The sequence below is a fragment of the Hibiscus syriacus genome, unplaced genomic scaffold (genome assembly GCF_006381635.1).
Source record: "Hibiscus syriacus cultivar Baekdansim isolate YM2019G1 unplaced genomic scaffold, ASM638163v2 tig00111772_pilon, whole genome shotgun sequence".
Lineage (NCBI taxonomy): Eukaryota > Viridiplantae > Streptophyta > Magnoliopsida > Malvales > Malvaceae > Hibiscus > Hibiscus syriacus.
The window spans coordinates 1,153,396-1,297,574 of NW_024063173.1; the positions used below are offsets into that span (position 1 = coordinate 1,153,396).

Genomic DNA, 144,179 nt, shown 5'->3' on the forward strand with positions numbered 1-144,179 from the left:
ATAAATAAGAGAAATAAATGTAGACCAAGTAATTTTACTGTGTTGTGTAGTCATTGTCAGGGGCGGATATAAGTGGCTCTCTAGGGGAGCCACTGCACACCCATTATTTTGAGAAAAATGTTAAATTTAGTTTAATTTGTTAAAGAAAATAGGAAAAAGTAAAAAAAAAATTGCATACCCAAAATTTTTAGAATATGAACATTAAAATTTTGGACCCCATTTTTTAATTTCTATATCCGCCACTAGTCACTGCCTTAGAAGTAATTTCACTCGAACTGGTGTAATCCCTAAAATGGACATTACCCCCAAAGTCAACAGAGTCTTTCGAATTGCGTACACCCGAAATAAGGAAGTAGAACTCTGAATAGTGTTGCTCTTTTTGAAAGAAAGAAAAATATTTTATTCGTAGGAAATACTACGAGAGTAAAAAATATCAAAGGCCACCGAAAAGGAAAAACTTCACTATATTTGTGAAGAGAGAAAATATAAAAGAAAAGAGGATAATGAAGACATGAGTGAATTGAAAATGAAAGAGAAAGCCTCATTTTTTAGCTAAAAAGTAAGGGTATTTAGGTAAAAATGCAAAGAAAAAAATCAGCAAAAATCTCTCAAAATCTCAACTCCTCCCATAATCTCAACCATTGAATTTGAATTAATTTAAAATTTAAAAATCAAATAAAATTTGATTATATTTCGTTGCATTGTTATATATATAACCAACAATCCCCACTAATGCAAAGAAATAAAGATCCACAAAAGAATCAAACAAAAGAATAACAACGAAATTAGTCACTTAAGCACTAGTATCTGTTAGATTTGAACTAGTATATAGTGAAATGAGTAATTCTTCTCTTTAACAAGTGAACGAATCTTGAAGTTGTTAAGATTAGGGTTAACTCATAACACACGACTAATCTTAGATCTATTGAGTTTCATGATAGTTCAATTTTGTCAAATAATACATCGACATGCTCGTAAGTGCTCAAGAAAGATGACTCAAAGTCTTTCATAGAAGGTGGTTAATTCTTCACACTTTCGTAGGTGATTTCATAAAAAAATACATAGGTTATTTCATCAAGTCTATCTTAATATAGACCACCCAAATTAGGGCTATAAAATCATTAAGAGCTTTTACTGAGTTCAACCTCTCATTTATAAATTCGATGAATTCATCAAGTCCGTCTCATTAGGACCACCCATAAACTTGGGCTATGAATTCATTAAGAGTATAAAACTCAACCTCACAAACCGGTGTATCCATCAAGTCCGTATCACCAGGACCACCCAAATCTTTGGTTATGGATTCATTAAGAGTATAAAACTCAACCTCTCAAGTGTACACACTACACCATAAGGATAGGTAGGAGTGTACGATATGAATTAAACGTCTCCCATATAATTTCTTTATCCAAGTTCTTGAATTTTCACCATTATTTGAACTTTAAAGATAAAAACATGGAGGATTTGGAGATGAGGAAGGAAGATGATGGGTGAAGTAAACATTGATGATAACTTATTTGGGAAATCTTGATACTATGATCTGTGAAAAATTGTGATGAAATTGAAAATACTAAAGCATGAAAATTCTTAACAGTGAGAGAATTGAGAGAAAATATTGACCATAAGAGAAAGAAAATTTCTCTTAACAGTGAGTCAAGAGTGAGGATGTTGGAACAAGAATGTAGATGGGAAGGGGAGGGAAGAAAACGTATCAGTGAGGTAAACGATAAATTACTGTTAACATATCTTTAATTTATTAATCCACATGTCAATAAATTAGGCACCTGAAGAGGAGCATAATAGGGCAGAAGAATTTTGTTCAGAAAAGACATGGAATGAATAAACTTCGATTACAAGTGGATGAGGCAAATATTCCTACCATGCCCACTGGTTCTAGAATAAAATTTATAATGAACCGAACTACTCAATAAGACATTCTGGAAAAATGACATTCAATGCATAACTATTATCACAACTTTTTTGTGTTATAGATGTAAAAGTAACTTTATCAGCAATTCTTGCCTTTTTTCCATTCATCAATGCACTAACGCATTCGGGCGTAAACTAACATAATCCAACTACAAATTCCGAGATTAACAAAGGCGAATTATGAAAATTGGAGTATTCAAATGAAGGCGTTACTTGATTCCCAAGATTGTTGGGATATCGTTGAACCCAAAAATGCAGCAGCAGAATCAACTTTGACCAATGAAGAGAAGAGTGTACTGAAAGAATCCCGAAAGAAAGACAAGAGGGAGTTGTTTTTTATTTTTCAAGATGTAGATGTATCTACCTTTGAAAAAATCTCAGACGCGAAAACTGCAAAACAAGCGCGGAAGATTTTACAAAAATCTATTCAAGGTGTTGAGAAAGTTAAAAAATTATGTTTACAATCTCTAAGAGTTGAGTTTGAAATGTTAAAAATGAAAAATACGGAAAAGATCGATGATTACATTAGCCTTCTGAAAGCGTTAGTAAATGAAATGAAGAGAAATGATGAATCGTTCGACGAGGTTAGAGTGATGAAAAAGATTTTGCGGTCACCGACACGAAAATTTGACTATGTGGTCATGACAATCGAAGAATGAAAATATTTATATCAAATATCAATCGATGAGCTTGTGGATTCACTTTCAGCCTATGAGCAGAAGATAAACAAAATGAAGATACTGAAAAATTTAGAGCAAAAGTTGCAAAACAAAATGAACGTCCGCGAAGGAGAAGCCAGTAGCAGCAACACACGATGTCAAGGAAATCGTGCACACCGACATAGCTTGTCCTTTTGACATCTCATCATATGAGGTATGCATCAAAGGAAAACAACATAGACAAAGCTTCGAAGTTGGCAGATCCTGGCGAGCCTGAAGAACGTTGGAAGTTGTGCACACCGACATAGCTGGTCCTTTTGACATCTCATCACTTTGAGGTAATAGGTACTACTTAACTTTTATTGATGATTTTAACAGAAAAAATTAGGTCTATATTTTGAAATAAAAATGAGAAGCGTTAGAGAAATTGAAAGAATCAAAATTAATGACAAAAAACCAAAGTGATCAATATTTGAAGATACTCATATAAGATATAAAATCAACCTAACCATGCTATTCAATAATCTTGCAGCAAGTTTCCGGAAAAATAATAATCTTGCAGCAAAGTTCAATTAAATGAATAAAATTCAATACAAACATCATTGGGATTTTCTATTATAATCAATTATGAATACAAATGAAGGAATCAAATTTGAGAATTGAGCTAGACTTTCTCTGTAAACATGAATATTTATATACCACGAATGCACATGAATGAATTAATTAAAATAAATAAGAGTGAATTGAAAACAAGGGGGAAATGTGAAATTTAGGATGAAATACCTTTTAGGGTAATGTATCTTTCGAAAATTGCAAACGAGGGTTTAGGATTGAAGCAGAAAGTGATGATACATTGAAGGAAATGGAAAACCCTAATCTGTGACTAGATTTGAAGTTATATTACACCATGAAAATCACTATCGGCAGAGAAATTATGGTATTAATAAATAAAAGTATATAAATAATATTATTTGATAAGTAATAAAAACAATTATTGCAATATGGCGCTTTATTACTATAATTAGTATATAACTGTATAAAATAAAATAAAATAATATAATATACAATGAGTAAAATAGGAGAGATTTTAAAGTTCCGTTACAAAATTTATAATTTATCCTAAAAAGTATCAAATTGAATTTAAAATCGAATCAAATCCTCTTACACTCTAATCAAATATAATTAGAAAGTTTTATTTTCAAATCAGATTTAGATGATTGAAAGATCCAACCTAACCATAACTTTGCATTCTAAGTGTAACATTCACTTTTGATTTTCTTGGTTCACAAAGATATTAGGGTAAACTACACCCTCCAACTATCACACTTATTCTAATTTAGTCATTTAATTATTAAATTTTTAAAAATCATATCTAATATTATGTTTCAATTTTATTTTGATAACCAATCGTTTAAAAAATAACAGAATTGCCTAACATGGCATTTAAAAAAAAAATCAATGATGATATATTATTACCTAATGATGACATAGTATTTATTAATTTTTTAATGACATTATAAAATAAAACCAAAACTTATAGTTAAATATGATTTTGAAACAAAAATAATTAACAAAAACAAACCAATTTGGAATATGATTTTGGTATGACATTTGAAAAATAAAAAAGAAATTGCATACTGTGTTCAAAATATTTTTATGAAACATTTAGGCCATTTTGACATTTAGCAGGCCGCACATTTTAGGCACCAAAATAGCGAGAGAGAAAGAGAGACTAATAGGAAATGACTGAATTACCAACAAAAACTAACTACAACATCAGAAGAGCTCCCTCGCCGAGCACCAATGGCATCTCCGTCGTCGAGTGAATGCAAGTATCTGTCAAGAATCGAGTGAACCCTACTACAGCCAGCTTTGTTCCAAGAGGGTGAACGTCGATATCAAACCAAGACCAACACACTAAAAGTCGGACATTTCAGGACAGTCGGATGCCCTATGCCCGGGTCACCCACAGTTGAAACATGAACCTCCAAAGTTTCAGCTCGAGTTGAGACTTAAGAGAGTGGTCAACCTCGAATCATATACAAGATGCCCAAGTAACATATATCGATTCAGGTAATCATAGTTGAATTATCATCATATCAGATGATTGAAGATAGGATTATCATAAGTGAATATAATGCCTGTCGTGGGAGGGTGATCTCTTTGATTTGCTCAGCTGATGACTCTAAAACTTCTTCCATAGATAGAGGACTAATGAACTCAAACCTACATCCAACATCACGCTCGAGAGATTTGACAGTTCACCTTTGGCTGTTAGTATACATTAAAATTGCGGAACCTTCCTTCCCTGCACTTCCGGTTCGTCCAGAGCGATGCACAAAAGTCTCCGCATCATTGGGAAGCTTTTAGTGGATAATCTGAAGAAAAGAGTAGTAAGTGACAGAGTTTTCTCAATATGGCATTTAGAAAGCACAATCTACTCAAAATGTCACCTTCCAAGCTTAAGAAGCTAATTTTGCCAATAGAATCAAAGGAAAAAAAAAAAGTGGGAAAAGCAACAATCAAATGGATCATAAAGTAGCAATGGCCCAAAAAGAATGCTAGAGTTGCCAACATACCAGATCAACATTTGGGATATCAAATCCACAAGCCGCAACATAAGTGGCAACAAGCACAGTAAATTTTCCCTCCCTTCGCATAAACCTGAAGATAATGTACAGATTCCGTTTTTGAGTTACATCGGTTATAAAGAAATTTAAATGGTGTTAAAATATCGTAGCGCAACAACATTGTAAACATGTTAGAGAGACAAAATGGTAAAACAAAATCCTCGAAGAAAAGTTTACAACACAAATTACAAGATAGGCACCTACTTGATTCAATAAAGGCATGAACCAATAAGATATATGGGGATACTTAATATTTGGAAGTTGGTTTATAGAAAAACTTAAACAAACCCAGTAGGCAAACCAAGATACTTGTGGCATAATGCAAATGTAAAACCACCAAGGTATTAACTAAAGAGGCTTTGAGGACAAAAGGACCAAAGTAAGAATAACAATTCAACATTCAAATTATATTCCATCCTAAAGAATTTTTAAAGGAAAAGTAATGAATCACAACAACTGATGCCACAAAAGCGAGCCAACTGAATAGATGCTACTTGTCGACATCCGTTTTCGCGCTGGGGTTTTGTCTATTTAATTAATATTAATTATATAACTATTATTTTTATTTTTTATTTTTATTTTTATTATTATATTTCTATTTTTTTATTATTTATTATTATTATTTTTGCAAATTTACAAACCCGAAGTGGGCCCAAATATAAAATCAGGAGGCCCAACAAAGCAAATTGGGCCCCAATTACAGTCTGACCCGAATCAAGCTTCAAGCCAAACCCAAGACAAAAGCATACCCGACCCGGTACCCGAGGCCCAAACCGGGCCCAACCCTAACCCTAATCTGTTGGGTTTCAACCCTAAGTATTAGTCGCCCGATTTTCCTTTTTTCAGGGAATCGTTCTTGGGTAAAAAAAGGGAGAAAAGGTTCAGAAAAAAGGAAACAACCAGATTCGAAGAAAAAAAGAGAAAAAAAAAAACAGTGAAGAAGAATCCACCAAACTAAAAAAGGAAAGAAATCAAGAAAAAGAAAGGGCTCTTACCTTGGTTCGAAGCACGACGGGAAGCCAACGGGTCACCGGATTTCAAAATTTCGAAAGGTATAACCTTAGATCTAGGATTTTGGGACGAGTTTTAGACAAAAGTAGCCTTGGATTCGGGTTAAGGGAGAAGAGGGAGATTTTGGGAGAATTTGCCTCCCGAAAACAGTAGCCACCTCCTCCGGCGAGAGGAGCTTGAGAGATTTTTAAATACTCCCTCTCTTTCTCTTAGATCCCTCTCTTTCTCTTAGATTAAAAGAAGATAATGAGAGGGTTTAAGAGTTTAAGCCTTGATTTTAGGCGTTTTATTCCCATCTCGAAACGCTGCCGCTTAGGGGGAGGAGGAGTGTGACCCGCCTTTTAGTGGGAAATATATGCGAGAGGTCCTTTCCCTATTGTAATATTTCATTTTGGTCATCAAACGGAATTCTGATTTCGTTTAATTTGGCCTTTTAACTTTACATGTGTTACATTTTAGTCACTATTTTAATATTGTATGTTTTGGTTTATTTACGTATTTGGTCCTCACTCTAAGTTGTTATTTTTCATTTTGGCTCCTGCATTTTAAAGCCACTTATTTTTGGTCCTTGAATACGTGTGCTATTTATGAGTAGATATTATGTTTCTGAATATTTGCATTGTGATTGTGTAATTTATTACATTTATTTTAGTTTTAAATAGTTTTTTTAGTGTTAATTTCCTTTTTAATGTTTAGATGTTGTCCTTAATTGGTTTGACCCTTAATTTAGCCTTTATTTAAATCCTAATTTAAGTAACTTTAACTTTTAACCTCCATAAGTTACGAATCCCTTTAATTTAGTTAGCTTTGATTTAAAATGTTTTATATTCGGATCTATTAATTGAATATATGTAAATTATCCTAAGTTTAGAGTTTTAAATGTATTTTATATAAAGTAGGCGTATATATTTATTTATTAAATAATAGGTAAAAGTTTTAAGCATTTACACATAACATTTTATATACAGTAAGTGTATATGCTCCATATAGTATGATGTCTACTTTTAATAATATACCCTTTAATTTCATTTCCAATTTCATTTTATTTTCCTTTTTTTAATAATTTGACTCACTTTTCATACCTTTTAAATTTATAATTTTTCTTTCCATGTATTTGCATCAATCTCGTTATTGTATATTGATTTATTATTAAATATGTTTCTTTCCTTAGTTATGTGCATTTGTTTTATTATAATATATATATATAGTAAATGCATTTTTGTTGTGGGGTGCGGCTATTAACGTGTATTTAAGTAAATAACTTTTGAATACGTGTTGACTTTTATGTTAGTGTTTTGTATTAAATGTGATGGATATTTTGAAGTAATGCTAATTATATGCCTATTTATTTAGTATATTAATTAAAAAAACTTTGGTGCATATATAGGGTTTAATTTTGATTAATTTGTATGGTATCCTCATAAGCATTTCTCGACGTGAATTAAAATAATTTGACTAAGGGTAATATTCGTTCATTTTAAGATTATTGTGAAGTGATTGTCTTAACGTATAAGAAAATTACTTTCGATAATTTTAAAATGAAAGTGTATCCCATTAAGAGAAACGAATAAAATTGATTACATTTAAAATTTGGAACCGAGAAGAAAATCATGTTCTTTTATTTAAATTCACCGAGAAAAAATTGTTAGATCAAATCCAAGGTATCGTTTCGATGTATTTAAATAATTGAATATCCTTAATCTCTTTAAAGGGTAGTAAAATAAATAATTAATTACACTTGCTTGATGTATGCTTTTAATTTGCTTTATTTTTGCATGGGGTTTCCAATGAGTTTTCAAAATAATAATATTCGAATCGATATTGAGAATAATAATATCTTTTCATTTCGGTTAGAGTAGTAAATGACTGCTTTAAAGTATGAGAGGTCATTTATTCTCGATTAGAAATAATTCGACATTACCGTTTCTCTTTTATCAATATTGATTTTTAAGACGAAATAGTAATATCTCTTTATTTCAATTGGGGTAATAAATGGCCGTTTTAATGCACGAAAGGTCATTTATTCTCGATTGGAAATAATTAGATATTATCGCTTTCACTCTTAAAATTATTTTGGGTGTTGTTATTTTGAATTAATAATGAGCTTTAGAATGAAATTTTAATATTTCTTTATTTCGATTGGAGTAAGAATCGATTGCTTTAAGGTATGAGAGATCGATTCTTCTTGATATGAAATAATTAAATATTATCATGTTTCGTCCAAAAATTCAAAGAATATTACTTTTAGGTAATCTTAAATTAAATTAGACTCGAACTTGTAAATTCATTGCAAAGACAATTAATTAATCGATCAGGTACCAATTTAGGGCGTTGTGGGGGTGTTAATCCTTTCTCACACGTAACCGACTTCTGAACTCGAATTTTGGTACGCAGACCGCAAGTTTGTTGTTTTAATTAAAATCAATATCTTATTAAAATGACAAATACGTTTTTGGGTCCCCAATCACACCCTAATCAAAGATTGATGGTGACTCCTCGAACCACGTTTTATCATTAACCGGTCATCAAAAAAATTATTTCAAAACGAGGCCCCCTTTTCCCCATCCAAAAAAAATGTTTCGACAGCTAGACGACTCTGCTGGATATATTCTTTTAGAGAGTTAGGCCATTAGTCGACTAAATAATTTTCTTTGCAAATGAAAATTACTAGTTCACTCTCATTTGATTTTTGATCACTTGTGTGGTTTGAATAAAATTTTCACCTGTAATTTAATTAACCACTAAATTGTTGAGGGTTTTGAGTTGTCTGTTTGGTGTTGCTTGCTTTGTGTTAAATTATTTCTCTATCATGTACATTGGAATAACCATCTCTATCATGTCTCTTTCTGTGTGTGTTGAATTCTTTCTCTAGTATTCCAAAAGGAATGATGTAACAAAAGGTGTAATTCTATTTGGAAAATATAAAGAAATACTGAAACCAAGGAGACAAAGTAAGAGAATATAAATTACTTACTGTTATGAGATCACTAAGAATGGTCCGCTTTGAAGTTGCAGTGGCTGATATTGCATAAAGTTTGATCCCTTCAGCAAGCTTTTCATTTTGATCTCCTACCTGTGAAAGGGTGTTGAGTTTTTCAAAATTTATTAACTTTCTCAACAATGTATTACTTCTCCCGGCCTAAAAAAGTGGCTGAGAATGGGGATAGAGAGTAATTTTCACTATTGGCAATCAGAGATATAAAGTTCATCATCATCATCAATAAGGAAACAGAAGTAACATGTCAAAAAACAGCATGTATACACATTGATAAGATATCAGATGAGCTATATAAGGAAACAAGAAATGAACTGAAAACTTGTAATTCTTTATTAACAAGAAGTTGACTTCTCTTGAATTAGAGAGAAGCTATTTATACAGATAAGAATGGTAGCATCTGCTGTTACAACAAACTGTTAACAGCTCAACAACTTAACTGCTACAAGATAACAAACTATTCTAGAACTTTAAACTATTCTAGAACTCACAACATATCCACAAGCACGTGTTCATAACACTAACATTCACCCTGCTTCATTAACTTCTTCAACACTTGCCTCAGTATTATGGCTGCTTCATTAACATTCACCCTCCTTCAACTACCTCTTAGCTGTGTTACCAAGAGTTTCTGTCTGTGCTTGAGAAAAGAAGGGGGAGAGAGTGGCTTTGTTAAAACATCCTCTACCTGCTCATAAGCAGGAATCTCATTAACCTGTAAACGACCATCAGCAATAATTTCTCGAACAAAAAATAAGTCAAGCTTAACATGCTTGAACTTAGAATGCTAAACAGGGTTGGCACAGACCGAAACAATGCTGGAATTATCACACCACAGAGTAGATTTACCATGTGGAACCACACACAACTCCTGAAGCAATGACTCAATCCAAACAATTTCAGCAGCTGCAGAAGCAACACTCCTATACTCGGCTTCAGCTGTAGAACGAGAAACTACTTGCTGCTTGCTTGAGCTCCATGAAATGAGATTTCCACCAAAGAAAATGCAGTAGCCAGTCGTGGAACGCCTATCATCAAGATCGGACCCCCAATCTGCATCAGCAAAACCAGTCAGTGACATACGAGGAGATGCTGTAAACCGAAGACCATAATCAGCCGTTCCTTGAAGATAACGTAAAATCCTCTTAACAGCCTGAAAATGGCTATTGCGAGGTGACTGCATGAACTGGCAAACTTTATTCACTGCAAAGGCAATATCTGGTCGAGTGATTACTATGTACTGAAGAGCTCCTACAATGCTTTTATATTGAGCTGCATCTTCAACGGGTTCACCAGCATCAATCGATAACTTGCAATTGGAGACCATGGGAGTAGGAAGACTCTTGACATCACCAAAACCATGCTTATGCAAAAGCTCACGAATGTATTTTTGTTGAGTCAAAACAAGACCATTGTCATCAGAACACACCTCTATACCAAGAAAGAAATTAAGAGAACCAAGATCCTTTAACGAAAATCGAGAATTCAGTTTTTCAATCACACACTGAACCTCACTAGTATCACTCCCTGTCAAGATGATATCATCTAAATATACAAGCATGTAGACAACACTGCTAGCTGATTTTCGAACAAACAAGGATGAATCAGATTTAGACAAAACGAACTTTTCTGAAACCAGGTATTCTCGAAGGCTCTCAAACCATGCCTGAGGAGCCTGTTTTAAACCATAAATTGCTTTGTGTAGTTTACAAACCAGTTGACTGCCACCTTGGACAAACCCAGGGGGCTGAGCCATGAAAACCTCTTCCAGCAACATGCCATTTAAAAAGGCATTGTTAATATCTACTTGTCGTAGCAACCATCCTTTTGTCAAGGCAAGAGTGAGTATCACTCGTACAGCTACAGGCTTTACAACTGGACTGAAAACTTCATGAAAATCAATCCCTGGCTGTTGGAGAAAACCCTTTGCCACAAGTCGTGCCTTGTACCGAGACACCGATCCATCAGCATTGCGTTTTACCTTAAAAATCCACTTGCAACTGACAGGTACATGATTCTCAGGAAGAGAAACAAGGGATCAAGTCTTATTGGCAATCAAAGCATCATATTCTTCTTGAGCAGCTTTCTTCCAATGAGGAATCTTCATAGCTTCCTTAATAGACCGAGGTTCTTCATCAAGACATTCAACATGTAAGACACGGGGTTTTCGAATACCGTCCTTGGCCCGGGTAACCATAGGATGTACATTTTGAACTAAAGCAGCCCCATGCGCATTGTCACCCATTGAAGTGGTCTCATGCGCATTATCACGGTCGGCCATTGCTCCAAAAAGCATGTCTCCATGCGCATTGTCATGATCGGCCATTTCTCAAAAAGTCATAGCCCCATGCGCAACATTATGGTCCAGTGGTGCATTATTAAAAGGTATGGCTCCATCATGCGCATTAATAAAAGATATGACCCCATCATGCGCATTATTAAAAGATATGGCCCCATAATGCGCATTATTAATAACATTATATCTTGAATTATGAGTACATGCCCCAATATTGTAATCAGGTATGGCTACACGTGTATCCAATATTTCATCCTCCATGATGGGCATCTCGGCAAAGGGTGTGGTCACAATTCTTTTATTCCTTTGACTATTCGCATGTGTTGAATCATTTCCCACTTGCGCACAGACTGGTTCGGTCACAACGGTATTATCAACATGCGTTGATGGAAACGGCGTGGGACCATCAGCACATGGGCTATTTGTGTTTAAAGAGGCATGCGTTGAATTGAGTTGAACGCATGGAGCATGCGTAGAATCAAAAGGTGGAGTATGTGTTGAAATTTATGGAGAAACATGCGTGAGACCACGTGGGCTGTTTTCGTTTAATGAGTGCAATGATGAAGCATGCATTGGTGGAGCACACATAGACAAAGCTGGTGGAACACACATTGATGGAGCAGATGTTGGTGGAGCACACGTTGATGGAGCAGATGCTGGTGGAGCACACGTTGATGGGGCATATGTTGGTGGAGCATGTGTTGTCTGTGCATCACAAGACATTCAGAGGGATGAAACTCCATGAACACACCATTATCACGAGTAAACTGAGAAACAGATAGCAACTTTTTCTTTATGTTAGGCACATGCAACATATTCTGCAAAATCAAAGGTTTCTTACTAGAACTCAAAAAACCTTGGCCTACATGCATGATTGAAATTCCCTCACCATTACCCATGAGCAAGGAACTACCTCCAGTATAGGTGGTACCTGATTGAAAGACAGACAAATCATTCATTACATGGTGAGTAGCTCCGGTGTCAGGGTACCACAAAGAATCCGCAGACACTGAGGAGCTAGAGCCCGAGGGAGTTAGGACAGTAGCAATGTAGGCTGCTGAACCAGGAGTCAAAGAGGAATGTGATGCACCATGAGAGAAGCGAGAAGCATCTGGAGGAAAACCAGGAGAAGTACCAGGAAAGGGATAGTACGCAGGAGCATACGGCGAAGGAAAATAAAATGGTGTGGGAACAAAGGATGAAGGTGGAGGCATAGAGGTTAAGGTATGAGCATACGGTTGTCTACCAGATTGTACATGCTTGGTAGAATTCTCAGCAAATGATTTTGAATCATTTCCAGTTGATGAATCTGATTCAGACACCCCCGTGTACTCCCTATCAAACCTATGATAGCATTTTTGAACTACATGCCCAAAGCGACCGCACAGCTGGCATTGCGGCCGATTCGAACCTTGATGACGCCCTCGACCTTGACCTCGAGAGTTATTCGTCTAACCACGAGATGTGTGACCCTGTGATGACTCAACGGCAGAATCCAAAGATCCACGAGTATTGACTTCAGTGGCACTGCCTTCTCTAGAACGAACAACAAGGTTAACAGAAATACCCTCGCTCAAGAACACCTTCTATCGAGCTTCACAGTCTAACAACATCTTAGTAAGCACATCAAGAGACAATGCTTCTCGTGATGCAATTGCAATGATGGATTCGAACTCCATTGATAACCCAGCCAACACCACACTGACATATTCTTGTTCAGTAACCACACTCCCGACAGCATTCAACAAGTCACAAATAGACTTGACTTTGGCAAGATATTCTCTTATAGTCAATCCAGACTTGCGTTGAGAATGAAGATTATGCCGGAGAGAAGAGATCTTTGCACTGGAACGAGCACCAAAGAGTCGTGCTATAGTGTTCCATATTGACAAGGCTGTTGTGAGACCAGTCAAATGGGGAAGAACCTCAGTGCTTACGGTGGTTAAAATCCAAGAAGCAAGAAGCGTATCTTGTTGACGATAAGCTGCAAAGCCTGGATTTTCTTCAAGTTGACCAGCTGCATTTGAGAAAAACTCATCAGGTATAGTAGAACCAGCATAAATAAATTTCAACAACCCATAACCATCAATTATCAAAGCTATCTGATGCTTCCAAAGAAGATAGGTGGACTCGGTGAGTTTAACCGTATCATGCTTTGGTATGTGTTGAACACCAAGCATTCCTCACGAAGCTCCCGGACTCAGGGAAGTCGCATTCGGAGACACATCCTCGGGATCAACCGTCAAATCAACCATGATGCCACGAATCACACGAGACTGGAAGCTTAAGCTCGTGCAGCTACTGGAACGGGGAAGAAACATCGGAAGAAACACACCCAGGTATTGGTGACTGATACCATGATAAGATAGCAGATGAGCTATCTAAGGAAACAAGAAATGAACTGAAAACTTGTAATTCTTTATTAACAAGAAGCTGACTTCTCTTGAATTAGAGAGAAACTATTTATACAGATAAGAATGGTAGCATCTGCTGTTACAACAAACTGTTAACAGCTCAACAACTTAACTGCTACAAGATAACAAACTATTCTAGAACTTCAAACTATTCTAGAACTCACAACATATCCACAAGCACGTGTTCATAACACTAACATTCACCCTGCTTCATTAACTTCTTCAGCACTTGCCTCAGCATTATGGCTGCTTCATTAACACACATATCCAATATTACATAGAGATGAAAGTACCAAGTCAATATTCAGAGGATAGTCCAAGTATTTTCTTGCCAACAGCATGCTCTAGAATTAATCCAAGCAGGCATTGTTGCAGAGAAAACATGCTCTGCCTCTTTGATGGGAGATTTTCTAGAATTTCTTCGACGTCCTCCTCAAACCCAACAACAAGCATCTGATCAGCTTCATCAAGGACCGGATATTCAACTTCCCCCAATTTTTGGTCGTTACTTTCTATAAGATCAATGATTCGACCAGGAGTCTCAACCACTACATCAACCCCGCGGGAAAGTGCACTTCGCTGTATAGTATAAGAAACCCTTCCATAAACACAAACCGTGTTCAAATAAGACGCCGACTCTTTAATTTCTTTCTCCACTTGCTTCGCTAACTCCCGAGTAGGAACCAGGACCAAAACTCTTGGAAACTGACCAGACATCCTAAAAGGAGCGAAACAGAAATGAGAAAACATTAAGTATAGCAACGATATCGCAAATGAAGGACTGCGATATATGGTATGCTACCTCCTTGTACTTTCGGCTTCATCTTCAGTAAGACGTTTAATTATGGGGATGCCAAAGGCTAATGTCTTTCCAGTTCCAGTCTTTGCACGAGCAATGATGTCTCGACCTTCAAGTGCCGGTACCAAGACAGCTCTTTGTATCAATGAATGTATATATAATATTAAGTACTTTGAGTATTAGCAAGATAAACATTAATTGTTCGTAGTTATTACTTATAACCAAAACAATGCCAGACCCAGCATAAATATTAGAAAGAAAATAAGAATAAGCATAGCACGAGCACATTTTAAACGATAACTTTGTATTGCACAAGACAAGCATTGCTAGAGTGTAAATAAACAGATCGTTCTACTAATTGTTAGTCAACAGTTCCTATAAGATTAGTTTATGTTCATTTACTAATAAACAAATATGAACAAAATTTGTATATTCTGGTTTATGTTCACGAACAAGCATGATTATTGGCCGGTTTGTCAACTTGTTGATAAGCTCATTTATTGGTTCATTCATAGGCTACTTTATAAGCTTTGTTCGTTAAAACTAGATTAATTTACACCCATAAGCATTGCATATAAAAAAAATTTATCATCAAAATCATCAAAAACACACGATGAATGGAAAAAAATGAAAAGAAATTTGACATGAATAGGGAAAAGGTGAGTGATGCCACGCTTGAGAAGGGTATCGACCAGTCGTTGAGGCAAACCCAGCTTGGAAAGGTCAAGTTCATTGCCGTTGATGGACGAAGACTCCTCCTCAGCCTCGGAGTCGTAAACGTCGTCGTCTTGGTGGAGAGAGACCCTCAAAGGCTTGTTAAATTTTATATTTATATATTTTTAAACCAAATCTAATATTTCTTTTTTATTCACATTTTTAATTTAATAATTAAATGTAAATTAAGTGATTTTAATTTAATTAAAAAATGGAATGTATAGAAAATATAAATGATTTAATTTATATTTAAATGAATAAATCAATTATATTTTCTGCATATTTTATTTGTATTGTATAAATAATATTTAAAATATATTTATATTTTAATAAAAATATTTAAATGTATGAATATAAATATATTAAATATATTTAAATATTTAAATGTATGAATCATTTATATTTTTATACATTAAAAAAATTATTAATTAAATTAAAAACACTTAATTTAAGATTATATATAAAAATATATGAATCTTAAATTCAATTTTTTCTTTTAATTTTGTATAAATTAGTATTTAATATATATATATATATATATATAAACTCTTTCCAACTTTCATGCAAATGTAAGATTTAATTTAGTGGTTTAGTGTTTCTAAGTTTTTTTATTTAGCCTAGGTTTGAATCTCTTCATGTCCATTTTTCTTTCCTTTTTCTGACATTAACTATAATACAAAAAATATATATATACTATTGTGTAAACTATAAATCAAAAGTTGGGGCTAGCTCAGTGGCTAAGGTATGCTCTCCCCGCACTCGCCTCATGAAGCAGGTTTGAATCCCCTTATGCCATTTTCGATTCCCTTTCTTTGTTATAAGTTTTACCTCCAACCAAATGGTGCCATATGGCACCATTTGAGCGATAGAAAATAATTAAATAAATTTAAAACATAAAAACCCATTTAATAAAATGGTGACATGTTGACATGTGTCACAATTTGATTAGAAAATTAAATTTATTAAATTAAATTAAAATTAGTACCAAATTGATAGAGTGTACAACTATTGAGGACCAAATATATAATTATGTCAATTTTATTAACGGATACGTCACCACCTCCATTAAAAATTAACAGTTGGTGACTTGATTGAAACATTTAAATAGTTGGATAGTATGTTTGATAATTCATTTATTTATTTCTGAAGGTGTTCATGTTCGGTTCATATTCATTTAAATTTTTAATTGTAGACACTAATTTTCCGCAGCACGAACCGCACAACCGATCGATTTTCACGGCACCATCAAAGTCGTGTTTCAACAGGACTCCTCACAACCCGTACACCGGATTTCTCGACAATAACACAACAACCAAATCAGTTTTTGAGTCCAAATAGGACTCTAAATCTACCAAAAACTAGGGGTTCATCAAGCTATAATTAAAGTAAAAAATCACACAGAATGGGAGAGGACATTCGGAAATTACTAGGGGAACACACGAATCATACACACGATTACTAGACAAAATACACACAGAGGAACATCGGAAAGAAAAAGGAAAAAGAAGAGTTTACCTTCGTGCCTCCACCAACAGCTGCTCCGGTGACCAGAAGGAAGATCGAAGGCAAGAAAACCGAATCGTTTCGGCCTTGATTCGTCAACATCGGCTCGTTTTCTTCAAAATAAAACCCCAGATCTGTACTGAGGAAGGAAAAATGCGTCGATTGGTGGTCGTCTCGTCCCCTTTGTCGCCGACGAGCGGTGGTTGACGGCAGTCAAAGTACGATGACGAACGGCGATCGACGACGTTGAACATCGACGCGCGGTGGTGGACTGTGACCAGCGACGAGCATCACGGTGATTCCATGGCCGACCTCTGTATATTGAAGCCAAGCAGAGAGAGAGAGCTCTCGGTTTTCATGTCGTGTAGACTGCAGAGAGGAATAATGAACCAAATTTACATTTGGTTTCACTATTATCGGAGAAAAAAGGTCACGTGTAATCCATTGCCCTTGGAATTTTCAAGAGCAAATTATTATCTTGGCTCTTCAAGGTTCTCACTTATTCCATTGTAACCATTTTTTTTGCATGAAAAATTATTTTAATCATTCTAGCTTGGGTCCCTAACTTTTTATTTTTACTTTTTCTGTTCATTTTTAATACCAATTTAACCCATTAAGTTTAATTTGTTTCAATTTGATCCTCTAAGTTTTTATTTTATTTTTATTTTATTTTTTAATGATTTTTGTTCTTTCTTCATATTTTTCTTTATTTTATTGCTTAAAAAATTTAACTTTTTTAAACAATTTTCTAATTATTATTATTATTATTATTATTATTTTGTGTTCTTTGATTTTTTTTTATTTTTATTTATTCTATTTTTTATTTTATTCTTTTCTTTTGACTTTTTTTAATTTATTTATTTTTTATTTTTTAATTTATTTTCTTTTCCTCTTGACTTATTATTTATTTATTATTTTATATATTTATTTTATTTATTTATTTATTTTATTTATTTTATTTATTTATTTATTTCTTTTTTGTCTAACATTTTCGATTTTTTTAGAAAAATTCCAATAAATCAAAGGTAAGTAATTCGAATCGAATGTTTTAAATTTCAATTTATTTCTTAATTTTCGCAATTAAAAACAACCGACAAATTAATTGGTACCGAAAGGGCGGTTCAAGGGTGCTACTCCTTCCTTGACCGTAACCGACTCCCGAAACCGACACATTTATGGTAAAACGCAGATCAGGTAAGATGATGTCTGATTCACCTAAACGTTTTAAAGTGATCGGTGGTGACTCTAACCCAATCAATTCAGGCCGAATCCCAATTCCGGGCCCAACCGAAAGACGGCCGCGACAGCTTGGTGAATCTGCTAGGGACATGTAAGTGAGTTAGGCCAGATTTAATTTTCGGTTGTCTTATTATGCGAAAATAGTAAATTTAAATTTAAATTTATTTATTCGATTCCAATTATTTACCTTTGATTATTTTTCAAATAAATAGTTGTACTGACATTTTTTCAATGATTTCAGATTTTTGAAAAGTTTCTATCTCTGGCTCTATATCCGAGCTCCGAACCTTTTTTTAAGTGGGAGTAAAAGCGACGCCTTCGTGAGAATTTATTCTCCGCACAGGCCTAGCAAGTAACCTTCGGGATTCATATACCTTATGTCTTCGTTTGAATTTATTCACCGCACAGACATAAGAGAATGTATCCTCTCGAGTTTAACTTAGTCCACATGAGCATGTAATGAGCTTAGGTCTAAGGGTCTGGCAAGCCCAAGGGGGCGCCAACAAGGAGAACTCGAGTACCTTTTTTAGAACCTAAATCGGGAGAATACAGGGAATTAGAGCCCACCCCAAAATCTCATTTCAAACCCTAGGCTGTTTTATTATTATTTCCTGCTTTATTTCCTGTTCAAAGCATGTGAACTAGAAAGTTATGCGGTTAGGACTTGTTCAAAATTAGCATGCGGGATAGAGATCATGTTTGGGTAGGAATAATAAACATGTGGGGTAGGACTTTTCATTTTCATCATTTTTTTTTATCCTTATCTCACTAACTTTTTCCTTTCATTTTAGTTCTGTTTCATTTTTTATCATTTACATCATTCGAAAGAGGTGTTGATCCACCAAAAATGCGTTCGTTAAACGTAAATAATCTGCATTAATGGGTAAAGGGTTATAATACAAGAGATAAAAAGCTCAGAAGTCCAGCTATGGTCAAAGAATATTCAGGAAGGGTTCGGAATTTACGCCGAGCACACCAAATGTCAACTTTTTGAGTTGGCAAAATTTGCAGGGGCATACAAGAAAAAGGTTATTGACCTGGAGAATCCCTTCAAAGACAACAAGAACAAGATGAAGACACCCTAGCTAAGCTAGAGACCACTGTTGACGAATTCAAGAAACCAACAGATAAACTTCGAATAATTCCTATCGATGGAGAGCTTTAATGGCGCTTTCGTTGGGAGTAGGCTCAGTAGAGAGTGAAAGCCGGAGATGCAGTCATTCGAGACTTTTTGGAGCAAGTGGCTTTTCACTTGCACATTTTAGCCAAAGAAGTCGGAGCGATTCAACAAGGTATTCAACTAGTAATAGGAGAATGTGGAAGACAAATCAACCTGTCAGAAGCAGTTTGAGATCTGGAAGAATATACATTTAAAATGTTTTTTGTCTCTTAAGAAGTGATACTTTTGTCCCCAATATGGATTATTTATATTAACAGATGCATTTTTTGGATCAATGCCTCGAACATTTCATGCATCATGCATTATTGCATATTTCACATAATTTTCTCTTTTTTTCACTACATTCACATTACCTAATAAGAGATGTCTCATAAAAAAAGGGGAACAAACACCGGGTTTACCTCCACAAGCTTCGGACATGTGTCATCCTCACAACACCCGTGCAAAGGAAAATGAAGGCTAAGATTGCTCAACTTGAAGAGAACACAAGTCAAAATCAATGAAATACCTTGGATTTTATCACTAGGAACCAAGACTCATTTGTTGACCAGATTATTTCAAGGTTGTCTGGCCTGAATCAAATGGATGCTCCCGGGACAGGGGTATCCTAATGAGGCTTTATTCAATTTTGTAGCATCCTGTTTGGACTTGTTTTTTGAACTTTCTCATATTTTGGGTGTAACTTGTTTTTGAACTTTTCTTTTTGAACCTTTAAATAAATTTTTGTTACTTTAAAGATGGTGAACAATGAATCAAATTTGCAAACTTGCAATTCTTTGAATATCAACTGAATTAAAAAACTCTGTAAATGATTCAAAGTTACAGATATTTGACAAAGTGACAAAACAAGGACGTTACCCCGAAAGGCCCAAACACCATACATTTCTGATATAGCCTTCTCCTCTCATAAAAGAATGAAAAGAGGCTTGGTATTTAGATGTGCATAGGTGCGAACAACATGGGGCATCTTTTGCATATGGAATTTCTATACTTTTTGTTTAAGACGTTCAGTGATGATAATGATCTTCACAGATGGAATAGTTGAGTAAGCAAATCTAGTTTAGGTCAGTTGTTTGGAAATTGAACTCTAAAGATGAGATTCCTTGAGTTTCAAAAACACCTAGACTATAACAGGTTTTTCTTGACAAATTTAAGAAATTGGACCCGTATACCCAGATTATAATATTATATATATACAATAAAGCTTGAGCTATCCCTCTAAAGCAATTGGTTAAACGCCCCGGCTTTATGGATAATATTCAGCTAGCCTGATAAAGGTGATTATAATATACAATAAAGCTTGAGTTGTCCCTCTAGAGCAATTGGTTAAACGCCCCGGATTTATGGATAATATTCAGCTAGCCTGATAAAGGTGATTATAATATCTATATAATGATATTAAGCTATCCCTCTAGAGAAATTGGTTAAACGCCCCGGCTTTATGGATTCAGCTAGCCAGATAATGGCAAATTTAAATAAGGAGTTTCGGTAAAAATGGACTAAGGGATTTAAGGAACGCCTGTTATAGTCAAATTCACACGAGCACTCAAGAATTTCATTTTTAGACCGATATTTATGCACTACCTTTGTTAGAAGAGCCTACGAAGCTTGAACAAATGGAAGATTTCAGAGAACCGAAATAGAAGGTCTAGTAATTGATAATACTAGTTGCATCATTTTGTCCGCATCCAATTAAAATGCCAAGCCAAAGAAAAAGCATGTTGCAATAACCGAAAAAATGACATTTTTTATGGCTGAAACCTTAGGTCAACCTAAAGCCAACTCATCCACTTGAATATTTGTCAAAGAGCTATAACTCTGAAAGCATTAAAAGAGCTATTAATTCCTTTGATATTCTTTGAACTCATGTTTATAATTTGATTCAATTTGATTGCGAGCCTGAATTAAGGGGCAATGTTTTACAGAATTCTTCTATTTTCATATCCTTTTTTCCCTCCTAAATAAGAAAAAGGAGAAAAACATTTTCAAACAGGACAATCTCAAATATGAAAGGCTGCAACCCGAGAAGAAAATGGGGCATGATCGATTCCAAGGATCAGACCGGCAGACAAAGCACGAGACTCCGTCCAAGACTAATTCATATTGCATGCATCTTAGACATACTTAAGAGCATTACATTTATCATTTTTCACATACATAATTTTTTCAGAGTCAAGTTTCGACTTCAAGACGAAAGATACTCGATTCGAAAGCTCCTCTAAAGATCGATGGTGGTTGCTTGACTCAGCATCGAGAAGCTACACCTCAACCAATTTTGACGTATTGAAAGATCGACAGATCTCAAAATCAATTTCAGATGGGTTTGAGAGCTAATTCAGAACGAATCCAGCTTAACTCAATAACGAGTAGCAGGTTTCCAGTTAACATTTTCAAGCCAGATTTCTATTCCACGACAGAAGATATTTGGCTGACAGAATTTATCAGTAGGCTTTTCCGTGAAGGGGAGTCATCCAAAAATCATATCACTTGGTTCAGACCCGCTCAGAGGAACCACCTGAAGAATTATGACTGGCTTAGACCCGTGAAGGGAAGCCATTTTTTTTAAAGAAACTATTGGCAGCATAACTCAAGGCTAGAAGGGTTATCTACCAACAAAAGACCTTCGAGTTCGACTACGCTCAACTCAAAGGAACATCATTTGCACCATAGCTCAAGGCAAGGGCTATTTGCCAAGGAAAGACCTTCGAGTTCGACTACGGTCAGCTCCAAGGCACATCATTTACAGCATAACTCAAGGCTAAAAGGGCTATCTGCCACCAAACGACATTCGAATTTGACTACGCTCAGCTCTCAGGCACATCATTTGCAGCATAACTCAAGGCTAGAAGGGTTATCTGCCAACAAAAGACCTTCGAGTTCGACTACGCTCAGGTCCAAGGCACATCATTTGCAGCATAACTCAAGGCTAGAAGGGCTATCTGCCACCAAAAGGCGTTTGAGTTTGACTACGCTCAGCTCCCAGGCACATCATTTGCAGCATCACTCAAGGCTAGAAGAGTTATCTTCTAACAAAAGACCTTCGAGTTCGACTACTCTCAGCTCAAAGGTATATCATTTACAATATAGCTCAAGGCTAAAAGGGCTATCTTCCACCAAAATACCTTCGAGTTAGACTACGCTTAGCTCAAAGGCACATTATTTGCAACATAGATCAAGGCAAGAAGCGTTATTTTCCAACAAAAGACCTTCGAGTTCGACTACGCTCAGCTCAAAGGAATATCATTTGCAGTATAACTCAAGGCTAGAAGGGTTATCTGCCAACCAAAGACCTTCGAGTTCGACTATGCTCAGCTCCAAGGTACATCATTTGCAGCATAACTCAAGGATAGAAGGGCTATCTGCCACCAAAAGACCTTCGAGTTCGACTACACTCAGCTCCAAGGCACATCATTTGCAGCATAAATCAAGGCTAGAAGGGTTATTTACCAACCAATGACCTTTGAGTTCGACAACGCTCAGCTCAAAGGCATATCATTTGCAGCATAACTCAAGGCTAGAAGGGTTATCTGCCAACAAAAGACCTGTGAGTTCGATTACACTCAGCTCAAAGGCACATCATTTACAACATAGCTCAAGGCGAGAAGGACTATCTGTCAACAAAATTGTCGAGTTCGATTCAATTCAGTTCGATGACACATCAATCACACTACTGTCCGGTTGCAATCGAGGTTTTAAAGTCAAGAAGAAGACCTGGGTTAGCCGTGCCTTAGTAACAAGAAACTGTTTTCCAGCAGCATAGCTTAATTCGAGAAAAAATATTTGTCAACGAAGACCCTTCGAGTTCGATTTCATTCAGCTCGAGGGCCTATCAACAACATGATGGAGTCAAGGAACTACTTTCCAATCGAATTTTTAAACCAAGGTCTTTAAACCAAGGAAAAGACTGAAGTAGATCACAATTTGGCAATGAGAAGCCATATTCTGATTCAAATCCCGAATTTCGGTTTCAATTCCATATCATTTCAAGATGGACTCGACTTCGCAACAGAGGGGTCATCCGCAACTCAATTCGACAGGGAGTTATTCTTGATTTATCAGAGTCAATTTTCAACTCCACCGAACGAAAATTCGTGTCTTTTAATCTTTGTCCTATTTTTCATTCCACGAAAAAGGACAAAGAGGTGCAGCTGTAGACACTAATTTTCTGCCACACGAACTGTACAATCGGCTGATTTTCACGGCACCATCAAAGTCGTGTTTCAACAGGACTCCTTACAACCCGTGCACCGGATTTATCGGTAACAACACAACAACCAAATCAATTTTTGAGTCCAAATAGGACTCTAAATCTACCCATAAATAGGGGTTCATCAAGCTATAAATTAAAGTAAAAATCACACAGAATGGGAGAGGACAATTCAGAAATTACCAGGGGAACACACGAATCATACACACGATTACTAGACAAAATACATACAGAGGAACATCGGAAAGAAAAAGGAAAAAGAAGAGTTTACCTTCGTGCCTCCACCAACTGCTACTCCGGTGACCAGAAGGAAGATCGAAGGCAAGAAAGTCAAATCGTTTCGGCCTTGATTCGTCAACATCGGCTCGTTTTCTTCAAAATAAAACCCCAGATCTGTACTGAGGAAGGAAAGACACGTCGATTGGTGGTTATCTCGTCCCATTCGTCGTCAGCGGTGGTGGTTGACGGTAGTCAGAGTACGACGAGGAACGACGATTGAAGACGTTGAACATCGGCGCGCGATGGTGGACTGTAAGCAACGACGAGCATCATGGTGGTTCCATGGCCGACCTCTGAAAATTAAAGCCAAGCCGAGAGAGAGAGCTCTCGGTTTTCATGTCGTGTAGACTGCAGAGAGGAAGAATGAACCAAATTTACATTTGGTTTCACTATTATTGAAGAAAAAAGGTCACATGTAATCCATTGCTCTTGGAATTTTCAAGAGCAAATTATTATCTTGGCCCTTCAAGGTTCTGACTTATTCCATTGTGACCATTTTTTTTGCATGAAAAATTATTTTAATCATTCTGGCTTGGCCCCCTAACTTTTTATTTTTACTTTTGCAGTTAATTTTTAATACCAATTTAACCCATTAAGTTTAATTTGTTTCAATTTGATACTCTAAGTTTTTATTTTATTTTATTATTTTTAATGATTTTTTTTCTTCCTTCATATTTTTCTTTATTTTATTGCTTAAAAATTTAACTTTTTTAAACATTTTTTAATTATTATTATTATTTTTTTGTGTTCTTTGATTTATTTGATTTATTTATTTATTTTATTTATTTATTTATTTTTTATTTTATTTTTTTCTTTTGACTTTTTTTCAATTTATTTAATTTTTATTTGTTATTTTATTTTCTTTTCCTTTTGACTTATTATTTATTTATTTTATATATTTATTTTTTATTTATTTATTTAACATTTATTTAACATTTATTTATCTCTTTCTTTCTTTTTTTTCTAACATTTTCGATTTTTTTAGAAAAATTCCAATAAATCAAAGGTAAGTAATTCGAATCGAATGTTTTAAATTTTAATTTAATTCTTAATTTTCGCAATTAAAGACAACCGACAAATTAATTGGTACCGAAAGGGAGGTTCAAGGGTGCTAATCCTTCCTTGACTGTAACCGACTCCCGAATCCGACACATTTTTGGTAAAACGCAGATCAGATAAGATGGCGTACGATCCAACTAAATATTTTAAAGTGATCGGTGGCGACTCTAACCCAATCAATTCAAGTTAAAACCCAATTACGGGCCCAACCGAAAGACGGTTGTGACATTAATATCATTTTCGTATTCATTTATTTATTTTTGAAGGTATTCATTTTCGTGTATATGTTCATTTTTGTGTATATGTTCACAAACATGTTCATTTTAAGTTTGTTTAGTGTTTATTTAACGTTTGCTTATATGTTCAATTTTTAGTTTTATCTTTTCATCTGCAAACATATGGTCTTTCTCGTGCCTTTCAAATGCAGTCTTTTAACGTGAGTTTTTACATGTTTTTGAATTTTCTAATTATCAATTCTTGCACCTACACGATTAGCTCTTTATATATATATATATATATATACTTTGAACGTGTGATCAAGGATGACACAAAATTTTATGTTTGAGAGATGAATTTATAAAATTTTAAAAGATGATGAACTTATGAAATTTTAGGAGACAAAAATATATTATCAATACAAAAATATAAAAAAAATTAAAATATAAGAGAAATTTCAAATTCAAATAGATCATCAATTGTATTATTGGAAACCTAAATATTTATAAAATTACATTTTTTTAACTGTTAGTACATCCAGGAATGGACCTAGAGAGGGGCAGTCGCCCCCTAAAATTTTAAATTCTTTTATAATAAAAAAATATCATGTCAATATCACTGTAAATTTTTTAATAGTGGATTATCAAAACATAACTAAAATATAACATTATGTATGATTTAAAAAAACAATAGTTAAGTGACCAAAACAGAAATTAAGTAATAGATGGGTGACCGAATATGTAGTTATCCTAAATATATATATAAGTTATATTACTTATAAATGAACCGAGTTTGAACGAACAAGGTTATATTCGTGTTTGTTTATTTATTTTTTAAGGTGTTCATGATCGGTTCATGTTCATTTAAATTTTTAATATCATTTTCGTGTTCATTTATTTATTTTTGAAGGTGTACGCGTTTGATTATTTATTGTTCACGAATGTGTTCGTTTATCTGTTCATGAACATGTTCATTTTGAGTTTGTTTAGTGTTTTTTTAACGTTCGTTTATATTTGTTTATTGTTCGTTTAATCAAGGATGACATAAAATTTTATGTTCGAGGGTGAACTTATAAAATTTTAAAAGATACGAATCTATGAAATTTTAGAAGATTAAAATAGATAACCAATACAAAATAATATATATATATATATATATATATATATATATATATATATATGTGTGTAGACACCCGTTTTTGACCGAACTTAAAAAATATTATTAATATTAATATTATTATATTTATTATTAATAAAATTATTACATGTGCTTGCAGGCCCAGTTCTAGTTACAATTCAGTCCAGATTACAAGTTACAATGCAACAAACTGGATCAAGACCCAAATATAGCCCAATATAATTAGGGTTTCAAAACCCTAAATAACAACCTCCAACAATTGAAACAAGATGCTGCCGCCCGCAACCATCCAGCCGCAACAGTGTACGCTCCAACCGAATGCTTCAGCACCGCCGAGCCAGTTATCATCACCATCGTCATTCCTTACGCCAAATAGCACCCAAAATATAAAAATCAGACCTAGTAAATCCACTAAAACAAATAAAAATTCCAGAATATCTATCATGCCTTACCACAGCCCGAAAATCAGTGGAAAATCCACTGCATAGCAGTTATAAATGGAGTCTCATTCGAAGTAAAGAGGGGAGGAAAGAAAAAACGAGAAATTAGACAGAAAAAAATCACCAACAAGAGGGGGGAGCCATCCGAACAGTTCAGAGAGGAAGTTGATTCGAAAAGGGCAATTTTCAACAACGGGGAGGAATTCTCAACGACAACGGAGCTCAGTCATAAAAAAACAGAAGACCGAGAGGGGTTTCTCTCGTTATAACCAAAAGGAGGGTTCCCCTTAGTGCTTGTAAGCATCGAATTGAAAAAAAAATAATAAAAAGAGAACATTAAGAGGTATTTTGATGCAATCTTTTATTTATTTTCAAGTTTTTCTTTTAGGTGTATTATTTCGAAACTAAAAATTATTTTGAGTCGATTTACCTAGGTTATTCGAACGCAAGTAGAGTCTTGTTGACTCCATTTGTTCTCTGTTCGGTTTCCATCGTTAAGAAAGAAAGGTAAGATTTAGTTTAATAAAACCAAAATAAAATAGAAAAAAGAGGGAGTGATTGTTTACCTTCGAAAGAATAGTTCTCGCCGTTGGGAATGGTTCACCGGAGCTTTAGCTCGTGCATGTCGGGGTTGGGTTCCTTTCCAATTCGTTTAAGAGAGCCGCGTTGAACGTGGGTGAGGGAAAGTGAAGAGTAAAGCGTGAGGTAGGGAAAGTGGAGAGAAAAGTGAGGCAGGGGTACACTACTACACTTTAATTGGTTTAGTTATTAGGTTAGATTTTAATATAATATTCATGTTTTTTTATCTTTTTGATGAAATGGAGTAGTTTAGTTGTGTGCGTGAGTTTAGTTTAAGTTTTGTTAAATTTATGTTTCATATAAAATATTTTGGGTAAATTAAGTTATAGTCCCTAAACTTGAACACCCTTTTGTAAATTAGGCACTTTCAGGATTGCTTTTTAATTTAGTCTTATGTACTTGTTTTGATTTCATTATTTTCCCAGTTTTATATTATAATGTTTTGGGTTATAGGTCATCTTGTTTTCATTATAATTCATTTTAGTCCTTAATTGTTAGTTTGTGTGTTTACAATTTTATCTTTTTATTTTTATGTGTGTATTTGATTTTAGTTATGAATGTATTGTATTGTTGTTGTTTTAGACATTTAACGCTTAAATTCTTGCATGTTACGTTTTGGTCTTAAATTATGGGTTTATATCAATTTAATACATGAAATGTGATTATTTTCGTTCTATGACTTGAATTTTGTTTAATTTATGAACTTAGTCTTAGATTTATTTGCTTATATATTTCAGTCATATATTTTTAGGATGATAGGTGTAATGTATTAATATGAAGTTTAGTGTTTTTGATTAAATAAGTTTTATATATGTTTTAATAAATTTTAATTATATTAAGTAAAATTATAAGAATTAATTAATGTGTCATATATGTATATATTAGTAGGTGCATATATTTTTAAAATGTTTCTTTAAAATCAAATATTTATTCGAATATATATTTTTTAGCTGATTAACATGTAATATTATATTATTAAATATTATTTTCAATTTTAAGTAAATAATATTAATAGTATATTTATGGCAGTTGATTTAAAGCTTTGATTTTTTTGGGTAGTAGGTTTAGTTTTGTTTTTAAGTGATGAATTTCATATTATTTTAATGTGTGGTATGCATTTTTTATAGCATGTACATATTATATTATTAAATGTTATTTTCAACTTTAAGTAAATAATATTAATAAATATATTTATGGTTGTTAATTGATTTAGCATGTATTGGTTGCCTGTTATTATAATTATAATAGGTTTATCTATTTTTTTAATATGTAATTATATAATAGGTTTATGTATTTTTTTTTAATATGTAATTATATGTGCATTTTAGACTTAAATGTTTATTCAAATGGATGACATTTTTAATTAATTTTTACATATTTACCTCATTTGCATAACTCGAAATTATTACATAACTGGATTAAGGGTAATACCCTTTTAATTTAAAATCGTTTTAAGTGGGTTGTCTTAACTTATTCGAGGTCCGCTTTTAACAATTTTAAAATAAAAGTGTATCCCATCAGTGACACCTAATAAATTGACTTGTCACTTTAAAATTTGGTAATGGAAGAAAAAGAAATGTTCGACTATTTAAATTTATCGAGAAAAGATTGTTATAACTATTTAAGATCTGGTCTCAATATTTTTAAATAATCGAATATTCTTTATCTTTCTAAAGGCTGAATAATTTTAACTTAATCAATCTGGGTTTTTTATGGTAAAATTCGTATGTTGTTATTTTGTTGGGGATCAAAAATCAAATTAAATTTGAATTTGTAAATTTCATTCCAAATACTTTAATTCATCGACTAGGTACCGATTTAGGGCGCTGTGGGGGTGCTAATCCTTCCTCACGCGTAACCGACTCTCGAATCCGTTTTAATCAAATCTTTGGTAAACGCAGATCAACTTTTGTCTTAAAAAATGATTTTTCTTAAAATTGTTTTTTAAAAGACATTTTTAGGTATTCGACCTACCTAACCCAAAGGTCGATGGCGACTCTTTTCAATTCTATCCAATTTAATTCCAAATCACCGGAATTTTCCAAATTAAAAGTCGTAATCATTTTTAAAATAATTAAGCAATTGTCCCCGCCGAAAAATGGTTACGACAGCTTGGCGACTCTGGTGTGGAATTTTTTTAGAGAGTCAGGCCAATAGTCAATTAACTAATTGTCTTTGCAAATGAAATTTATAAGTACGTTTTAATTTGGTTTCTGATTCCTGGTTTGTTTTAATTTTTTGTTTGCATTTTAATTTGTAGTTTGATTAACTAATAAATAGTTGTACTAACATGTGATTTACATGTTTCAGTTTTCTGACCTTCACTTTAGTATGTTGTTTTTCTTGGATTGAGACAAAGGATTATGAGTTTCCCCCACTGTCGCTATAACCATTCGATTTTTAGAGCCTTCTAACTGTGCTCTGTCCTGTTAGGTAGAGGTGAAAGCTACGCTTACGTGAGAAAAATTATTTCTCCGCATGGGCTTTAGCAAGTAACCTCTGGGGTACATGTCTTATGTTTACGAGCGAAACATTGAGTTTCCTCGCATAGACATAGGGAAATGTATCCTCTCAAATTGAACTCGATCCGTTTTAAGCCTATAATGGGTGAGGGTTGAGGGTCTGGCAAGCCCAAGGGGGAATCAGCAAAGGATAATTCGAGGACCCTGTTAGTGATACCAAAACTCTGCCCGTCATACACTGAATCTCTGTCCACTTTCAAAGGGGAAACTCATTCTAACCTTTTCCTCGAATTTATTTATTTTTGCAAGAAGTATGCGAACTAGAGATCATGTGGTTAGGTTTTATGTTTTCCGTACGAAGCATGTGAATTAGATATAATGAGATTAGAGTTTGTTGTGAATAACAAAGCATGTTGGGTAGGATCTACTAAAGCATGATTGGGTAGCCAGCATTTGAGGGTAGGTTTTATTTGATGTTTAGTAAGCTTATTATCTTGTTTTTTATCTTATATGTACTACCCCATTTTTGTTTTGTGTCTATTTTATGGTGATTTTATTGCATTTGCATCTTCATGTCATTTAAAGGTGTTAATTCGCAAGTGATTGACTAATAAGAATGCTGGCCATATTGAGGTAAGAAATTCTTATCCATGTAGTCAAAACAGGGAGATCTGAATATGTTTAAACGATTCATTAAGAAGGACATCCGATTACTGAAGAAATCTGAAATTGATTGAAGACAGACCTATGAAGAAGGACATCAGATGAATGTAGAAGTTTGAAGTTGATCGAAGTATTCCTTTAAAGGTGCAAAGGCCAAGATGTTGACTCAAAAGATAGATACAATCATACCAATGATGAGAATACCTTTCATAAGGACATGAAAACCAATTCTCATTAGAGGTAAGAATGGAGATTTCAAGATTCAATTTAAGGACATCCGAGGTCATCAAAGGTGATAAAATACACCGACAATTTTGGAAGTGTAATGATAGATTCCATGAAGAGTACGACTCAAAGAAATGAAGAGATGAAGAATCACAATTATATTTTAACTACATGGTGTACTTACTGAATTCTTGTCGTCTAAATGAAGGTTGTTCTATAAGTGGTCACTTTCGGAGTTAACACCTTGTGCATTTGCATTCTTATTTTTGCATTGGCTTATTTATTTTGCTATTATTACTTTTTGTCATTTTGTTATCCTATTTATACTACCTTGTTTTTTATATGTTTTTTCTTTGTCTGCATTGCATGATCATGACATAATTAAAAGGTGTCGATTTGTGAGTGGTCAGTATAGTAGAAGGCTTTCATGATGGATAAGGGGTTTCGTGATCAAGCAGGCTATAATACAACTGAGAAGTGGCATCCTAAGAAAGTGTCGAGAATAGTGGAGAGATTTACGCCCAAAGATCACATGGTTGAGGAAGAGCGAAAGGAGATAAGAGAGATAAAAGAGCAGATATCCAGGATGATGGATAGGATAGGAGTTTTGTCCAAAAGAAGTGATACTTCTACATCAGAAAAGAATGAACTCGATGAAAGCAACCGTGAGGTGTCAAATACACAAGGGACTACTTTAGAACTTGCTAATTCTAGCCAGTATGAGAAGCCATGCACAGTCACCATTCGTATCAACAAGTTATCTGGATACCCCAAGGAAATGGTGACAACTGTAGAAGTCCAGAAGGATGAAAAGAAACCATGCAATCAAAACTCATGGACATTTGAGAGTATACTTACTGCGTCAGGAGAAATAAACCTGAATACTCCAGTTCCATCCAAGCTAAGAGGTGGCTCTCATTTTGATTCTATCCCTATATCATATAAGGAGTTGTATGATAAGCTTTTAGAAGCCCGGGAGGTGTCCCCGCAGTATGTGAAGCCTTTGCAACCTCTATATCCGGAGTGGTATGATGCCAATGTCAAATGTGATTATCACGCAAGAGCTCAAGGACATTATATCGAGACTTGTGTTGCCTTCAAGTGTCGAATTAATTGCTTACTAGAGCATGGAGTATTGGAATTTGAGAATGATGGTCAACCGGGTTCAATAGTTAAAAATTTGGTCGAGGCAAAACCGAGTGAGTCCAAGGACAAAAGCATCAATAAGGGTATCCAAAACGAAGAGCGTCTATTGAAATATGAAGCTCAAATACTTCAATTGCAAAATGAAAAGAACATTCTGAGCAGAGAATTAGAAGCCATGCAAGATAGTTTTCAAAGAATCAATCAAACCTTTCAAAGTGTTGGGTTAGGCAATACTCCAGAAGAGTGGGCAAAAGAAGCCTCTAAATTGAAGAGTGGTGTCGAACAATGGAAAAGAAATTGTAAAATACATTAAGAACGAGCTAAGAGGTGCTCTCGTGATCTGCAGATTGTAGAAAATGAACGTAAAATAGCCTTACAAGAATTAGGGATATGGAAAACAAAGAACGAAATGTTGAGAACAGCCCTTACCGACGCAGAAGCCTGGTTTCAAAACCATAATCATAAGAAAGATATTGAACTTAAAACAAGTAGAGCCGATAATAAAATAATGACAGAGTTGGTACATGATATTGCACGAGAACTTCATGACCGCATCAAGTCTCTTACTAGAGAGAATGGTCAATATTGCTTACAACTTCAAAGGTTGAAATGTAAAGTGGAGAAAAAAGACAATGCTATGAATGAGGCGGTGACCCAAGCAAGCAATGTGGCTCACAAATGGGTTGATTTAGCTGGCTTTGCAAGAGAATTGAAGCGGATTGACAACTCAACTCCCGAGCATGAGTGGAAGTTAAATTGGTTTTTGAAAGAGATAGAAAAGTTCGGAGCAAAAGATGTACATTATATGTAAAATTTGTTTGATGTACCGAAATCTTTGTGTTCAATGAAAGTTGTTTTAAGATGGTCACTCTAGAATGACACCTTTTGTATTTGCATTTAGCATTTGCATTACATGTATTTATTTGAGCATTTTATATGCATTAATTATGAAAATACGAAAATAACTAATGGAAGATTATGTGACAGTAATAACAAGATCATTCATTCATACTACTTCCTCATCATCATGAACAAACAAATGGAAGTAATGGAGGAATCTAATAAGGAATCTCAAGATCAGTTGCAAGAGCAGTTGGTCGGGTTACAACAAGGTACAAGGAATCAAGCATCGGGTTCTCTGCAAGGCACATCGAATCTAATGATCCAGGTGCTGGTACCACGAGCTATTGTTAAAGAGAAAATAGAGGATAAAGGAAATCAATCTCATCAAACTGGTACGTCAAGAGTGATAATTTGACCTGGAGTATCTAACTCAGACCTAGGGAAGAGCCTCATCAATTATGAGCAATTTGAAGACGAATTGAAGTGGTTGGAAGAAGCCATTAAAGATATGAAGGTCATTAACGCCTCTCACAAGGAGTTAGAAGCTAGAGAACTCAGTTTGGTCCCTAATTTGGTTATCCCACATGAATTTAGGGTGCCTAATTTTGAAAAATATGATGGCACCAGTTGCCCCCTAATTCATTTGAAAATGTTTTGCAGAAAGATAGAAGGGTACTTAAATGATGATAATTTGTTGATTCATTTCTTCCATGATAGTTTTGCTGGCCCAACTGTAGTATGGTACAATCATTTGAACAAAGAGCATATCAAGACATGGGTTAACCTAACTGATGCTTTTCTTGGGCAATATCGATATGTTAAAGGCTTAGCCCCAAAACGTCATGACCTTCAGAGGATAAAGATGAGAGCAACTGAGAGCTTTAAAGAATATGCCCTAAGATGGAGAGGAGTGGCAGCACAAGTTTAGCCTCCTTTGTTAGAAGAAGAAATATCATGTATGTTTCACGATTCTCTTCCAACTCCTTTCTTTGAGTTAATGCTGGGAAATTCGACGAATGGTTTAAGGATCTTATGATGGTTGGAGAGTTAATTGAATATGCAATCAACAAAGGAAACTTGAAAGTCATTTCCAAACATCCAATCGATCAAAAGGAAAATACTGATGAGGTGAATGAATATCACATCCAGAGCTCTCACAACCGCAAAAGAAAAGGGGCAGCAAGTTACTCGAGTCGTTCAAAGAAAGTCCCAAGATCAAAAAATAATTTGAAAGTATTCCAAACTTCTATCTCAGATCTGTATCCCCATTTGGTTAAAGGTCAATACCTCACACCGAGGCCAGTTAAAGTGCAAGCAGACCCTTCTGCTCACATCTATGATCAAGATAGTGTATGTTATTTTCACTTGGCATTGGGGCATTCTACGAGAAATTGTAGGTCGTTGTTAAAGGAGATAAAGACGTTTGTGAAAAATGGGATGTTAACACAAGAATTGGTGAAACAGTGGATGATAAGTTCAAGTGGGGCATCAAAGCACATAATGTAGCATCCGTTTGTGGGGCGTCAAAGCACATAATGTTGCATCCGTTTGGGTCAGGTGTTGCTATATCAAATGAGTAATGGGGGCATCCTAATTAGGAAGAAGTCATTTCATGAAACTTCATGTCATTTTTAGCATCTTGTTTGAACTTGTTTTTTGTTCTTTTCTCTTCCTTTTGTGTAATAAATAAATTTTTGTTGCTTTTAAGGTTATGAGCATTGAATCAATTTTGCAATCTTGCAGTTATTTGAATATCAACATGATTAAAAACTCTTTATGATTAGAGTTGCACATCTTTGACAAATTATCAAGATTGAAAACTAGTAAAACAAGGGCCTTGACTTGACTTCAGATGAAATATACCCAAACATTGTACCCTTCTACAAATATGAGATAGCCTTCTCCAGTGCAAGGAATTAGATAAAAGGTTTGGTATTTACATATAGGATCGTACAACATGGGGCATCTTTTGTGTGACTTTGCGAAATTGTATAGATTACTTTCTATTGATGACGTTCGATGATGAAATCTTCACAATTAGGTAAAGTCAGTTGCTTGGGAATTGAACTCTAACGATGAGATTTTCTGATTTCCAACAAAACACCTAGACTATAATAGGTTTTTCTTGACAAGCTTAAGAAATTGATCCGTGCACCCAGATTATATTATTATATATACAATAAAGCTTGAGTTGTCCCTCTAAAACAATTGGTTAATAGCCCCAGCTTTATGGATAATATTCAGCTAGCTTATTATACTATTATATACAATAAAGTTGAGCTATTCCGCTAAGGCAAGTAGTTATAGAGGAAACTCGAAAGCCCTGGATTTATGAATTGATTATATTCAAACCATGACCTTGATCGGGTACTTGGCAATTCGGTGTATGCTCCACTGTGATTGTCAAGTCAAAGACTTTGTGATGAGATGAACCCTTCAGTTGGCCCGATAAAGGAAAATTACAATAAAGCTGGTCTCAGCTAGCCAGACAATGGCAAATTAAATCAATTTTATGAATAAGGAGTTTCGGTAAAGATGGACTAAGGGAGTTAAGGAACACCTGTTATAGTCAACTATACACGAGCACACAGAAATTTCATTTTTAGATCGATATTTTTGCATTGCTTTGGTTAAAGGGAAGATTTCAGAGAAGTGAAATAGAGGTATTCTAGAAGGTCTAGTAATTGGCTATGCTAGTTGATTCATTTTGTCCGCATCCGGTTAAAATACCAAGTCAAGAAAGTGAGGTATGTGGCAATGTTCACAAAGAGTGAGAGAGGAGTGACATCTTCAATGGATGTAACCATAGAAAATAGGAAAGCCAACCTGAAACTTACCCATAAATTTTGATACTTGTCAAAGAACTATAACTTTAAAAAATTAAAGAGCTGTTAATTCTTTTGATATTCTTTAAACTCATGCTTATGATTTGATTCTATTGTGAACCTGTAAGAAACAATAATTTACAAAATTCTTTTATTCTTTGATAAAGAAAGGAGGAAAACATTTTCAAACAGGACAATCTCAAATAAGAAAGGTTCTTGAAGCAAGTTGAGGACTGTTATGCCTCTATTTGAGAAAAAGAATGAGCGATGCCAAAATGAGGAAGCACTTCATATTCTTGAAAGTAAGTGGTCCAGAAGATCATGAGGGTTGGAGGAGAGAACTTGTAACACTCTCTTGTGACATTATCAGCAACCTGATAAGAAGATGATGATTGTCTCGTTCGAAAAAAAGGTCACATATCTCAGTGCATAAAAAAAGGCAAGAATTCAATTAATCAAGCAGAATATGACTACCTTATTCAGAACATGCACATATCTCAGACATTCTATCAGAAGGATTGATCACTTGAAGACATTCCCTCAGGTTACTTGACAACACTGATGTTTAGTAACACCGTAACGAGAGTATTCAAGTTAAACACATTTAGCACAAATAAAGCCACAATGATCCATAAATGGGGTATTATCAAAGTTGACTTGAAGGTTGGAGGTCCATATTATCCATGTGGGGCATCATGAAGGTTCAAATCAGCATGAAAAAGACAGAAGCAATCCATGTGGGGTATCTTGAAGGCTCACACCAACATGAAAAGGTTGTGATATTTTAAAAGTCCATTTCAACCAGAAATAGAATGTTGGGGCATTTTGAAGGCCCATTTCAGACAAAAATGATTCATGTGGGGCATTTTGAAAGTTCATGTTGAAGACTCACATGAGCAAGAAGTAATGTTGAACGTATCAGCAAATGGTGGGGTATGCTGAAGTCCCATATCATCATGTGTCAAGATCATTGATTTGATAAAATATTTCCAATGAGATAACAAGATATGAAGAATGAAAATGATAAATCAGTGACAGTGGAGCTAACTATATATAATTGCTTTGTTCATCAGGAAGTTGTATTATTCTGGTGATTTGATGCTGGCAGTTAAAGTATCCTACTTGCGGTCTCACTGAACTTTGTTCTTAAGTGATGTCCTACAAAAGCTCCAAACACTATGCAAAGAGCATCACTGATTGAGAAATCTGAGCAGAAGCTACATGAAATGATAAATGTGTGTCAAATGCTTTATGAACCAGTGATTATGGTGCTGAACGAATGTTACGTTCATATGGTGTTTCTATTTATGAAGTTTATCTTCTTCAACCCCAAGGTTAGAAGTGAGATATGATGAAGATTGCTTTCCATGAAAGAGGTGATAAAATCTTAACAGCAAGAGACTAGTGGTATCAACTAAGGCTGAAAGATGAGTTGTTGTTAAAAACGAACCTCATTTGATGTGTGACTAGATGTGGTGACATGAAATTTGGATAGGTCCTCCTGATGTCGAGTTTCAAGAGTCAAATCAGAATTGACGCAACTCTCCCTTTTGATCTTTACGGAGTTTGACATATTCATATGCATAGTCTCTGAAAATAGGGCAACACAGTCATATTTCTGATCATAGCAAGAAGTTGAAAAAGAAAATGTTTTCTCTGAAATGAAGACAGAAAACGAAGACGACAAGAAGAGAGTAGAAGATTAGATGGATCTTCAAAAATGCAAGTTGGAAATTATGAGTTGCTACATGAATATTTGAGTAGACTTTGGGAAGAAGTGATCAAGTAGAATAAGACCGAGATGGCCACTTTGAAGTTAAATGAAGATTGCATCAACATTTTTTGCATTCATAAGAACATCATTTGCATATAAAAAGTCATGCATTACACCTACATGAATTTGCATCTTTGCATCAAACATTCATTCATAATAGTTGCATTCAGTACATTTTTGCAGATCTTTCAGGAAAAAAATTAGAGTAAAAGACAACAAGACATCCTCAACAAGAGGGAGCAATCATCTTCAGATTCAACATTTTCAAACAAATTTTGTCTCGCTTGAGACAGTCTCATTTAATACGGAAGATTTTATCTCGCTCAAGATTATTTTTCCTTGAAACAGAAGATTTTATCTCACTCAAGATTGTTTTTCCTTGAAACAGAAGATTTTATCTCATTCAAGATTGTTTTTCATTGAAACAGAAGATTTTATCTCATTCAAGATTGTTTTTCCTTGAAACATAAGATTTTATCTCACTCAAGATTGTTTTCCCTTGAAACAGAAGATTTTATCTCATTCAAGATTTTTTTTCCTTGAAACATAAGATTTTATCTCACTCAAGATTTTTTTTCCTTGAAACATAAGATTTTATCTCATTCAATATTGTTTTTCCTTGAAACAAAAGATTTTATCTCACTCAAGATTGTTTTTCCTTGAAACAGAATATTGTATCTCGTTCAAGATTGTTTTTCCTTGAAACAAAAGATTTTATCCCTTGAGATAGTTTCGCTCGAAACACAATATTTTTATAAACTAAGCCTGATTTTCAGGGGTTTCTTGAAGAAAAGCCTGAGAGACCATCGTGATATGTAGGGGTTCCTTGATGACAAGCTTGAAGGACCATCGTGATATGTAGGGGTTCCTTGATGACAAGCTTGAAGGACCATCGTGATATGTAGGGTTCTTTGATGACAAGCTTGAGAAATCATCGTGATATGTAGGGGTTTCTTCATAAAAAGCTTGAGGGACCATCATGATATGTAGAGGTTCCTTAGTGACAATTTAGAAACTGAGCTTGATTTTCAAGAGTTTCTTGATTTTTAAGTCCTTCGGGTCATCCATAAGACCTTCAGTGCAGGATGTTTTCAAATGAGATTTAAGAAACTGAGCCTTCGGGGGTTTCTTGATTTTTAAGTCCTTCGGGCCATCCATAAGACCTTCGGGCAAGATGCTCTCAACATTTCTTTTGCTCGATTAACAACACTTCAAATCAGCAATGTATCACTCGAAGGATCAACATTTTACAATGAATGATATCCAAATCAAATGCTAAACAAAAAAAGAAGACCGGACAAAAACTGGTTGTCTTTTTCATCTTTGCCCTATTCTTGTTAACACAAGAATGTGCAAAGAGGGGCAGCTGTAGACACCCATTTTTGACCGAACTTAAAAAATATTATTAATATTATTATATTTATTATTAATAAAATTATTACATGTGTTTGCAGGCCCAGTTCTAGTTACAATTCAGTCCAGATTACAAGTTACAATGCAACAAACTGGATCAAGACCCAAAAATGGCCCAATATAATTAGGGTTTTAAAACCCTAAATCAACAGCCTCCAACAGTTAAAACAAGCTGCTGCCGCCCGTGACCATCCAACCGCAACAGTGTACACTCTAGCCGAATGCTTCAGCACCGCCGAGCCAGTTATCATCACCATCGTCATTCCTTACGCCAAATAGCACCCAAAAATATAAAAATCAGACCTAATAAATCCACTAAAACAAATAAAAATTCCAGAAATTCTATCATGCCTTACCACAGCCCGAAAATCAGTGGAAAATCCACTATATAGCAGTTATAAATGGAGACTCATTCGAAGCAAAGAGGGGAGGAAAGAAAAAAGGAGAAATTAGACAGAAAAAAATCACCAACAATAGGGGGAACCATCCGAACAGTTCAGAGAGGAAGTTGATTCGAACAGGGCAATTTTCAACAACGGGGAGGAATTTTCAACGACAACGGAGCTCAGTCATAAAAAAATAGAAGACATAGAGGGGTTTCTCTCGTTATAACCAAAGGGAGGGTTCCCCTTAGTGCTTGTAAGCATCGAATTGAAAAAAAATTAATAAAAAGAGAACATTAAGAGGTATTTTGATGCAATCTTTTATTTATTTTCCAGTTTTTCTTTTAGGTGTATTATTTCGAAACTAAAAATTATTTTGAGTCGATTAACCTGGGTTATTCGAACGCAAGTAGAGTCTTGTTGACTCCATTTGTTCTCTGTTCAGTTTCCATCGTCAAGAAAGAAATGTAAGATTTAATTTAATAAAACCAAAATAAAATAGAAAAAAGAGGGAGTGATTGTTTACCTTCGAAAGAATAGTTCTCGCCGTTGGGAATGGTTCACCGGAGCTTTAGGTCGTGCATGTCGGGATTGGGTTGCTTTCTAATTCGTTTAAGAGAGCCGCGTTGAACGTGGGTGAGGGAAAGTGAAGAGTAAAGCGTGAGGTAGGGAAAGTGGAGAGAAAAGTGAGGCAGGGGTACACTACTACACTTTAATTGGTTTAGTTATTAGGTTAGATTTTAATTTAATATTCATGTTTTTTATCTTTTTGATGAAATGGAGTAGTTTAGTTGTGTGCGTGAGTTTAGCTTAAGTTTTGGTAAATTTATGTTTCATATCAAATATTTTGGGTAAATTAAGTTATAGTCCCTAAACTTGAACACCCTTTTATAAATTAGGCACTTTCAGGATTGCTTTTTAATTTAGTCTTATGTACTTGTTTTGATTTCGTTATTTTCCCAGTTTTATATTATAATGTTTTGGGTTATAGGTCATCTTGTTTTATTATAATTCATTTTAGTCCTTAATTGTTAGTTTGTGTGTTTACAATTTTATCTTTTTATTTTTATGTGTGTATTTGATTTTAGCTATGAATGTATTGTATTGTTGTTGTTTTAGACATTTAATGCTTAAATTCTTGCATGTTACGTTTTGGTCTTAAATTATGGGTTTATATCAATTTAATACATGAAATGTGATTATTTTCGTTCTATGACTTGAATTTTGTTTAATTTATGAACTTAGTCTTAGATTTATTTGCTTATATATTTCAGTCATATATTTTTAGGATGATACGTGTAATGTATTAATATGAAGTTTAGTGTTTTTGATTAAATAAGTTTTATCTATGTTTTAATAAATTTTAATTATATTAAGTAAAATTATAAGAATTAATTAATGTGTCATATATGTATATATTAGTAGGTGCATATATATTTTAAAATGTTTCTTTAAAATCAAATATTTATTCTAATATATATATTTTTTTTAGTTGATTAACATGTACATATTATATTAATAAATATTATTTTCAATTTTAAGTAAATAATATTAATAGTATATTTATGACAGTTGATTTAAAGCTTTAATTTTTTTGGTAGTAGGTTTAATTTTGTTTTTAAGTGATGAATTTCATATTATTTTAATGTGTGGTATGCATTTTTTATAGCATGTACATATTATATTATTAAATGTTATTTTCAACTTTAAGTAAATAATATTAATAATATATTTATGGTTGTTAATTGATTTAGCATGTATTGGTTGCCTGTTAATATAATTATAATAGGTTTATCTATTTTTTTTAATATGTAATTATATAATATGTTTATCTATTTTTTTAATATGTAATTATATGTGCATTTTAGACTTAAATGTTTATTCAAATGGATGACATTTTTAATTAATTTTTGCATATTTACCTCATTTGCATAACTCGATATTATTACATAATTGGATTAAGGGTAATACCCTTTTAATTTAAAATCGTTTTAAGTGGGTTGTCTTAACTTATTCGAGGTTCCCTTTTAACGATTTTAAAATAAAAGTGTATCCCATCAATGACACCTAATAAATTGACTTGTCACTTTAAAATTTGGTAATGGAAGAAAAAGAAATGTTTGGCGATTTAAATTTATCGAGAAAAGGTTGTTATAACTATTTAAGATCTGGTCTCAATATTTTTAAATAATCGAATATTCTTTATCTTTCTAAAGGCTGAATAATTTTAACTTAATCAATCTGGGTTTTTTTATGGTAAAATTCGTATGTTGTTATTTTGTTGGGGATCAAAAATCAAATTAAATTTGAATTTGTAAATTTCATTGCAAAGACATTAATTAATCGACTAGGTACTGATTTAGGGCGTTGTGGGGGTGCTAATCATTCCCCACGCGTAACCGACTCCCGAATCCGTTTTAATCAAATCTTTGGTAAACGCAGATCAGCTTTTGTCTTAAAAAATGCTTTTTCTTAAAATTGTTTTTTAAAAGACATTTTTAGGTATTCGACCTACCTAACCCAAAGGTCGATGGCGACTCCTTTCAATTCTATCCAATTTAATTCCAAATCACCGGAATTTTCCAAATTAAAAGTCTTAATCGTTTTTAAAATAATTAAGCAATTGTACCTGCCGAAAAACAGTTACGACAATATATATATATATATATATATATATATATATATAAGAGAAATTTCAAATTAAAATAGATCATCGGTTGTCTTATTGGAAACATAAGAATTTGATCCCTAAATTCAGAATTCTATAACTTCAAAGATTGTCCACCTCTTGTAAATATGTTGCATGAAATTTATAATTAGAAAAATAATTGTTTCATGCATAAGCATCATCTTGATGATGATTGATATCTTTCACTTATTTTTTAAATTTTGAAATAAATATTTGAAATTATTTATGATATTCTTAATAATATTTATAAAATTACATTTTTTACTTTTTAATACATCAAATAATAACTTTTAAAATTTACAATATTTTATCCTTAGAAAGTCAAGTCATCCTATCAATTATCTGTAACCAACTCAACATAAAAATTAACTTTATATCTTAATTAACATGCTTCCACAACGATATTGTATCTAAGCATCACGGATAACAGGGGAGCACCATGAGCAATTGCTCCGACCCCAATTTTTAATAGGGATCCTAATTTTTCAACTTTACTTTTTTATTTTTATAATTGAGGTTTCTAATTTTTATAATCTCATTTTTTACCTTTTCAATTAAGACCCCTAATTTTTTTCAATCCAACTTTTTACCTTTATAATTAAGCCCTCTAATTTTTTCAATCCCTCCTTTTACCTTTGTAATTGGGACTCATAATTTTTTCAATCTCACTTTCTACCTTTATAGTCGAGGCCCATAATTTTTTTAATCTCACTTTTCACCTTTATAATTGAGACCCTTAATTGTTTCAATCTCACATTTTACCTTTATAATTGAGGCCCCTAATTTTTCAATCTCACTTTTTACCTTTATAATTTAAGCCCCTAATTTTTTTCAATTCCATAAAATTTTCAATTTCCCATCAATTTCACCATCTCTCTCATCAATTCATTTAATTTTGAATTTAATCTAATCATATTTTCTTTTTTTTTTCTTCAAATTGAATTATTCAATTTATCAAATATTATTTAACTCTTAGTCTTCTCCAATCTCAATCTAACAGAAAAATAATACATTGTTCTTTATCTTTTTTATTTATTGTTCAAAATCAAAATCATACCATACCCAAATTCATTTTTTTTATCCTCTTAGTTGTATTTAAGGTGTTAACAATACAATGAAAATATTTTTTAACAAAATTTAATCATTTTTTTGAAAATTTATTAATGTAAAACTAAATTAATTATTCAAAGTAATAAAATATACTTTCGTTCTATAAGTACTTATTTTTTAATTTCACTCACGTCCCGAAAATATCCGAGACGACTTTTCTAAACATTATCTTGAAACTAAATAACCGACTTTCGTGGTATTCTCTCACATCATGTACAACTATTACTCCCCCACTTTTGGTAATTCTGTAAAATGTATTAACTGCCTTGATTTTTGTTTCTTTCCCTTTGATTCTTTGGTAAATCTGGATTTACCAGCTTCATTTTGTTACAATGGCAGGTTGGTAACTCAAGGAATGATGTTGGTACACAATTAACAAGTGAGTGTGCACAACGGACCTTGATTAGGGAAGTGAAATTTTAATCTCCATAAATTACTGCTTTGCAGGCTCTTCTCCCTTGGGAAAGACTATTGTAATGGCGACCTCCAAGCCGGGGATAGTTAAAAATTAATTTTGTTGAGTTATGCACATTAAACTTTAGGCTAAAGTACACAAATAATCTCCTGACTTGATGTCGTTTTATTGAGTCTATCGACTACGAAATGATCCCATGATTATGGGTTATTATTTTATTGAGTCTCCCGACTATTACAAGTTATAAAATGATCACTCGATTATTCATATGTTCTAAACTCGTCATTTTCTGTTAAAAAATTGATGACAGAATGAGTTGAACGTTATCCTGCTGTCTGTGATAAGATAAAATTTGATCCCAAAATCTCGAGCGACTATCATATCTCAATCAACAGGTTAACGTCCGCCTCAGACCGTCAACACATTTTTAACGAAAAAGGATAGAGTTTGAAATAATCTCTTATAAGTGTCCAAATTATACATTTATGCCTAAATTTTTAATATTTTTAATATTTTTAATATTAAAAATTATACATCTTATGAATTCAAATATAAGCTCAAAAGATAAATATATATTCTTTGATGATAAAAAAATGCTTGAATGGCGATCTGGGAAAAAATTTCTCATATATTGCACTTCCAAGATTATTCTCTAAAATATGGTGAAATAAATAGTGTTTTCGGGACAGATTCATGGAGCATTGAGCGTCTTCTAGATGGTTCCGGAAAACGTGCGAAACACTAGACGTCTTCTTCTTCCTCCTCTCGATGTTAACACTCCGTACATGAATCTTATGTCATCAAGCTGAACTGCCCCTACTCCTAAAGACGTTGTACAATCTCGTCGTCTTCCTCAAAGACATCGTGTAGTCTCACTATTTTTCACAAACACTGTAATATGACCCTTGTTGAAAAATCAACCAAGTGGTCAGTGGGTATAGAAGGTGCACTGACCGGTGAGATTGTAGAACTTGGAGGTGAAAAGGGAATGAAATCGGCTAGAACACTCTAATTTTCGATGAGGTCGTATATTTTCATTTGTATTCTTTCTCAATCTGTTTGGAAAAAAAGGTTATAGTAACCCATTGTCATAATCTTCGCACTAAACGTTAACTATTAGTTTATAAGATATTAATTATAGAGAAATTCTAATTTTTAATAAGAATAATTTATTTAATGGTATATTTCAACGTATCATCGTTACATTGCATTCCGATATGCAACATTTATTCTAAAATTTTCTTTTAAATATACTCTATATTTCATGTTTGTGTTAAAATTGAATACCCAAGTAAATAATTAAACTAATGTAAGAATTTGATTGATAAGAAATTGACACATTATGGATGGAGTTAAAATATTTTAAATTTTATATATTATTTTAAAATCTTTATAATAGTTTGAGGATGTTTGCAGCAATTAAACTGAAAAGTAGGAAAACATCTTTTTGATTGTTCTTGTGTAGAGGAGTGAAATTAGCCTTGGACATGTACTCGAATCCGAAGGGTTTCGACTTGACCCGACTTGATCGGGTCGGATTTAAAAAAATTTAAGTTAGGGTCGAGTTTTTAGAGATTATATTCGGGTTCTGGTTTAGAGTGAAAAATACCCGGCCCAACCCGACCCGAGAAAAACATATAATTTTACCTTTATATTTAGAGATAATTATAATAATGCCCCTCTATATGTATTTTTCAATTAAATCCCTATTTTTAATGAATAAAAATAATATTTTTAATAAATATATTATTTCGGGTTGGGTCAGGTCGAGTTCGAATTTAATCTCAAAATATCAGGTCAAGTCAGGTTCAAATAAAGAATGTATAATTTTCGGGTCGGATCAGATTGACCGAAAACCAACCCGACCCGGGCCATGCCCATCCCTAAGTTAAACCAATCGACCATATATTCCGTCAGTAACCATATAAACATCACCATCAGTTTCAACATTCAATATCATTATACGACTATGATTCAGGTTAATTTGCTTTCTTCTTTCTTACTTTTTTTTTCAATATCAACAAATGTAAATCCAAACCTGAAATTTAATTTAATCCCGAGAGTTATAAGAAAAGAGAGAAAAATCTGGGAAAATTAGTTGGATAGTGGAAATAAACAGTTGAAATTAATTCATTATTTTTTTAATGAATATATTCTTATTCTCTATTGTTCATCTCAGTCATCTATTTTCACTCGTCTAATGACCTTAAATTAGTATGAAACTTTTTTATTTTAGATTATGTATTTAGATCTTATATTTTTCTATCTATATAAGAGTCTGTTGTGAGTAAGAGAGCACTAGAGTTGAAGGAAGTATATTTAAACCTTAAATATTATATTTTAATGTAAAATACACAAATGGTCTCTTGATATAGGGTGTTGTTTTGTGGAGTCTCCTGAATATTAAATGTTACAAAATGGTCATTCGACTATATGAAATTACTTTATTGAGTCATTTGATTATTAAAAGTTACAAAGTAGTCACCCGATTATTCATATATTCTAAACTCATCATTTTTGGTAAAAAACTGACTCATCCGAGTTGAAAGTTAACATGCTGATTGAGATATGATAATCATTTGAGATTCTAGGATTAGATTTTAAAATATCTCAGTCAGCAGGTTAACGTCCAGTTTAACTTGCCATCTATTTTTAATGGAACATAATGAGTTTGGAATATATGAATAGTTAGGTGACTATTTTGTAACTTTTAATAGTCGACGGACTCAACAAAGCGACACCCTATATTCGAAGGATCATTTTATAACTTTTAATATTCAGAAGATTCGACAAAACATCACCCTGTAGTCGAGGGACCGTTTATATACTTTACCCTAAAATTTTAAAATATAAACCCTAAAATTAATCTGAGATTAATGAAGAGCAAACGTTGTTAAAACATTAATTCTGGTATAATGAATAAGTAATGAATATGGCGTAGGAAGAAGTGGAGATAGAGGCAAAGGTAAATGGAAACAGAGGAACCTTACATCAGTGGTTGTAGATATTCGAAACAAATTCAACAATAGACGGTTGATTGCAGTTGGTACTCAATGGACGGCTGCTAATGACCATATATCACCTTGACTTCAACCTAGGATTTGAGAATTAAATATGGATTGCATTTATTCTTTGGAATAATTGCAAATTACCCTCTATATTGCACTTTTGATTAAATTAATCCTTATTCCTTTGTGAAAAGTCTGAATTAAATTTGATCGTAAAATCCGTATTATAATTTTCTTAAATAAATAAAGCCTGTGCTTTTTTCTTAAATTTTTGAGTCAACGTTTGAGTGTTAACTTAGGGATTATTTGAATTGATTCCTTGTGGCATTGGAGTCTTTTGGTTTGAATTTGAGTTTAATTGGGTGAGAAATTAACCTTATTAGGGTTAAAAATTATATTTTTTAAGTTTAGAGTGAAATGAGAGGAACCTAGAGTGTATTTTAAGCTTTAGGCAGAGAAAAGCTTTTTCTCTCTTCATTTCTTTCTTTTTACCTCTTTCATCTTCTTTATCTCCACTTTGTCTATTTTTTTCTTCATCTTATTCTCTCAAACAAATAATCAAAAAGGTCAAAGGCTTTATCTTTCCTCAAGTTTATACTCCAAAACGAGATTTCAATGTGAGAACCATGATCTAGAGGTCATGAGCTTCAAAATGAGCTCACCATCTTTTTTAATAGTGACTATGAACTCATTTTGGGTTTTTGGGAGGGTTTAAGCTCCAAGAGCTTCCTCTTATGATTTTCATATGAGTTTTAAGTAGTTTAAGTATTGTTTAGCATGTTATAAACATCTTTTTGATATTAGAATCATCTGTGGTGACCTGGGTTGGGTGGTAGGGTTGTGTGAGACTTCCAAGAGCAAAGGTGATTGTTGGTTTATTTGGTTATTATTTTACCTTCAAATTGCTCTTTAGTTGTTAGTTTTTGTGGCCGATTTGTTCATTTTGATTCATTTTCTGTGCAGGACACTAGATTCTGGAAACTGCACTAAAAGGACATAATTCTGCAGTTTTTTTATTTTCGGAATCAAGGCTGGATTAGTGGGCATGACTCTAGGCATGACGCATCTGACGGGGCGTTGAGTCAGCACCTTCCAGAAGGTGCAGTCAGCGCTTCTAGAAGGACGATGTTGAGATGTTTCTCTACCCGACGACGGAGAGTGCAAATAGTACACCTCAAGGGATGTAACTAGTCTCGAAAAAGTAAGTGCTTATCCTCCATGAATCAGATTAAACAATAAATTGTAGAGTCGCCACCAATCTTTTATTTGGTGAGATTTGTCACCAAAATGTCATATTATTTTAATAAAAATTCCTAAGAATAATATTAAAATAATACAACTCGAGTATGTTTACCAGAAAAATGAGTTCGGAAGTCGATTACATATGGGAAAGAATTAGCATTCTCACAACGCCCAAAATCGATACCGGCATTTATTAATTTAATGTCTTTGAAGTAAATGATAAATTTTCTCTCTTAATTTAAATTTACAAATAACTTAAATAAATTATTAACTAATATTAATAATCTTATTTAAAATACTAAATATTAAAATTACATAAATTAAATTATAAAGTAAATTTATAATCCTAATATAAAATACTTAATACTATAGTAATAATTAATAATTAAAATATAAAACATTAATATTAATTACTATAATTTGAAGTAATATTAAGTAACTGTACTAATAATGTAATTTACCCTAAGTTATTAAAAAGATCAAGACGTAAATTATTAAAATATTAAGGACTATAGCTGATATTTATCCTATATATATATATATATATATATATATATATATAGTAGTGATCGAAATATAAATAAATAAAATTAAAGAACGAAATTAAAATGTATGAAACACGCTTTTGATGATTAATTTGTAAGGTTACAAAATTACAAGAACCTCGGGAATTATTTATCCATACCTGTATGTACTCTCAGGTCCCTCCCTAAAACGACACCGTTTAGGGAGGGTATTTAAAGAGCCTAACCGACCCAAAAAGGGCCATCTTCCTCATTTCTTTCTTTTTGTTCTCTCACTAAGCGAGATAATTCTCTCAATTGTCTCTAAAAACCTCGCCTGAGAGGAAATTGGTCACCGGTCGACAACCGTATACCGCCGTCAACCACCACCACCACATGCGGTGGCCGGATGTCAACTAATTACACCAAATCACTCCCCATTTTCTTCTAAACACGAATCCAGTACCCTTTTTCCCAAAAAATCCCTAAATCACAGTAGATCTAAGAAAATATACCTTCAAAGTTCAACTTCTCCGGCGACGCTTGGGCTCTTCCGACGATGGTAATGCTTTCTTCTCTCTTTTCTCTCTATTTCCTGATTTTGGTTGTTGTTTGTGGTGTTTGCTTGCTCGTTCCTCATTTTTCGTTATTGTTGTCTTCGCAGGTTTGACCTTATTTATAGGGTTCTTTGATACACCCTCTTATCTGGTTAAAAGGCCATACCCCGGTGAGTCACCGGAGCTACGATGATGACTCACCCTAGGGGTGATGAGTTGTGCGGTGGAGAGGCTGGGTGCATTAAATGCACCCTGATCTTGCTTCGATCTGAGATGATGTGGCATCATCGTGTCATGTTTCGATTGGTGAGTTCGTCGGCGAGGGCGTCATCATCTCTATGGCGGTACCGGAATAGCTATAGGGTTACAATGAGTACCCTAGGGTTTCTGGTGGTCGACTGTGGACCATTGGATTTGCTTCTAGATCGGACGACTATGGAAGCTTGTGGCGCTGGAACATGTGTGAGACCCTAATCACCTTTGGATCTACTTGTGGGCCTATTGGGCTGTTCGGGTCAAGTCTGGGCCTGAACCGGATCTTGATCTGCACTGAATATGTTGGGCTGCTGGAGTCGAATCTGGTTGTAATATGGGTTTAGGGTCATGCTTGTAATTGGGCCTCGAGGCTTAATGTATTAGACCTATAAAATTGTAAAAAATATTTATAATAAAAATAATGTAATTATAATATAATAATATATAATTATATTGAAATCTAATTCGGATTAAAATGACTGTCGACAGACGGATAGGTCTTCTGCGTTTTTGAAATTTGAATTCAAGTTAATCTCATGTTTTTAGGATTTTAGTTTAAATATTTTAAGAATTATCTTTAGGAATTATCTCTTATTTTTAGCAATTATATTTTCCTTATTTTTAGGATTTTTGAAGGCTATAAATACCCTCTCAGGGTAAGCCTAAAAACACATTCAGAATTCATCCATTCTTTTTCCTCTGGGTTTTATAAAAGCTATCTTTTCTTTTTCAAAGTTGTCTTTGTTTTTATTTTTATTTTTATTTTTAAAGATGCTAAGTATGATTGTCGTACTTAGCTAATTTCTCCAAAAGCCAAGGGCTAAAGCGATAACTCAATTCTTATTGTGAGCATTGGAAAGCACTTAAAATACATTCAGGTTATTTTCTTAATTTTATGGAGAAATAAGATAGGTAATCAACATATCCTTTAAAATTAAAACGTTTTTAAATCAAAAAGTCGACGTTTGTTTGGATGTTGTTCTGGTTTAAAGTTGGGAGGAAGAATCGGCTGGTAGCAAGTTCGACTTCCTGTGAACACACTTAGTTACAATCTGCTAAGGGAAATTAAAATCAGGCTCGATTCTCATGGAGACAACATAGTCCGAGTCGAGTTTTTCCAAAGCTTTTAAAACTGAGTTGTTGCTGACGACGATAGACGTAGTTAGTCCATATAAGGACTGGAATTCAAAGATAGCTTTTGGATTTTTTATTTACAAGAGAGAAAAACAAGTTACAGGGGTTGGGCTCTGTAGACTGTAACCGATAGATATCCAAAGGAAACATTTATTCCGATGATCAGATGGAATTGAGGAAAAACTGAAGCCGGATGTTGTTTTTAAAATAAGTTTTCTTATCTCAATTTAATTTAAATTTATTTATTTATTTATTTTATCTTTATCCCTAATTATTTTTAAACAATTTAAATCCCCTTTTTTCTCTCTTGTCTATCTTATATTTCCCTTTTATCCAAATCCCTATTCTTTTTCATCTTTATCCAAATCTAAAATCAAAAATTCCACAACTTCAGAAACTCTAAAGTCCCTGTGGACCGACCATGCTTCTCTTTACTACTCTTTTATTTATTTATTTATTTTTTAGAAGAAGAATTTTTTTACAGTAATACGACACTTGTCAAATTGGCGTCGTTACTTTGGCTAAAGTAATTGATAAAGTTTTTTTATTTATTACCAGAAGAAATCTAGGTGATTTAGTAGAATTTGATCCAGAAATCGAAGCTCGAACCAGACGAATTCACACAAAAACACTTCAAGAAAAAAGAAGAAAATAATAACAGAAACAACTGGAGCAATCCAATCCAGAGTTAAATCCGGAAGGATCATCTTCATTCAATACAAATGAAAAACCGATAATTGAAGATAAACTATGCACAAACAACAAGCTAGAACCAATGGCAGATAACACGATTCGCCAGTTAGCTGCGACACCTGCCATAGAACAACCCCTCTGCATCACTTTTCCTCAAGGCGAAACTCCATTTACTCTGAAAGCGAGCCTTATACATCTTCTTCATATATTCATATGCTTTCCAGTGAGAGTCCACACAAACATCTCACAGAAACATCTCACAGATTTTCATATGGTCTGTTCAAGCATGAAACCCCATGGAGTATCTGAAGAGCAATTAAAACTACATGTTTTCCCTTTTTCTTTATCTGGTTTAACTAAAGAATGACTATTTTATTTACCTCCCGATTCTATAGATACTTGGGCTAATTTAACTCAATTTTTTCTTGATAGTTTTTTCCCAGTAACAAAAGCAAGTGAATTAAGGATAAGTATTCTGGGAACAAGACAAAAAGATGGAGAATCGCTATACAATTACTGGGAGCGATTTAAGAAACTTTGTCCAAGCTGTCCACAATAAAGATTGTCCGATCAAACACTCGTCCAATATTTCTATGAAGGGTTACTTCCAATGGAGATGAATACTATAGATGTTGCTAGCAGATGAACTCTTGTGAATAAAACATTAGCTGCAACAAGGGAATTAATTTTTACAATGGCTGCCAACTCTCAACAGTTTGACACTTCAAGTGAGCCTAACCAACGGGTTCACGAGATAAGTATTGTTTCCTTAGAAAACAATATCAATAAGTTAATTGATGTAGTTAATTATTTGGTTATAGGGAAAATTGGATCAACAAGAGTATACAAAATATGCACAATGCTAGATCATCAAACAGGCTGATGTCCAATGCTACAAGAGGAAGTTGACATAGAAGTAAATGTTGTAGGGAACTTTATATGACCTCCCTAGAGATCCTATAATCTGTACTCCAATACCTATAATCCGGGATGGAGAGACCATCCAAATCTGAGCTATAGATAAAACCCAAGGCAAAATCAAGCCTATCAGCAAAGGCCTCCACAAACGTTTCAACCGCAAAAATCCTCTTTGGAATCCATTGTTGAACGTTTGACCTTGTCCCAAGAAAAATTCCAAAATTGGGATGATGCTCATTTTCAAGAATTGGACAAGCAGATTAGCCAATTGGCTCAAACAATGGGAAAGTTAGAGTCACAAGGGAAGTTACCTTCTCTAACGGAGTCAAATCCAAGAGAGAATGTAAGCTCCATCACTCTCCAAAGTGGCGTGATAGTGAAACAACCAATCCCAAAAGCAGTAGGGGAAAATCCACAAAGGAATGAAGAAAATCCGAAATCCCAAATTGAAGAAGAAGTAGTTGGCGCATATCCCCCTAAGGAAAAAGGGATTGACGCAAATCCCCAAAGAAAGAAGAAAGAAATTTCAAAGCCAGATCCAATACCATCTCCCTATGAAACTCCACAACATTTTCCTTCTAGATTGGTAAAAAGAGACAAACAAGCTGAAGATAAGTAGATCTTGGAAGTATACCGAAAGGTTGAATTCAACATGCCTCTCCTTGGCGTAATCCAAAAAATATCAAGGTATGATAGTGTAACATCCCAAAAAGTCGGGTTAGTGACCAAAAAGGAAAGTTTTTGAAACTTAGTGACCATTCTCAGAAAAGATTAAAAATTTAGGGACTTGATTGGAGACTTTTGGTATTGGAGTTAATAGTAAAGTTTGAAGTGAAAAGGGTATAATGGTCATTTTATAGGAAAGATTTTTATTTCCCTTTTATAAGGGACTTAACCACGTGGAGTTTGGGTGAGAAAGAAAGAAATGTCTGGAACATCTTCTTTTTCTCCTTCTTTCTATTCCCGTAAGCTCCATTACAAGGTAAGTTGGTCTCAAGCTGGTTAATTATTTTATTTTAAATCTGGCTTTGATTCTTGGAGTGATAGAAAAGCTTAAGGAAAGTTTAATATTTCTTAAAACTCAAAGAGAAATAAGTTATGTAAGATTGAAGGTAAAGAGTTTTCAAAGGAATTATAGAGATAGAGTTAGTAAATAAGTTTTGAAGTGAAATTTGACTTGTCAAGGATCTAATTTAGAAGTTATAAGTATTAGAAGTGAAATTAGAACATGTTGAAAATTTGGTGTGATTCTTGATTTTCATATAGAGGATGAGATTTTAAAGATAAAGAGGTATTAAATGCATAGAAATTGGTTTAAATATGTGTATTTGAGTTAAGAGTATAAAAGAGATTAAGATATGAAGGATTTGAGTTGGAATGAGTAAATTTTCGAGGTAAAAAAGTGAAAATCTGGGCTTGAGTATCGGTACTACTTCATCCAGTACCGATACTTCAAGAGAAAAATAGGGATATTTAGTATAGGGGTATCGATATTGGTCGAACAGTATCGATACCATAGGTCTGAATTTGGTAAAGATATTCATAGGGTATCGAAACCTGAGAAGGTAGTATCGATACCATAGGTATCAATACCAAAAGGAAGGTATCGATACCAGAAAACATCGAATGCAAAATGAGTATTGATACTTGGACTGGTATCAATACTACAACTAGGGAAGTATCAATACCCTATATGGGGTACCGATACTACTTCTAATGGAAAATGAAATTAGACCTTTCTTGTAGCTTAAGAAATTAAGGATCGAATTATGATAATTAGAATGCTGATATGTATACAATATGTTGATTGTGTAGATATTGATCGGAAGAGAGTATTAGATAAATCAACGAGATAAGATCAAGCAAGGATGAAGTAAGAGATTGGTATTGACTAGTGAGGCCAGGTGAGTGCATATTAGTTAGTATACGATGTTTAAGGGAAATTAGACGTGTGATGAGTCTATTTCCTATGTTATAATGCATGAACTCATGAATGTAAGCATATATTTTCTATGAGTGTATATGTTACATATTATTGCATGTGTTATATGATGTGTATGAATGTATGCTAGTGTGATAAGACATATGAACTGGTATACGTGATCTATGTGATTATATAAGTTATATGATATTGACATAAGGAATGATCTGAACATGTGATATATGAACATAAGAGATTAAGTGATATGAACTATGTGATCATATAAGAATATGACATGAGATATGTGAATTATATGAAAATGTGCTATATGTAAGTAAACTACGTGACTATGTCAATATGTGATAAGAAACTACGTGATAAGAAGTTACAAACCTATGTAATGTGAATATGTGAGTATGTTAAATGATATAAATGATAATGCCCATGTTATGTTTCATGAGAGCTAGAGGTATAGTTGGCATACCAAGAGTCGAGGGTTCTACGTGGTCCTTCGGGACATATATGTAATTCTTGGGAACATTTATGAGGTACTTCGGTACACTTATTTGGTCCATTGGAATATGTATATGGTTCTTAAGGAGTAGACCTTCGGGATATATGTGTTATATGTGGTCTTTCGGGACAAAGTCTATATGCCTCTAGTGGGATTTTATACGAGTTGTGGTGACAACATATGTGCACAACCTATATAAACTCATATATCAGTAGTTCTCACATGTGTACATGGGCTAATATAAAGATAATACAAATGAACTTGGTATGATTAAATGTTTGTTCCTTTGTGAAGTGATATATGTGATATGATGATGTGTATATGGTTTGGTTAAGAATGTTAGATACAAGAGTATATGATTAAGAGATAAGAATGTAAATATGCTAATAATGATAAGAATAATAATAGAGTGAACAATGATAATGATAGTATCAATATATGTATGTTTGCAATGTTCATATTAATTGTTATATGATTTTGCATAATATTAGTGCGTGAATGGTTAGTGCATTGTTAGATAATTAAAGTTTTTGTATTCGTTTTATATGCCTCACTAAGTCATCCACTTAGCGTGTGAGTGTTTCACACGTAGGTTTCGAAGAGATAGAAGAGCAAAGAGGAGCAAGATAGGTCAGCTTCTCCTTTCCGAATATCAGATCAGAAAAGTAATTTGAATTATATGTATTTTGTTTTATTGAAGTAGTTAGCATGTAATTAAATATTTGAATTGTATACGCTCTAATAAGTTTTGTAAACTCTTTGGTGGAAATTGTATAAATTATGAACTTTCATTTGATAAAAGTTAGAATTTTTCTACTTTTATAAAAGCAAATGTTTTGAAAAGTCAATGTGACGCCTCGAATTCATATCCGGGTCGGGTATGGGTTGGGGGTGTTACATTTAATGGTATCAGAGCTAAGGTTTAGTCGATTCTAGGCTTAAACCGAAGTCAGACCAATTTTAAAATGTGTACATGTCAACTTGAAGTGAAAATTTTCTGATTTGATAGAGTAATGAGTGAACTATCTTGTTAATAAAGTAGGACTTTTACGTTATATTAGAAATATAGTAATGAATTTTCAAAGTAAGCAAAAGGCGATATCCCTGATTGTGGTAGCAATTCACCTGCCCTGGCTAGGTAAGATGAAGAGCGGACACCTCAGGGAGCGCCTTTGTAAAAGCTAAGGATTGTTTCATAAGATTGAAAATGCATTTGAATAGTGTTAGAGGATCTCCACTGTTCCAAAGTGGAGAAGTTAGATGAAGTAGTTTAGTTACTATGTGGTTGAGTTAAAGTATAGTGAATAGATGTTATCATGAGAGTAATAGAAGATTAAGATTCAGTGATGTGGATATTGTTTCAGAAGAGTTTAAGAATGGATACATCGATGATTAGTTTATAAGACAAAGAAAGTTAGATCGTTTGAGTTTGAAATAGAGGAATAGTACGGTGTATGAGTAGGAGTATGGGTTTGAAAAGATGAGTAAGATGCCGCTAAGGAAAATTTCGACGGAAAAATGATGTATATGATCGGCTTGATAAGGGTTTGTACCCTAGATTAAAAGTTGATGTTGACTAATAAGGTTATGTATTGGTAAATGTAATAGAGTTAAAGGATTTGAAGATGATGTTAAGTCAACCAAGTATGACGTGGACTTAGATATAGTTACGTATTATGATCATGTAGATGTGATGTAGTTAAAGATATGAGGATTTATATGTTTGAAGGGAGTTTTAATGAAATAGAACAAGTGTTTTAATGGATTAAGTGATTATTTAGATTTAGTATTTGATGAATTAAGTGAAGGAAATACAATTACAAGAGACGATAAATAATGAGGTTCTGTATAAGTAAAGTTGACTATCAAAGTTATGAAGATACGATAAAGATCGATAATCAGAGATGCGTATAATTGATAGGAAAAGAGTATTGAAACATGAAGAAAATATATGATTCATGTTGTAAGAAGATTTTGAAGAATGAAGGAGATAAGGATTTGTATGTTTGAATGAAGTTAAGGATTGATAGAAAAGTTTAAGATGATAAAAAGGGATATGTGTATTGTAATTCGAACAAGGATTTTGCAAAGAATAAGATTTGTACAAGTAGTGTTGAGTATCAGAGTTATGAAAATGTTATAAAGAGTGATGATCAGGGACAAGTATGAGTGATATGAAAAGAGTATGAGAGTATAAGGGAAAGGATATGACCTATGTTATAAGGAAATCTTGATGTATGGAAAAATAATTGTATAAGGAAATGGAAAAGATGGAGTTTAAACGATCCAGTATGACAAGAGTAAGATTGAGGTGTAGATTATAAGTTTGATATTGAGGTTGTAAAATCTTAAATTCTTAGTGAAACGAGAAAGAGTCGTTATAAGTTGTGTATCAAAATTTTGTTGAAAATTAATTAGGATTTGTATAAGGAAATGGAGTAAGTAGCATTTTTTTAAAAGTGGTGATTATTCTTTGGACAAGTGTGTAAAGTTATATGAAAATATTATGTGTATCGTAAATATAGACAATGATTAAGAAGTAAGTAAATGTTTGGTTTATATGGCAAAGCTAATAGAGAATGATGAAAAAAATCAATTGATTCATGATATTGAAGAGTAAGGATTGGAGTTATTGTCTATATAATGAATGACATTATATGGATTTAGAAAGATTGGACGTATATGAAGAATTGAGTGGGAAAAACGGTAAGTTTATTAGCGGTAAATCGGAAAGATTAAGTAAAGAAAGCAACATGAGAACATTAAAAGATATGTTCTTATTGATGTGTGCGATGAAAATTCGAGGATGAAATTTCTTAAAAGGAGGGGAGATTTTTAATATCCCAAAAAGTTGGGTTAGTGACCAAAAAGGAAAGTTTTTGAAACTTAGTGACCAATCTTAGGAAATATTAAAAATTTAGGGACTTGATTGGAGAATTTTGGTATTGGAGTTAATAGTAAAGTTTGAAGTGAAAATGGTATAATGTTCATTTTATAGGAAAAAATTTTATTTCCCTTTTTAAGGGACTTAACCACGTGGAGTTTGGGTGAAAAAGAAAGAAATGTCTGGAACTTCTTCTTCTTCTCCTTCTTCCTCTTCCCGTAAGCTTAATTTCAAGGTAAGTTGGTCTCAAGCTGGTTAATTCTTTCGTTTTAAATTTGATTTTGATTCTTGGAGTGATAGAAAAGCTTAAGGAAAGCTTAATATTTCTTAAAACTCAAAGAGAAATAAGTTATGTAAGATTGAAGGTAAAGAGTTTTCAAAGGAATTATTGAGATAGAGTTAGTAAATAAGTTTTGAAGTGAAATTTGGCTTGTCAATGATCTAATTTAGAAGTTAGAAGTATTAGAAGTGAAATTAGAACATGTTGAAAATTTGGTGTGATTCTTGATTTTCATATAGAGGATGAGATTTTAAAGATAAAGAGGTATTAAATGCATAGAAATTGGTTTAAATATGTGTATTTGAGTTAAGAGTATAAAATGGATTAAGATATAAAGGATTTGAGTTGGAATGAGTAAATTTTCGGGGTAAAAAGTTGAAAATCTGGGCTTGAGTATCGGTACTGCTTCATCCAGTACCGATACTTCAAGAGAAAAAGAGGGATATTTAGTATAAGGGTATCGATACTGGTCGAACAGTATCGATACCATAGGTCTGAATTTGGTAAACATATTCATAGGGTATCGATACCTGGGAAGGTAGTATCGATACCATAGGTACCGATACCATAAGGAAGGTATCAATACCAGAAAACATCGAATGCAAAATGAGTATCGATACTTGGACTGGTATCGATACTACAGTTAGGGAAGTATCGATACCCTATAGGGGGTACCGATACTACTTCTAATGGAAAATGAAATTAGACCTTTCTTCTAGCTTAAGAAATTAAGGATCGAATTATGATAATTAGAATACTGATATGTATATAATATGTTGATTGTGTAGATATTGATCGGAAGCGAGTATTAGATAAATCAACGACATAAGATCGAGCAAGGATGAAGTAAGAGATTGGTATTGACTAGAGCGGCCAGGTGAATGCATATTAGTTAGTATACGATGTTTAAGGGAAATTAGACTTGCGACGAGTCTATTTCCTATGTTAGAATGCATGAACTCATGAATGTAGGCATATATTTGCTATGAGTGTATATGTTACATATTATTGCATGTGTTATATGATGTGTATGAATGTCTGCTAGTGTGATAAGACATATGAACCGGTATACGTGATCTATGCGATTATATAAGTTATATGATATTGACATAAGGAATGATCTGAACATGTGATATATGAACATAAGAGATTAAGTGATATGAACTATGTGATAATATGATAATATGACATGATATATGTGAATTATATGAAAATGAGCTATATGTAAGTGAACTACGTGACTATGTGAATATGTGATAAAAAACTATGTGATAAGAAGTTACGAACCTATGTGATATGAATATGTTAGTATGTTAAATGATATAAATGATAATTCCCATGTTACGTATCATGAGAGCTAGAGGTATAGTAGGCATGCCAAGAGTCGAGGGTTCTACGTGGTCCTTCGAGGCATATATGTAATCCTTTGGAACATATATATGGTACTTTGGTACACTTATTTGGTCCATTAGAATATGTATATGGTTCTTAAGGAGTGGTCATTCGGGACATTTCTACGCGGTCATTCGGGACAAAGTCTATGTGCCCCTAGTGGGATTTTATACGAGCTGTGGTGACAACATATATGCACAACCTCTATAGACTCACATGTCTATAGTTCTCACACATCTACATGGGCTAATATAAAGATAATATAAATAAACTTTGTATGATTAAATGTTTGTTCCTTTGTGAAGTGATATATGTGATATGATGATGTGTATATGGTTTGGTTAAGAATATTAGATACAAGAGTATATGATTAAGAGATAAGAATGGAAATAATGCTAATAATGATAAGAATAATAATAGAGTGAATAATGATAATGATAGTATCAATATATGTATATTTGCAATGGTCATATTAATTGTTATATGATTTTGAATAATATCAGTGTGTGAATGGTTAGTGCATTGTTAGATAATTAAAGTATTTGTATTCGTTTTATATGTCTCACTAAGTCATCGACTTATCGTGTGAGTATTTCATACGTAGGTTTCGATGAGATAGAAGAGCAAAGATGAGCAAGACATGTCAGCTTCTCCTTTCCGAATATCAGATCAGAAAAGTAATTTGAATTATATGTATTTTGTTTTATTGAAGTAGTTGGCATGTAATTAAAGATTTGAATTGTATATGTTCTGATAAGTTTTGTAAACTCTTTGGTGGAAATTGTATAAATTATTAATTTTCATTTGATAAAAGTTAGAATTTTCCTACTTTTGTAAAAGTAAATGTTTTGAAAAGTTAATGTGACACTTCAGATTCATATCTGGGTCGGGTACGGGTTGGGGGTGTTACAGATAGATTTCTTAAAAACCTCTGTATCATAGAAACAAGTCTTACCGAAATAGAAAAAGTGAATTTGGAAAAGCATGTTTCAGTTGTCATCCAATAAAATATTCCACCAAAGTTAAAATATCAATTTATGTTTGCTATACCTTGCAAAATTTGTAAAGTTGGAATTAAACGTGCAATGTACGATTTAGGAGCTTCTATAAATCTTATGCCTTTATATGTGTACATTTTACTTTCTAATGAGCCCTTGAAGGATACAAGAGTGACAATACAACTGGCGGATCAGTCAATAATATATCCCAAATGACTCTTGGAAGATGTCTTAGTTAAGGTAAATGAGCTTATATTTCCAGTAGATTTCTATGTCATTGACATGGAAAATGACCGAAAAATACTTGATCCGAGATACTTTTGGGTCGTCCCTTCCTTAGCACAGCAAATACAAAAATCGATGTAAGAAGTGGAATTCTTACAATGGAGTTTGACGGTGAGATTGTAAAATTTGATGTATACAAAGTAATACGACATCTAGATAAAGTTGCTAGTATTATTTTTGTTGATATTGTTCAGCCTCCTGATCGCTTGTAAATGTATATGCTAAGGCAAGCAAATTTGTGCAAGTATACACAATCGATGCAAGTAATATAGGGTAAGTGAGTATCGGCTCCACAGGGATTAGATTAAAAATATATTTTCACCACAACTAGAACTAGTGCCACGAGCTAAATCCTAATAAGTGTCAGCTTAAGTACTAATATTAATAAACGAAGAAGTGATTTAAGGATTTCAGAAAAGTTTGGTCGAGGCAAAATAAATATACAGACTGGTTGGATAAAATAAAACAAGTGTTGGTTTAAATATTATTGAAAACATTTTGATATTTCGATATAATAAATTAAGTATAAATGAATTTTAAGATTTTACAAAAGATTTTCTAAGTATAATCGATTTAATTACTCGAATATCCAAATATTACTCCATGTCTTTCAAGATCAATTTTCATCCTTACTAAATGTGTAAAATTGTGTTTTATACTTAAACTATTTTTGAAACAATTTTCACAAAGTATTTTGAACCAAAATCAAGCCTAAAATAATTTTTTCAAAGGGATGCACCGATGCATCAATCTATGCAACGATGCACCAATGAATTAATTGAACATAGAATGCATTCTATACATCGATGCACTCTCCATGCATCGATGCACTCGGGTTTAAATAAAAACATCGAATGCATTTGATGCATTGATGCACAAGCCATGCATCGATGCACTCAGGCTATTTTTGAAACATCGAATGCACTTCATGCATCGATGCACCCTTAGTGCACCGATGCACTAGTGTTCCAACGGTCAAAATATTTGAATTTTACACTAATGCACCGATGCACTATGGTCATGCATCGATGCACCGACGCTCCCAACTGTTTTATTTAATTGTTTTCACACTCAAACGGCTCTATTAACTCCACTAATCATCCCCAACGTTTAGAATCAATTCAAGGAGTATTTAAACAAGCTTAGAAGCCATTGATCAACAAGAATCATCAAGAAACAAAAGAGAATCAAAGAGAAAGCAACAAACTCATTGTTTGAGCATTTCAAGCCTATTTTTCATTCAATATTCATTTTACTTTCAAGAACACTACTTGAAATCAATTGTATTCATTCTTGAGTGTTCTTTCTTTGTTCTAGAATTGTGCAAACAATCTACCTTGTGAGGTTTTCCTTGTAAGTTTGCAAATTTGTGTATTTCTCTTTGAAAAAGAGTGTTCTCAAGAATTGGGGTATATTCTTGAGGGAGTTGTAAGGTTATCTCTTTGGCCTCAAAAGAAATAACAAATTAGTGAATTTGTTGGAAAATCCTTAGTGTGGATAGCTAAGGTAGTGGACGTAGACTTTTTTTAGAAAGTCGAACCACTGCAAATCACTGTGCAATTACTTTTAATTTTCTGCAAAAGCTTCAACCAAAATTTTAATTGCCAATTCACCCCCCTCTTGGCTATATCCGTCGATTGATTAACTCAATAATTGGTATCAGAGCCTCACTCATTTAAAGGTTTAATCGCCTCTTGAGTCGATTTGAGAAGAGTTAAATCGATAAAGATGTCGTCCACTTCCGTTTCATTCTCCATGGAAGAATCCAGACCAATTGACGTGCCTCCTTACTTCAATGAAACAAATTATCGTCGTTGGAAGAGGTTCATGATGATATTTATCCAAGCACATGATATGGAAGCTTGGATGGTAATCGAGAAAGGATATTCATCTCCTACGAAGAAGGCAAAGAAGTGGAGCAATCAAGAACGGAAGGAAGCTCAACAAAACACAAAGGCTATGCACATGTTGTGTTGTGCAATTGATCCTAATGTATATAAAGGAGTTTCTTCTTGTTCAAGTGCCAAGGAAATGTGGGATAAGCTTGAGGAGATCTATAGAGACAAGGAAAAAGAACAACCAATAAAGATGATGTCTCTATTAGCTCTCACAAAGCCAAAGGTATCTTCTAACTCAAATAGATTAAATTCAAAATCTTTTAATGAGTTACAAGATGCTTATGATGAATTATTTTCGGAGTTTGAGACCATGAACTCCAAATACAATAAATTGATTTCTAAATTTATAGCTAAAAATGATCTTCTTTTGAAAGCTAAAACAAATTTAGAAAATCAAAATGAAATGTTGAGAAAAGAGTTAGAGCTTTCAAAAATGAAATCTGAAAAATTTGAAAAAGAAATTTTCGAATTAAACAAACTTCTTCTAGAAACTAAAATGGATTTTGAAAATCAAAACGAAGTATTGAAGAAGGATTTAGAACTTTCAAAAATAAAATTTGAAAGTATGGAAAAAGAAAATTTCAATTTGGAAGTTAAGCTTGAATGCTTAATAAAAGAAAAAGAGATCATTTTAAATAATTCATCTAGTTCAATAATGACAATATGCTCACATTGTCATTATCATGGTCATAAGGAACATACTTGTCCTTTAAAGAAAGGAAAACGATTTAAAATTAGACAAGTATGGGTTCCAAAAGGAACAAGAGGCATTGAAACTACTGTTCAAGGATCCAAAGCAATTTGGATACCAAAATTTACTTAAATGTCTCTTGTAGGTGTGTGGGAGCAATGGTGATGAAGATGATGGTATTCAAGATGCTCTAGCCACACATGAAAAAGGAATGGGTAACCTCTAAACTTAATGTTTTTATTTTATTTGGTTGCTCATTTAGTCTATGCATGCATGAGGTTTTATGAATATTTCTAAATGATTATGCTTTATCTCATGTATGTTGAAAATTATTGTATGATGAACATAGTAATTTTTGGTAATGTTTTATAAACTCTAGTTCATCATATTAATTTTTGGTCAAAATTGTTTTTAAAATGTAATTGATATCTCTTTAACAATTGATATCGATTTTTCAAGAACCTTGGTTTTGCAAAATTTTGACCTTAAATTTTTCTTAATGTTTATGCATATTTTTTTTAATATTATAAAGTTTTAATGCATAACATTTTCAAAAACTTTATGCATATGATATTAATCACGATAATCAACATTGCATAATGTTTTATATGTGAATGAGTTAAAGCATAATCTTTTGAATAATGATTTTGACAAAAGATACAATGTCTTATTTTTAAAATTAAATGTTTGTAAAATTATTTGACATTGCATCTATTTCGATTATGCTTATTGGTCATAAATAGGAAATATTTACATGATACATTTATATTCCATTAATATGACTATGTTGTACCTAGTTGCTAAGAATGAGCATGATAAAATCTGTGATGCTTGTGCTAAAGGAAAACAAAAGCGAATTTCTTTTAAATCTATTAATGACGTATCAACTAGTAGAGTATTACAATTGATCCATATAGATCTTTTTGGGCCAACTAGGACTACTAGCTTGGGTGGAAAACAATATGCATTTGTCTTGGTAGATGACTATTCTAGATATACTTGGGTTCTATTCTTAAGTACTAAAGATGAAGCATTAGAAAATTTCATCACATTTTCAAAAATAATCCAAAACGAAAAAGGTTACTCTATAACTAGTATTAGGAGTGATCATGGCACTGAATTTGAAAATCTTGGATTTACTGAGTTTTGTAATTCTAATGGTATTAGCCATAATTTTTCAGCACCTAGAACTCCTCAACAAAATGGAGTTGTTGAGAGGAAAAATCTAACTTTAGAAGAAATGGCTAGAACCATGCTTTGTGTAAACAATTTGCCAAAATATTTTTGGGCGGAAGCCACAAATACCGCTTGTTATGTTATAAATAGAGTAATAATTAGGCCAATTTTAAAGAAAACTCCATATGAAATTTTCAAAAATAAAAAGCCTAACATTAGCTATTTTCATCCTTTTGGATGTAAATGTTTTGTTTTAAACAATGGTAAAGATAATCTTGGCAAATTTGATGCTAAAAGTGATGAAGGAATTTTTCTGGGTTATTCCTTAAATTCTAAAGCTTATCGTGCATTTAATAAAAGAACTTTAGTTGTAGAAGAGTCTATACATGTTGTTTTCGATGATAATCCCCTTCCGAGGAAGGATTCTTGTGTTAATTATGATGTAGGTATTGTACAAGAAAATGACGTTAGACATGACGTTGGAGAATCATCATCAAAGGAAGAAACGAAAAATGAGGAAACTCATGATCCCCTCGAGAATCAAACTATTGAAGAAAGGGAAGTATCTTACCCAAGAGAGTACAACTATGTCAATGATGGTGATATTATAGGTGATCCATCAAAAGGGGCAACAACCCGATCTTCTCTTAGAAATATTTGTAATTATGACGCATTTATCTCATGCATAGAGCCTAAGAATATTAAAGAAGAATTAAATGATGAACATTGGATTATGGCTATGCAAGAAGAATTAACTCAATTTGAGAGAAGTAAAGTTTGGACATTAGTTAAAAGGCCTAGTAATAAATCTATTGTAGGTACTAGATGGGTATTTAGGAATAAGCTTGATGAAAGTGGTAACATAGTGAGAAACAAGGCTAGAATTGTTGCTCCTTGTTTCTCAAGGCTATACTCAAGAAAAAGGCATAAACTATGATGAAACATATGCTCCCATAGCTAGGATGGAAGCAATTAGAATGTTATTAGCATTTGCATGTTTCAATGAGTTTAAGTTATATCAAATGGATGTTAAAAGTGCATTTTTAAATGGTTTTACAAAAGAAGAAGTGTATGTGGAACAACCTCCAGGTTTTGAAGATTCAAAATTTCCGGATCATGTTTTTAAATTGACAAAAGCTCTTTATGGTTTAAAACAAGCTCCTAGAGCTTGATATTAAAGATTGTCAAATTTTTTAATAGAAAAAGGTTTTTCAAAAGGAAAGGTTGACAATACACTATTTTTAAAGAGAAAAAGTAAAGATTTATTAGTAGTTCAAATTTATGTTGATGATATAATTTTTGGTTCTACTAATGATGTTCTTTGCCAAGAATTTTCTAAGCTAATACAAGGTGAGATCGAGATGAGCATGATGGGGGAGCTCTCATATTTTTTGGGACTCCAAATCAAGCAAAGAAAAGATGGCATCTTCATCAATCAAGCAAAATAAGTCAAGGATATGCTCAAGAAATTTGGATTGGAAAATGGGAAACCTTATGCCACTCCAATGAGTTCTTCTACAAAGCTTGACTTGGATGAATGAGGTAAATGTGTAGATGTTAAATTATATAGATCTATGATTGGTTCATTACTTTATCTAACCGCAAGTAGACTGGACATTATGTTTAGTGTTTGCTTATGTGCTAGATTTCAATCATGTCCTAAAGAATCACATTTACTAGCCGTTAAGAGAATCTTTAGTTACCTTAAGGACATTCCTAGTATAGGACTTTGGTATCCTAGAGACTCTAGCTTTAGCTTGCATGCCTTCTCAGATGCAGATTATGGAGGATGCAAATTAGATAGGAAAAGCACCTCCGGTACTTGCCAATTCCTTGGAAATATGTTGATTTCTTGGTTTTCAAAGAAACAAAATTGTGTTGCATTATCTACCACTGAAGCAGAATGCATTTCAACCGATAGTTGTTGTGCACAAGTTTTATGGATGAAACAACAACTTTTTGAATATGGAATTGAAGTAGGTACTATTCCTATCAAGTGTGACAATACTAGTGCTATTTGTCTCACTAAAAATCCCATCCAACACTCTAGAACTAAGCATATTGAAATTAGACATCACTTAATTAGAGACCATGTCGCTAAGGAAGATGTAGTTCTAGAATTTGTTGATACATTGCATCAATTAGTAGATATTTTTACAAAACCCTTAGATAAGGAAATATTTTGGACACTTAGGAGAGAATTAGGTTTAACTGACCTATCTTCACTCAGTGTTTAAAATAATTTTAGCATTTTAAAAGAATTAATGAAAAATGTTTATAATAATAATTTTTGATTGCATTCATTGCTATTAGTTAGGGGGAGTTTATGTTGCTTGGTGAAAATTAATTTTATGTTCAAATGTAGTTTAAGGATTAAATTAATAGATTGAACATGATTAATTTTCAATATATGAGTTGCCAATACCACTAGAGCTAATTAATTTAGCATATTGAGTGTTTTAAAACAGATTTTTGACATTTTTGTGCTTAGTGCATCGATACACTTAACAGTGCATTGATGCATCCCCTTGAATGTGCATCGCTACATCATAAAGATGCACCGATGCATGCCTTGAATGTGCATTGATGCACAAGGCCATGCATCGATGCATCCGTCGGGTTTTAGGTTAAAATGACTTATTTTCTCATTTGTTTCAAACCCTAAAACTATATCCTATCTAGCCATTCGTCTCTCTCTTACTCTCAATTCTCTTTTTGCTCAAAATCAACGAAGTTTTGTCAGAATCTTCGAGCTTTTCATCTCTAAATTCTGCTTGTTTCATTAAATTGTACAAAAACTACATCACATTCCTCTCAATCCGAATTTTCAAGGTAATATTTCAAAAACCTCTATTTTATTGATTTTTGATCTTAGGACTAGTTTTAATTAGTTCTAGATTGAATATTATATCGGGCACTGATTATATGATGTTTCTAAACTAAATTCTACAACCAATTTCATCAAAAACACAAGATTTTATCATTTTTTTAAAAAAATGTTTTGATTTAATTATGTTGTTTTTGAAAACTACATATTGATTTTCAAACATTGTTTTCAAAATTCCCCATTAGGATTATTTTAGAGAACCTTGAAATATTGAGGACTCATTTGAGTTTTTGAAATTGATTATATTATACACATGTTTTTTTTAAAAAAAATTATAGGTTATCTATCCATTCTGATCTTTTAATCACGTCTCACAAACGCCCTAGATCATCTACTAGTCGTTCAAACCGACCTTTAAACCCTCCTCCTATTCCACCTCAAAATCCAAACCCAATCGATCCGGTTATGACTATCCGTAATTCATTCTGGTCGTAGACAAGATCTCAACTATAGGTATTCTAACTAGTTCGAGTCACCGAGAAAACACCGGGAGCTAGCTCTTCACAAGCTCCTCCGGCACCGGCAGTGGACGATGATCCTGAGCTTGAACAACTTATGCAAGATATTGACGATCTCGTACCAAAGGACGAGTCGACACAACAAGATGATCAAGTGCCTCCATACTTCCGATCGTTTATAGAGACTCTTGACATGAGGTTTGCATCCATCGAATCGCATCTAACTGCTGACAACGAAGCGATGAAACATTGTTTCGACGCTATAGACGAAAGGATCGATGCACTTACACGTAATGTGGCTAAGATATGGGTACATTTATCTCCTCTTGATCCACCGATGGACGATTAGGACTTGTTTCTTGCTTAGTTTTTTCTTAGGTTCATTGCGAACTTAAAATTGTTAAAACATTTTGCTTGTTTTGGATTTGGTTGTTTGGATGTTTGGATTGTTTGAATGTTTATTTCGGTTTGAATATTGAACTTAATATTTATGCATCATTTAGTACTTATGACCAATTATCCATTACATTTTTATGAATATTGTTTATGAAACTAATGGCTAATCTCTCTTTTGATTGTGATCTTAGCAGCTTAAGCTTTATCTTATTTAATCAATTGGCTATATTTTTCAAAACCTTGTTTGGGATGTTTTAGAGTCTTTTTGATTTAACAAAAAGGGGGAGAAATGTGTTATAGTAAGGGGGAGTAATTTTAAAAATTGATTTCAAAAATAATTTTCTTAAAACAAATCTTAAAATTACACAAATGTTTTGTTATATCGAAAAGGGGGAGATTGTTGAAAACATTTTGATATTTCGATATAACAAATTAAGTATAAATGAATTTTAAGATTTTACAAAAGATTTTCTAAGTATATTAGATTTAATTACTCGAATATCCAAATATTACTCCAAGTCTTTCAAGATCAATTTTCATCCTTACTAAATGTGTAAAATTGTGTTTTATACTTAAACTATTTTTGAAACAATTTTCACAAAGTATTTTGAACCAAAATCAAGCCTAAAATCAATTTTTCAAAGGGATGCACCGATGCATCAATCCATGCATCGATGCACCAATGAATTAATTGACCATCGAATGCATTCTATGCATCGATGCACTCTCCATGAATCGATGCACTCGGGTTTAAATAAAAACATCGAATGCATTTGATGCATCGATGCACTCTCCATGAATCGATGCACTCGGGTTTAAATAAAAACATCGAATGCATTTGATGCATCGATGCACAAGCCATGCATCGATGCACTTAGGCTATTTTTGAAACATCAAATGCACTTCATGCATCGATGCACCCTTAGTGCACCGATGCACTAGTGTTCCAACGGTCAAAATATTTGAATTTTACACTAATGCATCGATGAACTATGGTCATGCATCGATGCACCGACGCTCCCAACTATTTTAATTAATTCTTTCACACTCAAACGGCTCTATTAACTCCACTAATCATCCCCAACGTTTAGAATCAATTCAAGGAGTATTTAAACAAGCTTAGAAGCCATTGATCAACAAGAATCATCAAGAAACAAGAGAGAATCAAAGAGAAAGCATCAAACTCATTGTTTGAGCATTTCAAGCCTATTTTTCATTCAATATTCATTTTTCTTTCAAGAACACTACTTGTACTCAATTGTATTCATTCTTGAGTGTTCTTTCTTTGTTCTAGAATTGTGCAAACAATCTACCTTGTGAGGTTTTCCTTGTAAGTTTGCAAATTTGTGTATTTCTCTTTGAAAAAGAGTTTTCTCAAGAATTGGGGTATATTCTTGAGGGAGTTGTAAGGTTATCTCTTTGTCCTCAAAAGAAAGAACAAATTAGTGAATTTGTTGGAAAATCCTTAGTGTGGATAGCTAAGGTAGTGGACATAGACTTTGTTTGAGAAAGTCGAACCACTGTAAATCACTGTACAATTACTTTCAATTTTCTGCAAAAGCTTCCACCAAAATTTTAATTGCCAATTCACCCCCCTCTTGGCTATATTCATCGATCGATTAACTCAACAAATATAATGCAAACAACCTCACATATTCAAACTTTTCACAGAGCACTTATGCTAAACTTTTGTCTTAACAACAATTATTCTATGTCTAGAACGAATTCTTATGACTTGCTAAAGCTGCCCGATAGGATTACTAGGTATTTTTAGACGGTTGCTATGGCAATACTCCTCAGCGTTAACTACAACACTTAGTTTTTCAAACTATTGTAGCAACAATACCTCTCAGCGTGAACTATAGGCGTTGTTTATCCTACTCTAGCGTCTATCCCTTTTAGTTGTTTGAAATTCACTCCTTATCTCTAAGGTAGACAAGTTAGAACTTTACCATTCTGGATTCATTCTATTGCTCACGTGGATCTATCTTAATTCTCTTGAATCTAAGAATCACTATCTAGACAAAAGGCTATATCTCGATGCTCTTATATTGCCAAGACTTGTTTTACCAAAACCCCAGGCGATCTCTCGATTCTCTTACAGTGTTAAGCTAAAATATTTAAACTATGAGCAAAACAGTTATAAGCAAACATAATTCATCATTCATAAAACATAAAAATATTGTTCAGGCAAAACAAAGTTTAACACCAAGTAAAGAATTCATGGTGCTATCAAAGATCATCCAAGATTCAACGTTTAATACAACCCAAAATAAATAAAGAGTTAATAACAAAGGAAGAATGACTCCCAAAATCAGGGGCTCTGCCGCGATAATTCTGATCAGCACCACGCCTACCTTGGTGATTAGCCTCTCTCGAGATTTGATCACCGCTCTGCTACAGTCTGGCTATGGAGGACACCAAGGAAGGTTGGTTGGTTGGTAGACGATGGGGAAGCACTGCAGTTGCTTGCTCACGCCTTAGGTAAAGCTCTTCTTTCTTCTTCCTTGCCTTCTTTGTTTGGCGGTTACAGCTGGCTATTTATAAGGAAAGATCTCCTAGGGCCTTGCATGCTTTTTTGGAGTTTCCTTAAATAACCGTTATTAAATGCCCAGACTTAAAAAGGAAAGGAAGCTGGCGGTTGTCAAAATGATTAAGTCTTGATTGCATGTGAAGTAGGTCATCCAGCTGGTGTGTGACATAGGAGGTTTCGCCACACCTGCTTCAGACTTCTTTAGATAAATCTTGCATCAATGAGATAAATTTGCTCCTCACGTTCTCATATGTTCCGTTGGCCTTTACAAATTTACGTTGTCACGACTGAAATGTTCTTCCTCTGTAAGTTTCCTGTAAAAACGCAATCCAAACAACCCTTTCTCCTCAGTAGCATCAGTCAGACCACATAAATCTTGCCTAAGCAAAACTTATCCACCACAAGCTAATATAACCTATATGCAACTAAAATGCAGTGCATACTTTGTTTAGACGAGCAATAACTTAAGTGAAAAGACTAGAAATTGAGTCTTTTTACGGGGTTATCACCTCCCATTGATATTATATGGAGTCTAACTTTATTAATAATATATGCAGGGAATTAGAGGAATTTGAAAATGAAATCAGGGAATTCGAGAAAATATTTTTGGTTAATTTTGATTCATGCTTTACTCTCTGAAATCCTAAAATGCTACATTCTGTTTTGTAGGCTCCTCAAATCGATTTAAAGCAGTTTTCAGAAAACTTGAAGAACACATTTTTGGAAAAAATAGATACTTTTCCAGTAATTATTTTGAACAATATGAAAATGATTTGTAGAAAAGCCTATGAGAATGCAAAATCTATAAGAAAAAAAAATAAAATAATTACATGGTCGTAGAATTTCTTATAAGAAAGTTCTTAGTTGGAAAAAGTGTATGAAATGGAAGAGGTTATTATTTATTTCTTCTTCTTTTAGCCTTGTGCCACCTTCACCACTTTCACGAGACCAAACAAGCCTTCACTGTCATACCTCACCTCCTCCGCCACTCATTCATCATCGCCATTTACTGTCGCAGCCGTCATTAGACTAGGGGAGTAATTTTGTTCCCTCTCTTATGCTTTTCTATTCAAAATGAGACAATATGGTATAAGTGAGGGGGTAGAATTTGCTATCAAATTTTTCGCTTGTTTGTTTGATTGGTTGGAATTAAGTTGTTCTGATATTGATTTGTTGGAATCTTTAGTTGCTTATCTTGAAATTCACTTTATACTCTTGCTTTCTTTTGGATTGTGACCATGTTTTGATCGAACTTAATTTGTATGATGGTTATTGGCATAGCTGGTGATTTTCTGCTAAATATTGATATTTCATGCATTTGTTGATGGAGATGAACTTGACTCAGTGCATATAAACCTTTCTTTGTGAGATTTGTGCCTAACGAGCATATATTTTCTTTCTTGTTCATTGTTTGACTGAGTGTGTTGGACTAATTATGATATTCTAGAACTCGTAATCTTAATGCGTATTGAGACTACATGTTGGACAAAATGTTTTAATGTGATAGGGGCTTTTAGGATTAAACCCACTTTTTCCCAAAAAGCCTTCCCATTTATATATCCACTAGTGAACCAATTTTTGAGCCTTCATCCATTTTATTTGTTTTAAACCACATAATTAAATCCAAGCCTTTATTTTTATCCATATTTTCTACCACTATCAAGATAAGTAGATTAGTTATTTACATTGATGTATATTCTTTATATTATTATTTCATTATTTTTCTATTTTTGTTATTTTATATTTGCAAAAAAATTGGTTTGAACAATTACAACAGTACACTACAAAAAACAACAAAAGAAAAAAACTGAAAAAAGAAAAAAAAAGAAAAAAAACTGAAAAAAGGGCATTTATGTTTATGTTTATGTTTATTCTTATATGTTTACTTTTATTTTATTTTATGAAGTTATGAACTATTTGTAAATCTCTTGTCTTGGTACTTAAACAGATTATCATGACATTTTCCCTACCCTAACCTAAACTCAATTACACCTTGATTTAAAGACCCCTTGATTATTGCATTATGCTCACTTTTAGTAGTGGAGACTTGATTGGATTCCAAACCTATGGTAATATCTTGGTTAGTTCCAGTTTGAGCGATTTTATTTTACCCTAAACACTTTGATGAAATATGTGTGAATATTTTTTGAGGTATTGAGTTATGTTTTATTGATGTTGGCAAAATAATTGTGATATATTACTTGCTTAAAATTCTTCTTAGTTTTGTCTTTGCTTGATTTTATCTTGAATTTGGCAATTATCATGGACTTATTTTGGTTGGAAGTTTGAGGAATAAAGTGAAATTGAAGATAGCAATTTGTGATTTTGATGTGTTAATAGAGGAATGCTTGAGGACAAGCATTAAATAAGTGATGGGGAATTTGATAGGTGGATTATTTTGTTATTATTTTTCTTTTAAATTGCTCCTTAGTTGTTAGTTTTTGTGGTTGATTTGTTCATTTTGATTCATTTTCTGTGCAGGACACCAGATTCTGGAAATTGCACTAAATAGACATAATTTTGCTGTTTTTTTTATTTTCGGAATCAATGTTAGATTAGTGGGCATGACTCTAGGCATGAGGCATCTGACGAGGCGTTGAGTCAACACAATCAAGAAGGTCCAGTCAGTGCTTCTAGAAGGACGTATGTGTCTTCTGCTTTTTGAAATTCAAATTCAATTTAATCACATGTTTTTTGGATTTTAGTTTAAATATTTTAAGAATTATCTTTAGGAATCATCTCTTAATTTTAGGAATTATTTTTCCTTGTTTTTTGGATTTTTAAAGGCTATAAATACCCTCTCAGGGTAAGCCTAAAAATACATTCAGAATTAATTCTTCTTTTTCCTCTGGGTTTTATAAAAGCTTTATTTTCTTTTAAAAGTTTTCTTTATTTTTATTTTTATTTTTTATTTTTAAAGATGCTAAGTATGATTGTCATACTTAGCTAATTTCTCCAAAAGTCAAGGGCTAATCAATTCCTGTTATGAGGATTGAAAAGCACTTAAAATACATTCGGGTTATTTTCTCAATTTTCTGGAGAAATAGGATAGGTAATCGACCTATCCTTTAAAATAAAAACGTTTTTAAATTAAAAAAGTCGACGTTGGGTTGGATGTTGTTCTGGTTTAAAGTTGGGAGAAAGAATCAGTTGGTAGCAAGTTCGACTTCCTATGAACACACTTAGCGTCGGTCCCCTTTTTTATCTCGTCCCTGTCTTATATTCCCTTTTATCTAAATCCCTATTATTTTTCTGTTTATCTAAATCTAAAATCGAAAAAGTCCACAACTTCAGAAATCCCAAAGTCCTTGTGGACCGACATTGCTTCTCTTTACTACTCTTCCTATTTATTTATTTATTTTTGACAAGATGGATTTTTTTTACAGTAATATGACACCTGTCAAAAGGCAATGAGAAGGTAGTCCTTGGTTGACCTAGAACGAATTTTGGAGTTCTAGAAACTGAGATAACACCTCATAACTCATCTTTATTACTTGTAGTGCATTATATTTATTATGACTTGCTTGTATGAGGTGGAAAAGCATGTGGGGCTTGGGTGCTTAATTTGTTGTTGTAGACGTTTTGGATGTTACTTTGGTGTAAAAATGATGTATGATGACCTCTAATGACTTTCATAAGCTTTAATAAATCAAGTTAGGCCTTAAAACAAGTGTTTGGGGGTGAGTTTGTGAGTGTTTCTCGTGTGAAAACAATGTATTTTTGAATTGTAGTATCAATACTGGATGAAAAAAAGACAAAAATTAGGGTATTTTGTAAAGATAGTACCCATACTACTCTGAAAATTATAGAGTATTTTTTTATTTTTTCGAAGTTAATTTTATTACCGATACTAAAATATGAACAAAATTCTTCTGCCTATTATGTGCCTCTTTAGGTGTCTCACCTCTAATTTATTGACATGTAGATTAATAAATTAAAGATATGTTGACAGTAATTTATCGTTTACCTCACTGTTACGTCCTCTTCCCTCCCCTTCCCATCTGCATTCTTGTTCCAACATCCTCACTCTTGACTCACTGTTAAGAGAAATTTTATTTCTCTTATGATCAATATTTTCTCTCAATTCTCTCACTGTTAAGAATTTTCATGCTTTAGTATTTTCAGTTTCATCACAATTCTTCACAGATCATAGTATCAAGATTTCCTAATAATTTATTCATCAATGTTTACTTCACCCATCATCTTCCTTCCTCATCTCCAAATCCTCCATGTTTTTATCTTTAAAGTTCAAACAATGGAGAAAATTCAAGAACTTGGATAAAGAAATTATATGGGAGATGTTTAATTTCTTTGGACCATTTGTTGCAATTAAATTATTCAAATTCTTTCTTTTTAGTTTTAATCATCTTGGGTGTGGATTCTTAAATCATTAGGAGTTTATGATCTTTTATACGATGATTCAAGTACTTGAGTTGAGATCTAAAACCATAGTGGTTAACCTACTACTATGAGCTTTAGGGGGAAACCATAATTGACATTTACTTTATAATTTTCTTATACAAATGTTAATCCAGTTATCTACTTAAAATGGTTAAATTAAAAATCCAACAATATGATAAAGGATAACACCACAAGACTTAATATTTGCCATGACTTCAGTCTGGGCCTGGACAGGGGGCGCACTTGTCTAGAACCCAAAATTTTTATAATGTATTATATTTATAAAAAAATAGTTTTATATCAATTATAAGATCCAATTATTTTTAATATTTATTATTAAATATTCAGTTTTTATCTAATATTTATTATTAGGGTCTACTCTTATAATTTATTTAATACTTTTTATTAAGGGTTAAATTTATCTCTAATATGTCAATGAGTGTTGGCACAAGTAATTGAGATTCAGAAATTAGAGTTTGTACGGCAAAGTTCGAATCCTACCACCGTCACTCTTGGTAGGCAATCCGTAAACTCCTATGTAAATCCCAATATGGTCTTTGTAACACCCTTAACTCATATATGTACCCTTATACGAATTAAGATGTCACATTAGTCATACAAAATAAATATTGTTCGAAAATCGATAAAATTTTGTTTCTTTTAAAAAAATCAACCAATATAATTAAAATAATAACAATAACTAGTCATTTTAATATTCATTTAAACTAAAATAAAATATAATTTAATAAAATACTATTCATATCTAATAATGTTCATTTAATAAACTAGCGTATATAGAGTTCAGATCAAAAGCAGTTCAGACATATCGAATTAGAGCATCAAAATATAAATATGTACATGCCAACTAAGAAATATCAAAAATATCATAAAGATGTCATATTGATTCTTGTTCTCTGAACGGTGTTTCAAAATATGGGATGTTTGACCTGGCTCCTCACTCCTCTGTTGACTTCCCTTTACCTACGTGTGAAACAATCACACACTAAGTATTTCTACTTAGCGAGGCAACATAATAGAATAAATAAAACTTTTAACATATAGAACATGTGATATCATATAAAAATATTATTAAAATTTAACATGTGTAAATCGAATTGCGGTCGTTAAAATTATTTGCATATACTAGCATTTATAAATGTAATTGTCAGTTCAAAAGCCGTAATAAAAATTTTACTTAAATAATCTGACAGTCAACAATACTATGTCACATCAATTATTTACTGCTCTATTTCAATTCATATTATTGCTCACTGAATCATCATGAGAATATATGGACGTGAGTCAGTAAACGAGTGAGCGCGCTATTTGCAGTTTTATTATCAGTAACAGTTTGCACTTTCAATGCTAGGAACAGTAATGTACAGGTATTGTAAAATACAACATCACTATACCAGTAATCCGATATGGATTTCATAATGTCACAACATCGTGAACCCACGGTGCACATATAGTGCCAGTATCAGTAATCACTCCACCTCATGGCATGCTATTTGTATCACTAACTCTCAATCTCATACAATGAGCGTAATTCATAATCATATACAGTTCTCCAAATAAAACATATATAATTGAATATAAATAAAAATGTCATAAAAACCAGTATTGGGCAGTTCATACCCAAAATATTCACATGCTATAAAATAAACAATAATAAAATGTGTATTTTTAAATACAATTTGAAAACATTTTTTTTCAGTTCGATTGAGGTTGACTCATCGCAAGTCCTCCTCGTGTCACTATATATAAAAAGTTAGTTGCACTCACCTGTTAACTCACTAGCTTTAATACTACTGCTGATTTAGTCTCGAGCTTAATCCTTCTCTTTCAAATCACTTTGACCTTTTTTTCGGTCACGATCTACACGTCAATTGATTTCCCGACATATATAATTTCAAACATATATTAGTATTTCAACTAGTATACTAAACTCAAATTTGCATAATATTCTAAAAAGGTTATCAATGTAAGTTCGATAAAAATTTCAGTCACCCACTTGAGAATTAACTTTAATTCTATCAAATCCATAAAATATCATTTATCACAATAATTTCACTTAACTTTTCAACCATTCATTTTTAGTCACTATTCACCATTTCTTTAAAATTAAACTCAACATTTTACTAACATTTAATTTAATCCTTTGGTGACCACTTCATCCAAATCAACCATCTCATTCAACCAATTTCACAATACTTTCAAACATACTTCAACATTGCCAAATTCTCATTTCATCACCAATCTTTCCAAAACTTGCAACTTGATCCTTAGGATTTATTTAAATTCCAAATCAATCCAATACAACATTCCATGTTAATCTAAATGCAACATTTCATCAATCAAACCATAATTTCCAGCATGGTACTCTAATTTTCCAACAATTTCCTATTAATCCTTCACCTTTGAAATCATGCAAAATAGTACTTAAAACCCAACAAAGTTCCAATTTGATCCAAAACACAATTCCAAGCATCTAAGATCATTCTAAACCATTCACATATCAAACTAATAAAATTTAACATCTCTCCATAATACCCCATCATAGCCAAAACTTTCAATTAAGTCCTCTCCTAATCATTTCCAATCAATTTTCATACTTGTTATACTCCCATAACTTTCCTAAAGTTAGATTACAACCCTATCTCAATCAAATTCAACTTTATCTTCAACCACCATAAATAACCACTTCACCATTTAAGAATGAAACAATGAAATGCCTATACCAATTTGTAGAGAATTAAGTGTAGAATATTTTCCTATTTCACACTTTATTCTAAATTCTCACTAAAATGGACCAAAAAATGAAAAATAAAAACTTGCTTACCTTTGGCTATGGATTCACGGCAGAATGGAGAAGTTGGAATGAGAATTCTTGAGATTTACATGAAAATATTTCTTTAAAAGCTCAAATTAAAATGAATTAAAATTCATTTTAGCCCAAAAGTCAAAATTACCCTTAATGAATCCAAATTTTTACCACCATGCCATCCTTTTATCTCCATTTTAATATCCTTAAATAAATATAAAAATCTCATTTATCTATTTCCACCTTTTCCCTTTCAATTTTCCAAAATTCAATTTAGTCACTAAAATTTAACTATTCTACTCTAACATGGAAATTCCTCCAAATTTCACTAATTCACATAAAATTCCACTAATTAAAAAAATATCAGTATAATATTTCTAGCCCAAACTACCTTCTTTCAAATTTTTGAAGACTTCCGATTTGATCTGGTTATCCGAATTTTTTTATTGATCTTTATCGCTTAATAAACTTTTATACAAACTTCAAATCAAAATTCTAAAACCCACTAAAATTTTATTCTTGGGATGAACTACTCAATTATAGTCCCAAAATATGATTTTTGAAAATTTACATTTTTAGTCTATAAACTTTTACAAATTTACACTTTGATCCCTAAACTTTCAAAATTTACTTTTCAGTCATCATTCCAAAATTTGTTATATTACAGTCTTAGGTATGCTCTGGCCCTGGATTGGGGGAGTCACCCCTGACCTAAACTTTTATGTACCAAAATTTTTTTCTCTAATATTTATTATTATGGGCTCAATTGTTTTCTAATATTTATTTTTAGGGTCTTACTCTTAGAATTTATTTAATACTTATTATTAAGGGTACAATTTTTCTCTAATATTTATTATTATGGGCTTAATTTTTTTAATATTTATTATTAGGGTCCTACTCTTATAATTTATTTTTTATAATATTTGAATAACAAACCAATTTTTGGCCAATGTTTTTTCCTTAACATTTGTTATTAAAGATCCAATTTTTTTCAATACTTATTATCGGGGACCTAGTTTTTCAATATTTGTTATTAGATACATATTTTTAAAATTCAATTTCTTTTCTAATATTTATTTGTTATTATGAGTCCAATTTTTCAGTACTTTTTGTTAGAGATCCATTTTTTTTCAATATTTATTATTATGAGCATACTCTTAAAATTTACTTTTTTTAATATTTATTATTAGGGACCTAATTTTTCAATACTTATTATTATAGAGTTGCCCTTACAATTTATTTTTTCAACACTTGTTATTTGGAACAATTACTTAAATAACGGTATGTAACCACAACAATGATCATTATATAGTGGTAACAATATTTTTCGAAATCGCGTTATCCACATTCATTATGTCCAGAATAACATATTTTATTAAAAATTCACAACCATGATACTTGCAAGACCGCAATATTATCTGTTATATCCGCAATAACGATAAATGCAACGCGACCGAAGAAACAAATTCAAACTGTAATTTAAATCTCTGATTAGAAGCCTAACTTTTTGTTTCACCCTAAGACCACCAAAATATCAGAAACGGGTATGTTTGACTTCCATCTTATCCTTTTGACATATAACTTCAAGGCTATGTTAAAAAAAAGCAAAAACTTCAGGGGAATATAAGCTCGTGTTTTACAATATCTGTATAAAACTTCATCTTAATTTTAGGAGAAAGCACCAGCCAAAATATAAAATTTCAAGTTTATTTCTTCATCGAAGAACAAATTCTCTGATTCAAAGAAGAAAACAAAGTGAATAAGTAATTTGTATCATGGTTTTCAGAACCGGACCGGTCAATGAACCGGTCGTATTACCGGTTCACTGGTTCAACCAGTCGATCCAGTCAGATCGGTCGGAAGAATCGGATGAAGTTATAATTATTTAAAAAATTAAATAAAAATACCAAAAACATTTAATAAAAAAACTAAAAACATTTAGGTTGAACCGATTCACGGTCCGGTCCGGTTCGAACGATTCACAACCGGTTCAGCGGTTTCTTGCGGTTCACTAGTAACGATTTAACCGGGGTAGAATGAACCGGACCAGGCAGCGGTTCCCTGTTGAACCGGCCGATCCGGTCCGATTTTCAAAACACTGATTTGTATTACCAAAAAAAGAAATGTGATTTGAAAACCGGGATAGAATGAACCGGACCAGTCAGTAGTTCCTGATTGAACCGGACCAGGCAACGGTTTCCGATTGAACCGGTTGAACCGGCCGATCCGATCCGATTTTCAAAATACTGATTTGTATTTAAAAAAAAGTAAACGGAACAAAGTCAACGATGTTAATGACTCACATTTCATTAATCCACGTGTCAATAAATTAGAGGTGAGGCACATAATAGGGGCAGAAGAATTTTGTTCGCCAGCTTGTGCAATTGTCCAATGACAAAATTTAGGTAGAAATTTTCAAGACTAAGTATAATAAATATTATTTTATTTATTTCAACTTTAAATATATTAATATAATTTTAGATTTGGATTGTTATTTGTCTAGTACGCGGCTGCTTTGTTTTGTTTATTTTGTTTTAATGGATTAGTGTTAGTTTCTTTTCCGAATATGGTGTACTATTTTCCTCGGAATAAAATGAGGAATGTTTTTAACGAGGTTCATATTTCGAAATTAATCAAATTTTATGATTAATGAATAAAATCAAATTTACTAAGGGAAAAAAAGAATTAAAAAGTTAGTTGGATTTAGTACTATGATTTGAGAGTATGATAATTTCATTTTAGTTACTTGTAACTAACTGAAGGAAAAAAATGAAAGAAATATGCTTCGAACATAAAGTAATTAGCTGCTTACCGATGTGACAATAACACCACCTAACTAATTAATTATTGATTGATTTTTATGTATCGAATGAAATTTAGGGTTCGTTTGTTTCACGTAAAACGTTTCACGTAAAACGTTTTCCGGAAAATGTTTTCCTCATTTTCCAGTGTTTAGTTGGAGGAAAACTGGTTGGTCAACGTAAAACATTTTCCTGATCAACATAATTTCCTTTGTGTTTTCTGGAAAATAACTTACGATATGATTTTTCGTAAGTCATTTTCTGAACTTTTAACTTCAAAGAATAAATACTCAAAATAATATTTTTTTATGAATTTAATATTAATAAAATATTTTAATATCATTTTAATCAAAAAATTAATTATTAAAATATATTTATTGATATTTCTAATAATATAATATTATATTTTTAATATTATAATAAAATAATCAATTATATTATTGTTGAAAATATTTTGATATTTCGATATAACAAATTAAGTATAAATGAATTTTAAGATTTTACAAAAGATTTTTATAAGTATATTCGATTAATTAATCGAATATCAAATTATTACTCCAAGTCTTTCAAGATCAATTTTAATCCTTACTAAATGTGTAAAAATTATGATTTGTACTTAAACTATTTTTGAAACAATTTTCACAAAGTATTTTGAATCAAAATCAAGCCTTAAATCAATTTTGTAAAGGCATGCACCGATGCATCAATCCATGCATCGATGCATCATTGAATAAATTAAACATCGAATGCATTTCATGCACCGATGCACTATACATGCATCGATACACTCTGATTTTAAATAAAAACATCGAATGCATTTGATGCATCGATGCACACGTCATGCATCGATGCATTCAGGCTTTTTCAAAACATCAAATGCATTCTATGCATCGATGCATACTTAGTGCACCGATGCACTAAGTGTTCCAACGGTCAAAATATTTGAATTTTACACTGATGCACCGATGCACCTGTGTGCATGCATCGATGCATGAGACACTCCGAAACAGATTTTTAATTGTTTTCACACAATAACGGCTCTATTAACTCCACTAATCATCCCCAACGTTCAGAATCAACTCAAGGAGTATTTAAACAAGCTTAGAAGCCATTGATCAAAAACAATTATCAAGAATCAATAGAGAATCAAAGAGAAAGCATCAAACCTCAAGTTTGAGCAATTTCAAGCCTATTTTTCATTCAATATTCATTTTGCTTTCAAGAACACTACTTGTACTGAATTTTATTCATTCTTGAGTGTTCATTTCTTTGTTCTAGAATTGTGCAAACATATTTGCCTTGTGAGGTTTTTCTTGTAAGTTTGCAAATTTGTAATCTTCTCTTTGAGAAAGAGTGTTCTCAAGAATTGGGGTATATTCTTGAGGGAGTTGTAAGGTTATCTCTTTGGTCTCAAAAGAAAGAACAAATTAGTGAATTTTTTGGAAAATCCTTAGTGTGGATAGCTAAGGTAGTGGACGTAGACTTTGTTTGAGAAAGTCGAACCACTGTAAATCACTGTGCAATTTCTTTCAATTTTTTGCAAAAAGCTTCCACCGAAATTTTTAATTGCCAATTCACCCCCTCTTGGCCGATTCCGTCGATCGATTAACTCAAAAATTGGTATCAGAGCCTCACTCATTTGAAGGTTTAATCACCTCTTGAGTCGATTCGGGAAGAGTTACATCGATTACCAAGTCAACAATGGCCTCCGCTTCAAATTTCGACTCCAGTCTCGATTCGATGCCCGTCAATAAGCCTCATTTCTTCAATGGAGCTAACTATGCCTATTGGAAGAATAGAATGATGTACTTCATTCAAGCAAGTGACATGGGAGCATGGAATGCCATGAAAGAAGGATACATCAAGCCTCTCACTCATCCAAGGTTGTGGAGTGAAGGAGAGACAAGATTGTTCCAGCTCAACTCCAAAGCCATCCATATCATATTTTGTGCTCTTGGACCAGATGAATACGGAAGAGTTTCATCTTGTAAAACCGCCAAAGAAATATGGGACAAGCTTCAAGTCACTCATGAAGGTACCGATGAGGTAAAAAAATCTAAAATTAGTATTCTAACGCATAGCTATGAAAATTTTAGGATGAAACCAAATGAAGATATCAAAGCTATGACGGATAGATTTTCAATGATTGTCAATGGTCTCAAATCATATGGAGAGATCATTTCAAATGAAAAGCTTGTGAGGAAGTTAGTTTACTCTCTTCCAAAAGCGTGGCAATCAAAGAAGACGGCAATCATAGAGGCTAAGGACCTAACATCCTTAACTCTTGAAGAACTAATCGGTTCCCTCCTCACTCATGAAATGATGCTTGAAGATGAGGTGGACCTCGATAAGATTGACGAGATACCAAAGGAGAAGAAGAAAAACATTGGAGTTGCTCTCAAATCCACAAAAGATGAGAGTGATTCGAATGATGATGATGATGATGAGGAAATGGCATTATTTGCCAAACGATTCAGAAAATTGATGATGCCCAATAGAGGAAGAAAATTCAAATGCAATGAAGGCTTCAAAACTGAATCGAAGGAAAAAGACCCGATCATTTGCTATGAATGCAAAAAGGCGGGGCATGTCAAATATGATTGCCCATAATTAAAGAAAAATGGTCAATCCAAAAAGAATCACAAAGCTCATGTAGCTACATGGAGCGATTAAGAAGGTGCCGATGAAGAGGAACAAGAAGTTGCAAACTTGTGCTTGATGGCCATCGGGGAAGATTCTAAGGTAACCTCTAACTCATTTGATTCAGATGAATTGTCTTATGATGAGTTGTTAGAGGATTATAATGGGTTGGCTTCGGATTATAAGACTCTATTTTCAAAATACAAAAATGATGTTTCAAAATTGAAAAACGAAAATAGTCTTATATCCAAGACCAACAATGAGCTTGAAAGTAAGCTTAAAGAATTGCAAATCAAAATTGATGATTTTGAAAAGAAAAATAATGATTTGCATAACTTACTTTCAAAAGTTCATGATGATCATCAAAAAGAAATTGATGATCTTAAAGCTTGTTTTAATAAAGTTGGTACAAAGCATTTTGAAAAATGAGAAAATTCAAAATCCAACTTTGTTAGAAAAAGTTTTAGAAACTACAATCATAGAGATCCTCAAAGAACTTCAAATGGTAAAATCATTAGAAGTATATGGGTTCCTAAAGAACTCATTACTACTAAAGATAAAGATGTCCTTCATAAATGGATACCTAAGGGGACTAGAATTTTAGAAACTAATAAATATGGACCCAAAAGAATTTGGGTACCAAAAATTAGAAATTAATCTATGTTTGTAGCAAAAGGAGCATTGCTACAAGGCATTGGAAACAAATCCAAATTCATGGTACCTTGATAGTGGATGCTCAAAACACATGACCGGAGACAAAAGCCGGTTTATTGAGCTTAACGCCAAAAATGGAGAAGTGAGTTTTGGCGATAATTCAAAAGGTCACATTGAAGGTATTGGTACTATAGGCAATACCTCTTCCATACAAATTAAAAATGTTTTATTTGTGAATGGATTAAAGCATAATCTATTGAGTATTAGTCAATTATGCGATAAAGGATTCAATGTCATGTTTGAAACTAATGGTTGTAAAGTCATTGACATTGCTTCTAATCGGATTATGCTTACTGGTCATAGAATAGGAAACATATACATGGTGCATTTAGATTCTATTGACATGAATAATTTGTGCCTAGTTGCTAAGGATGAACATGATAGTTGGTTATGGCATAAGAGACTAGGACATGCTAGTATGAGTGTTTTACAACGGCTTATTCAAGGAGATTTAGTTCGAGGATTGCCTAAGCTTAAATTTGATAATGATAAAATCTGTGATGCTCGTGCTAAAGGAAAACAAAAGCGAGTTTCTTTTAAATCCATTAATGATGTATCAACTAGTAGAGTTTTACAATTGATCCATTTAGATCTTTTTGGGCCAACTAGAACTACTAGCTTGGGTGGAAAATAATATGCATTTGTCTTGGTAGATGACTATTCTAGATATACTTGGGTTCTATTTTTTAAGTACTAAAGATGAAGTATTAGAACATTTCATCACATTTTCAAAAATAATCCAAAACGAAAAAGGTTACTCTGTCACTAGTGTTAGAAGTGATCATGGAACTAAATTTGAAAATCTTTGATTTACTGAGTTTTGTAATTCTAATGGTATTAGCCATAATTTTTCAGCACCTAGAACTCCTCAACAAAATGGAGTTGTTGAGAGGAAAAATTGAACTTTAGAAGAAATGGCTAGAACCATGCTTTATGAAAATAATTTGCCAAAATATTTTTGGGCAGAAGCCACAAGTACCGCTTGTTATGTTGTAAATCGAGTAATGATTAGACCAATTTTAAAGAAAACTCCATATGAAATTTTCAAAAATAAAAGGCCTAACATTAGCAATTTTCATCCTTTTGGATGTAAATGTTTTGTTTTAAACAACGGTAAAGAAAACCTTGGCAAATTTGATGCTAAAAGTGATAAAGGAATTTTTCTGGGTTATTCCTTAAATTCTAAAGCTTGTCGTGTATTTAATAAAAGAACTTTAGTTGTAGAAGAGTCTATACATGTTGTTTTCGATGATAATCCCCTTCCGAGGAAGGATTCTTGTGTTAATGATGATGTAGGTATTGTACAAGCAAATGACGTTAGACATTACATTGAAGAATCATCATCAAAGGAAGAAACGAAAGATGAGGAAACTCATGATCCCCTCGAGAATCCAACCATTGAAGAAAGGGAAGTATCTTATCTAAGAGAGTACAACTATGTCAAGGATGGTGAAATTATAGGTGATCCATCAAAAGGGGTAACTACTCGATCTTCTCTTAGAAATATTTGTAATTATGTTGCATTTATTTCATGCATAGAGCCTAAGAACATCAAAGAAGCATTAAAGGATGAACATTGGATTATGGCTATGCAAGAAGAATTAAATCAATTTGAGAGAAGTAAAGTATGGACATTAGTTGAAAGGCCTAGTAATAAATCTACTGTAGGTACTAGATGGGTATTTAGAAATAAGCTTGATGAAAGTGGTAATATAGTGAGGAACAAGGCTAGACTTGTTGCTCAAGGCTATACTCAAGAAGAAGGCATAGACTATGATGAAACATACGCTCCCGTAGCTAGGATGAAAGCAATTAGAATGTTATTAGTATTTGCAAGTTTCAATGAATTTAAATTATATCAAATGGACGTTAAAAGTGCATTTTTAAATGGTTTTATAAAAGAAGAAGTGTATGTGGAACAACCTCCAGGTTTTGAAGATTCAAAATTTCCGGATCATGTTTTTAAATTGAAAAAAGCACTTTATGGTTTAAAACAAGCTCCTAGAGCTTGGTATGAAAGACTGTCAATTTTTTTAATTGAAAAAGTTTTTTCAACAGGGAAGGTTGACACTACATTGTTTTTAAAGCATAAAGGTAAAGATTTATTAGTAGTTCAAATTTATGTTGATGATATAATATTTGGTTCTACTAATGATTTTCTTTGCCAAGAATTTTCTAAGCTAATGCATAGTTAATTCGAGATGAGCATGATGGGGGAGCTCTCATTTTTCTTGGGACTCTAAATCAAGCAAAGAACATATGACATCTTCATCAATCAAGCAAAATACGTCAAGGATATGCTCAAGAAATTTGGATTGGAAAATGGGAAAACTTATGCCACTCCAATGAGTTCTTCTACAAAGCTTGACTTGGATGAAGGAGGTAAATATGTAGATGTTAAATTATATAGATCTATGATTGGTTCATTGCTTTATCTAACCGCAAGTAGACCGGACATTATGTTTAGTGTTTGCTTATGTTCTAGATTTCAATCATGTCCTAAAGAATCATATTTACTAGCTGTTAAGAGGATCTTTAGATACCTTAAGGACACTCCTAGTATAGGACTTTGGTATCCTAGAGATTATAGCTTTAGCTTGCATGCTTTCTCAGATGCGGATTATGGAGGATGCAAATTAGATAGGAAAAACACCTCCGGTACTTGCCAATTCCTTGGAAATATGTTGATTTCTTGGTTTTCAAAGAAACAAAATTGTGTTGCATTATCTACCACTGAAGCAGAATACATTTCAGCCAGTAGTTGTTGTGCACAAGTTTTATGGATGAAACAAAAACTTTTTGATTATGGAATTGAAGTAGGTACTATTCCTATCAAGTGTGACAATACTAGTGCTATTTGTCTCACTAAAAATCCCATCCAACACTCTAGAACTAAGCATATTGAAATTAGACATCACTTCGTTAGAGACCATGTCACTAAGGAAGATGTAGTTCTAGAATTTGTTGATACTTTGCATCAATTAGCAGATATTTTTACAAAACCCTTAGATAAGGAAAGATTTTGGACACTTAGGAGAGAATTAGGTTTAACTGACCTATCTTCACTTAGTGTTTAAAATAATTTTAGCACTTTTAATTAAAAGATGAAAAATGTTTATAAAAATAACATCTTTGATTGCATTCTTATTATTAGTTAGGGGGAGTTTATGTTGCTTGGTGAAAATTAATTTTTATGTTTAAATGTAGTTTAAGGATTAAATTAATTGATTGAACATGATTAATTTTCAATATATGAGTTGTCAATACCACTAGAGCTAATTAAATTAGCTTATTAAGTGTTTAAAATAGATTTTTGACATTTTTGTGCTAATTCATCGATCCACTTGTCAGTGCATCGATGCATCCCCTTGAATGTGCATCGATGCATCATGAAGATGCACCGATGCATGCCTTGAATATGCATCGATGCATTAAGGTCGTGCATCGATGCATCCGTCGGGTTTTAGGTTAAAAAGGCTTATTTTCTCATTTGTTTCAAAACCTAAAACTAAACTCTCTTAGCCGTTCGCATCTTCTTTCTTTCCTACTCTCAAAATTGCTCCAAATCCTTTGTTTTTTATCAGAATCTTCGAGTCTTTCATCTCCTAACCCTGCATTTATCATCAAATCGTGCAAAACAACATCTCATTCCTCTCAAATCCGAAATTTTCAAGATAATATTTCATAAACTCTATTTTATTATTTTTGATCTTAGGACTAGTTTTAATTAGTTCTAGGATGAATATTATATCGGGCATTAATAGTTTGATGATTACAAACTAGTTTTTACAACTAATTTCATCAAAAACTCACAAATTTTCAATAAATCGTGAATTTTCAAAATAAAAAAAAAAATCAAAAGTCTAAATTTAATTTCTAAATTTAATGTTTTTGATTTAATTATGTTGTTTTCATGAAAAACTATACATATTATTTGCAAATAATATTTTCAAATATTTTTCAAAACTTTGCCTATTAGGATTGTTTTAGAGAACATGATTATTGAGGACTCAATTGAGTTTTGGGATTGATTAAATTGCATACATATGTTTTATTTTGCAGGTTATATTTCTTATTCCAACTCCTTAACTATGTCTAATCCAAAACGCCCTAGGACTTCTTCTAGTCGTTCAAACCGTCATCCCGTTCCCCAACCTCAAAATCCATCAAATCCTCCTTCAACCCTCATAAGTACTTGTTTCAATATGCCAGAACGTCGTAGAGACGATTTGTACAATAGGTACATAGAGTCCTTCCAATCGTATAGAATTAGGGAAGAGCGTATTCCTTCACTTCAAGCCATGACCAAAATTGACTTCGAATACCTCCCAATTCTTAAACAATGGAAGTTTGATAAACTGTTTTCACTTCGACCTGTCGTCTTTCACCAATTAGTTCGCATTTTCTATTCTAATGCGGTCTGTATTCAAAATCAAACCCAATGTGGAACCATAGGAATTAGATCCTACCTTTTAGGACAATATATTCTTATTGATTCCGTAACTATTGCCTTTCATTTTGGGTTAGATGACAATGGGATCTATGACGAAAAGGAAACTGTGGATTATCCCTATCTTCCAAACTCTAGTGTTAGTACCCTTCGGTCCCATCATGACCGTTTTCTTTATTTTATTATCTCTTGGTGGTTTAGACCATCCGCTGGTAGGTACTCCACTATTCGCAATAGGGATTTATGGTGGATGTATTGTATTAAGAATAAGATCAAAATAAACCTTCCACAGATTATGTTAGTCAACTAGTAGATATCATAAACATTGTTCCTTCTAAACATGTTGAAACATTAGTTTACGAATGTCTACTTAGTAACCTCTTTATCAAACTCGGTCTAGACGTCTCTCTTGACACTCCCATCCATCTCCAAAATCAAATCAATCTCACCTCGTTAAAGACAGCGGATTGGGTACAAGATGAGCAAACTGGTCTTTGGGACTTCCGACCCAATAAGCAAACTCCGGGAGCTTGTTCTTCACAGCTACTCCTAGTTCTTCTCGTGCTCCTCCTCCTCCTCCAGCTCTTGCCGCTGACGAAGATCCAGAGCTTCAATAGCTTATGAGAGAAATTGATGAGGAAGTACCAGATGATGAGCCTGCACCGGAACCAGCTCGGCAAGAAGATCAAACGCCACCATATTTCCGATCTTTCTTAGAGTCGTTTGATCTGCGGTTTGCCTCCATGGAGTCTCAGATTACTGAGTTTCAGAGGGAGATGCGTGAACGTATGGATGCTCTCACTCTTGAAGTTCGAGCTCATTATCCTCCTCCTCCCGATCCTCTGATGGAGTAAATATGTTTTCTTGTCATGCTTTCTTGGATTTAAAACTTGGATTGATTTTGATATTTCTGGATTGTTTGTTTTTGGATGTTTTAAATTTGTTGGTTTTCGGATTTTTGAACTTATTTTGTGTTTTATGGATTTTGAACTTTATATATATATTTGGTTTGGTTGAATTTTCTTATTTTTGCATCATTATATATATATGACCAATTATCCATTACATGTTTATGAATATTGAATTATAACTAATGGTTAATCTCTCTTTTGATTGTGATCTTAGCAGCTTAAACTTTATCTTATTAATCAATTGTCTATATTTTCAAATTCTTGTTTTAATAACATTTTAGAGTCTTTTTGATTTAACAAAAAGGGGGAGAAAAATGTGTGTCATAGTAAGGGGGAGTAATCTGAATCAAAATTGATTTCAAAATGATTTTCTTAAACAAATCTTAAAATTACACAATTGTTTTGTTATATCAAAAAGGGGGAGATTGTTGAAAACATTTTGATATTTCGATATAACAAATTAAGTATAAATGAATTTTAAGATTTTACAAAAGATTTTTATAAGTATATTCGATTAATTAATCGAATATCAAATTATTACTCCAAGTCTTTCAAGATCAATTTTAATCCTTACTAAATGTGTTAAAATTGTGATTTGTACTTAAACTATTTTTGAAACAATTTTCACAAAGTATTTTGAACCAAAATCAATCCTTAAATCAATTTTGCAAAGGCATGCACTGATGCATCAATCCATGCATCGATGCATCATCGAATAAATTGAACATCGAATGCATTTCATGCACCGATGCACTATACATGCATCGATGCACTCTGATTTTAAATATTAACATAGAATGAATTTGATGCATCGATGCACACACCATGCATTGATGTATTCATGCTTTTTCAAAACATCGAATGCATTCTATGCATCGATGCATACTTAGTGCACCAATGCACTAAGTATTCCAACGGTCAAAATATTTGAATTTTACACTGATGCACCGATGCACCTGTGTGCATGCATCGATGCATGAGACGCTCCCAAACATATTTTTAATTGTTTTCACACAATAACGACTCTATTAACTCCACTAATCATCCCCAAACATTCAGAATCAATTCAAGGAGTATTTAAACAAGCTTAAAAGCCATTGATCAAAAACAATTATCAAGAATCAAGAGAGAATCAAAGAGAAAGCATCAAACCTCAAGTTTGAGCAATTTCAAGCCTATTTTTCATTCAATATTCATTTTGCTTTCAAGAACACTACTTGTACTCAATTGTATTCATTCTTGAGTGTTCTTTTCTTTGTTCTAGAATTGTGCAAACATATTTGCCTTGTGAGGTTTTTCTTGTAAGTTTGCGAATTTGTAATCTTCTCTTTGAGAAAGAGTGTTCTCAAGAATTGGGGTATATTCTTGAGGGAGTTGTAAGGTTATCTCTTTGGCATCAAAAGAAAGAACAAATTAGTGAATTTGTTGGAAAATCCTTAGTGTGGATAGCTAAGGTAGTGGACGTAGACTTTGTTTGAGAAAGTCGAACCACTGTAAATCACTGTGCAATTTCTTTCAATTTTCTTAAAAAAGCTTCCACCGAAAGTTTTAATTGCCAATTCACCCCCTCTTGGTCGATTCCGTCAATCGATTAACTCAACAATTATAATAATATAAGATATTATGTTATTAATTTCATAGAAATAATATTATTAAATTATTAATAATGAATAATATTTTTTATATATTTAGTATTAATATAATAATCTAATAATATTTTAATAAAGATATTTAAAATATACTAATTAATATTTTTAAAATATAATATAACACTTACTTTAATAAATAATTAATATAATTTATAATATTTTTATTTCAATAAAATACACTAATATTAATATTTTTATTAAAAAATTATAAAAATAATATTTTAATAATAAATAAACTATTTTTATATTTTAAAAATAATAATATTAAGTTTTATGATAAATAATATTATTTATTGTATTTAATATTTGTAATAAATAGTTTTTAAAAAACTCATCAACCAGTTGAAAAGGGGTTTAAACAACATCTTCCAAACATCATAAAACGTTTTCCAGAAAATGTAATTCATTTTACGGAAAACACTTTCGGAAAACATTTTTAGTGAAACAAACAGACACATCAAATATTATGTGACCAAAAATATAAAAATAAGTACTCCCAAATCTTAAACAACAGTAATCCATCCCTTTCAACTGATCCTTACTTTTAAACAAATTTTGTTAGAGATATTTATATTTTAGATTATATTGTATAAAATATTATTTGTTTCCGATAATTGTAAAGTTCATTCATTATTTTTTGTTAGTATCAAAATATTTACTATCAATAAAATGATTAATCTTTATAATACATATGCTTTCATTTAGTGATAAATGATTAATTATTGGTTGTTGTTGTTATTGTTCTTCTTCTTCCCTTTGTTTTTGAGCAGGTCATTTGCAGTTTCTTTCAGCTACTACAAACTAAAAGAATCTTTCACCATGTTCATTTGCAGTTTCTTTCAACTGCTACAAACTAAAAGAATCCTTCTCCTTTGTTAGTTGCTTTTGTAAGTAGGAGAGACATCAAAGAAGAAGAAGATAATTGGAGTCCATAAAGGGGAACTATTTGTATTCTTGTATTATTGCAAAGAGAAAGATAATATCAGTCCTGTGTCATTTCCATTTTTTAATAGATTTTTTCTTTATTTGTTGTGAAATGTACAAATTATAATCTATCTTTCCAGCTCAGAACACAACTTTAGCATTTTTTCCTCTAACTGTTGGAAATTCCATAGGCTCTCTTTAGTCAAATTTGGAAGTAAGTTGAAATTTTGTAGTGTCTAGCTGAACCTTGGTACTTGCTAGCTGCTTCTCTGGATATGAGAAACACTTTAGATTTATGCAGGTTTCTGTTGTGTTATGGATTTATTCAATGTTGTAAATTTGTATTTTCGTTTTTATTTTATTTTATATATACTTCAATTTGGCCGAGTTGATTTGCTTTTGTTATTCAAGTATAGGTTTCTGTTTGCTTGATTTTAGCCAAGAGGGGATAAAAATGGTCCGCCACTAAAGGAAGTTGTTGAAAGGTATTAGTAGTGTAGTTAGCAATGCTGAGTGTAGTTAGCAATGTTGTTAGTGTAAATGTGCCACGCTGGCTGTGTGACTGGGTGTTGTGCCACGCTGGCAGGTTGTTAGGAGGTTGTTACTCGGTTGTTAGGGTTGTTAGCGTTAACTACTTCATGCATTGTGTATAAAAACAAGCTTGTGCTTAGTAATCAAATAAGCCATTTTCATATAGTCATTTTCTGTATTTCAACAGTATTCTAATATGGTATCATTCGTTATTAATCTTGGGGCTTTCTATTTAGCTTTTATTGCTTGAACGGTTTCTTGATGGATTTCACCACCGGTTCTAAATCCTTCTCTCACAAGAAGGTAAATTTCATCCTCGATGAAATGAACTTTCTCCTTTGGAAGCAGCAGATTTTGCTCACCATTAGGAGTCATCGATTGGAGCGATTGCTTACAGGTGTTGTGGTGACTCCGTCGGAGACTGTGGTTGATGATGATGGTATTGTCCATGTCAATAAAATGTATGAAGATTTTATGGCTCAAGACAGTGCTCTTGCCTCCTGGTTGTTGTCTACTATTATCCTCATCTTCTTCCTCAATTCATCGGAGCTGAAAAGGCGGTGGCCTTCTGGAATACAACTATTTAGTTTTTTTCTATTCGCTCGATGATAGTTGTCATGAGCATTCATTAAGTACTTCAGTCCTTAAAAAATAGAGGTGACAGTATGCGTGCTTACCTGACTCATGTGAAGGAGGTTTGTGATGCTTTAGCCTCCTGTGGCAGTGTGGTACCTTTGGTTGAGCATATTGCGAGTATATGAAAGGTATTCCATAAGAATATCAATCTTTCATGGCGATTATAACTTCCATGAGGGAAAATTTGTCCTTAGATAGCATTTACACTATGTTTCTTGATGCAGAAACACAACTTGCTAGTTTTGATAATCCACTGGAAACCATGCCGATAAGTACAGATGTTGCACAGGGTGAGATCAAGAGCTCATCGATGTCCATTAAGGGTTCTGATAAGAGATCTATTTATTCGTATGGATCTCGAGCTGGTGGTCGGGGTCGTGGTAGATCTCGGGTGCAATGTCAACTTTGTGGAAAGGTTGGACACCTGGTTGATCGATGTTGGCATAGATATGATCAAGATTTCTTGTGTGTTACTTCTATTAATCATGGGAAATACCAATTGGATTATAAGGCTACCTCCTCTATAGTTAACTTTACGGTTTCATCAACTGATGGTGGCTATGAGTGTTGTGCTAAACGAAAGACTGGTTCAGTTGTGGATGGCTAACCGCATGCTCATGCTACTTCTATGCCATCTGAGCGTTGGATGGTTGACAAAAGAGCCACATATCATGTTACTTCATATGCTAATAAGGTATTGAATTCATCTGAATTTCTTTGATGTTGCTTTGGTTGGTCATTCTCATGTTAATACTTCTTCGCGTGTGCTTTTACTGAACAATTTGTTGCATGTGCCATAAATAACGGAGAACTTGCTTTCAGTTTTTAAGCTTGCTAGGGATAACGATATTTTCCTTAAATTCCATGCCAATCGATGTTGTGTTCTTGATGAGGCTACTGGATATGTGCTGCTTCAAGGTGGAGAGCATGAAGGTTTATGTAACACCCCAAACTATGGGTTAGTGACTAAATTATAAAATTTTAGAATTTGAGGATAAAAGTTGAATAATTGAATAGTTCAATGATTTATGTGGAGATATTTCCTGAAAGTTGTTAGTAATTATTAAAAGAATGAAAGGGCAAAATGGTCATTTGACTTGAAAATGATATATATGTATAAGGGGATAAGGATGAGGATATATTTTCTCTTCATCTTCATCTTCTTCTTCATTATACGAGAGAAAGAGAGAGCCAATCTTGCAAAGGTAAGTTTTCTCATTAGTTGATTATTTGTTGATTTAAAGTTTGGGTTTTGATTATTAAATGATAACTAAGCTTAAGAAAAGCTTAAGTTATCTTAAGATCAAAAGATAAAGAAGTTATGAAGAATTAAAGAGAATGGGGTTTTAAGTGAATTTCCAGAAAAGAGTTGATAAGTTGAATTTGATACTAAATTTGACTTTTTATCAACTTAATTAAGAGATATGAAGTAATAGAATTGGATTTAGAACATCTTGAAAATTTGGTATGATTATTGATTTCCATATGAAAGATGGAATTTTGAGATTAAAGATGAGATAAATGGATATAAATGAGTTTAAGCAAGTATATTTGAATTAAGAATATGAAAGGGTATGACACATGAAGAATTGAAGTTAGAATAGTGAATTTTCGTGCATAAACAGTGTTTTTCTGGGCAAGGTTTATCGATGCATATTCAAAGTGCATCGATGCATTCTTTAAAGAAGAAACATCGAATGCAATTAGTGCATCGATGCACCCCCTTAAGAATAAAACATCGAATGTAATTTGTGCACCGATGCACAGGTAGTGCATCGGTGCACCGTTAGGAAATGCATCGATATATTGTAGAGTGCATCGATGTATACCTTCATTAAACGATGAAAATTGCTTTCTTTTAGCCTATGGAGTCATAGTTTAGAATATATCAATTCACATACTGATAAGTATCAATGTATTACTATGTAGATTTAGAGCGTAATCTTGTTCCGGAACAATCAAAGAGTTAGGATCGAATCAAAGCAAGGCTAAGGTGAGTGCAATTTAAATTGTACTTATGTGATTGATCAAACATTGGCTTGCGATGAGCCAATGATGGAGTTACTATGGTAAGAAGTAACTTCTAAAATGTTATGGGATGTATGTTATTATACGTTACATGATTTACATGCTTACGTGAAAATGCAACATATGATATATATTACTTGATATGACATGCAAGGTTACATGAACAAATGAGAAATGACAAAAGCCATATGAAATGATCTATGTGAATACATGCACTTGTGATACGTATTATATGATATGAGATATATGTTTACACATAAATGTGGTATGTTACAGAAGAGAAGGAACATGTGATTATAAGATCAATGATTACACGTACATGTGATACGTGACTGAAAGTAAAAGATATGTGTTTATAAGAGAAATGATATGAATAAATAATGTGAACTATTATAAATGATAATGCCCATGTTATGTGATATGAGAGCTAGGGGTATAATTGGCATGCCAGGGGTCAGGGTTTACTTATGTTCTTCGGGACATATGGACTTTTTACCTATGTTCTTCGGAACATATGGACTATTTACCTATGTTCTTCGGGACATATGGACTATTTACCTATGTTCTTCAGAACATATGGACTGATTACCTAGATTCTTCAGGATCTATGGACTGGTCATTCGGGATATTTATACGAGCTGTGGTGACAGCATAGTGGTGCACAACCTTAATGTACTCACATACCTTAAGTTCTCAAAAGTATACATGGGCTAATACATGGTCTTTAAAGATAATAAATAACTGGATATGATACTATATGTGCTCTGTTTTGAAATGACATAGATGCCCGATAGTGAGTATAGAAATGTTCAGTATATGCTTACATGATATAAAAGAATTAGTGATAGCAATATTAGTACTGATAAGTACTATTAATGGTATATGCTTTTATATGATACGATAGTATTAATCGTTTATGCATCGATATGAGTAGAGTAATATCATATGTTTTCATGCCTCACTAAGTTAACGACTTAGCGTGTGATTGTTTCACGCGTAGGTTCCGAGAAGAGAAAGATTGATAAGAGTTATGCAAGACAAGTCAGTTTCTCCTTTTCAAAGATCAGATCAGAAAAGAAATGTATAGTATATATTTTGTAATAAGGATATTGGTTGGCATGTAAATAAAGGTTTAAATCCGATATGTTCTAATCGGTTTTGTAAAATCATATGATTGAGTTTTGTAATGTTTTAAATGTGTATATGTAAATGGAATATTATACGAATGAAAACTTAGATTTTTATGAATTTATACGTATTTTGTCAAAGTTACTATAGCAGTACTATAGCAATACTGTAGCAGTGCATCGATATATAATTCATATTTGAATTTTTTCACTGTTCATGGTATTGTTCATGGTATTGTTCATCACTGTTCATGGTACTATTCATATGGTATTGTTTATACTATATTTTACTGTTCATAAATACGTTTTTGCCTCAAAATTTTATAACAAACACAATCGAACAATATATGATCGCATTTTCTTAAATTGAGTTCAAATATTTTGTTATTTTGCAAGAATAAAGGTTTTGAAATGTCAATGTGACATCTCAGACTCGTATCCGGGTCGGATACGGGTTGGGGTGTTACATTTAATGGTATCAGAGCTACGGTTTAGCTGATTCTAGGCTAAAAACGAAGTCAAAAGTGTTTTAAAAAGTATACATGCCAACACAAAGTGGAAAATTTTCTGATCTGATAGGGTAAGGAGTGTGTTGTCTTGTTAATATAGTTAAATTGTTATGTTATATAAGATAAGTGAATACCTGAGAATGATTTATGAGATATATATGTTTATATGATATGATAGATGATATGTGAATATATGCAAATGACATATGTTATATGATATGAATTGGATGATCATATGCACACGTAATATGTGATAGAAGAAATGATATGAGCATATAAATATATGAGAGCTTCCAAAGTGAAGCACAAGGTGATAGACCTGAAGGTAATAGCATTCACCTGCCTTGGCCAGGCAGGGAGAAGAGCGAACACCTCAGGGAGTGCCTATTTAAGATTAGAGAATATTTTATGATATGGAATGATATTTTGATATGTTTTCAATTTTATAATTCTTTAATTCATAGAATGGATATATCGAAATAGTTAAAGAGTTAAGAGCACCCGAATTAAATGGTGAAATTGAGGAAGGTTTTGTTGTTACAGACCTTTAGTTAAAAGATATAAAGATGATGTTAAAAAGGTTTTTATTTCTTCAAAGTGAAGAAGTTAAATTGATAAGTTTCGTTACTACGTAGGAAAGGTAGAGTATGGTAGACAAATGTCACCATAAGAACTTTAAAAGAACAAATGATGTGGTTAGAATTGTAGAAGAGTTCAAGAATAAGTGCATCAGTGATACGTTTATAAGATGAATGAAATCAGAGTTATGGATTTGAAACAAAGGGGTAGTACTGTGTATAAGCAAGAGTGTGGATATGATAAGGGTATGTACTATAGAAGAAAGAGTTAGTGTTGGCTAACAAGATTACATGATGAAAAATGTGGTGATCATATGAATGTGATATATTGAAGGAAATAACGATTCTTATGTTTGAGGGAAAGTAAGGATTGAAAGAGAAGTATAAAGTAATATGAAAAGATCATGTGTATTAAATTACAAACAAAGATTAAGAAATGATGAAAGGTCGGAAGATATATGATTGGATAATTAGGGCTTGTGCCCTGTATTGATCAGTTGATGTTTATTAATTGTAAAAGTAAAGGTGATAGAGTTGTAAGATTTGGAAAAGATATACGATTAAGTTCATCAAGTATGATGAATTTGAATTTGGTTGTGTATTTGGATTATATAGATATGTTAAAGGCAAAGAGAATAATATTTACAAGTTTTAAAGGGAGTTTTGAGGAAAAAAATACAAGTGCAAGAGATGGTGAAGAATAAGGTTATGTATAAGTAAAGCTTATTATTAAAGTTATAAAGATGGGATAAAGATCAGTAATTAGAGATGAATATAAGTGATAGGAAAAGAGTTTGTGAATATGAATTAAAAGATGTGACCTATGTATAAGGAGATTTTGATTTTGAAGAAATAATAGAATAAAGAAATGAAAGGATGAAGTATAAAGGATCAGATGTGATAAAGGTTATATGGAAGTGTAAATGATAAGTTCGATATAGAAATACGAACAGTGTGCAAGGTGATGTGAAAAGATTGTTTGACTCCATAAAGTATATGTTTAATCACAATTGAAGAAGATTTAAAGTCGTGTTTTGGTCAAATGATGACGGAATAAAAGTTTGGTATGGTTATAAGGTAATTAGAGAGTTATTAAGAAATAGATGGATTTATGATATAGAGTGATGAGATGGATGTTAATGTCTACGTGATGAGTGACATTATATGGAATTTTAGAAATGTCAAAGGGAAAATGCAGAATTGAAGGAAAGAAAAGACAGAACTGGATTTGGATTCTTTGGAAATTGAAGGCAAATCATTGATTATAAATTGCGAAGGGATAAGGTTGTGAAAGCAACGTAAGAATATTAAAAGATATGTTCTTATCAAAATGTGCAATGAAAATTCGAGGACGAATTTTCTTAAAAGGAGGGGAGATTTGTAACATCCCAAACTATGGGTTAGTGACTAAATTGTAAAATTTTAGAATTTAAGGATAAAAGTTGAATAGTTCAATGATTTATGTGGAGATATTTCCTGAAAGTTGTTAGTAATTATTAAAAGAATGAAAGGGCAAAATGGTCATTTGACTTGAAAATGATATATATGTATAAGGGAATAAGGATGAGGAGATATTTTCTCTTCATCTTCATCTTCTTCTTCATTATACGAGAGAAAGAGGGAGCCAAGCTTGCAAAGGTAAGTTTTCTCATTAGTTGATTATTTGTTGATTTAAAGTTTGAGTTTTAATCATTAGATTATAACTAAGCTTAAGGAAAGCTTAAGTTATCTTAAGATCAAAAGATAAAGAAGTTATTAAGAATTAAAGAGAATGTGTTTTTAAGTGAATTTCCAGAAAAGAGTTGATAAGTTGAATTTGAAACTAAATTTGACTTGTCATCAACTTAATTAAGAGATATGAAGTGATAGAATTGGATTTAGAACATCTTGAAAATTTGGTATGATTATTGATTTCCATATGAAAGATGGAATTTTGAGATTAAAGATGAGATAAATTGATATAAATGAGTTTAAGCATGCATATTTGAATTAAGAATATGAAAGGGGATGAAACATGAAGAATTGAAGTTGGAATAGTGAATTTTCGTGCATGAACAATGTTTTTCTGGGCAAGGTGTATCGATGCACATTCAAAGTGCATCGATGCATTCTTTAAAGAAGAAATATCGAATGCAATTAGTGCATCGATGCATAAGGCGTGCATCGATGCAGCCCCTTAAGAATAAAACATCAAATGTAATTTGTGCACCGATGCACAGGTAGTGCATCGATGCATCGTTAGGAAATGCATCGATACATTGTAGAGTGCATTGATGCATACCTTCATTAAAAGATGAAAATGGTTTTCTTTTAGCCTATGGAGTGATAGTTTAGAATATATCAATTCACATACTGATAAGTATCAATGTATTACTATGTAGATTTAGAGCGTAATCTTGTTCCGGAACAATCAACGAGTTAGGATCGAATCAAAGCAAGACTAAGGTGAGTGCAATTTAAATTGTACTTATGTGATTGATCAAACATTGGCTTGCGATGAGCCAATGATGGAGTTACTATGGTAAGAAGTAACTTCTAAAATGTTATGGGATGTATGTTATTATATGTTACATGATTTACATGCTTACGTGAAAATGCAACATATGATATATGTTACTTGATATAACATGCAAGGTTACATGAACAAATGAGAAATGATAAAAGCCATATGAAATGATCTATGTGAATACATGCACTTGTGATACGTATTATATGATATGAGATATATGTTTACACATACATGTGGTATGTTACAGAAGAGAAGGAACATGTGATTATAAGATCAATGATTACACGTACATGTGATACGTGACTGAAAGTAAAAGATAAGAGAAAGGATATGAATAAGTAATGTGAACTGTTATAAATGATAATACCCATGTTATGTGATATGAGAGCTAGGGGTATAGTTGGCATGCCAAGGTTCGAGGGTTTACCTATGTTCTTCGGGACATATGGACTGTTTACCTATGTTCTTCGGAACATATAGACTGTTTACCTATGTTCTTCGGGACATCTGGACTGTTTACCTATGTTCTTCGAAACATATGGACTGATTACCTAGATTCTTCAGGATCTATGAACTGGTCCTTCGGGACATTTATACAAGCTGTGGTGACAACATAGTGGTGCACAACCTCAATGTACTCACATTCTTTAAGTTCTAAAAATTATACATGGGCTAATACATGGTCTTTAAAGATAATAAATAATTGGATATGATACTATATGTGCTCTGTTGTGAAATGACATGGATTCCCGATGGTTAGTATAGAAATGTTCAGTATATGCTTACAAGATATAAAAGAATTAGTGATAGCAATATTAGTACTGATAAGTACTATTAATGGTATATGCTTTTATATGATATGATATTATTAATCGTTTATGCATTGATATGAGTAGAGTAATATCATATGTTTTCATGCCTCACTAAGTCAATGCCTTAGCGTGTGATTGTTTCACGCGTAGGTTCCGAGAAGAGAAATATTGATAAGAGTTATGCAAGACAGGTCAGTTTCTCCTTTCTAAAGATCAGATCAGAAAAGAAATGTATAGTATATATATTTTGTAATAAGGATATTGGTTGGCATGTAAATAAAGGTTTAAATCCGATATGTTCTAATCGGTTTTGTAAAATCATATGATTGAGTTTTGTAATGTTTTAAACGGGTATATGTAAATGGAATATTATACGAATGAAAACTTAGATTTTTATGAATTTATACGTATTCTGTCGAAGTTACTGTAGCAATATTGTAGCTGTGCATCGATGCATAATTCATATTCGAAAAGTTTCACTGTTCATGGCATTGTTCATCACTGTTCACGGTATTGTTCATATGGTACTGTTTATACCGTATTTTACTGTTCATAAATACATTTTTGCCTCGAACTTTTATAACAAACACAATTGAACAATATATGATCGTATTTTCTTAAATTGAGTTCAAATATTTTGTTATTTTGCAAGAATAAAGGTTTTGAAATGTCAATGTGACATCTCAGACTTGTATCCGGGTCGGATACGGGTTGGGGTGTTAAAGTTTATATTCATTTGCTATGAACAATAGCTCCTTAGAAGTCAATGTTACAAGAGCCAATGCAAGCTTAGTATCTACTTCATTAGATGAACTCTGGAACAGGTGTCTTGATCACCCAGCTGTTGATACTTTAGCAAAATTAGCTAGTGAACTAGGCATTAAAGTTCATTCCAATGTAAATAAAAAATGTATTGTATGTCATTTGGGCAAGAATCACAAACTGCACTTTACTGAATCAAATACAACGGTTTCTTCTTCTTTTGATCTTGTTTACTCCAATTTGTGGGGACCACCACATGTGGCTTCTAATAAATTTTGTTTTTATAATTCATTTGTGGATGCATTTACTCGCCACACTTGGGTCTATCGTTTGAAATGCAAGGATGAAGTTGTGTTAGCATTTCAACTATTCCAAAAACTTTTGGCTAATAAGTTTGGTCTTACTATCAAGGCATTACAAACAAACTAGGGTGGTGAGTTTCGGAGCTTATCACCAATGTTGGCCCGAGAAGGAATTATGCATAGACTGACATGTCCTCATAATTCCGAGTAGAACGGTGTTGTAGAGCGAAAACATCGTCATATTATTGGCACTTGTTCTATTAGCTAAGGCGTCTCTACCGATTAAGTATTGGTCCTATGTTGTTATCTCTGCAGTTTACTTGATTAATCGTCTTCCTACTAAAGTTCTACAAGGCTTGTCACCGTTTGAGAAACTCTTTGAAAAAAACCCAGATTATTCAATGATGATGGTTTTCGGGTGTCAATGTTTTCCTCACTTAAGGAAGTTTCAAAATCATAAGTTGTCCTTTAGGTCTCAAGCCTGTACATACCTAGGTGTTAGTCCCCAGCACTAAGAGTTTCCATGCTTGGCGCCTGATGGAAGAGTATATATTTCTCGACATGTTGTATTTAATGAATATGTTTTTCCGTTTGCAGGAACAGAGGGTTGTGATTTATTGGGTTCTGCTGTGAACATAGTTTCAACTCCTTAGTCTTTACGAGTTGTTACTGATGTCAGGAATTTATGTTTTCAGTCTTTACATGGTGCCCCAAATACAACTACTTCAACTATTTTTCATGAGGTAGTTGATGGTTCTGTTTCACCTAATATGAATAAGGTGGTGGATGGTGGCTTTCATCACACCTCTGATGATGTGGATACTACTGCTTCAGAAAATGTAGCACCTGTGGAAACTGATGGTATAGGTGCAGAGGCTAGTGATGATTATGATAGTGTAGGCGGTAACACTATTGCTATTTCTGAGCCTGATGTCAATGTTCCTCCCTCTCGTGTTCATCCTATGATGACACGTAGTCGAAGTGGGATTTTCAAATCTAAAGTTTTTTCGAGTGTTGTGGATGATGACGTTCCTGCTACAATATGTGCAACACTCCATTCTTCTCACTAGGCTGCAATTGTTCATGATGAATACAATGTGTTAAGAAAATGGAACTTGGATAGTGGTTCGATTCCCTGAAGGCAGGACTGTTGTTGGATGCAAATGGCTATTTCGTATTAAGCGTAACCCTGATGGATCGATTCATCGATACAAAGCACACTTGGTTGCCAAAGGGTTCTCTCAAATTCCCAGGTATGATTTCAAGAACACATTTAGCCATGTTGTTCATTTTTTCACGTTTAACACAGTGCTAGCCATTGCTGTCTCTAATGGTTGGGAGCCTCGACATATTGATATAAACAATGCATTTCTTAATGGAGATTTAAGTGAGGATGTCTACATGCAACAACCCCCTGGGTTTGAGCAGGTTGATGAACATGGCAAGGCTCTTGTGTGTAAACTTCAAAAAGCTCTTTATGGTATTTGTTATGCACCCCGCAATCGGTATGTTAAGCTTAAGGATAATCTGTTGTAAATAGGGTTTGTAGTATCTCGAGCATATCCTTTATTATTTCTCAAGCATGTTGATAATGACTATATATACATCCTTGTGTATTTGGATGATATAGTCATTATGGGACAGTCTTCCACTAGTATACAAGAGGTTGTGTTAATGTTGCATGACCGTTTTACGCTTAAGGATCTTGGAGAGTTGAGCTTTTTCCTTTGAATTGAGGTCAAAATTATTAATGGTTCAATAGTTTTGAGTCAGAAAAATATATACTTGAGCTCTTAGAGAAAACATGAATGTCAACTGCAGCAGGTTGTGCCACTCCAATGGTAGTATCATCCAAACTCTCTCATGAAGAGGGTGAGCTCCTTCTTAATGTTAGTGAATACAGAAGTATAGTTGTCTATCTTCTGTATGTTTGTCATACACGGCCTGACATTTCGTTTAGTGTGGGACAAGTGGCTCAATATATGCATACACCGTGAGAAGCTCATTTTGTTGCAGTAAAAAGAATATTTCGCTACTTATCCTCCACTCTTAACTTTGGACTCCTATTTTCACCTGTTGTTACGGGATTGAACATTGTTGCATTTGCTGATGCATATTGGGGTGCTAGCATTGATGATAGGCACTCCATCACTAGATATGGTGTAATTCTTGTCAAATGTCTCATTACATTGTGCTAAAAAACAACATATCGTCTCCTGGTCCACAATGAAGGACGAATACAAAAGTGTAGCAGAAGCAACCACTGATATAACTTGGGTAAATATACTTCTGACTGATCTTGACATTCAGCAGTGTCGTGAGCCGGTTGTCTGGTGTGACAACACCAGTGATGTGGCCATGAGTACCAATCCTGTCTATCATGCTCAATCCAAACATGTTGATCTTGATGTCCATTTTGTTCGTGAGAAGGTAGCTGATGGTCAACTATGGGTTAGTTATGTTCTTGCTATGCATCAAATAGCTGATGGATTTACTTAGCCTCTTTCTCGAGCTGCATTTGAGGAGTTTCATTCCAAAATTTGTGTTTATTCTTTTTAATCAAGGAGACAAGAAGAAGTAGAGAGAATATTAGCAGTGTAGTTAGCAATGCTGAGTGTAGTTAGCAATGATGTTACTGTAAATGTGCCACGCTGGCTGTGTGACTGGATGTTGTGCCATGCTGGCAGGTTGTTAGGAGGTTGTTACTCAGTTGTTAGGGTTGTTATCGTTAACTGCTTCATGCATTGTGTATAAAAATGAGCTTGTTCTTAGTAATCAGAGTCATTTTCTGCTTTTCAACAATATTCTAATAAAAGGGAAACAACACAATTATCCGAGCAGCACAAGCGACTCTCAGTTCGTGACCTTGCTAGTAAATTCGACAAGAACCTTGCTACTGTTGTGAAATTGGCTGATGAGGTTGGAACCATCTTCATTTCAGTTGCCCCAATATCATCTCAATTATCCTCTTTTTTCCATCCTACTTGATCTGGAATTTTACAATATCTGAAAGGAAAAGAGATCATATGTTGTTTCAACAAAACTTTAGCTCCATCTGTAATTTCTTTGTTTTAACTCCCTCTTCTTCCATGCATTTTGCGGACGACAATATCGGTACCCGTCATTCCGTCTCATCGACAATGGATGATATAGTGAATAACACTTGTTTTCTTGTAATCTAGGCCAACCTTAGAGAAGTTGCTTCTTTGGAGGGGCATGCTATTTTGAAGAAACTTAGAGGCGCCTTAAAGTCTCTGAGAGGTTGTATGGCTGGGAGAAACAAGGAAGATGTAGAGAAAGCTATCTCTATTATTAGCTTCATAAATTCGAAACAGGTTCATGTTTAATGTTCCACTACGCCACATCATGCATTCATATAAACACGATGCCCTCTTCATTTTCATGCCAAATTGTCAATGTTTTCCATTCTTAAACGTTTTCTCTAAATGTTCTTTCTTCTGCTTGATGCAAAATGTCCTATATGATCTCTATGGTATTTCCCTCATGCATTCTGAGAGGTTGTTTTCTGATCGGATTTTCAGTATCATACTGACTATAAAACACATGGTTGCTTGTTAACCTTTATCATTTACATTGCATCCTACTCTAATAACTAATCCAATTTTATGCGTCATCAGGTGCACACAAAACAATGTATGCCCCGGAACCACTTGATGTTGGTCGAATTTTGCAGGCCGAGATTATCTCAGATGGCCAAAAAGTCTCAGTGACAACTGCCAATCCTATTGATTCTGGTTAGTTTAAGCCAAAATGCGTTAGTGTATTGATGAATGAAAAAGAAGGCAAGAAAGGCTGATAAAGTTACTTTTACAGCTGCAGGTTTGGGAAGCTACGTAGAGACACTTTTGCGGAAATCTAGCAGTGAATTTAATGTGCGTTTGATTCCTTTCGATTTTTCCTTGGTGATATCATGATCATCATCTGTATGTGATGCTTTGCTAGTGTATGAATGTATTGATATAATACAAAGAAAGTGAACAAAATAGCAATCCATTGAATGTCATTTTTCCAGAATGTCTCATTGAGTAGTTTGGTTCATCATAAATTTTATTCTAGAACCAGTTGACATGGTAGGAATATTTGTCTCATTCAATTCTAATCGACGTTTCTTCATCCCATGTCTTTTATAGGTAGTCATTTCCCAGATCAATGGACAAGATCATTCATCACGCTCGACTCGCACATTCAATATTGGAAATATGAGGATCAAGCTCTGTAGAGGATGGATCACAAAGTGCAGAGAAAACTATTCCACATAAATGCTGGTGATTATTTTACTATTCTCTTACAAGTATTTATTATTCTTTAAACACTTTTTTACCGTTCTAACATTCTTTCGGCTTTTCCTAATGAAGCTATGTGGAGCTAGAGGCCAGGCAAATGCTCCGGCCAAGTCATTGTTTTGGCTACCGAGGAAAGGGCTCTCCTATGTATTAATATTTGAATCAGATAAGGAGAGAAATACAACTATCATGGTTGCACGAAAGAAATGCAACCGAGGAAAGTGATTGATATAAAGTATTTTACAATTTAAGGATTAATTTAGAATGAGATCATTATTTGGGACTAATTTAGAATATTTTAAAAATTCAGTCATAATTTAGAGACATCTTTTACAATTATCTTACACTTTTAAAGAAAAGTTTACATTTAAACCTTAACGTTAAGGATAAATTTTAAAGATAATATTATTGAGTAGGAAAAATCATGAATTTTAAATATATACTATAAAATGAATACGAAAAAATACAAAAATAATAAATGAAATGCTAAGAGAAAAATGTTGAAATGTAATTAACAAGAACTCTTTTATAATTGAAAAAATGTGAATACCCCTTAGCACCAAGAGTAGAATTTCAAACTGAACGGTGATAAGAAAATTATGACGTTTACGAATGTAATAAATTGAGTCAAGAAAATCCCTTCATAATAAATTTATATAAATTTTAATATGAAATAAACGATCAATAGATTAAATATCGACGATTAAATTTTAATATGAAATAAACGATCAATAGATTAAATATCGACGATTAAACAGGAAAAATGAATGATGGTAGAAAATTGACATTTATTTGTGTCAACTTTTACTTTTGATTCACCTCCATTACTCCATAAACAAAATCTCACATTAGAAATCATTACAAGACCCATGATAATCCCAAAATAAATAGAAATCAATATTGGAGTTATTAAAATCTGTGATGTGATTTTTAAAAGAAATACATTAGCTTTTCAAATAAAAATTGTAGACATGTAATTTATTAAATACTGTTTATAAAAAAATCAATTTTTTTATTAATTTAGGGTAAATATAAGATAATATTTATTTAAAGATAATTCTCAATTATTTGATGTTAAATGCTCATATCCAGGGTTTTAAAGATAATTCTCAATTATTTGCGGATATCACGATCGTGAATTTTTTTGAAAGAGCTACTTTTTTTAATAAAAAAATCCATTTTTTAAAAAAAAATTAAAATAACAGAAAAATAACGGAATAGCAGTCCGCTATTGCCGCGATTGACCGTGATCCGCTAAATTGTGGCCGCGATCCGCCGCTATTGGTGTGATCCCGCTTCACACCGTTATTTTCTGCGATAGCGGTTTCGGACACCGTCGCAACCGCGATATAACGGCCGCGACACCGCTATTCGGCCGCTATTTGAAACCCTACTCATATCCCTAACATTCTTGATACTCAATCTCGAGACTTCAAGAAATACCATCAAATTCGCTTGCGTCGTGCAAAATCAATTAAGATTAGATGAAAAATATCGTCTAAAATTTGACATAGGAATTAATAGTAAGAGGAGAAGGCAAAGAAAAAGATGAGATCAAACAGTTTTCCTTTTTTGCAATTGAAGAGAATAATAAATAAGAAAAGGTAGGGGGAGTTGTTGGGCATTTATTGGCTGATGAAAGTTAGGGTTGGATGCCTTTTTGTCTTTGAATCTTCTATTTCTTAGCTTTCCATGTGAACCCCATGTTTATGATTATCTCCAACACGTATTTTTTAATAAATAATATTAGGGTAAATTACATCATATACTACTAACTTTAGATGTTATATCGTTTATACCACTAAACTTTCAATTTTACCAATTATAGCACTAACTTTGATTTTCATTTCAATTATTCCATTGGACCGTTAAATCTTAAGAGCCAAATCAAAACGATGTCGCTTTGGTTAGGTGTCTGCGTCGACAACCGTTAGTCACGTTATTGTGTCGTTAACGATTTAACGGTACAATGGTATAATTGAAACGAAAATCAAAGTTCAGTGCTATAATTGATAAAATTGAAAGTTTAGTGGTATAAACAATACAATACATAAAGTTTGATTGTAGTTTACCCTAAATATTATACGGGTAGTTCTGTTGTACAACCTAATAATTTAAGACTAAAAAAGGATAGAAATAAGCGCGACAAAAAATGTTATAAAAATATAATATTTAGGTTAGATGCAACTTAAAATGATACATTCTTCATAAATGTTATCAGAATATAACATTTTATGTTCAACCGAAAATGTTATTAAGAATGAAAAATTTTAGGTTGCGTCCAACCTAACATTTTATGTTTTTTACTACATTTTCGGTTGCGCTCATTTTCACTGATTTTAGCCTTAAATTAGGTTATTTTTTTAGACTTCCCTATATTATACATAATAAAAAATTAAATTATTTATAAAAATAAAAATGTTATTAATAGTAAAATTTATAATTTTTAGTTGTCCGGTATACTTTTATAGTATTTCCATACATTGCTACTTCAGAATCAAATTTCCTATCAAAATTGATATGAAGTGAGTGTGGTAGAATTAGGAGAATCAAACAAGTGGAAAGAACAAAATGTCAGGTAAAAATATATTCCTTTTATATTTCCAATATCAAATTGCTGATAAAAAGACCAGAATTTAAAATAAACTATTAAAAAAGTTGAAAACTTTTTGAATCACAACATATAAAATAACATAAATGAGTTGGTTAAAAGTTGAATAAAAGTATATTTAATTAAACAAGCTAGAGTTGGGAATAAAAGATTACCAGGAAATAGGATTATTGGGAATGTTGTATTTTGTGTTTGGTTGGTTTAGTAGGAATTTAAGATTACCGTGTTTGGTTAAAGGAATAAAAGATTATTGAAATGTATATTTGACCAAATTGTCCTTATTATATATTTGTATAATATTACAAATTGTAAAATATTTATATGTTTTCTTTAAAAAATTAAATTCATAATATGTATATAATTTTTTTTACAAAATTAAAAATATAAAAAAGGTTTAATGAAAGGGTAAAAAAAATTTTAACCCCTGAACTTCATATAAATTTTAATTATCAACTTTTTTGTAAATATAAAATAATTTAAGGATAAATTTGTTATTTAACCTTTGTAGAATTTTTATTATTCAATGACAGAAGAAGAATATTTTTGAAAAAAAATAAAAATTTAAGGGCATTTTAGTCCAAAACGCCGATAATGTTACAATACCTAAGAGAAGGGAGGTAATGACATTCCTGGTAATATACCCCAAAACATCTACTATTGGTAATAAAAAATTAACGGGAATGAGATTCCCGGCCAACCAAACATGGAAATGTGGGATTCCCATCCCATGAGAATCCCACAATCCTTGAACCAAACACCCCCTAAGGATGAACATTTTTTCCCCTTGGAACATTGTTGTGGGATTGTCTCAGGAAAGGCGGGTTAATATACGGTTAATATATGGCGTTACCGGATACATTATAATATATTTGACAAATTTGGTTTAGCGCTACCGAAAATATCGAGTAATAATAATGTAATAGGTGGAAATCATGAAGAAATATTAAAAATTTTGGCAACCGGCAAATTTAGCTTGTCGGTTTGTGTCGATACTTTATAAAAATATATTGATCCATAACAATATAACAGGTAAAAAAATGATAAAACCGGTCTATAAATGACAAAACAAGTAAAACGCTACCGGATATATTGAAAGTGTTGATACTTTATAAAACTATATCAATCCATAACAATATAACAGGTAAAAAAATGACAAAACCGGTCTATAAATGACAAAACAGGTAAAGCGCTACCGGATATATTGAAAGTGTCGATACTTTATAAAAATGTATCGATCCATAACAATATAACAGGTAAAAAAATGACAAAACCGGTCTATAAATGACAAAACAGGTAAAGCGCTACCAGATATATTGAAAGTGTCGATACTTTATAAAAATGTATCGATCCATAACAATATAACAGGTAAAAAAATGACAAAACCGGTCTATAAATGACAAAACAGGTAAAGCGCTACCGGATATATTGAAAGTATCGATACTTTATTATAAGTATCGACACTTTTGGAATTTAAAAGAGAAGAAGTTATAACGCTAATAAAGTGTCAATACTTTATAAAAATGTATTGATCCATAACAATATAACAGGTAAAAATATGACAAAATCGGTCTCGAAATGACAAACCGGTAAAGAGCTACCAGATATGTTGAAAGTGTCGATACTTTATTATAAGTATCGACACTTTTGGAATTTAAAAGAAAAGAAGTTATAGCACCAATAAAGTGTCGATATTTTATAAAAATGTATCGATCCATAACAATATAACATGTAAAAATATGACAAAATCGGTCTCGAAATGACAAAATCGGTAGTAAAAAAGTGTACTTGTGTGGTCATTTTCATTTCATAATTTTCATTTTTTAATACAAAAATTTGGATATTTTAAGCAAAACCCAGTAAGAAAAGAACAAAAACTTCGCAATAACAAAAGGACAACATTGGACAACCCACCATGTTATCAGTTTCTCAAAGAACAAAAACCCAAAAACAGACATCTCTCGACGCAAACTTATGATATACTCTTATTATCTCCATAGGATAAAGTTAAGTCAGTTTTAGTTTTATTTTTTTTGTTAGGATTTTGTGTCATTAAACTGTTGATTGAAGAACTCAAACTGGTGCAAGCATAAGTGTCGATGCATTTATGAAAAGTATCGATCCAAAAAACATCGAAATCGATAATTATTATGTAACAGGTAAATTTACAATGTAACCGGTAAAAATATACTGGTTAATTAGCAAATAGGTTTACATTATGTATCGACACTCTTTAAATATGTGTCGATACTTTTTTCCCAAAATGAAAGCACAACGAGGTGCACGCATAAAGTGTCGATACATTTAAAATTGTATCAATCCCAAAAAATCAAAACTGATAATTATAATGTAATAGGTAAATTTGTAATTTTACCGATAATAAAAGAGCTACCTATTACATTATATAAGCGCTACCTAATATATTATTGTACTTAATAATATTTTCGGTTAAATGATATAACATAATCGGTCTAAATTTTAACCGGTGACTTATTTAATAAGTCATACTATTTTTTAACCGTTTTTATGCGCCGCGCAGCAGAAGTTCCCATTGTGAAGTAAAATGGAAACATCCATAATTACCATATCAGCCGGCCTTTTGCCCTTTTCCTATCGAATTAGGATATTAGACGCAGGGATAGAATTAGGATTTCAGTTCGGGACGGGTAAAGTATAACTTTATAAAAAATAAGGGAATACTTTTTTTCCCGGATTGGAGGGCCACAATCCCTCCCGTCCATTTAATAGATTCGTCCCTGATTAATGGTGGAGCCATGCAAGTCCTTAGATAGCCTTGCCCCGTCAAATTTAATCTTTAGCTTATTCAAATAGACGTGTCATGATACTAACCTAACTTTTTTTCTTTTCTTTTTGAAGAGTAATTTTGTTCAGAATCTTTCTTAATCATTGACAATGAAAAAATGCAGACGCAGTTGTTCGAACCCAAGACCTTTAGAAAAAATAACACTTTCCTTAACCAATGAGATCACTTAATGAATCCGATATAAACCATAACTTGAATATCCATATATACATATACATGCATAGTCATATCATATCATATCAACTTAGTTATATGAGCATTCATGTGACTTTGGCATGTTACATTTTGTTAAAATATTAAATGATAAATAAAAAATATTAAAATAAATTTAAAAGATTATGAACTATAAATAATATTTTTAATGAAATAATGTTAAAAATAATTTCAAATCCTTAAGAGGAAAAATGAGGTGTTTGTCGAGAATAATTCCAAATCATTCTCTTAGTTTTTGGTGGGTAAATTTTATAATAATTCTTAGTGTTGGTGTTAGTCATGATAATTATTCATAAGTTGGCATGCTCAATAGATAATGTTGACTGATAATAAATTTTGGCATGCTAGAATTTATGTCAAGAGGTCACAATTTCTCAAAAGATATAAACATTTGAGATCCTTCTTTCGAAGATGTTCTCTCGAAACTTTCGAAAGGGTTATTCAAAGATCTTAATATACAAATACTAATCTTACGAAGAATATACAGAGATGGTACAACAATATTCATGTGGAGTCTCTCTTATTACAAAATATTATGTGTGGACTCATGATTGAAACGTAAAGAGTAAGTGATTTAACTCCGTAGATCTAGATAGAGTAATGAGCAAGTTAGGATGAGACGTAATTGTTTAAGGTGCTATGAATCCTTTTTGATAGAATAATTTAATAATGTGCTTTATAGTTAGGATGAGACGTAATGGTTGCTGAGTAATGTTTACAAACTAAGGTGACGGGGAAAGTTTACAAGCGAGCTAGCAACTAGGTTTCTTATGGGACATGATTGGAAATACTATCTAGCGTTGTCTACTACATATCCTAGGCAAAACATGCACCGCCACCACTTCCAACCCACGCGGTGGCACCACCTCCAAAAACCTGGCCGGCCTATTCCCAACATCCACCACTATTCCCCATTCCCTGAAACTGCACAAATTTTCCCTCTCGCCGCTGCTATCTGCTCTGCACGTTTGAGCTGTTCCAACTCAATCACTTTCACCCAACCATCTCTTTCACCATCGTATCTGCTTAATCTACCTTTGATTTCATCAACCACATAAATCACATCTTCATCCATGGCGGCGGCCGGCCCATTCCAACCCGCAACCATGCCTTGAGGCATCTCTTCCCACTTATCCAATCCCACATCGTAAACTGCACCTTCTTTCACTGCATTGCCTTTGACATTAACCATGCAAAGCTTCCCTCTATACCCAACTGCTTCCACTGCTTCTCTGCTAAACCTTCCATCTTTAAGCTCTGCCTTGTTTTCCCATCTCCAATTTTCTCTCTTCTTGTTTAGGTCCCATTGTTCCAATGACCTCGCCACATCTCCCTTGTAAAGGGAGCCAATGCCGCTTGCCATATAGACCACACCTCGGACTGAGCCTGTAGCGCACCACCGCCGCGGGGTGGGGATTTGGGGGCCGTAAAACCAGCTGCTGGACTCCGGTTTGAAGACTAAAGGGCTGGAAAGTGCAGGTAAAAGCTTGTGACTTGTTGCAGCTATGAGGATTAACTGATTGGAGACTGTCAAGTATTGTATCGGAAGGTTCCGGGATAGAAAAGAAGGGTGGCGATGGAGGAGATGAAGAGGAGGGTCTTGTGGAAGGCTAGGAAGTTGTGTCCAAGATGATGAGATTGGATCAAAGGAGATGAATTCAATTGTGTTTTGAGGAACAACTTGTCCAGGGTGTGTCGGAGTTGGATTTTGCAGAGGAGAAACAAGAGCATAGAGGGAGAAGAAGGGAGGGAAAGTTGGAGAGTAAAGGAAGCGACGCCATGGATGGCAAACGGAGAAAAGAAGGGAAGGAGAAAGAGAAAAGAGGCAACGTTGAGCTAGATCATCAGGTAGACCTGGTAAAAGGATTCCATTTTCATCAAAGGAATCATTGTTAGTTTGGTTTCTGCATTGAGGAGTGGTTTCCATGAAGAAGAAAAGTAGAAGAGTAGATGGGGGAAGGAGGGGTGGAGGGGGCCGGCATTTTATAGTTATAGGATGGGCTCACAACACATTTCTTTAACGTGAAAGTTTCAATTTTTTTATTTTTACACTATGAGTTTCCAAAGTTTCGTCTTATTAATTCTAATCGATTTGGGTCACACACCTAATTTTGGTGTACGATTTTTCCAATAATTTTTTTTGTTTGTACAAAGACTCGAACTCAAAACATGTTTAAACGATATCAAGCTGCTTTATCGTTCGTCAAAACATTAATAATATTAGGAGTAAGTTAAATGATGTATAGTCTTCTATTTGGTTGAAGTCTTAAAACGATTTATATACTATTTTTTTTATGACAATTCATACTAAGTCAATAATTAATGCATGTGTAGATTTATAAAGCTACTTTGTATAGTTTTTTGGAAGAAAAATATCTTGATTATGTACGTAAATTTTGATTGAGATGAGGAAGAACTTGAACAAAGATAACTAAATGATGAGAATGAATCTATCAATCGGTTTTAATTGTTAAAGAAAGTGTTATTTTTTCTTGAAATTTTTGGTTTGAGCAGTTGTATTTACAGAGTGTGTACATCATCAATGATTAAAAAATATTTTAAATAGATATTACCCTTATAATCTCCTCATACTAATATACGAGGAAAAGAATTAGTTTTAATTAATAGGACTTGAAGGAGGGCTTGTGAGGATTAGGAATCAGGTGTTTAGGGGCCTATCATTTATCATGTAGTTGAGGTTTATTCATTTAGAATTTTTGATTATTTCTCTTAATAATATTATTTTTAATACTTTAAAATTTTCTGGGTTCAGTATATCTTTTTCAATTTTATTAAATTGATTCTTAGCATGATAAGTATTAATTTTAGGATTAAATCTTGATTTATTTTAAAATTTTAATAATACGGAAACACATTTCACTGAATAAAAAAACTTTTAGAAAACATTCTTTAATAATTTGAAAACAAAAAACTCAAGCACAATAAATATAGTTAATTGTATTATATGTCCCTAAACTATAACATTTATTTTAAATTGGTCTTTTAACATTTTAATATTTCAATTTCATTCTCAAACTATGACTTTCATTCGAAATTATCCTTAAACTATTGAATATTATAATTTCATCCCTAAACTATGACCCTCTTCTAATTGGTCCCAAACTTTTGATTAATCCAATTTCATCCCCAAATTCACCCAAATACGTAAGTAATTTTAACCATAGTTTAACCTAAATTTTGTTTCTTTTTTCAAACATATAATAATATAACTCGGCGTAACAATTTTATTAACAAGAGATGTGATTAGTATATACGTGTAGTTTGAGATGAAATTGGAATATTCAAAAAGTTCGGGACCAATTTAGAATGAATATCATAGTTTGAGGATGAAATTGAAATGCTCAAAAGTTTGAGGACTAATTTAAAATGATAGTTATAGTTTAAGGATGAAATTAAAATATTTAAAAGTTTAAGGACCAATCTAAAATGAATGTCATACTTTGAGAACATGTGATAAAATTAGCTCCAATAAATATTAAAGAAAAAGGAGGTACCTTGAAATAAAGGCATTGAATTGTTTTAATAACTCAACCCACTCTATATAATTAAATTAGCCACTGATATTTTCTTATTATTGAGATAAGCGTTTAATTAGATATTTATAATCACCAAATAACTGTTCCATTTGCTCTTATGAGGGGCCTAAGTTCGAAGGATGAATATGTAGAGAATCATATGCTATAGACATATGGACCTTACATATATGAACAAAAAGTTTGACCTGGCAAACAAATTTCGCTTTCCTGTGTGACCATACAGATGAAATTATTCTTGATTCATGAATCAGTTGTTTTTTTCCCCTTTATAAAAGGCTTGATGTATAGGATATTTATACCGGAATGAATTAGTGCATTTAATAATCTTATTTATGGTCAACATGTTGGTTTAAGTTGTAAATAACTTGATATCGTTTAAGCAGGTTTTGAATTCTCGAGATCTTGTGTATGCATAAAATCATTGTTGAGAGACTCGCCCATTAAAATCAAGTGTACAACGTTGGTCTATTCGAATTAATCAGAGCGAAGCTTAAAACTAAAAGGAAAAAATAATCTTATTTATTCGAGAATGATTGTCTAAATGATAAATCGTTTTTTTTCTATAGATGATCAACTTTCATCTTTTAGGATTGTTTTGTGATTGATCTAGAATCGATCATTCAATTTAAAACAGAGACGAATCCCCTTTTAAATAATAACAATATATATTTGACTTATTTCCATTTGAATTCTTTAAATTTTATAATTAAATGAGCAATAATAGTAAAAAAGAAAGAAAGAAAAATCATGAATCCACACAGCGAAAACCCTAATGGTTACAATAAGAGGAGAACTATCATAGTACGTCTTTTGGGTTGTGCCATAGGTTATAAAACCCTGATGAATAGAATTCAAATGTTGTGGAAATCACAAGGGTAGTTTCAGATTGTGGATCTAGATAATGAGTATTACCTACTTAAATTTGAGAACGAACAAGATTATGTCATGTGTTGAGTGAGGGGTCATGAACGATATCTGGTAGTTAGTTGACGATCTAACCATGGAATAGGACCTTCTCAAAAAACCGAAAGCTATCCTTCACTTGTGATTGTCTAGGTAAGATTATGGAGCTTACCTTATAGGTATTACTCCAAGGTACTTTTCTGTCATATAGCTGCTGCACTGGGAAGGATCATAAAGATTGATTATAACACGCTTGTGGGAGATCGAGGATGATTTGCAAGGATGGCAGTCATGATAGATCTAAACAAACCGTTAATTTTTTGCCTTAAGATTGATAGGAGACTACAAAAGGTGGAGTATGAAGGACTCCAACACATCTATTTTAAATGTGACATATACAGATACACACAAGACATCTACGAAATAAACACGACACAAGAGTCGAAGGAGCAAGAACATGCACAAGGAAGCCACAAGATCATATCGGAAACAGAAAACAAAGAAGAATCGATGTTCGAACCATGGATGGTAGATGTAAAAAAGAAGGTAATGACACAATGACCTAGAGACACTAGTAAACTGCCATTAAAAAACAACAAGGTCCTGAATGAACAAAGGACAAACTCCTTTGAAATCTTTAGCATGGAAGACGCAGAAACAAACGACCAATGGCTGAGGGGATCAATAATGAACAAACAACCAGGATGAATAAGGAACCCAACAACCCATGGGCTAGAGAAGGTAGCAATGACAATAAAGATGAGAAAGAAGGAAAGGAAATAGAGGGAAATAACCATAGGAATGGAAAGAAAAACACAACAGGTAAACTAGGTATCATTGAACAAGTAAGGGTGATGGCAAACATAGATTGCCAGGTGCCACAAGTAATGACTCACCACATGATCAAGACATCTAGTAACCACTGAGCAGTTTTGATTACAGAAGAGGGGCATCAAAAACAACGATCCAAGGGAATGAAGGGGGGTATACTAAAACCTCATTTAGATAGCCCTCGGAAGGGCCTCTGTGTCAAGATTAACAAAGTTTCTTGATTACCAAACCTTTTAAACCTATCAGATTGGTTGAACCCAAAGACACAAAAGATCGATTCGACCAATCAGGTGAGCAATGCTAGCAACGATACGCCCTCATATTACACCGATGAAAGACCTGATGCCAAGGATATCCATGGCACGTCTTCAAACATGGCAGAGGTGATGGGAACACAAGACGAACTATTTAAGGTTGAAGTGATTGAGGATGAAAATCCTGAATCAAAGAAATGAGGTCCCCTACTCATAACATTTATTTATGATGGTAAGGTTCATATTTTGGAATAGCCAGGGTGCGGCGAGCCCAAAATTTCAATGACATTTCAATGAATTATGTAGAACTCACAAACTTGAGATTGTGACCCTCTTTGAAACACAAATAAGTGGTGAGACTAGAAGAACAAAGCTATAAAATAGTTTGGTTTTTCGAACTCATTTAAAGTTGAGGCACAAGGCTTCAACGATGGCATTTGGTTAATATGGAAAAGCTCAATCAAGGTGGAAATTCAGAGTATTTCCAACCAATTCATTCACGGAAAACTGAAAGAGAAAAATAAGACAGAATGGGTGAACTTCACAACTATAACACCCTAATCTGACCTGACCCAAAATTTGGAGGATTAGAATATTACATGGAATCACTGAGGTGGCTGATCATTTTTTTAAATCATTCATCATGTTCATCAATAAAAGCCATAATAATCCATAATTCAAAACATATATAATATTGTGTTTACAAAATGGGGAGCTCCCTATAATATATCCCCAAATATATTGAGTTTATCAAGAGTAGAGTTACGACTCAAATATATATAAAGTATATGAATAATGCATACTCACTAAAAGACTCGTGACGTACTCTGATACTCAGCCAAGCCTTGAATTCATAGTCTGGCTATGAGCTTTTCGATCCGACGCCTAATTACCTATGTACATAAACAAATTTTGAATGATGAGCTCACAAACTTAGTGTCACACAAATAACTATACTATACTACAAGCTTTCGCTAAATGAGCATTCTAACATGTATAGTCATGAGCCAAAAGATACATCAAGCATACATCGCAAGTAAGCATCATGTTGTAGTTCGGGATCACATCACCATCATGAAACTCATACCCCTATTTGCTTACAAAAGGTACCTTAGGTAAGACCTGATTCACGTAGCATCATTTTCTTACTTCCAAATGGTACTCCTTGCCAAGTACCTTGGGCAAGATCTAAGTCACATAGCACCAAAATCTTACCGGCTAGTGTACTCCTCTAGAGTACTTGGGACAAGTCTGGGTCACGAAACATCAGAGTAACGTCTAACTAGCATTTACTCCTTTAGAGTACTTGGGACATGTCCAGGTCACGGAGCATCAAAGTAACGTCCAACTAGCATTTATGGTGCTCCAGCCCTGAATTGGATATATTCAGATATTCCTCAATAACTAGACAATCATCATACACAAGTAACTATGATATTCTCATCGTTTCCCAAGCATCAAACAAATGCATAAATCTTATCTCATAATATTTTAAGCAAACACACAATTTACCAAATGTTCCACTTGTAAGATTTTAATAATAAAGTTTCACGTCCTTAGACGCCTCACTCAAGTCCCTACGTGAAATAAGCCCCATGTCATTTTTCTTTTCAATGGTACCGATACTCGACCCTATTATATCAACTCCTACCTCTTGAGTATCTATGTAACCTTGGGCACCGATATCATTTTTACTTTCAATGTTTTGAATTGGCCTTCTAGTATCAGTACCCCCATCTAGAGTATCGATACTTCTCTCTTAAGGTATCAATACTCCCTTGAGTATCAATACCGAATCTAGATTCAATGTTTGGAAAAATCACCTCAGAATCGATACCCTTACGTAAAGTATCGATACTTCCCTTTGGTGGTATTGGTATTACCTCGAGTATCAGTACCAATTTTGCATTCTAAAATTTGAAATCAACCCCACATATCGATACCATGCCTTTGGTATCTATACCCTATGAACAAAGTATCGATACTACCTGATCAAAACCCCTTATTTTTGGCCTTTCATACGAACATTATCGTTATTGTTCATCCAATACTGATACCCCTCAACCCAAAGCTCTCTTAAGGCCCTCAACGTTATTTAAAGCTTATGTAAGGAGATCATAATATGTTATTTTTCACGCACGAGTAACATAAAAACACCCCATTTCCCTCATGAACACAAATGGACCTATTATGCCTCATGCATTCATACAAGCAAGAAAACTACACATAGAGATCTAAAAGCATTATAGATGAGTTAGAGGTGTGTTACCTTAATCCTAGTTGCAGAGAAACAATCCCAAGTTCACCCAAGCACAAGCTTCTCCTTATTCTTGCTTTTGAAGCTCTCACCCACCTCTTTCACTAATCAAACACAAGGAAATGAGTTACTAACTCATCTAAGAACTTAAAAGAAGAATAAAGGTTATTTCTAAGCTCTAGAAATGGATTGGATACATCCTAGAGTCCCTAAACTAAAACCCTACCATGGCCAAACCATGAGGTTGAGAGCTTAAATTGAGAGCTATAAAGGAGGAGATTATGGCTCTTACCTCCAAAATTTTGACTTAGGAATGTGGAAGAATAAAGGTTCTTTCTTTTCTAACTCAAACTTGAAGAAGAAGATGGAGAAAAGAGAGGAAGAAGACAAGGAAGTGTGAAGAAAATAAGGGAAATGGTCAGCTCTTTTTTCATCTATTTCTGCTGATTACACCACCCAATTAATGAGAATTCAACGTTTGAACTTCCCAATGGTATAATTACTTTCTTAGTCCTCCCTTCTTATAACCCTATTCAAAAATACCCCTTTTAATTCTAAATGGGCTCAAACCCAACCAAAAACAAGCCCAACTCAACCCTAAGCTTCTTAATGGACACTTGGGTTTATCTAACACCCCCACTTGAGTTAACTCGAAACTATTAACCTAGAAATTCAGGGCATTAATACAACGATTTATGCAAGCTTAGACATTACAAAAAGAAAGGACTTATGGAACCAACTCATACGACTAGAACCTCCGCGGGACGAGACTTGGTTAGTTGGAAGGGACTTTAACTCCATCATAGGAATAGAAGAACGAATAGGGGGTACTGCCTTGCACTCCGAGATTAGTAAATCCTTCAATGAATTTTTTTACAGTGGCCTCTTAGAAGTTGAATAAGGCAGCAAAGTTCACTTGGAAAAGAGGTTCACTAAGTAAAAGACTAGACCGTTGCTTCACTAACAGCTCCGGGACAAACAAATACCCTTTGAAAATGGTTACACACTTAGACATGGTTGGGTTGGATCACTGTCCCCTCCAGCTACACCTTCATCACACGAAAGAAACTCCAAAAAAACAGGCCATTCCTATTCATAGCTGCATGGCAGGACCATTTGAAGTTCAATGAATTCATTTCAGAAGTATGGGATAATGAGGGGTGCGTCATTAACGATTTATCAGTATTCCAAGAAAAGGTCGGGGAATGGGACACTAAGGTTGATGAAGTCTCACAACACACCCACTCCGATCATTTAATGAAACTTTAACGACAACTAAAAATAGAGCTCGATGAAGTATTATGATACAAGGAGAGGTTGTGGTTCTAGCAAGTGGGTACAACATAGAGATAGAACTATGAAGTTCTAGCATGTTAGTGCAACACAAAAACAAAGAATTAGTCTGATTACATCCCTAAAATAAGGTGATGGGTCATAATGTTCGGATCCTTCAACTCTTAAAATAGAAACATTGGAGTTTTATAAAAGGTTGTATACTAGTAGTGGGAATTAGGGCCCAAACTACTCAATCCACGATTTATTCCCACAAGTATCAGCAGAAACTATGCTTGATTTGTGTTGGTCGATAGTAGATGAAGAAATAAAGAGGGTAATCTTCGACATTAACCCTCTCAAAGCACCTGAAGTAGATGGCATACATGCCATGTTCTATCAAAAGAATTGGGAAATTGTAGGCAATAACGTTTTTCGAGACTAATTAAGGAGGTGTTTGAAGGGAGAAGGTTTGATGAATCATTTAATCGAACCCTTTTGGTTCTTCTACTGAAAGTCAAAGCCCCGAAAGTGATCGGTCAATTTTCCCCCATAAGCTTGTGCTTCGTCCTGTATAAGGTGGTAAAAATAATTATGGTAAATCAGCTTAAACCATTGCTCGAAAAATGGATCTCATGCAACCAAACAAGCTTTTTCCATGGACGCAACATCACAAATACCATAATCATTACATAAGAAGTGGTACATTCCATGCGCAACAAGAAGGGGAATAAGAGCTGGATGACCTCTAATATTGATATTGAAAAGGCATACTATCGACTTGAATGGTCATTCATTAACAACACATTGAGAGATGTAGGGATTCAAGACAAAATGAGAGGGTTGATTATGCATTGTGTGTCATCGGTTACCATATAAGTTCTATGGAACGGCTAGCACAAGCAATCCAATGCAATATTAGTACATGAGAATGTAAGCCGATAAGATTGACACAGAATGGTCTAAATATCTCACACTTATTCTTTACGGATGATATGATGTTTGGGAAGGAAAACTTAGCGCAACTTGCAGTAATTAAAGGATTTCTCAATGAATTCTGTGGAGCATCCAGACACAAGGTAAACATAAAAAAACCACTATTTATTTCTTAAAGAATATCGATGAGAATCTACATAGAGGAATCAGCTCATAATTCAGATTCCAAGAGGCAAAAGACCTAGGCAAATATCTAGGTATTCCACTTCTTCACTTTCAAGTAACAAAAGCAAAATATCGATACATTGTACAAAAAGTACGAAATAAACTTTCAGGATGAACTAAACGAAGCCTTTCATTAACCGACAGAATAACCCTTACTAAAACAGTGCTGACGATAATCTCATTCTATACAATGCAAGCAACATTGCTATCAAAAGTGACATGTGAAGAAATTGAAAAGTTGATACGAAAATTCGTGTCGAGAAACTCATAAACCAAGGGTGGTATCCACCTAGTAAACTAGGAGGAAATCTGTCACTATAGGGGGACTTGATTTTAAACATTTGGAAATCCAAAATGCAACTCTTTTAGCAAAGATTTAACTCACCGATGAGACCAACTATGGGTTCAAGTTCTCTGTTCCAAATACAAGTGCATGGAGGAGGTCCCCAAATCAATAGAAAGTTGCTCTTGTTCACGGCTTTGGGAAGGAGTAAGCGTTGCATGGAATGCTGTTAAAGCGGGGCTGGTCTGGAACATAGGAAATGGAAGAAATACGAGGTTTTGGTGGGATCCATTGCTGAGTGATGGAAAAACACTACACACCCTTATAGAAGCCCTTATAGAAGCCACAGAAGCTGCCAGCACACTACCATATACAAGTGTAGCCGAGATGGTCAATGAAGAAGGGGATTGGAAGTGGAACGAGATACACTAACTAATTCCACAATGAGTGAAAATGTAATTAACAACTACTATACCACCTTAACAATGCTGGCATATAAAATTGGTTGGAAGGGGAGGGTTGACAAAAAATTCTTAATAAAGACGACATATGACCTGATAAGTTGGGCGTTGAATGTCCGCGTTTTGTGAGTACTAAATATGGAGCGAAGTATGTGCAAGTATACACAATCGAACAAGTAATAAAGTGATGAGTGAGTATAGTCTCTACAGGGATTGGAGGAAATTTATAAGTTCAATCAAAGCAAAGAAGCACTTTATCTAAGTATATTTAGTTTGATGGTATGTACTAATGAAAATGCTAAGGCAATGTGAAATGTATGTTGGTGGAGATAGAATGATAGTGTGATGTGGCCGAAAATGGATATGTCGTGGCAAAATAAATTATGTAGTGAAATCTAATGAAAATGAAAGACAAAACAAAATGTAAACACTGGATTTGAATAAAATGACTTGATAATCCTTACACAACAAGCTACAATGGGAATGAATGATAGGAGTTACTTAGGAAACTTAAGTCGATCTTCTCAGGATGGTCTTACTTCTATTCCTTACTTTCCCGAAAGAGTTTACTAAAGGTGCCATATGCTATCTCTAGTCAAGGGACTCGACAGGTTGAGAATGCCATGGCAATACCTCTTAGCATTAGCAGTTGCAGGGATCCCATCAGTTCAAATCAACAGAATATGTCACGGCAATACCACTCAGCGTTAGCACTAGCATCTAACATCTGAACCGACCACTACTCTTTTTAGTCGATTGAAATCCTAGTCATATGTCTAAGGGTGGATTAGGTCTAGTTTCTATCTAAAACCTATTGCTTATGTTAATTCTCTTTAGTTTCTCTCGAACACTAAAGATGAGTTAGTTTCTCTCGAACACTAAATAATGACTTAAAGAATGACTACTCTCATAACTCCTACAACCTTAAGTCATTAAGCACCATAAGCAAAAAAAACATAGAAAAAGAACAACCATCCATTAAAGAAAAACTTAAACATCCATAATGAACTCCCACCAAATAAAACTAGTTCATGGTGGGCTTCGAATATTCCTTGAAACAAAACATGAAACTCATCCGTTCCATAAAACCCAAATTTGATAAGTGATAGAAAAAATAGTAAAGAGATTGAGGAAAAGCCTTCGACGTGCACTGTCGGAGCTCCCTTCAGCCACACGAACTGACTTAGCTCGCTAGCTCCTATCGGACGTCAAGATCGCCACTCTCTCAAGCTTGCTAGTGGAGGAAATCCACAACAAATGTAAAGGGAAGGAAAAAGGTGGATGCTTTTACTTTCAACCACTTCTCCTCCATTTTGCTCAAGAATTTAAGCTCTAAAGGTCAAAAAATCAAGTCTCTAGAACTTGGTGGCCTCATTTTTTATTTATAATGAAAAGTAAACCTAGGGATTTGTGTCAAAATTCCAATGATACCCCAAGGTTCATTCCTTTCACGTGAGGGGTGGTACAAAGGTGGCAGTGATCCCCTCCTAGGTGGCTGGCAGTTGAGAGCACGTGAAGACAAGGACATTTGGCTTTTTATAAAAATATATTCTTTTGTCTTTTCTGCTCCATAAATGTCGTTCGACTTGCCGCTACATTCACATTCTGCTTAGCATTCCCAATTTGTAACGGTAATTCACCTTCTGCATCATTACTCCAAAATCCTGCACATCATCAAACTAAGCACCTTCTCAATAACCCAACACCATTTTCAAAATAAAATGCCACGGAAAAATATATATCCACCACATGCAACTATATGCTCCTAAATGCATCTATATGACACTATATAAGCTTTTAGACAATCAATAACTTAAGTGAAAATGCCCTAAATATAGCCTTTTTACGGAGTTATCACACCCCATACTTAAGTTATTGCTTGTCCTTAAGAAATGGATAGTAGTAAGCAAAAAAAAAAAAAAATACCATGGAAAAGTTTAGGTTCAAGATAGTAATATGGGATAGAATCTCAACCCTCATAATAGTTGGCTTCGACACGCTAGACTAGTTTAAGAAATCATGTACTAGTCTGTAGGGCAAGATCCTTTGTGTATGTGTGTGTGATTGTATCTAGTCCATGCTCAACAAATCTAGAAAATTTCTAGGCAATCTCTCTTGTTTTGCTACGACATTTATTAGTCACTTAAATACAAGTTTACTCCCACAATATTTTCTTTTTCTCTTTTTTTTATTACACTGCTACAAGGGGTGTCAGCTCATAACACCTACCATTCTATACTTGACAATGAGGTGGAGCAAACACTCAATTACCTAGCCTATTGGGAAGAGTCATCCTATGACTACTTTCATAAACTCATATTCCGTGGCTGCCATTTATTTAAATGCAGTACCCTGGCAATGCCATGTCATAGCAGAGTGTCCCTCTACAGTTATGCCGAAACATTTATTCACAATTTCATTTTTTCATCATTTCATTTTTTTTTCATTTTCAGGAACATATGGGGTTTTCATCATTCAAAGTCATTCTCAAAGTTTTATGCCAATACATGCAAGATTTCTCTTATAAAAAATTTCTAAGTTCCTTAAGCATAGAAAATATACAATCATGTATCAAAAAGTTACAATGAAAAAAGTCCTAGAGTTGGTTCTATCATTCGCAATAGTTATGTACTTTCCATTCTAGCCATAAAGAGTTCATCATCATCGGTAATCATTAATTTATTACAAAAAACTAACTCGAACACTTACTAATGTCATGTCATATTCATTCTACTAATACTATCATGTAATGACTTATTAAGAACCCTACCTCCCCCAAACTTGAGAGAAGCATTGTCCTAAATGTTAAATAAAAACTAAGTTAAAATTAGACTACATGCTATGCAATACAAGATATCTTGACTATTTATGGTAGTGGTGGTGTGGCAGGTGTGCGACGCGGGCGGTTGCACAATGATATGGGGATGGAGTGTTCGTAGTCTGATGGTGGTGTAGTGGGGTCCAAAGGCCTTCAGGGATCAGGGTAAACTGGGGCTCCTCATGTTTTGACGCTTTCTTCAAACAGCCTCAACTCTTGCGCAAAGGGGATTGCCACAACATTACCGATTGTGTGACATTGTGTGGCTTCGCTGGTTGCTGTGGTACTGTCATGGTCGGTGGATAGGATTTAACTTGAAGAAAAAGGAAAAATAATTAATGCAAAAATAAAACCCAAAAAGGGAAAAATTCAAAAAGTTAAAGTAAAAGAATAAACCTCTTGTTTTGTCTTCTTACCACCCACTCCAAAAAGCTATGGTTTGTTCTTTCTTTTTCCTTAGGTGTCCCCTTCCTTACATGTCATCCGCGTGGGTCCTAAAACAGAATTAAAAATAAATCCCTTAATTAAAAAATAACTGAATATATAACAAAATAAAATAAACTACACGTGTTATTTATGCACATAAGTAAATCCAAAATGTCATGGAATCTTCAAAATACTTCACGGACAGACTCAGGCATCGTGCAGTAAGAGCGTTGATTTGTCACGCAAGGGCGAGGTTCCTTTGTAACTTTCAAACGCTGACCATTGACTTTGAAGGTGGTCCCATCATTTATATTCTTTATGTTAACAACCCATGATGGTAGACATGGTGCACTTTAAAAGGTCGTAACCATCGTGACTTTAGTTTGCCTGGAAAGAGGTTCAGTCTCGAGTTGTAGAGGAGCACCTGTTGGCCAACATGAAAATGCCTTGGGAAAAGCATTCAGTCATGCAACCTCTTGGTATTTTCCTTGTAAAGCTTGGGATTTTCATATGCTTGTGCTCTAAACTCTTCTATTTCATTCAGGTCTAGTAATCTTTTCTCCCCAGCTAGTTGTACATCAAAGTTAAGCTTCGTGATAGCCCAATATGCCTTATGCTCTAACTCCACAACTAGGTGGCATGTTTTCCCATACACCAACTTGAAAGGTGACATGCAAAAGGGCATTTTGAATGTCATTCTATAAGTCCAAAGTGTTTCATAAAGCTTCGAGGACCAATCATTCCTCCTAGGATTCACCACATTCTCCAGATTTGCTTAATCTCATGGTTGGATACTTCAGCTTGCCCATTGGTTTGTTGGTGATATGTCGTGAAAATTTTTATGTCTCACTCCATATCTTTGCAATGCCTTACCAATTAGCTTGTTATCAAAATGAGCGTCTTCATCACTAATGATGGCTTTAGGTTCTCCAAATCGTGTAAAGATGTTCTTCTGAAGGAACCTGAGCATGGTCTTCGATTCATTCCTCGGTGTTGCAATCACCTCAATCCACTTGGAAACATAGTTGATAACTCCGTAAAAAGGTCATATTTTGGGACCTTTTAACTTAAGTTATTGAATGTCTAAGAGTCCATTTAGAACCATCTAGATGCATTTAAGAGTATATAGTTGTATATGGTGGAATTCTATTTGCCGTGACATTTTATTTTATAATCAGTGCTGCTTTATGGGGAAGGTGTTTGTTCGGTGATATGCAGGAATTGAGAGCAAGGAAAAGAGAAAGGAAAATGCCGTGACATAGGGAGACCGCTGAGCAGAATGAAAATTCCGACTTGGCTGGCATTTCGACAGTGAAAAAAATGAAAAAATATATTTTTGGAGCCAGCTGTCCCTACTTTCACGTGATCTCTGACCGTGAGCGAGAAATCTGCCTGGAGAGATTAGCGCTGCCATAGCCGATCCTACTGGACCACGCCACCCTGCTGTTGATCTTGTCTGTTCTTTACCATCTGCAGCAGGATCCTGTCTGGTACTTAACCAGCCACCCAGGCTGGACCACTGCCCGATCCTCATGTGAATTAAGCATAGTTTGGGGTATCCTAGGAATTTCAACACCAAGTCCTAGGGTTAATCTTCCCTTATAAATAGAGGATGAAGCCACAATGTTAGAGACTTTTGGTCCCACGCTGTTTTGAGCTTAAAAGTCAACGAAAAAATTTCTCTCCTTTTTCTGTCAATCCTATTTGTCGTGGCATTTCTCTATTGACAAGCTTGAGGGGGTGGCGTTCTAGGCGTCCGAGAGGAGCTAGTTCGCTAGGGGCAGTTCATGGTGGCTGAGGGAAGCTTCGACAGTGCACGTCGAAGGCTTTTCCTCCTTCCCTTTGCTCTTCCTCCTTCCCTTTGCTCTTTGCTTTCATATTTTATTATTTGGGTTGTAAAGAACGAATAACTTGCTTTGTGCTTGCTTATTTTGAACCCCACCATGAACTAATCCTATTTGGTGGGAGTTTATTTTTGATGTTTAAAATTTACTACAATGAATGGTTGTTTTTCTATGTTAAAATCAGTTTTGTTTGTAAAGCTTAGTGCCTTAAGGTTGTAGGAGCTACAAGAGTAGCCATTCTTTAGGAGATTACTTAGGGTTTGAGAGAATAAATAGGTAGCACATCCTTAGTGTTCGAGAGAAATTAGGGAGGAACCACACAAACAACATGTTCTAGATAGTAACTAAGCCTAATCCACTTTAGAGATAAGGCTAGGATTTCATTTGACTAAAAAGAGTTATGCATGAGCGATAGGTTAGATGTTAATGTTGTCGCAAAAAGGTATTGCCGAGACATATCCTGTTATCTGGACAAATAGGATCACTGCAAGGGCTTACGCCAATCGGGTTTGGCAAGGCATCTTCAATCTGTTGAGTCCCTTACTAGAGATAACATAGGTCACCATAGTAAACTCTGTCGGGCAGATAGGGCGTAGAAGTAAGACCATTTTGAGAAATAGACTTAGATTTAACTTATCACTTATTCCCATAGTAGCTTGTCATGTGAGGAAGACAAAGTCCTATTAATCAAATCCTATATTTACATTTTATTTTGCCTTCACATTTCCATTTGTTCGCACTCAACACAATTTGGATTTCCACGACATTTCTATCCACTTTGCCATGACATATCCATTTGTTACCACACTACCATCATTCCATTTCCACAACATCCATCTCATTTTGCCACAACATTCTCATTTGTACATATCATCACTAACTTTACTTAGGTGACAAAGTAAAGTACTTTGACCGAACCTATTAAATTTCCTCCAATCCCTGTGGAGACGATACTCACTTATCACTGTATTACTTGTTCGATTGTGTATACTTGCATATATTTCTGCACCCATATATAGTACTCATACCGAGTGGGAAAGTTTTTGGCACCGTTTCCGGGGATTGGCAACTGGAAGTTAATTTGTTTTGTCATAGCATTTTTATTTTACTTGTTTATATTTTTTTAGATAGTTTTACTTTGTATTTTCTTTATCTTTTTCAGGTTTTTCTTGGTGTATAACCAGAGGACACTCTAACGAGCCATTAGAACCGGTTGAACCTGAGATCGAGAGGCTTTTTAGGAGAAAAAGACGTGCTCAATGTGAAAATATGTATTAAATCGGAAATAAAGGCATTGGTCATGAGGAAGATCAGAATGCCGAGGCATTCCAAATGCTGGGAATGCAGCCAGACCTCATGCCATTCGTGATCACTTAAACCCTATCTTGGATTACCTAAATCCTGGAATTGTGGCACAAGAAATTCAAGCAACCCACTTCGAGCTCAAACATGTCATGTTTAATATGTTGAATTCCATAGGGCTGTTTGGGGGCATGCCAAATGAAGATGCCAGATAACTTATTCGTAATTTCTTGGAGGTGTGCGATTCGTTTCGTCAACAAGGAGTGCACAAAGATGTTTTGAAGTTAAAGCTATTTCCGTATTCTATGCGTGACCGAGCAAGGACTTGGTTGAGTGGCGTTCCAGAGGGTTCAATAGAGTCGTGAACTGATCTGTGCAAAACTTTTTTGCTAAAGTATAATCCTCCGAACATGAACACCAAACTGAGGAACGACATTGCTTCTTTTCGTCAAGCTGATGACGAATCAATGTATGAATGCTGGGATCAGTATAAAGGATTGCTTCGTAAATGTTCAAATCATGGGTTTCAAGATTGGATGCAAGTGGTGATGTTCTATAACGGAGTGAATGCGCCCACGAGGATGATGCTAGATGCCTCGAAAAATGGGACATTACTTGACAAATCACCAGCAGAGGCATTTGACATTCTAGATAGGATTGCCACCAACTAAGTATCCAACTAAGTATGTTTATTATGCCACGACAATCACAATGAGAGTGACTGCCATACCAATCAAGAATCCATAAATTATGTAGGCAACTTCAACCGAGGTAACAAAAACCCCTATTCTAACACATATAATCTTGGATGGCGTCAACATTCAAACTTTTTGTGGGGAAATCAAGGAACCAGCAATACTCATAAACTAGTTTGGCTGCTGATCTTGTCTGTCCTTTACCATCTGCAGCAGGATCCTGTCTGGTACTTAGCCATCCACCCAGGCTGGACCACTGCCCAATCCTCATGTGAATTAAGCATAGTTTGGGGTATCCTAGGAATTTCAACACCAAGTCCTAGGGTTAACCTTCCCCTATAAATAGAGAATGAAGCCACAATGTTAGAGACTTTTGGTCCCACGCTGTTTTGAGCTTAAAAGTCAACGAAAAAATGTCTCTCCTTTTTCTGTCAATCCTATTTGTCGTCGCATTTCTCCATTGACAAGCTTGAGGGGGTGGCGTTCTAGGTGTCCGAGAGGAGCTAGTTCGCTAGGGGCAGTTCATAGTGGCTGAGGGAAGCTTCGACAGTGCACGTCGAAGGCTTTTCCTCCTTCCCTTTGCTCTTCCTCCTTCCCTTTGCTCTTTGCTTTCATATTTTATTATTTGGGTTGTAAGGAATGAATAACTTGCTTTGTGCTTGCTTATTTTGAACCCCACCATGAACTAATCCTATTTGGTGGGAGTTTATTTTTGATGTTTAAGATTTACTACAATGAATGGCTGTTTTTCTATGTTAAAATCAGTTTTGTTTGTAAAGCTTAGTGCCTTAAGGTTGTAGGAGCTACAAGAGTAGCCATTCTTTAGGATATTACTTAGGGTTTGAGAGAATAACTAGGTAGCACATACTTAGTGTTCGAGAGAAACTAGGGAGGAACCACACAAACAACATGTTCTAGATAATAACTAAGCCTAATCCACCTTAGAGTTAAGGCTAGAATTTCATTCAACTAAAAAGAGTTGTGCATGAGCGATAGGTTAGATGTTAATGTTGTCGCAAAAAGGTATTGTCGAGATATATCCTGTTATCTGGACCAATAGGATCACTGCAGGGGCTTACGCCAACCGAGTTTGGAAAGGCATCTTCAATCTGTCGAGTCCCTTACTAGAGATAACATAGGTCACCATAGTAAACTCTGTCGGGCAGATAGGGCGTAGAAGTAAGACCATTTTGAGAAGTAGACTTAGATTTACCTTAGTGACTCCTATCACTTATTCCCATAGTAGCTTGTCGTGTGAGGAAGACAAAGTCCTATTAATCAAATCCTATATTTACATTTTATTTTGCCTTCACATTTCCATTTGTTCGCACTCAACACAATTTGGATTTCCACGACATTTCTATCCACTTTGCCATGACATATCCATTTGTTACCACACTACCATCATTCCATTTCCACAACATCCATCTCATTTTGCTACAACATTCTAATTTGTACATATCATCACTAACTTTACTTAGGTGACAAAGTAAAGTGCTTTGACCGAACCTATTAAATTTCCTCCAATTCCTGTGGAGACGATACTCACTTATCACTGTATTACTTGTTCGATTGTGTATACTTGCACATATTTTTGCACCCATATATAGTACTCATATCGAGTGGGAAAGTTTTTGGCACCGTTTCCGGGGATTGGCAACTGGAAGTTAATTTGTTTTGTCATAGCATTTTTATTTTACTTGTTTATATTTTTTAGATAGTTTTACTTTGTATTTTCTTTATCTTTTTCAGGTTTTTCTTGGTGTATAACCAGAGGACACTCTAACGAGCCATTAGAACCGGTTGAACCTGAGATCGAGAGGCTTTTTAGGAGAAGAAGACGTGCTCAATGTGAAAATATGTATTAAATCGGAAATCAAGGCAATGGTCTTGAGGAAGATCAGAATGCCGAGGCAATTCCAAATGCTGGGAATGCAGCCAGACCTCGTGCCATTCGTGATCATTTAAACCCTATCTTGGATTACCTAAATCCTGAAATTATGGCACAAGAAATTCAGGCAACCCACTTCGAGCTCAAACATGTCATGTTTAATATGTTGAATTCCATAGGGCAATTTGGGGGCATGCCAAATGAAGATGCCAGATAACATATTCGTAATTTCTTGGAGGTGTGCGATTCATTTCGTCAATAAGGAGTGCACAAAGATGTTTTGAAGTTAAAGCTATTTCCGTATTCTCTGCGTGACCCAGCAAGGACTTGGTTGAGTTGCGTTCCAGCGGGTTCAATAGAGTCGTGAACTGATCTGTGCAAAACTTTTTTGCTACAGTATAATCCTCCGAACATGAACACCTAACTGAGGAATGACATTGCTTCTTTTCGTCAAGATGATGACGAATCAATGTATGAATGCTGGGATCCGTATAAAGGATTGCTTCGTAAATGTTCAAATCATGGGTTTCAAGATTGGACGCAAGTGGTATTGTTCTATAACGGAGTGAATGCGCCCACGAGGATGATGCTAGATGCCTCGAAAAATGGGACATTACTTGACAAATCACCAGCAGAGGTATTTGACATTCTGGATAGGATTGCCACCAACGATTACCAATTTCCATCTATAAGGCTTGGACTTGGGCGAAAATCACATGGAGCTTTCGAGCTAGATTCTAAAGATTCGGTGTCCGCCTAACTTGCTGTTATCACCAATATGTTGAAGAATTTGCAAAGGCCAAGTGAGGTGAGAGAAGTAAAGGTAGCCAACTCCGTATGTTTATTATTCCACGACAATCACAATGAGAGTGACTGTCATACCAATCAAGAATCCATCAATTATGTAGGCAACTTCAACCGAGGTAACAACAACCCCTATTCTAACACATATAATCTTGGATGGCGTCAACATCCAAACTTTTTTGTGGGGAAATCAAGGAACCAACAATGCTCATCAACTAGTTTGGCAGCAGAATTTTAACGACTCCCAGGGTTTCCAAACGAATATGTCATGGCATAATTCTAACAAAGGAGGGCCATTGTCATCTAACACCGGTTCTTTGGAGGCCACAATGCAAGAGTTCATAGAAACAACGAAGATAATGTTTCAAGACCATACGACCTCCATAAAAAACCAAGGAGCCTTGCTTCAGAGCCATAGTTCATCGTTGAGGGCATTGGAGGGTCAAATTGGTCAAATTGTCGCGGCATTTCAAGAACATAGACCAGGACATCTACCGAGTGACACTGAAGTCATAAAACCTCATGGAAAAGAACAATGCAGTGTGCTAACTCTACGGAGTGGTATACAAATTAATGTTGAAGATAAGTTTGGGGAAAGACCGAAGACTGCTTCACCCCCTGAGACCGTGCAAGTTGATCAAGAAGTGCTAGAAGAAGCACCAGTGGAAGAGGATAAGGATGATGGTTCATCGAGTAAAGTGATTGAGGGGGAAAACAAAAATGCCAAGGAAAATCCTGTTCCCACCCCGTCAGTACAGGAAGTCAGACCCCCACCTCCTTTTCCACAAAGATTGAAGAAGCATAACGAAGATATCCAATTCAAGAAGTTTGTTGACATTCTGAGTCAACTTCAAATCAATGTTCCTTTTCTGGAGGCCATGGAACAGATGCCTACATATGCTAAGTTACTCAAGGAGATTGTCACAAAGAAGAGAAAGGCTGAGTAGTACGAGACAATTGCCACGGTAAAAGAATTTTACTTGTCCTTAAGCAAGCTACCACCAAAGAGACATGATCCAGGTAGTTTCATCATCCCATGTTCGATAGGAGATAAATTTGTTGGGAAGGCACTATGTGACCTTGGCTCAAGTGTGAACTTGATGCCTAAGTCAATTTGCATTATCCCACACCTCTGTCATCTTGCAATTAGCCGATCGTTCACATGTTCGTCCCGAAGGGCGAATCGAAGATGTAATTGTACGAGTTGACAAATTCATTTTTCCAGCTGATTTTCTGATTCTGGACTGTGAGGTCGATGCCACAACACCCATAATTCTGGGTAGGCCCTTCCTAGCTACCGTTCGCATCCTTATCGACTGCGAGAAGGGTGAGCTGACAATGAGAGTGGCCGACCAACATATCATACTGAATGTCTTCCGATCTCTCAAATACATGGATGATTCTGAAGAATGCTAGAGCATTTTAGAAGTGGATTCAATGATAACAGAAGAAGTAGATCAATTTTTCCATGATAATTTCATTCAGCTGGAAACTGATAAGAGGCTACTTGAAAACTTAAAGGCCGGAGAGCATAATGATTTTTCTTCTGAGGAGCAACAGGCTAGCTTCCTCAAAGCTAGCCCAGGTACACCTTTTGAACCTTTGAATTTTGATAAGTTTGTTCCCCCTAAGCCCTCATTACAACATGCTCCTACCCTAGAGCTAAAAAATTTGCCACAACATCTTAAATATGCTTATCTGGGTAGTAATGAAACTTTACCTGTGATAATTTCCTCTGCCCTTACTCCTAACAAAAAGTCTAGTTTGTTAAGTGTTTTATCACAGCATAAGAGAGCGTTAGGATGGACGATGACAGATCTGAATGGAATAAGTCCAACTATTTGCATGCACAAAATCCTGCTGGAAGAATGCCATGGAAAATCCATAGAGCCGCATCGAAGATTAAACCCAATCATGAAGCAAGTTGTGATGAAAGAGATTCTCAAATGGCTTGATGCTGGAGTAATTTACCCCATTTCTGATAGTTCTTGGGTGAGTCCCGTCCAATGTGTGCCAAAGAAGGGATACACGACCGTGGTGACAAGTGAAGACAATGAGCTACTACCAACACGCACTATCACCGGTCGGCGAATCTGTATGGACTACCGCAAGCTCAACAAGGCCACCAAGAAGGATCACTTCCCTTTGCCGTTCATCGATCAAATGCTGGATTGACTTGCTGGCAAGGCATATTATTGTTTCTTGGATGGATACTCGGGGTATAATCAAATTGCCATATCACCAGAGGACCAAGATAAGACCACGCTCACGTGTCCTTATGGCACTTATGCTTTCCGACGAATGCCTTTTGGGCCCTGTAATGCCCCAACAACTTTTTAGTTATGCATTCAAGCCATATTTTCAGACATGGTTGAGGATTTTCTAGAGATTTTTATGGATGATTTCTCTATTTCTGGAGATGACTTTCAAAAATGCCTCGGCAATTTGGAAAAGGTACTCAAGCGATATGAGGAGGCCTATCTCGTGTTGAACTGGGAAAAATGCCACTTCATGGTGACCGAAGACATTGTTCTAGGCCATAAAATTTTTGTAAAGGGCATTGAAGTGGAAAAAGCTAAGATCGAGGTGATCGAGAAGCTACCCCCACCAACTTCTGTCAAGGGCATTCGGAGTTTCCTTGGACATGATGGGTTTTATAGATGACTCATCAAGGACTTTTCCACGATATACAAGCCCTTGTGCACCCTGCTTCAACAGAACCAACCATTCGTGTTCGATCAGAAATGCCATGGCACATTCAATGAGCTGAAGCGAAGACTTATCTCTGCACCGATCGTGGTTCCCCCAGATTGGACATCACTTTTCGAGTTAATGTGTGATGCAAGTGATTTTGTCATGGTAGCTATGCTTGGGCAACGTAGAGGTAAACTTTTCCATGTTATATATTATGCTAGTCGTACCTTGAATGGGACACAATTGAACTATACTACCACTGAGAAAGAATTACTTGCCATGGTATTTTCATTTGACAAGTTTAGGCCATACTTGATAGGAACCAAAGTCATAGTTCACACTGATCACTCAGCTATAAAATACTTAGTGAACAAGAAAGATGCCAAGCCTAGACTTATTAGGTGGATATTACTACTGCAAGAATTTGACTTAGAGGTAATCGATAGGAAAGGTACTGAGAATCAGGTTGCAGATCATTTATCTAGGCTAGAAAACATTTCCGAATGCCATGACATTTTTTATATTAAAGAAGAATTCCCTGATGATAAAATTTTATATGCCACGATAATCCCGTGGTACGATGACATTGTTAATTTTCTTGTTAGTGGTATTTTTCCTTATGAATTGAACAGCCAGGGTAAGAAGAAGTTCTATCATAATTCCAAGTTCTATTTTTGGAATGAGTCGTACTTGTTTAAACAATGCACCGATCAAGTGATTCGACGATGTGTCCCCGAAGAAGAGTAACGCGAAATCTTACACCATTGCCACACAACACCCTATGGAGGGCATTTTTGAGGTGAGAGGACTGCTACAAAGGTCCTCCAATCAAGCTTCTATTGGCCATCACTGTTTAAGGATGCCCACGAGTTTTGCAAAGCATGCGATAGATGCCAGCGCACTGGGAACATTTCCAGGCGACACGAAATGCCATTGCAAAATATTTTGGAGGTAGAGCTCTTCGACGTTTGGGGCCTTGATTTCATGGGACCGTTCCCATCTTCCTTTGGAGACTTGTATATTTTGTTTGCAGTGGACTACATCTCAAAGTAGGTTGAAGTAATTTCCACACTGAGGAATGACTCTAAGACGGTGCTCAAGTTCCTTCACAAGAATATCTTTATTCGATTTGGGGTACCAAGAGCCATCATCAGTGACGAGGGAACTCACTTTGATAACAAGCTAATTGCCAAGGCATTACAATCACCCATAAACAAATAGGCAAGCTAAAGCATCCAATCGAGAAATCAAGCAAATACTTGAGAAGGTAGTGAACCCTAGAAGGAAAAACTGGTCCCCGAAACTAGACGAAGCGCTCTGGGCTTATCGGACGACATTCAAAACACCTCTGGGAATGTCTCCTTTCAAGATGGTATATGGAAAAGCCTATCACCTACCCGTGGAGTTGGAGCATAAGGCATGCTGGGCGATCAAGAAGAAGCTGAACTTCGACGCACAATCGCTGGGTAGCAAATGCTACTCGATCTGAATGAAATGGAAGAGTTTCAAGCATAAGCGTATGAGAATGCCAAGCTCTACAAAGAAAAGACCAAGAAGTGGCATGACAGAATGCTTTTGCCACGGCATTTTCATATTGGCCAGCAAATGCTCTTGTTTAATTCGAGGCTTAAGGTTTTCCTTGGCAAACTGAAGTCACGATGGTCGGGACCATTTGATGTCCACCACGTTTACCCTCATGGCGCTGTGGATATCAAGAACATGGATGATGGGTCCATCTTTAAAGTCAATGGCCAGCATCTGAAGGCTTATCAAGGAGTCCCACCCATGCGTGACAAGTCTGCACTTCTCTTGCACGATGTCGATAATGGCCAAGCATCTTGAAGATTCCGTGACATTTTAGATTTACCTCTGTGCATAAATAATATTTTACTCTGCTATCATTTTATTCTATTTTTCTTTTAAGTAAATATTTTTTATTTTTCTTTGCAAGGTCCATCCCATACAGCCAGCACGTGATACCGTACGGTGGAGGCTAAATGAAAAATAGTAAGAAAAGAAAAAAGGAGGGAATTTTTTTTTTCACTTTTTCAATTTTTTTACTTTTACTTTAGGGTTAAAACTTTTCAGTTTTACTTTTGTTATCTTCCCGCCCATACCTTACCAAATCATTAAATATCCCCCCAAAATCTTTATTTTGTTCTTATCTACTCACTTTTTCACTTTTACTTTCTTTCATCTTATTCTTCCCTCTTTTGTGACCGAACCTCCATAGCTAACCAAGCTTCAAGCTTTTTCACTCTTTTTCTTTGTCTGGTTCAGTCATCTTGGTGCAATCCCGTCCATCTACCTCCACTTCTAAATCTCTACCCCGCTTCGTGGATTAGGCCACACAAGAACAGTTCCAAAACATCAAGAACCATCAGGTGTTCTTCGAGTTGGGATTTGTCTTCTCCGATGAGGAAGATGCCGATCTAGGCAGTGAAGTGCTCGACATTGTTAACAAGCATAAGTGGAAAAAATTTGCCAAGCACCCTGAGAACGTCAATGCGTCGTTGGTGAAGAAATTCTACGCCAACATCACTGAGTCGAACCAACATGTCGTGGTGGTTCGTGGCATTTCTATTCGTTTTACTTCCACTGCTATTAATCGTTATTTTAAATTACAGGATGTTGTTGACCACCACACCACCTTCGCGCATGAGGCCGACAGTGAAACATACCACGACATTCTGGAAGACCTTTTTCTTCCAGAGACACAATGGAATAGCCAACAACTAAGTCGTAGGATGGTGGACCGAGAGAGGTTGCTACCGAAAGTCAAGTTGTGGAATCACTTTATGAAGCACAAGCTTCTTCTCACTTCCTACAACACCACCGTTTCCTGTTAGAGGATGCTTCTATTGCATTCTATCATATTCTGGCGTTCTATTGACATCGGGAAAATTATGGTGGAACAAGTTCATACATGCCTCAAGCGACCCGTAAGTGTCTTGGTATTTTTGAATCTCATCATGGCTCTCTGCCGAAAGAAGAAGGTGCCCAAGGACCAATTCAACGAGATCTTCCCTGGCATAACTGGTATTACCAAGGATAAGATCCATATGCTGCTGGGCTTGAAGGAAGCCAAAGGAAAAGAGAAGGAAGAGACCACGTCTCGCGCTGCTGGAACTCCACATGCCAGGGCAAAACCAGATGCCCTAGAGGAGGCCACACAGCGTATTCAAGCACAATTAGAGCATCTTTCCGGCAAAATGATGACATACTTTGCCTATGCCAAGCGCTGAGACGAGTTTCTTACCAGTGCCTTCATGGAGATTATCCCGCACACAAATTTCACCATCCCAGTCTTCCCTGATACGCTCGTAAAACCAACAGAGAATGTCGAATCATCTGAAGATGTTCTCTATCCTGCCACGGATGATGCTCACTAGCCTGCCAGTGAATAAGTTAACCAGCCTATCGATGAGGACGAGCCCGCTGACTCTGATCCATTCCATGCTGCGTCGCCACCCGAAGATCGAGAAACCAACCTCTAACTTGTAAATATTCTAGAACCTGCACAATTTGTTGAACCCCTAGCGGAGGAGCACCCTGAAATACCGCAGTCTACCGAGTCAATAGAGGAGGAACAATCTGAGATGCCACGACAAGTTCCTGTTCAAAGGAGCCGACGCCGCCTGAAGAAGGTGTCTCAGTATAAGGAGCTAGAGCTATCCCCAGTCCCAGAAGGGACAAGTACTCCCCTGCTGCACCAGTATCAAACTCTGAACACTCCAGCCCCACACAACTGCGAAAACGCACCCGTCGCACAACCACCGTACCACCACAAGTATGAAGTCGAGGTACCTTGCATTGCATTGCATTTCATAGCATGTAGTTTAGTTTTCCTTAGCTTTTATTTTAGCATTGAGGACAATGCTTCTCTCAAGTTTGGGGGAGGTAGGGTTCCCAAATCACTGCATGATAGTATTAGTATAATGAGTATGCCATGACATTAGTAAGTGTTTGAATAGTTCTCTGGAATAAATTAAGGATGCCCGATGATGATGGATTCTTGATGGCTAGGATAGAATGTACATGACTGGTTGAGGATGATAGAACTAACTCTAGGACTTGTTTCTTTGAAACCCTTGAATACACGATTGTATGTTTTCCATGCTTGAGAAACTTAGAAATTTTTTATAAGAGAATTCTTAAATGCCGTGGCATAAAACTTTGAATGATGAAAACCCACATAAAAAATGAAGTTGTGAATAAATGCTTCGGCATATTTGTAGAGGCACACTCCGCTATGCCATGGCATTGCCTGGAAACTGATATAAGTAAATGGTAGCTATGGCATATGAGTGAATGAAAGTAGTCACGGGATGACCCTACCTGACTAGCTCGGGAGTGGAAGGTATGCTCCTTTTCACCTAGAGTGTGGGATGGTAGGAGTGATGGGCTGACTCCTCTCGTAGCAGAATTAATGAAAGAAAAGAAAACAATGTGGTAGTAAAAATTGTAAATGTCGTGGAAAATTAAGAAAGCTTTCTTAGAAAATTTTTAGGTTTGTTAAGCATGAATTGGATACAAACACCCACACAAAGAATCATGCTCTAGGGGACAGTACTTAATTTCTCAAACTAGTCTAGCATGTTGAAGCGAAATGCTGAGGGCTGAAATTTTATCCCATATAACTATTATGCTTCTGAACTTGTCATGGTATTTTTGTTTTGCTTATACTATCCATTGCTTGAGGACAAACAATAGCTTATGTTTGAGGGTGTGATAACTCCATAAAAGGTCACATTTTGGGACCTTTTCACTTAAGTTATTGAATGTCTAAGAGTCCATTTAGAACCATATAGATGCATTTAGGAGCATATAGTTGCATGTGGTAGAATTATGTTTGCCGCGGCATTTTATTTTGTAATCAGTGCTACTTTATGGGGAAGGTGTTTGTTCGGTGATATGCAGGAATTGAGAGCAAGGAAAAGAGAAAAGAAAATGCCGTGACACAGGGAGACTGCTGAGCAGAATAAAAATGTCGACTTGGCTGGCATTTCGAAAGCGAAAAAATGAAAGAAGATATTTTTGGAGCCAGTTGTCCCTACTTTCACGTGATCTCTGACCGTGAGCGAGAAATCCACCTGGAGGGATCAGCGCTACCATAGCCAATCCTGCTAGACCACGCTGCCCTGCTGCTGATCTTGTCTATCCTTTACCTTCTGCAGTAGGATCTTGTCTGGTACTCAGCCAGCCACCCAGGCTGGACCACTGCTCGATCCTCACGTGAATTAAGCATAGTTTGGGGTATCCTAGGAATTTTAACACTAAGTCCTAGGATTAATCTTCCCCTATAAATAGAGGATGAACCCACAATGTTAAAGACTTTTGGTCCCACACTATTTTGAGCTTAAAAGTCAACGGAAAAAGGTCTCTCCTTTTTCTATCAATTCTATTTGCCGTGGCATTTCTTCATGGAAAAGCTTGAGGGAGTGGCGTTCTAGGTGTCAAAGAGGAGCTAGTTCGCTAGGGGCAGTTCGTGGTGGCTGAGGGAAGCTCCGGCAGTGCACGTCAAAGACTTTTCCTTATTCCCTTTGCTCTTTGCTTTCATATTTTATTATTTTGGTTGTAAGAAACGAATAACTTGCTTTGTGCTTGCTTATTTTGAACCCCACCATGAACTAATCCTATTTGGTGGGAGTTTATTTTGGATGTTTAAGATTTACTTTAATGAGTGGTTGTTTTTCTATGTTAAAATCTATTTTGTTTGTGAAGCTTAGTGCCTTAAGGTTGTAGGAGCTACGAGAGTAGCCATTCCTTAGGAGATTACTTAGGGTTCGAGAGAATATCTAGGTAGCACATCCTTAGTGTTCGAGAGAAACTAGGGAGGAACCACACAAGTAACGGGTTCTAGGTAGTAACTAGGCCTAATCTACCTTATATATAAGGCTAGGATTTCATTCGATTAAAAAGAGTTGTGCATGAGCGATAGGTTAGATGTTAATACTGCCGCAAAAAGGTATTACCGAGACATATCCTGTTATCTGGACCAATAGGATCACTACAGGGGCTTACGCCAACCGGTTTTGCCAAGGCATCTTCAATCTGTCGAGTCCCTTACTAGAGATAGCATAGGACACCATAGTAAACTCTGTCGGGCAGATAGGGCATAGAAATATGACCATTTTGAGAAGTAGACTTAGATTTACCTTAGTGACTCCTATCACTCATTCCCATAGTAGCTTGTCGTGTGAGGAAGACAAAGTCCTGTTAATCAAATCCTATATTTACATTTTATTTAGCCTTGACATTTCCATTTGTTCGCACTCAACAAAATTTGGATTGCCACGACATTTTCATCCACTTTGCCATGACATATCCATTTGTTACCACACTACCATCATTCCATTTCCACAACATCCTTCTCATTTTACCACAGAATTCTCATTTGTACATATCATCACTAGCTTTACTTAGGTAACAAAGTAAAGTGCTTTGATCGAACATATTAAATTTCCTCCAATCCCTGTAGAGACGATACTCACTTATCACTGTATTACTTGTTCAATTATGTATACTTGCACATATTTCGGCACCCATATATAGTACTCATACTGAGCGGGAAATAGTCCACATCAAGCAAGATATACAAGTATCCAAAAGAATATGGGAATGGTCCCATGAAATCAATACTCGATACATCAAAGAGCTCGATCTCCAGAATGTTTTGCAATGTCATTTCATGTCGTTTGGAAATGTTTCCAGAGTTCTGTCATCTATCACACGCTTTGAAAAACTCATGAGCATCCTTGAACAGTGAAGGACAATAAAAGTATCATTGAACGACCTTAGTAGTGATCCTGGCACCTCCAAAATGACCTCTACAGAATGGTGTAAAATGTCCCTCTGCTCCTTCTGAGGGACACAATGTCAATCATTTGGTATGCGCATTGTTTGAATAAATATGGCTCAAAATAGAACTTGGTATTTTTCTTGAACTTCTTTCTGGCTTGGTTGTTCAATTTATTAGGCGAAATATCACTAACAAGAAAATTGACTATGTCAGCGTTCCTCGAAATTGTCGTGGCATATAAAATTTTCTCATTAGGGAATTCTTCTTGAATATCTAAATTGTCATAAGATTTGGAAATGTTCTCTAGCCTAGAGAGATGGTCTGCAACCTGGTTCTCTGTATCTTTTCTATCTATCACTTCCAAGTCAAATTCTTCTAATAGTAGTATCCATATAATTAGTCTAGGCTTGGCATCCTTCTTGTTCACTAAGTATTTTATAGTTGAGTTATTAGTGTGAACAATAACTTTGATTCCTATCAAGTATGACCTAAACTTGTCAAATGCAAATACTACAACAAGTAATTCCTTCTCAGTGGTAGTATATTTCCATTGTGCTTCAATCAAAGGTACGTATAACATAATATATAACATGGAAAATTTTACCTCGACGTTACCCAAGAACAACTCCTACGACATAATATTTTGCATTACACATTAGCTCAAATGGTGACGTCTAATTGGGGGAACCATAATGGGTATAGAGATAAGTATTTCTTTTAGCTCAGTGAACGCGCCATTGAAAAATTTATCAAACATGAAGGGCAGATTTTGTTGAAGTAAGGTGCATAAGGGCTTGGATATCATGGAGAAGTCATTGATGAATATTCTATAAAATCCAACATGTCAAGGAAACTCCTAATTCCCTTGACAGATGTTGTTGGGGGTAGCTTCTCAATCACCTCGATTGCCATTGAAAATTTATCAAACATGAAGGGCAGATTTTGTTGAAGTAAGGTGCATAAGGGCTTGGATATCATGGAGAAGTCATTGATGAATATTCTATAAAATCCAACATGTTCAAGGAAACTCCTAATTCCCTTGACAGATGTTGTTGGGGGTAGCTTCTCAATCACCTCGATTTTGACTTTGTCCACTTTAATACCCTTATGAGAGATCTAATGGCCGAGTACCTTTGCTAGATTGTCTAGGCATTTCTCAAAGTCATCTCCAGAAACAAAGAAATCATCCATAAATATTTCTATAAAATCCTCAACCATATCAGAGACATCCTTGGTCTTTTGGTGCGATGGTAATTTGATTGTACCCAAAAAGTCACTGGGGTATTATAGTATCCAAAAGACATCCTCTTGAAAGCATAAGTGCCATAGGGATGCGTGAAAGTTTTATTCTCTTGGTCTTTTGGTGCGATGGTAATTTGATTGTACCCAAAAAATCCATCTAATAGCAATAGAATGCCTTGCCCGCCAATCGATCCAATATTTGATCGTTGAAGGGTAGAGGAAAATGATCATTATTGGTATCCTTGTTTAGCTTGTGGTAGTCCATGCATATCCTTAATCTGGTGACAGTGTACATTGGTAATAGCTCATTGTCTTCACCTCTCACAACGGTCATGCCTCCTTTTTTTGGCGCACATTGGACATGACTCACCCATAAACTATTAGATATAGGGTAAATCACTCCATCATCAAGCCATTTGATGATTTTATTCATCACCACCTTCTTCATGACTGGGTTTAGTCCTCATTGTGGCTCTTTGGAATTGCCATGGCATTATTCCAGCAAAATCTTATGCATGCAAATAGTGGAACTTATCTCCTTCAAATCTTCCATAGTCCATCCTAACACTTTTTAATGCTGCGAAAAACACTTAGAAAAATACTTTCTAGGTCAAGAGTAAGGGCGAAGGAGATAATAAAAGGTAAAGTTTCAACAATACCCAAGTAAGCATATTTAAAATGCAGTGGCAAATTCTTTATCTCAAGAGTAGGTGCAAGCTACGAGTAAGCTAGCCTGTTGCACCTCCAAAGAAAAGTCCTTGGGCTCCTGGACACTTTCCTCTTCAATAAGCCTCTCATAATGTTCCAGCTGAGTAAAATTTTTATGGAAAAATTGATCAGTTTCTCTTGTTATCAATGAGTCTTCTTTCAGAATGCTCTAACATTCTTCAGACTCATCCACATACTTAAGAGTACGAAAGACATTGACAGTCATACATTGGTCGGCCACTCTCATGGTGAGCTCACCTTTATCACAATCAATAAGAATACGTCCAGTAGCTAGAAAGGGTCTCCCCAAAATTATGGGTGTCGTGGCATCATCCTGCAATAAAGTATAAGGAAGTATATTGGGAACATAAGTTTGTCCACCCTCATAATGACATCCCCAACTCGCCCCTCTGGATGAATATGGGAGCGGTCAGCTAGTTGCAAAATAATAGAGGTGGGTCTTGCCTTTCCCATTCCAAGCTTCAAGAATATTGACATTGTCATTAAGTTTACAGTTGTACCAAGGTCACATAGTACCTTTGCAATATAGTTTTCTCCTATAGAGCATGGAATAATAAACCTACCTGGATCTTTTCACTTTTGCGGCAGCTTGCTCAAGGTAGAGCAATATGCTTTTTCCATGGCAATGGTCTCGTACTTCTCAACTCTTCTCTTCTTGGTAACAATATCTTTGAGAAATTTAGCATATGTGAGCATTTGTTGTACAGCTTCAAGAAAAAGGAACATTAATTTAGTGTTGGTCAAGAATGTCGAAAAACTTCTTGAATTGAATGCCATCATTATGCTTCTTTAGTCTTTTTAAAAAGGGTGGTGGGGGTCTAACTTCTTCTAATGAAGGGTTAAGAACAACATTTGTTGTGACATTTTTGGTTTTTCCCCTCAGTAGTTTCACTGGATGAACTGTCATCCTTATCCTTCTCCACTTGTGTCTCTTATAGCACTATAACTCAGCTTGCACGATTACGGGGGTTGAATCACCTTTCTTCTTTCCCCCCAAACTTGTCTTATACATTGATTTGGTTGCCACTCCTTAGAGTGG

The 144,179-nt window shown here is 34.2% G+C and overlaps 2 long non-coding RNA genes and 3 pseudogenes across 2 annotated transcripts; 1 reads left to right on the forward strand and 4 right to left on the reverse strand.

The window, feature by feature from the left end:
• Window positions 1-4,314: 4,314 nt before the first annotated feature.
• Window positions 4,315-24,018, reverse strand: LOC120170074 (annotated as a pseudogene).
• A 2,391-nt stretch (window positions 24,019-26,409) lies between these two features.
• Window positions 26,410-27,430, reverse strand: LOC120170153. The gene is made up of 3 exons (XR_005520734.1): window positions 27,274-27,430; window positions 27,138-27,184; window positions 26,410-26,629 (listed from the first exon to the last, which is right to left on the reverse strand). It is a non-coding gene; the product is annotated as an uncharacterized LOC120170153 (long non-coding RNA).
• Window positions 27,431-38,820: 11,390 nt separating this feature from the next.
• On the reverse strand, window positions 38,821-39,600 carry LOC120170162. Its single transcript, XR_005520738.1, has 3 exons — window positions 39,547-39,600; window positions 39,411-39,457; window positions 38,821-38,902 (listed from the first exon to the last, which is right to left on the reverse strand). It is a non-coding gene; the product is annotated as an uncharacterized LOC120170162 (long non-coding RNA).
• Window positions 39,601-51,824: 12,224 nt separating this feature from the next.
• Window positions 51,825-105,494, forward strand: LOC120170075 (annotated as a pseudogene).
• A 6,161-nt stretch (window positions 105,495-111,655) lies between these two features.
• LOC120170152 lies at window positions 111,656-112,849 on the reverse strand (annotated as a pseudogene).
• Between the last annotated feature and the right edge of the window lie 31,330 nt (window positions 112,850-144,179).